This window comes from Bos indicus x Bos taurus, chromosome 19 (genome assembly GCF_003369695.1).
Source record: "Bos indicus x Bos taurus breed Angus x Brahman F1 hybrid chromosome 19, Bos_hybrid_MaternalHap_v2.0, whole genome shotgun sequence".
NCBI classification, from domain to species: domain Eukaryota; kingdom Metazoa; phylum Chordata; class Mammalia; order Artiodactyla; family Bovidae; genus Bos; species Bos indicus x Bos taurus.
The window spans coordinates 45,010,474-45,143,164 of record NC_040094.1 but is presented as its reverse complement, the minus strand read 5'-3'; the positions used below and the strand labels follow the sequence as shown (position 1 = coordinate 45,143,164).

General features: G+C 50.8%; 7 protein-coding genes across 24 annotated transcripts; 3 read left to right on the top strand and 4 right to left on the bottom strand.

Moving 5' to 3' along the window:
- Positions 1–1,623: 1,623 nt before the first annotated feature.
- Positions 1,624–19,020, top strand: SLC4A1 (solute carrier family 4 member 1 (Diego blood group)). Of its 4 annotated transcripts, none has more exons than XM_027518479.1 (20): positions 1,624–1,777; positions 6,468–6,550; positions 6,664–6,781; positions 7,745–7,809; positions 8,662–8,842; positions 8,935–9,070; positions 9,490–9,613; positions 9,767–9,848; positions 9,996–10,192; positions 10,660–10,870; positions 11,073–11,279; positions 11,428–11,576; positions 11,691–11,885; positions 12,982–13,155; positions 13,602–13,691; positions 14,199–14,365; positions 14,858–15,111; positions 16,171–16,340; positions 16,438–16,614; positions 17,298–19,020. In XM_027518479.1, the coding sequence occupies exons 2-20, from the start codon at positions 6,536–6,538 to the stop codon at positions 17,376–17,378; spliced, it is 2,793 nt and encodes a 930-aa protein (XP_027374280.1). In that variant the 5' UTR covers positions 1,624–1,777; positions 6,468–6,535; the 3' UTR covers positions 17,379–19,020. The 4 variants fall into 4 exon arrangements, with proteins under 4 accessions (XP_027374280.1, XP_027374282.1, XP_027374283.1 ...); XM_027518482.1 differs by having other exon boundaries at positions 1,674–1,777; positions 6,458–6,550; positions 17,298–18,833; XM_027518481.1 differs by lacking the exon at positions 13,602–13,691 and having other exon boundaries at positions 1,671–1,777.
- A 24,322-nt stretch (positions 19,021–43,342) lies between these two features.
- LOC113877229 (small nuclear ribonucleoprotein F-like) lies at positions 43,343–45,426 on the bottom strand. Its single transcript, XM_027517146.1, has one exon. The coding sequence runs from the start codon at positions 43,660–43,662 to the stop codon at positions 43,417–43,419; it is 246 nt and encodes an 81-aa protein (XP_027372947.1). The 5' UTR covers positions 43,663–45,426; the 3' UTR covers positions 43,343–43,416.
- A 105-nt stretch (positions 45,427–45,531) lies between these two features.
- UBTF (upstream binding transcription factor) lies at positions 45,532–61,932 on the top strand. Of its 7 annotated transcripts, none has more exons than XM_027517140.1 (21): positions 45,532–45,944; positions 48,870–48,994; positions 50,511–50,686; positions 51,237–51,320; positions 51,414–51,569; positions 53,973–54,037; positions 54,317–54,437; positions 54,794–54,904; positions 55,256–55,389; positions 55,560–55,701; positions 55,991–56,032; positions 56,169–56,282; positions 56,386–56,541; positions 56,930–57,064; positions 57,226–57,336; positions 57,750–57,838; positions 57,941–58,130; positions 58,905–58,952; positions 59,274–59,345; positions 59,444–59,587; positions 59,666–59,905. In XM_027517140.1, the coding sequence occupies exons 2-21, from the start codon at positions 48,937–48,939 to the stop codon at positions 59,789–59,791; spliced, it is 2,274 nt and encodes a 757-aa protein (XP_027372941.1). In that variant the 5' UTR covers positions 45,532–45,944; positions 48,870–48,936; the 3' UTR covers positions 59,792–59,905. The 7 variants fall into 7 exon arrangements, with proteins under 7 accessions (XP_027372941.1, XP_027372946.1, XP_027372939.1 ...); XM_027517138.1 differs by lacking the exon at positions 45,532–45,944 and adding an exon at positions 46,234–46,410 and having other exon boundaries at positions 59,666–61,932; XM_027517139.1 differs by lacking the exon at positions 45,532–45,944 and adding an exon at positions 47,618–47,705 and having other exon boundaries at positions 59,666–61,931.
- A 5,078-nt stretch (positions 61,933–67,010) lies between these two features.
- ATXN7L3 (ataxin 7 like 3) lies at positions 67,011–74,942 on the top strand. 7 transcript variants are annotated; one of them, XM_027517132.1, is made up of 13 exons: positions 67,011–67,216; positions 68,570–68,680; positions 68,980–69,112; positions 69,316–69,487; positions 69,689–69,786; positions 69,974–69,996; positions 70,297–70,363; positions 70,507–70,592; positions 70,881–70,949; positions 71,212–71,255; positions 71,519–71,590; positions 71,683–71,840; positions 71,953–74,942. In XM_027517132.1, exons 2-13 carry the CDS (start codon positions 68,630–68,632, stop codon positions 72,099–72,101), a joined length of 1,122 nt encoding a protein of 373 aa, XP_027372933.1. In that variant the 5' UTR covers positions 67,011–67,216; positions 68,570–68,629; the 3' UTR covers positions 72,102–74,942. The 7 variants fall into 7 exon arrangements, with proteins under 7 accessions (XP_027372933.1, XP_027372935.1, XP_027372929.1 ...); XM_027517134.1 differs by having other exon boundaries at positions 67,013–67,216; positions 70,318–70,363; positions 70,564–70,592; XM_027517133.1 differs by lacking the exon at positions 67,011–67,216 and adding an exon at positions 67,829–67,918.
- TMUB2 (transmembrane and ubiquitin like domain containing 2) lies at positions 74,666–78,672 on the bottom strand. Of its 3 annotated transcripts, none has more exons than XM_027517136.1 (3): positions 78,572–78,672; positions 76,072–76,638; positions 74,666–75,929 (listed from the first exon to the last, which is right to left on the bottom strand). In XM_027517136.1, the coding sequence occupies exons 2-3, from the start codon at positions 76,611–76,613 to the stop codon at positions 75,563–75,565; spliced, it is 909 nt and encodes a 302-aa protein (XP_027372937.1). In that variant the 5' UTR covers positions 76,614–76,638; positions 78,572–78,672; the 3' UTR covers positions 74,666–75,562. The 3 variants fall into 3 exon arrangements, with proteins under 3 accessions (XP_027372937.1, XP_027372938.1, XP_027372936.1); XM_027517137.1 differs by having other exon boundaries at positions 78,518–78,590; XM_027517135.1 differs by lacking the exon at positions 78,572–78,672 and adding an exon at positions 77,883–78,506.
- Positions 78,673–86,982: 8,310 nt separating this feature from the next.
- Positions 86,983–94,771, bottom strand: ASB16 (ankyrin repeat and SOCS box containing 16). The gene is made up of 5 exons (XM_027518693.1): positions 94,148–94,771; positions 91,826–92,093; positions 89,288–89,780; positions 88,850–88,963; positions 86,983–88,354 (listed from the first exon to the last, which is right to left on the bottom strand). The coding sequence occupies exons 1-5, from the start codon at positions 94,446–94,448 to the stop codon at positions 88,169–88,171; spliced, it is 1,362 nt and encodes a 453-aa protein (XP_027374494.1). The 5' UTR covers positions 94,449–94,771; the 3' UTR covers positions 86,983–88,168.
- A 2,017-nt stretch (positions 94,772–96,788) lies between these two features.
- C19H17orf53 (chromosome 19 C17orf53 homolog) lies at positions 96,789–112,281 on the bottom strand. The gene is made up of 10 exons (XM_027518951.1): positions 112,051–112,281; positions 110,992–111,042; positions 107,082–108,236; positions 105,735–105,818; positions 104,640–104,780; positions 103,915–104,023; positions 103,642–103,727; positions 103,176–103,301; positions 101,551–101,668; positions 96,789–99,408 (listed from the first exon to the last, which is right to left on the bottom strand). The coding sequence occupies exons 1-10, from the start codon at positions 112,051–112,053 to the stop codon at positions 99,317–99,319; spliced, it is 1,965 nt and encodes a 654-aa protein (XP_027374752.1). The 5' UTR covers positions 112,054–112,281; the 3' UTR covers positions 96,789–99,316.
- Positions 112,282–132,691: the final 20,410 nt, after the last annotated feature.

Genomic DNA, 132,691 nt, shown 5'->3' with positions numbered 1-132,691 from the left:
CATGAAGGCCAAGGGTGGCAGGAGGGAGCCCAGGGCTTGGCAGCAGGCAGAACACCAGTGGAGAGGCCTGGAGGAATTCGTCCACCTCTCCACCCAGCTTCTCCATCTGTAAGAGGGAAAGAGAAATAATAAACAGCGCCTTCCTCAGAGGGGCTTGCAGAGCTCAGAGAGAGATGTGTGTGAAGCCCCGGGCACAGGAACCTGAACAGAGCGGGTATCCGCTCATTGGTTGTTCTTTCTTTCTTTTTTTTTGACTGAGTGGTGTGACATATGGGATCAAACCCATGACCCCTGCCTTGGGAGTGCAGAGTCTTAACCACTGAATCACCAGGGAAGTCCCGTCATGGGTTATTCTTTTTACTGGGAAGCCACTTTACCTCTCTGTCAAATGGGGGGTGGGGGGGTGCTGCTGTAAGGATTAAGTGTGACCATCAGGTGAAGGCCCGCAGGGCAGTGCCTGGAGCAGATAGATTCTTCAGCAAACAGGATTCCCTTTCTCCCTCTGCCAGGGCTGGGCACGTGCAGGCTCGTGGTGAGACCCAGGAAATGGCTGTGGAATTGCTGGGTATGCCACCTCTCTGACCTGGTCTCTGGGTTGCTATTGTTCGAATCCCAAGCAGGAAATCCCCAGGCTGGCGGCCACGGAACCGGCATTCTCCCTTTACAGATGAGGTCACAGAAGCCCAGAGAGGGACAGGCACTTGTCCCACGTCCCACAACCAGGCTGGTTCCAAGGGGCCTGGGACACGGTTTCCTCCCTCTCTGCAGTGTCCACAAAACCCCCTTTCTGTCTGCTTTCAAACCTCTATTCATCCTTGCCGATCTGAACTCATCTTTCAGCCCAGGAACAGGTGACCAGCTCCAGCAACACCCTCACTCCCCAAGAGCAGAGACTGCCCTGCTGGGGGGTGAGGGGAGGGCCACGGCGGGGGCCGAGAATGCGGCTGCTCTGGCCTGGGGGCCTGGGCCGGGCTGTCGACAGAGGAGCCAGTGTGCCCAGACATTGGGGCTTTGTGAGCTCAGAGCACCGTGTGGGGACGTTGTTTGTGTTGACCTGAGATTGTTTCAGGTTGACGGAGGGGCAGCGTCTTAGCATCCAGGTGCCAGTTCTTTAGAGCCAGTTGCAGTCTTGAGGAGATGGTGGCTGGGTTGCCCTAGCCTGGGACAAGAAGGGGAAGGGGCTGCTTGAGCTGGTTCCCCTGGGGGTGGAGGGGATGGCTACAGAGGAAGAGTGAGTGAACCCCCGAGGGAGGGCACCAGGACAGAGGGAGGAGAAAGCAAGCACCCGTGCAGCTTGGGGCCTGAGCAGAGGGGTCTGGCCAGAGTGAGGATGGACAGAGGCAGGACAGGTGCATCCAGAGGTTGGGGCGGACCTGCCGGGAGGCTGGGTGCTCCAAGAACCCAGTCATCAAAGGCTAGTCCACGAAGGAAGATCCAGGAGAATCGGAGGGGCCAGGAGGGACTTGGGAGGCCTTGGGGGCTGGCCAGTGGGCTTGGGTGGGGTGGGCCGGACTCACAGCTGTCCAGATGTAGGTGAGAGATAACTCTGTTTACCAGGCACCCAGCGGGAGCAGGGCAGGGGGGGTGGACGGGGCTCCCAGGGCCCGTGGGGCGGGCAGATTAGGAGGCGGGGGCATGAGTCAGGGGTTTGGGAGCTGCCCCCGGGGCGCGGGAGCCGGGACCTATTGCGGGCTGGAGCAGGTGTGAGCTCATCTGGGCGCAGAGGCCACTGGCAGCTGCAGAAGCTCGCCGAGGGACCCTCAAGGCTTGTGAGCAGGTGAGAAGGGCAGGGAGGGGCTGGGGTGGTCCTGAGGCTCCTGTCCTGAAGGTTTCTGTAGGTGCCCAACCTGAATCTGGGCCCAAGTGGGCATGGGTGCTGGCCCCCCAAGGGGTGCCAGTGGTGGGGTGAGAATGTTACCATGTGTGTTTTTACCCTTCAGGGCACAGGCCCATTGGCACCTACAGCCAGGAAGAGTGGGGCGGCAGGTGTTAGGGGAAAAAAGGCTGGCACGTGGCAGCAGAGGTGTGTGAGTGTGTATGTGGAGGGGCGAACCTGATTCCCCTCCAGGTGTAGGTCCTTGTCAGGCTCCTATTTACCAGCCCCTTGAATCACACAGGCTAGGGTCTCCCAGCCGCCCAGCCCCCTCTTTCCTCCATGTATGGGGATCCCCAAGCCACTCTGTCTCCTGCCTAGGAGGAAAATTGTCAGCTGACGCTGCTCATTTTGAAACATTTCCAGGGACTCTAGCCAAGGAGACCTGGCGCTGTCCCCATCTTCGGGGGTGTTGAGAGGGAAAGGAGGAGTCCCCCATCACCTGAAGGTCTCCAAACACAGGTTAATTCTATAGGAACTGAAGGAAAATCAGAAGGGAATGAAGACAGCAAGTCTGCCTTTCATCTCTAGGAGCAGAGCTAATGATAGCAAGCATTCAAAGAGAGCTCTTTATGTGCCAGGCACTACTCTTTTTTCATTTTAACTTTTTATTTTACATTGGGATATATCTGATTAACAATATTGTGACAGTTTCAAGCGAACAGCAAAGGGACGCAGCCATACATATACATGTATCCATTTCCCTCCAAGTTCCCTTCCCATCCAGGCTGGCCAGGCACTATTCTGAGTGCTTTATATGCATGAACTTTCTTAATGCTGCAACAGGTCTATGGGGTAGATAGCATTATGGTGGTGGTGATTTAGTCGCTAGGTCATGTCCTACTCTTGTGATCCCATGGACTGTAGCCTGCCAGGCTCCTCTGTCCATGGGACTCTCCAGGCAAGAATACTGGAGTGGGTTGCCATTTCCTTCTCCAGAGGATCTTCCCACCCAGGAATTGAACCCAGGTCTCCTGCATTGCAGGCAGATTCTCTACCAACTGAGCTATGAGGTAGCATTATGATTACCCCCATTTTATAGATGAGAAAACTGAGGCACAGAGAGGTTGAGTTACTTGCCCAAGGTCACACAGTGAGTGGCAGGGCTGGGCTTTGAACCCAGGCAGCCTGACTGCAGAACCCATACTCTTAGTCACAAATACTAAACCAGTTAATAGATGTTTTATATTCTGGGAGGCAATTAAGCACCATGGTTAGAGCGGTAGCTGGAGCAAGATAGGCCAGGGTTTAATGCTCCCTCTGCTATCTACCTGCTAGGGAACCAGGGCAGGTAAGCCTCTCTGAACCTCAGCTTTCTCATCTGTAAAGTGTGGCTAATGACACTACCCACTTCAGAGTGGTTTGTGGATCATCAGAGATAAGACAGCGCAGCTATGTATGGTGTCGGGGTGATTACACAAAGGTGGTGTCCTGTGCTTCCAGGGAGCCTTCCCCGTCATCTGGTACTCCCCCTCCCAGTCTCTTCCAGCTGTGTTCCACCTCCTAGGCCCCAGATGCCCTGCTCCCCTTTATCTGCCTGGCCCTGGCTGGTGGGCCGGCCAGGTGCTTGGTGTACTTCCAGACACAAGTCAGCCATCGGGGTCCAGGCTCTTATCAGTGCTCGCAGAGCAAGGCCTGCAGCTGGGGAGTGGCTGGGCCTGGAGCAGGCAGCAATCTGGGTCATGGGTGCACCTCTAAGGCCCCAGAGGAGCTCAAGACACCTACGTTCTCCCCTCTTCTCTCTCACTGATGGCTCAGGACCCCAGCAGGAGGGCTTCCCATTGTACAGATGGGGTGACTGAGCCCTAGAGAGAGTCTGGGAGCTGCCAGTCAGTGGCAGAGAGGCAGCCTGGATGTTTCTGGGTGCTCTGGCTCTGGGGGGACCCTCTCCCCTCTCAGACGGGAAACTAAGACCACAGTGCCTGCCTGAGGAGGGCGGTGTTTAGTACCTCAGGGTCGACAAGGTGGAAGCGGCTAGAGATCTGAGGCCCAGGTGGCGACAAGACCAGAGATGGAAGAGAGAGGTTAAAGATGGGAGAAGAGGAAGGAGAAGGGGACAGGGAAAGGCAGAAGAGGGAGAGAAAAAAGGTGCATGAGGACTTCCCTGATAATCCAGTGGCTAAGACTCTGTGCTCCCAGTGTAGGGGGGCCCTGGTTTGATCCCTGGTCAGGGAACTAGAACTCACATGCCGCAACTAAGACCCAGTGCAGCCAAATAAATAAATAAATATTTTTAAAATAACAATAATAATAAAACATAATTCAAAAAAAAAAAAAAGGTTTTCTCTGCAATACCAGACACCTCGAATGCCAAGTCCCCTGCAGTAGGGACACCCCATCCTCAGACTTTAGAATTCCCCACCATGGCCATCATTTGCCCTACAACCACCCCAAGGCAGGGACCCTTGCCTTCCTCAGTTTGGGCCAGGGGCTCACTCATGCCCTTTCTCTATCTCTAAGGACTGCAGGACTATCCATTCCTCAGAAACAGAGCTCTGTGTACAGTTCTTTCTGTACATACTCCCTGTCCTGTTCCCTTCCACAGTGCCCAGCCTTCTCTGGCATGGTCTTCTGTCTGCCTCTTGCCACCATTCCTAACACCTGGACTAGCCCTTCCCATCTCTCAGCCCTTCAAATCCCACCAGTGCTCTGGGGCAAGCGCCAGTGTCGCCTCCTTCAGGGACACTCTGCCTTCTACCCCATCAGCAAGTCCTACTCTCCCTCCTGCAACAAACATCCTTGGCAACCAGCACAGTCTGCTCACTGCTTGCTTTTGTTTGGGGCACGTGTTTTCTCCTGAACCTCTTCACCTGTCACGTGTTCCTGGCTGGTCTCCCCAGCCAGGGCTGTGAGCTTCTGGAGAGCTGAACAGTGTCTTGTTCATCTCAGCTTCCCAGGCTCTATGCCAGGCGTGGAGGGGCACAGTTGTCAATCTGACTCAAATCCGTGTCACTACAACACGCTATGCAGCCTGCCGTGGGTGAAGGGGAGAAGGATGTCCCTCCACACCCAGTCTGGGCCATAGCAGGGCACCTCTGTGTTCTCTTGGGCTGATCCTCACATTCCTGGGGTGGGTGTCCTTCCTTTCCACTAGAGACACAACTGAGAAAACGGAGGTGCAGGACTCCATGGCCTCCTGGCCTCCTAGTCATCCTGGCTCCCCAGCCCCAGAGCCCCAAGCCTGCAAGAAGGAGCCATTCTTCCACTCTTTCAACACGCTTTTTTAAAAAAAATTTATTATAATTGCTTTACCACGTTGCATTAATTTCTGATTTACAGCAAAGTGAATCAGTTATATGTATACATAGAGCCTCTCTCTTTTAAATTCCCTTCCCATTTAGGTCACCTCAGATCATCGAGTAGAGTCCACTGTGCAATACAATAGGTTCTCAGTAGTTATCTATTTTATACACAGTGATCAACAGGTATTTATTGAGTGCCTACTATATGGCAACCACTCTGCTAGGAGTGGTGGATCTGGTGGGGATTGAGACGTGCAGGATCTCAGTGCTCATGTGGCTTCCCTTTTAGAAGCATCCTCAGACCATACATGGGCTTCCCTGGTGGCTTAGACAGTAAAGAACTCACCTGCAATGCAAGAGACCTGAGTTGGGAAGATCCCCTGGAGGAGGGACTGGCTACCCACTCCAGTCTTCTTGCCTAGAGAACTCTATGGACAGAGGAAACTGGTGGGATACAGTCCATGAGGTCGCAAAGAGAATAACATGACTAAATGACTAATACTCACTCAGACCATATATACACAAATGAATCAAGAAACCAGAAAATGACAGACTGCGTTAGTGATTGTTGTCAGGAAGGTCAGGAAGGGACTCTGAAGAGCTGGTGTGTGAGCTGAGGGGTGGGAAGGGCTGAAGTCGGGGGAGGGACATCCATGACATGGACAAAGCAGGTGCAAGGGCCCTGGGGCAGGAAAGGGCTTGGTAAGCAGGCCAGTGGGATAGGTGGTGAGAGAGCAAGAGAGATGGAGGTCAAGATGGTGTAGGGAAGAGAAGCAAGGCTGCATCATTCAGGGCCTGTGAGCCACTCCTAAGGATACCGCAGCCCTATGCCCAGCAGGAAGCAGCCATTTCTGGGAGAAGACGGTGTTTTGTGGAGACTCTCAGCTAAGCTCCCTGAAAGAGGGACGGGTCATCTCCTGAAGTTAGCTGATTCCTGGGGAGGGGCAGAAAAGGAAGTCAGGTGAGGACTGGTGGATGGAGGAAGGAGCTTATTTGAAGAACAACCCCCGTCCTCCCAAACACCCTGAGATTGATGCCAGCCAAGTTTCACCTTCCCTGCACTTCACTGTCTGCGGCCCCTGCACACCTGCCCTCACTCCTGCAAACCCAGCTCCTCCCTCCCCTCAACCTCCCACTTACACTTCTTTCCTCTGACCCTCCCTTATCTCCTAATCTCGGGATTAGGAGATATCTAATTAGGAGATATCTCCTAATCTCCCTTATCTCCTATCTCGGGATCCCACTTTGATCAAATGCAGCCCCCTGGGGGGGGTCCCCTTGGGGGACCTAGGGGAGACCCCAGGTTGCCCCATGCCTCACCCAGCCTGTACCTTCCCCCCAATCCACCATAGGAACTCCGAGTGTGGGTTATGCTGGGGGCTCAGATCACTGCAGACAATTGAACAATCAGGACAGCGCCATGGGGGATCCGGAGGTGAGTCTTTGGTGGTGTCTGCAGGGCTCCTACCTGGGGGCTCTGGGAACCCAGCCCTGGACTCCCACCTTCAGAGCCCCCTGCAGCCCAGCCCTGATGGCAGCTTCTCACAGGAGTATGAAGATCAACTGGAGGAGACTCTAGAGCAAAAGGAATATGAAGACCATGATTCCGTCAGTATCCCAATGGAAGAGGCAGAAGGTGACACAATTCAGGAAGAGGAGGCAGAAGGTGAGCCCATCTCCAGCTCTCCTGTTGGGATGAGCTGCTGAACCCTCTGAACCCTATCACTGACAGGTGGGGAGTTTGTATTTGCCTTCTTTCCCCTCTCCACCAGCCCAGCCCCAGGGCCAGTTCTCCCACAATCCTGGCTGATTGAAGGATAAACAGAGTTTTGTTTGAAATGATCACAGGAGGTGACTAGGGGCGGTGGGAGGGCAGGACCAGTCACCCATTACTGTGCCCCGTAGAATTGTGAGCGGGCAGTCAGCCTTGTCTGGAACGAGGACATGAGCCCCCATGCCATTTGTGCCCATCCAGCTTCCGGGCCAGGTGCTGGGCCTGTTCTGAGAACATTGTTCTGTTTGGAAGTCCAGAAGTCCTGAAAATGGGGGGCTGCGGGGATCCTCAGGGCAGAGAGACCTGAGGAAACCTTCCTGGGCTTGTCCAAGGTCTTGGTTGGGGAGCCCTGGAAGGGGACCTGTTTACTGTCAACTGGACTTAAGTGCTGGCAATTGATATAGGAGATAAGAGGCCCCTCTGGGAAATGAGGGCTAAAGGGTGTGGGGGCCAATATAAAGGCAGCCCCCACCCTGGCTCCCAGAGCTCTGCTTGGAAGTGGTGAGAAGCTGCTGGGCCAGTGAGATTGTTGAGGCAGGTGGGAAAAAAAGGGAATCTGGTCCCAGAAGGTAGCAGGAGGGAGAAGAGAACTGCTGTTTAGGACTCCCCAGTCCCCTTGGAGATGACCCTCCTGTCAGCGCGGGGGGATGAGCCCCAGGGGTCCTCCACAGGGCTCAGATGGCAAGTGACAGTGCCAGTCTGGGCCAGGAACAGGCGTGGGGCAGGGTCCCAGCCAGGGGCAACGAGAAGGAGAGAGGCGTCATCCTGTGTGGTCTCTGCATCTCATGGGGATGGGGCAGGAGGGCCGTGGGGGGATTGTCTGGGGGCATCACTAACTGGCTTTGGGGTTTTCAGCTCGGGTCAACCAGCTGACAGACACAGACTACCACACCACATCGCAACACCCAGAAACCCACAAGGTGAGCACCCCAGCCTCCCCAACCTTCTTTCCTGAACTGCCCTTGGGACCCATCATTCTACCAGGGGAGGGGAGGAACGGAGGGAGAGCTACAGCTTTGGGATGTGGAGACTCCACGAACAGAGAAGGAACGGGCATCCTGGGAAATAGGTAGAAGAGGACATCTCCCGGTGAGCAGGGAGACCTGGGCCTCCTTGCACTCATGGGGAGCTCGCTGGACAGAGGTAAACTGACCACTGGAGGTCTGAGCCCCCAGGTCCGCTGGCCCGGGCCGGGCTGTCAGGTGCCCCCTGGAGAAGCACAGAATTACATGCATGCTCTCCTCCACCCAGATTTCCCTCCCCAGGCCCCCCATGTCATTGCTGGGCACCAGACTGTGTAGCCAGTTAGGAAATTGGGTCTGCCCTCAGCTAGGCCCCTGAGAGTGGGCCCCTGGCCTCATGGAAACCCAAGGGCACGCCGAGCCCACACAGAAATCTTAGAGGCAAGAGACGGACCCAGCGGGTCCCAAGGCTTTCCTCTCCTCTCCCAAGCCCACTCTAGCACCCCTTTTGAGTATCTTCAAATGCCTCTGAAATGGGGGGAAGGGCCTGGTCAGGAAGTTGGGGAACAGAGGCAGAGGTGGGGGACCCTCAAGCATCTCCCCACGTGTCACATCTTACTCTACACCCCCAGGTTGTAGCCCCTGACGGTCCCCTCTGAGCTCAGCCTCTGTCCTGAGTGCCCCAGGACCCTGGGCCTCTGACAAATACCCCTCAGGGCCTGCCAAGTGCCCACCGTGCCCTGGGCTTCCAGTGCCCCCCACAGCCCTGCCCTGGGCCTGAGGAACTAATTCAAGCCTGTGGGGCCGCAGGTGTGCGTGCAGCTGCGGGAACTGGTGATGGATGAAAAGAACCAAGAGATACAATGGATGGAAACAGCACGCTGGGTGGGGCTGGAGGAGAACCTGGGCAAAGACGGGAACTGGGGCCGCCCCCACCTGCCTTACCTCAACTTCTGGAGCCTCTTGGAGCTTCAGAAAGCCTTCGCCAAGGGTGGGTGAACCCTCTGCAGCTCTGCATGTAAAGCCTGCTGGGGGGAGGGGGGCGGGGCAGGGCCAGCCACCTCACCCCTCCACTGCCTGCAGGTACTGTCCTTCTGGATCTGCCAGGGAAATCCCTGGCTGAAGTGGCCAACCAGTTGCTGGACAGGTTTACCTTCGAGGGGCAGATCCAGCCAGACGACCAAGACAATCTGCTCCGGGTCCTGCTGCTGAAACACAGGTGCCCCTGCCTGCTGGGCCCTGGACCCCACACCCACAGGGCCTATCTCCCCAGCCCACCTGCCCCAAGATCTCTGCGGGAGCCCCTCCCCACCAGGCTGGGTCCCACTTTTCTTGCACCATGGCTCCTGCCTCCGACACCTTTCAGGCAGTGACCATGTCTCCATGCTCAGTTTTGGGGGCCACTGGTCCCCAGGGGGACAGACTCTTAAAGTCCCTCCCTCTATCCATTCTTCTGGCTCTACCTAGTCAGTTCAGACTGAGGCCACCCGCTTACAACCACAACATCCTTCGGAGGAGGCCGATTCTCCTTCCACCCCTAGGTCTCTCTAGTCTGACGCTAGTGAGTCCCAGTCTCCACTCTGCTAACAGCCCGGCCTGAGCAGCCTACTCAGCCCATGTCCACTGTGTGCCCTGCAGCCACGCCAGCGACATGGAGGCCCTGGGGGGTGTGAAGCCTGTGGTTGTGACACATTCTGGGGACCCTTCGGAGCCTCTGCTCCCACAGCATCCGTCACTGGAGACAGAGCTCTTCTGTGAACAGGTGAGGCTGTGCCGAGGCCATGTGAGGAGAGCCGGAAGGCCCTCAACCTGAATGTGGTTCTAAATGAGAGCGGGTGGGGGAAAGGGGGTGGGACACTCGGGTGTCCAGGGTCCGCAGTGGCCGAGGACTCTACTCACCACCTCCTCCCAACAGGGAGAGGGTAGCACAAGAGGGCACGCACCTGAAATTCTGGGAAAGAGTCCCCAGGACTGGGAGGCCACCCTGGTGCTTGTGGGTAAGTGGCCAGTGGGCTCCTTCCCTCATCCCTGCATACTACCTGCTTCCACCTCCTGCCCCTCCATAAGCCTGAACCTCACCAGCACTGCCCCATGCCCCCCACCTCCCCCACGGGCCTCAGCACCCCATTTTGTCCACCTGCCAGGCTGTGCCAGGTTCCTAAAGCGGCCAGTGCTGGGCTTTGTGAGGTTAAAGGAGCCGATGGAGTCGGAGCCAAAGCCAGAGGGGTCAGAGGAGCCGGCAGTGCCTGTGCGCTTTCTCATTGTGTTGCTGGGACCCGAGGGCCCCAACATCAACTACACCCAGCTGGGCAGAGCTGCCGCCACCCTCATGTCGGAGAGGGTGAGGAGGGGCCAGTGAGGGCGGGGGGAGCCGGGGGCCCTGGGTGGCAGGGGAGGTGTGGCTTACTTTAACATCACTAGTTTGGCCCGTTCCGTTGGATCTATCCTGTCTGCTCAGGGGGGTCCAGGCCCGTGTTCTGGCCTAGCCCTGCCTGATCAGGCCTGGTTTAGTCTGGCCCTCTCTGTCTTGGTTCTACCTGGTTAGGGCTGGCCTGGTCTGCTCTTGTTCCATCTGGTCTGCTACAAGCCACTTGGTTCACTTTAGTTCTTTCTGCTTTCCCCACTGAGGGCCCTGTCTACCCTTTCTCAGTAGAGAGTGGATGGGTGGAAGGACAGGGCAGGAAAAGCAGATCTCAGCTGGCAGGAGCTGGGTGAAAGGATTCTGATCCCCAGAGGCCTTGGCTGTGGACTCCTGTGGACCTGAATCCAGCAGGTCCTAGTGGCTCTGACCTTCTCTCCTGCCCTCAGGTGTTCTGGAATGACGCATACCTAGCCCAGAGCAAGGAGACGCTGGTCCAGTCCCTGGAGGGCTTTCTTGACTGCAGTCTGGTGCTGCCTCCCTTGGATGCCCCTTCTGAGAAGGCCCTGCTCAGTCTGGTGCCTGTGCAGAAAGAGCTGCTGAGAAGACGCTACCTGCCCAGCCCTGCCAAGCCCGACCCCAGTATCTTCAAGGACCTAGGTACCTGCCCTGCCCTGCCCAGCCCAAGTTTTTTTGAGCCCCCAGACCCCCAGCATAGCCCTGTGAGCCCCTGGCTCCCCTCTCCCTGTCCTCATCCCTTCCAGCCTCCCAGATGACCCCATTCCCATCAGGCATCTCCTCCTCGATTCCCCTCTCCCCTCACCTCCCCCTTCAATCCTCTGTGACATGGTCTCCACTACAGATGTGAAGAAAGGTCCAGGGGACACCCCAGAAGACCCTCTGCAACGGACAGGCAAGCTCTTCGGGGGACTGGTGCGTGACATCCGGCGCCGCTACCCCCGCTACCTGAGTGACATCACAGATGCCTTGAGCCCCCAGGTCCTGTCTGCCATCATCTTCATCTACTTTGCCGCCCTGACCCCCGCCATCACCTTCGGCGGCCTCCTGGGTCAGTGTCTCCATGTGTCCCACTAACCCTCACCTCTGACCCTCTGGCCTACGTATCAGCCCTGATTTTGCCCCGATCTGACACCTTGGACCCCTATGTCAGCTTACCCGTGAAATGATCTTGACCTTGACCACACCTCCACCCACAGGAGACAAGACCGAGAATATGATAGGGGTGTCGGAACTGCTCCTCTCCACTGCGTTGCAGGGCATCATCTTCTCCCTGCTGGGGGCTCAGCCCCTGCTCGTGTTGGGCTTCTCAGGACCCCTGCTTGTGTTTGAGGAAGCCTTCTACTCGGTAACTGTATTCTGGCCCCACTGTGACCCTGTAACTGGCCCCCAGCCCCACCTGCTTAACACATGGTGCCTGGGCCCATGTGTCTGACCCCAGCTCCCTCTGACCACCCTACAGTTCTGCCAGACTAACAACCTGGAGTACATTGTGGGCCGTGTGTGGATTGGCTTCTGGCTCATCCTGCTGGTGGTGCTGGTGGTGGCCTTCGAGGGCAGCTTTCTGGTCCGCTTCATCTCCCGCTACACCCAGGAGATTTTCTCCTTCCTCATCTCCCTCATCTTCATCTATGAGACCTTCTACAAGCTGGTCACGGTGAGGGCTGCAGGAGTGTTAGAGGCGTGAGCGTCTGTGTGTGTGTGTGTGTGACTGTGCACAAGCTATGTGACTGTGGGTGTCATTGCACTAGTGTCTATTTGGCATTTATGTGGCCATGTTTTCACGGAATGTGACTGTGACCACATCCATGTTGACACCAGCTGTCTGTGGGCTGGTATTCTCACCATGACTGTGCATGAGAGGGCCCTTCTGCATGCAACGGCCCATGTGTATAATCACAGACAGTGACTAATGGGCTTCCCTGGAGGCTCAGATGGTCAAGAATTTGCCTGCAATGCAGGAAACCCAGGTTTGATTCCTGGGTTGGGAAGATCCCCTGGAGAAGGGAATGGCCACCCACTCCAGTATTCTTACCTAGAGAATTCCATGGACAGAGGAGCCTGGTGGGTTACAGTCCATAGGGTCACAAAGAGCTGGCCACGACTTAGCACTTTCACGTGTGTGAGACTGAATGTTGGAGCGAGTAGGCATGGCATGGTAGCAGAGGTCCTGGGGGCTCTGGAGCCCCACCCTGCCGCTCCCTCTCCTGCTATCGCCCTTAAGAACCATAGGGCCTGCAGAGCACGTGCCCCGCCTCCTCAGCTCTGTCACCTTGAACTATGCCTACTTCTGGGTCTCCATTTTATATGGAGGAAGGGTGAACACTTTACGTCTACCCCTGATTCTGCTGGTTGATGGGTATTTCAGTTTTCAAGTCTTTGGAGCCCAAGTCTTTTTAGAAACTTCCTTGGCACTTGTTTCCTGCCCTCCAGCCTTCTCATGGTTCCCAGGCCCTGCTTGCATGTACACACACACACACACACACACAGACTCATTTCCTCCATGGTCTGCCCCACCCAAGCCTAGATTGGTCCTCAGTCCTGAAAACCAAGCTGTGGAATCCCATTGCCTCTCTGTTTCCATGACAACTGAGGAATAAGATAGGTAGATGGATGATGGATTGGTGAATGGATGCTGAATAGAGAGATAAATGGTGAATACAGAGATGCATGGGATGGATGATGGATAGATAAATGATGGTTGGAGAATGGATGGATGGGAAGGAACAGGATGCCTTGGTTTTCTGCTGCAGATCTTCCAGGATCATCCACTGCAGAAGAACTATGACCACGATGTGCTGACAACACCCAAACCTCAGGCCGCCCTGCCCAACACAGCCCTCCTCTCTCTTGTGCTCATGGCTGGTACCTTCTTCCTCGCCATGATGCTGCGCAAGTTCAAGAACAGCTCCTACTTCCCTGGCAAGGTCAGCACACCCTCCCCACCTGTCCTTGCTTTTACTGCCTCATCCAACTCCAAGGCACTCGCCTCAGCTTTCCCAGTGCCATCATTTCCCCTTCTTACCCTAGATTCCCATTTCCAATTCCAAGCTCTGCTGGCCCCCTCATCACGTAGGATTTTACCCTTGAGACAATCCCTTTCTCAGCACATCCAGGCTGAGGACCCAAGTGGGGAGCCAAGGATAGTTCTTTGAAGGGGGTGGAGAAGCTGTGGGGCCAGGGTGCAGCTGGGCCAGGGGGACAAGAAAGGAGGCAGGTATGTAGAGGCACAGGACAGGTCATTAGATGTTGATGGACCCCCTGAGAAGAGTGGGTGCCTCCTGGTGAAGATGGGGCAGGAGTGGGGCCACGTGGAAGGTGGGAGGTGGGACGCCACTGGGCACTGACCGCTGGCCCCTCCACCTGCCCTCAGCTGCGACGATTCATTGGGGACTTCGGGGTTCCTATCTCTATCCTGATCATGGTCATGGTGGATGCCCTCATCCAGGACACCTACACCCAGGTGACCCTCTCTCCCCACCCCGCCACTTTATTTCGTTCCCCCAGCATGCCCCCTCCCCCAAACCGCTTTCCCACACCTGAAGCCAGCTAGAACTACCCGTCCCCTATCCCTGCCTCCCCTGGGAGCCCCGTGTTCTTCCCACAGCCCCTCAGGACCCCTCTGGCTGCAGCAAGGGCCTGGGTCAGGTGGCCTCCTTTTACTTCTTAATCCAGGGTGATAGGAAAGGATCTGCTTTGGAGCCCAGGCTGTCCTGACTTTGAATCTCAGTTTTGCCACCAAATAGCTGTGCGATGCAGAGCCAGCTACATAACTTCTCTGATCCTGTTTCCTCATCCATAAAGTAGGGAATGAGAAAATGTATGTAAAGGGCCTAGTGCAGTTATGGAGTACAAAGTAGATGCTCAATATAAGTAAGTTCCCAAGTGCCCAGGACCCTGGCTCCTTCGGTCCCCACCTTTCCCCATCCTCCTACCCCCAAGTGTTCTCACCAGCATTCTCATCCCACAGAAACTCAGTGTACCTGAAGGCCTCTCTGTATCTAACCCCACGGAGCGAGACTGGCTTATCCACCCACTAGGCATACGTGTCGAATTTCCCATCTGGATGATGTTTGCTTCTGCCCTGCCTGCCCTGCTGGTCTTTATTCTCATCTTCCTTGAGTCCCAGATCACCACGTAAGAGCCAGGGTGGGATGGGGCCTGGGAGGGTCGGAGGCAGAGAAAGGGACAAGCTCCAAGCAGACAAGGGACTAAGCGCTCAGAGGAATGATGGGCGGGCAGGGGCAGGTCCAGATTTTGTGGGACCTGACATGACATTATTTGAGGGGTGCTTTTTAAGAAAAAGAATATAAAATGAAAACTGTAAAATTAGGTGCTGGATCTTGGAAAGGGCCTGCACTGGTGAGGTTTTCTGAAGTGTACGCTTCTTCAGTTTCTGAGTAGAACTGCTGGCGGGTGTTTGTGGCGATGAGGAAGACCTTTCTGCTCTTAGAGTCTCTACTGTCAAGACGGGGTGGGGGTTGAGGGGTGGAGCATGGAACTCCAAGGGAGAAGGGCAACGAAGGACAAACTAAAGTAGAGGGACCCAAGTCTGGGGAAGAAAAGAGGGGTGAAGGGCGGTTGGGGTGAAGGAGAGCCCTGCTTACTCCCCACCTTCCACACCCCCAGGCTGATCATCAGTAAACCGGAGCGCAAGATGGTCAAGGGCTCTGGCTTCCACCTGGACCTGCTGCTGATCATAGGCATGGGTGGGGTGGGTGCCATCTTTGGGATGCCCTGGCTCAGCGCCACTACGGTGCGCACTGTCACCCATGCCAATGCCCTCACTGTCATGAGCAAGGACAGCACTCCAGGGGCTGTATCCCAGATTCAGGGAGTCAAGGAACAGCGGATCAGTGGACTTCTGGTCGCTGTGCTCGTGGGTGAGTGAAGACTGGCCACACTCTCCAAACTTTCCACCACCCTGCTGGCTCTGCCCCTTAGCATCCAGTGTCCCTCCAGTCCTGGCCCTGCAGCCAGGTCTCCCCAAACACCCACTGCCCACATCTTCCTAGAGTCAATTATTCACATGAGGGAATTCTGGAGGAAATACCCCAGGCACTGAGATGGGCATTTGTGCAGGGCATGTGGGGGGACCACTTGCTAGAAACTTCTCTAGACAAGACCCTGCAGTCAGAGCTTCGCCAACAGTTCAATGACCTGTGATTCCAGCCCTGACTGGCTGCTGACCAGGCATCCCATCTCATCTCTGGGCCTCAAGTTTCTCTGTCTGCACCAAGAGAGGGTTCATTAGATGCCCGAGGTCTCCCCAGCTCAGCCACTCTGTGACTGATACAAAAAGCAGGGCTCCTGGAGCAGGGGATGGTTGAGGTGAAGACAGAGGGTCAGGGGTCTGAGTTCTGGAGCAGCCCAGAGTCCAACGGGCTCCGTGTGTGGGCAGCGCCATGGTCACTGTTGGAGAGGCCAGGGAAGCTTCCTGAAGGAGGCGAAGTTGATGTTAGCTGGAGGAGACCTGGGATTTGGGTAGGTGGAGGGTGATGGAGGCATTCTGGACTGGGGTAGGAGGAAAGGTGGGCTTCTCTGACCTCCGTAACTCCCTCGATTAAAGGAGTAGGCTATGACTCAGGCAGGCAGGAGTTTGTCTCCCTGCTCTGCACTTAGTAGCTGTGTAGCCTTAGGTAAGTTGCTTCCCCTCTCTGCGTCTGTTTCCTCACCTGTAAAATGGGGATAACATCTATCAATAGGATCTAGGGAGTTCCCTGGCCATCGAGTGATTAGGACTCGGCACTCTCATGGCTGTGGGCTCAGGCTCAAGTCCCTGGTAGAGGAACTGAGATTTCACAAGCCATGTGGCATGGCCAAAAAAAAAAAAGAGGATCCACAGAAGGAGTTCCATATAATCCCTGTGATTTCGTTCCTCAGCCCCTGCTGGTGCCGATCCTTGATCCTTGGGGGCTAAGAGCGCGTGGTTCTCCCCGCAGGCGTGTCCATCCTCATGGGACCCGTCCTCCGCCACATCCCCCTGGCGGTGCTCTTCGGCATCTTCCTCTACATGGGGGTCACATCCCTCAGTGGCATCCAGTTGTTTGACCGCGTCTTGCTTTTGTTGAAGCCGCGCAAGTACTATCCAGAAGTGCCCTACGCCAGGAGGGTATGCGGCTGTCTTGGATGCCCAGGTTGGGGTGGGGTGGGGTGGGGGGTCTGGGTGCCCAGGCCGGGCAGGCGATGACCCCAGCCTCTGCCCGCAGGTGAAAACCTGGCGCATGCACTTGTTCACGATCACCCAGATTGTCTGCCTGGTGGTGCTGTGGGTAGTGAGGAGCATCAAACAAATCTCACTGGCCCTCCCCTTCGTCCTCATCCTCACGGTGCCCCTACGCCGCTTCCTGCTACCATTCATTTTCCGGGACATGGAGCTCAAGCTTGTGAGTCTCTGCTTCCACCCCTGTCTTCCTCACGCATTCCCTCTGACCAGAGGGCACAACTCCAGGCAGAGGGCAGAGAGGGGTCATCAGTGGCGCTGGGAGAATGTGGGAGGGGGAGGGGTCTAGGAACTAAGGAAGGCAGAAGAGCGCCATGATCAAGGCCTGGGTATCCTGCCTGCCTCCTCATCCCAGCCCTGCCATGTCCTGGGGGGTGACCTGGAGCAAGTGGCCTCGTTGCTCTGTACCTCAGGCATCCTCCCCTGGAAAGAGAGGAACAGTGACAGGGCTGGTGAGAGGGCTAGGAGGCTCACGGGATGCGTTGCTTGTGGGTTGTCCTGACCACTGAGCGGTTAGCCCTTGGTCTTCCAAACCATCTGGCCAGTCACTCCTCCCAGAATGCTTCCACGACGTGACACAGGTCACTGCAGCACTGCCCACATGAAGGGGTCTCCTGCCTGCCTTCTGGAGGCCCTCCCCCACCAGGGACCAGATTCCCGGGCGTTCCTAACCCTGAGGAAACTCCTCATTTAGACCATCCCTAGGGGATGAAAGGACAGGATGGGAGACTTGACCCAGGTTCAGGGAGAGACAGGCTCTGCTGACTCCAGAAGCGCCTCCGTGCAGTGGGGAGGGCTCACGTGGCCCCTCAGCCGCTCACCCTCTGTCCTTCCTTCTTCCCACAGCTGGATGCTGATGATGTCAAACTGAACTTGGATGAGCAGAATGGTCAGGATGAATACGATGAGGTGGCCATGCCTGTGTGAGGGGAGAGCGTGGGCCCCAGAGCCCCCTCCACCATTGCACTTCCCCGTTCTCCCAAGAAAAGCAGAAGTTCCTGGGCACCTCATGGACTCCCAGGTGCCCGGTGGGCAGCAGTTGAAGTCCCGGGGACATGGGTCGGGGAAGGAAGGGGTGTCTAGGAAGCTTTGCATGAAGGGTAGACTGGCTTTTCTGGATGGAAATGACCAGTGGGGCCCAAAGTAGAGGATTCGCTGTGCAGCCCCTCCTGGGCCACACTGCTACCTGAGGGTCCTGGCCTGGAAGACTGAAATCTAAGTCCTACCTCCTCAAGGCACAGACAGCGGCAGTAACAAGGTGGGAGTTGGTGGGGGGTGGGGGGGGATTCAAAATCCTGCTTGCTATATAACCCTGGGGAAGTCCCTGGATCTCTCCAGCCTCTGCTTCCTTATCTGTAAAGTGGGTATATTGATAATCCTACCCACATTACAGGATGGTCTCTGAGCACCAAAGATAAATGTGAAAAAAGGGCTCTGTAAAATCTGAACAGACTATTAGACAATAGTCATCACTCTTCAAGCCTGCCCAAGGTTACCCAGCTCCTGAGCCATGCAGCTGGAATTTGACCTCTGAGACCAGAGTCTACTTCAGTCAGCCACCTTTCCAGGCTTAGAGATGTGCCTGCTGGTCCCTCTCTTCCCCTTCTCCGCTCGTACTGGGACCCTCTTCCTCTGGGCGGAGGAGGTATCTTGGTAACAGCAAGGATCAGGTGAGGATAAAGTCAGGGCTGGGACTCAGGACTCCTGAGTACTTGCTCTCTCTCCCATGCTCTCATTCATTCACTCATTCATTCATTCCACAAACATATACCAAAGGCCCTGGACCCTGTGGCCACAGAGGTTACTGAGACAAGACCTTGCCCTGGGGTTGGGGGTGGGGGCAGTGTACAGTCTTCTTGATTTGGAGGCGGGTGGGAAGAGGACGAGAAGATAGGGAGGAGATGGGAAAGGGGAGAGAGGGAGGTTTGTAATTTATACCTTGTATATTCTCAGAGCTTTCATTGTACTTCACCTACGCACATGTACACGCATACACACATACCCTGATTAAAGGCCCGCTGTCCTCAACTCCACTTGAACCAAATCTTGGAGAGAATCCCAATTCGACCAACTGGGGTAGGAGACAGTGGTAGCTGCAGAATATGGGCAAAATCTTTTTTTTTTTTTTTTTTACAAAAGAAAAATATAAAGAGTTGAAAGAACTGGAAGCAGTGAGAGATGGTTGAAACTGGGGATCCGGGTGTGACAGAAAAGACAGGAGGCTAAGAGAGGACTCTCGGGTACCTCTTGAAGGCTGACAGCTGCTTCCCACCACTTCACTGTTCTATGCCTCAGTTTTCTCATCTGTAAAATGGGGACGATAATGGTACCTACTTTGTAGGATCATTATAAGGATTAAAGGAGACAGTGCCTGTAAAGTGATTGCTTAGCGCAGACCCCTAAGCAAGAGTTTGGCACAGTTAGCCACTGGTCTTGTTATTCTGAATGGGATGTCCCTGTTCCCACCCTCTGCTCCTTGATCACTGCCAAGTGGAAAAAGTCACTCTGCTAGCATCCTTCCCCTTGATGGTGGGAAATAGGTTTTACTAATAAATGCATATATGGTAGAGTGAAGACTGTGCTGGAATTCCCCTCCCAGAGCTGGGGGAGTCCCAGGGATCTGGGCTGGATGAGGTCGACAAGGAATATATGCTGTGGAGCTGGGGCAGGGCTGTGGCCCTGGGAGGAGGGGGGAGGGGGGCAAGGTGGGCTGGGCTGGGGGAGGGGAGTGGCACTAGAGTTAGGGGAGAGGCAGGGCTGGTGGGGAGGGCCAGCACCCAGTGAGGGAGTGAAAGAGCAAAGGAAGACAAGTTTATGCCCCGATAGCCCGCCTCTGCAAAATAAGCAAGACCCATGGAGGTGGGGAGAGGGACTTTCCAGGGGCCTTGCCCTCTGCCCCTTGAACAGTGAACCCCAAGTCCCTTTGGGCCTGTTAGCCTCCTAGCTGGGACTCATCAGGCTGGACAGCACCTCTAAGGGAAATTTCCAGAGAGAGACTCCCCTGGTGGTCCAGTGGCTAAGACTCCTAGCTCCCAATACAGGGGGGTCCAAGTTTGATCCCTGCTCAGAGAACTAGATCCTGCGTGTCACAACTGAGACCCAGAGCACCAAATAAATAAAAAGAAAAAGAAAAGAAAAAAAAAAAAATGCCAGAGAGAAAATGCAATTTGCCATGGGTCATAGAAGAACAGCATCTCTTGACCACCTTCTCACTAGCCCCCAACTGTGATCCCCGTGGAGGCTCTGTCCCCTCCCCTCCCCCAGCCACTTCCAGCAATTCCAGAGGGCTGCTGGGTCAGGGGTTACCCATCCCTGGAAAGGAAGATGCTAAGACATAATCCCTCCCCACCCCACCCCCACAGCCCTCCAACCTTCCCAAGAGAGGTCAGCGCAGGGTTGGGCCGCCTGGCTTCCTTCCCCGGATCTATATTTACATGCTGCCTATCCCCAGCTGACTCCTCCCAGGCTGGCCAGAGCGGCTGCCAAAGGGCCAGAGTGCTGCTGTGACCCCAGGGATAGTGGTCACAGGCACTCCTCTCCAACACACAGCAGCTTCAGGTCCCACAGGCCTGCCCAGTCCCTGGGGCTTGCCAGAGACCCACCCCCACCCCCACAACGGGAATACCACAAAAATCAATCAGGAGCCAACTTTCTGCCTGGCCCGAGACCTCACCCACCCCACCCCCTACATTTCCTGCCTTCTCTCCTCACAGATGCCCTGCCCCCATGCCTGCACTTCCTCTCAGGAAAACTACCTCAACGTGAATTAACTGCCATAATGAGGTCTACTGTGTGAACACAAACTAACCTAACCCTTACCCACTCCTGGTAAGGGAATAATGCCACAGAATCCAGAAGCTTTATACCTTGCAGAACGGTTGATGAAAGTAAAAAACTAGAAAGAGCCCAAATACTCAGCAGTAGGAGGGCTGTTAGTAAATTACAGGGAGTTACATCAATATAATGGACTATTAGGCAGGCCCTAAAAATAATGGGCTTCCCTGGTGGCTCAGATGGTAAAGCATCTGTCTGCAATGCAGAAGACCCGGGTTCAGTCCCTGGATTAGGAAGATCCCCTGGAGAAGTCAATGGCACCCCACTCCAGTACTCTTGCCTGGAAAATCCCATGGATAGAGGAGCCTGGTAGGCTACAGTCCATGGGGTCGCAAAGAGTCGGACATGACTAAGTGACTTCACATTCATTCATTCAAAAATAATGATGATGATGAAGAATCGATTGGATCAGCTTGGTACAGTCACGGGATCCTGAGACCACGCTGTTTGAAATTCCAGCTAAGAACCACATTCCTGGGCTCAGTTTTCTGCATCTGTAAAATGGAGACCAGGACATGGGACTGACCTCACTCACAATGTTTCTGAGAGGATGAATTGAGATTACACACCAGTGAGTCCTAGCTCAGTGCTGGCGCTCAGTAAGCAGAAGGGCATTCCTGTTTCTAAGGGAGGCATATGGTGATGTGGCCGTCATGGTGACAGCCAGGTGGAAAAGTAAGGTGGGCACAGGAAGAAGGGGAGAGGCTTAGACAGAAATAGTTAAAATGCCATAGTGGTAGAGGTATAGGGGGTATCAATTTCTTTCTGTTTTTTTTTTAATTGTTTGTTTTTGGCTGTGTTGGGTCTTCGTTGCTGTGTGCAGGCTTTCTCTAGTTGCAGCGAGTGGAGGGTCTATTCTCTAGATGTGGTGTGAGGGCTTCTCATTGTAGTGGCTTCTCTTGTTTCAGAGCAGGGGCTCTGGGACTCAGGGGCCGAGTTGCCCCGAGGCATGAGGGACCATCCCAGACGGGGATCTGGCAGGCAGATTGTTAACCACAGGACCACCAGGAAAGTCCTCCTCCTTCTATTGGACTTTAGGTGCAAAAGGTTAAGTTAATTATCCTCCTGAGGACAAATGGGATTTTCATTGATCACTCTTGTTTTCTTTCTTCTGTCCTTCCTTCCCCTTTGTCTTCATTTTCTACTTGAAAAAAAAAAAAAGGAAACCATGGCAGGTTTAAAAAAAATAATAAATTTGTTTATTTTTATGGCTGTGTTGGGTTTTAGTTGCAGCACAAAGAATCTTCATTGCAGCACATGGACTCTCTACTTGTGTGTGCTCAGGCTTAGTTGCCTCGCTGCATGTGGGATCTTAGTTCCCAACCAGGGATTAAAACTGCGCCTCCTGCACTGGAAGCGTGGTGTCGTAACCACTGAATCGTCAAGGACTATGTGAACATAGTCTTGAAAATATGTATCAAAATTGATGCTATTTTGTTTTACTATGAAATGTTTAATACATACACAAAAAAAGAGACAATAGTACAACCCCCGGTATATTCATCTCTCAGACTCAAAACTTATCAAGATTTTACCTTAAAATCTTGCTTCAATCCCTGCCTGCAACACATTTGTTTCACCTTTTTCCCCTCTGCTGAACCACTAGAAAGTAAATTTCATACATTGTGCCATTTTACCCTATATTTTTCAGCGATGCATCCCCCCAACATTATACATTTTCTTGCCCAACTGCACCACCATCATCCCTGTCCAATCCAGAACCAAATTTCTCAGTGTCTGTTTTCAGTTGGTTTGGGGGGTGTGTGTGAGTGTGTTTGTGTATGTGTTGGGCTGCACCCTCAGTTCAGTTCAGTTGCTCAGTCGTGTCCGACTTGTTGCGACCCCATGAATCTCAGCACGCCAGGCCTCCCTGTCCATCACCAACTCCTAGAGATCACTCAAACTCATGTCCATCGAGTCGGTGATGCCATCCAGCCATCTCATCCTCTGTCGTCCCCTTCTCCTCCTGTCCCCAATCCCTCCCAGCATCAGGGTCTTTTCCAGTGAGTCAACTCTTCACATGAGGTGGCCAAAGTATTGGAGCTTCAGCTTTAGCAACAGTCCTTCCAATGAACATCCAGGACTAATCTCCCCTAGGATGCGCTGGTTGGAACTCCTTGTAGTCCAAGGGACTCTCAAGAGTCTTCTCCAACACCACAGTTCAAAAGCATCAATTCTTTGGCTCTCAGCTTTCTTCACAGTCCAACTCTCACATCCATACATGGCCACTGGAAAAATCATAGCCTTGACTAGACGAACCTTTGTTGGCAAAGTAATGTCTCAGCTTTTGAATATGCTATCTAGGTTGGTCATAACTTTCCTTCCAAGGAGTAAGCATATTTTAATTTCATGGCTGCAATCACCATCTGCACTGATTTTGGAGCCCAAAAAAATAAAGTCTGACACTGTTTCCACTGTTTCCCCATCTATTTCCCATGAAGTGATAGGACCAGATGCCATGATCTTAGTTTTCTGAATGTTGAGCTTTAAGCCAACTTTTTCACTCTTCTCTTTCACTTTCATCAAGAGGCTTTTTAGTTCCTCTTCACTTTCTGCCATAAGGGTAGTGTCATCTGCATATCTGAGGTTATTGATATTTCTCCCAGCAATCTTGATTCCAGCTTGTGCTTCTTCTAGCCCAGCGTTTCTCATGATGTACTCTGCATATAAGTTAAATAAGCAGGGTGACAATATACAGCCTTGACGAACTCCTTTTCCTATCTGGAACCAGTCTGTTGTTCCGTGTCCAGTTCTAACTGCTGCTTCCTGACCTGCATACAGGTTTCTCAAGAGGCAGGTCAAGTGGTCTCGTATTCCCATCTCTTTCAGAATTTCCCACAGTTTATTGTGATCCACACAGTCAAAGGCTTTGGCATGGTCAATAAGGCAGAAATAGATGTTTTTCTGGAACTGTCTTGCTTTTTCCATGATCCAGCAGATGTTGACAATTTGATCTCTGGTTCCTCTGCCTTTTCTGAATCCAGCTTGAACATCTGGAAGTTCATGGTTCATGTATTGCTGAAGCCTGGCTTGGAGAATTTTGAGCATTACTTTACTAGCGTGTGAGATGAGTGCAATTGTGCGGTAGTATGAGCATTCTTTGGCATTGCCTTTCTTTGGAATTGGAATGAAAACTGACCTTTTCCAGTCCTGTGGCCACTGCTGAGCTTTCCAAATTTGCTGGCATATTGAGTGCAGCACTTTCACAGCATCATCTTTCAGGATTTGAAATAGCTCAACTGAAATTCCATCACCTCCACTAGCTTTGTTTGTAGTGATGCTTTCTAAGGCCCACTTGACTTCACATTCCAGGATGTCTGGCTCTAGGTCAGTGATCACACCATCGTGATTATCTGGGTCGTGAAGCTCTTTTTTGTACAGTTCTCCTGTGTATTCTTGCCACCTCTTCTTAATATCTTCTGCTTCTGTTAGGCCCATACCATTTCTGTCCTTTATCGAGCCCATCTTTTCATAAAATGTTACTTTGGTATGTCTAATTTTCTTGAAGAGATCTCTAGTCTTTCCCATTCTGTTGTTTTCCTCTATTTCTTTGCATTGATCGCTGAGGAAGGCTTTCTTATCTCTCCTTGCTATTCTTTGGAACTCTGCATTCAGATGCTTATAACTTTCCTTTTCTCCTTTGCTTTTTGCTACTCTGGGCTACAAATGCTGTGCTTGCCCAGCTTCAAGTCTAAAGAAGGAGTCTGGAGTCAGCAATAGGCACATCAGTGGTTTAATGGATGGGGGAGCTTACGTGTCTGAAGCAAAGTCCTAGAGCAATACCCTACCATGTATAGTGGACAGTAAGTAAGACTTGGCTGCAGTCTTTGTTCCAGTGGGGAAGAGGAGATTGCCAATTGTGGGGGGAATTGATATCTGGTTTGTCATTAGTTAAGGACTTCCCTGGTGGCTTAGACAGTAAAACGTCTTGCTAACAATGCAGGAGACCTGGGTTCAATCCCTGGATCGGGGAGATCCTCTGGAGAAGGAAATGGCAACCCACTCCAGTACTTTTGCCTGGAAAATCCAATGGATGGAGAAGCGTGGTGGGCTACAGTCCATGGGGTCGCAAAGAGTCAGACACGACTGAGCGACTTCACTTGTCATTAGTTACCAGGGAAACCAGCAGAGAGGCATGCCCCTCACCACCCGTTTGATAAGCTATCACTAGCTGGGTTCTGGGGCAAGTATGTAGGAAGGTCAATCATGTAAATAGGGTGCAAGTGAAGCAGGCACTGGTCGGGCAGGGGATGTACCCAAGGCAAGAGAACAGCCATCTTGAGTCGCCTGGCCACACAGTGTGTGTATCTCTATACATTACTGTTGATGGGGCTCTCAAGGCAAGAACACTGAAGTGGTTTGCCATTCCCTTCTCCAGTGGACCATTGCCACTCCCCTGACTCCAGTGGTGTTTTGTTAGAACTCTCCACCATGACCCGTCCGTCTTGGGTGGCCCTACATGGCATGGTTCATAGTTTCATTGAGTTAAACAAGGCTGTGATGGACAGGGAAGCCTAGTGTGCTGCAGTCCATGGGGTTGCAAAGAGTCGGACACGACTGAGCGACTGAACTGAACTGGTCTCTATACATTACCAGCACTGTGTTCTAGGCCTTGTTCTGCTGGTCCTCCCTTCACCCAGCATTATGGTTTTAAGATCCAGTCAGGTTGCCCTGTGAACACTGAGGTGTTTTCATCGCTGTGGGGGCAACCCCGCACTTTGGCCTCTCCACTATCCCAGAGAGGGACATCTGACTACACCCAACTCCCTTCCAACAAGCAGTGCTGCGGTGCACACCCTCAGCCCTGTTCACCTATGGATCCAGTGACATCTCTCTGGGTTATATACGTAGAAACTAGGAGTGGACTTGCTAGGTCATAAGCTGTACATATATGTCTCCCTTTGACTAAGTACAGACATAGTTTTCTCCTCAGTGTCTGCCCCCGTGCGCACTCCCACACACAGAGCAGAAGGTTCCTGTATTCTCATATGACTGATGTTATCCAGCTGTCTGAGTTTTCCTACCCTGACTGAGGTATTATCTCATTGTTGTTTTATTTGCATTTGTCTGGTCACTCACTAAAGAGTTTGAGCATCTCTGCGCTTGATGATTAGTCTTTCACATTTCCTCTTACGTAAACAGTCTTTTTATATCAGTGTGTTATATTTCTATTGATGTCTTTTTGGAGGCTGATTTGCAGGAGATCTGAAAGAGTCTATCCTTTGTTAGTTTTGGACCTTGCAAATATATTTTCCCATTTTGTCATCTCTCTCTCAGCTTTGTCCATGTCATTGAACAGAAGTCTTTAATTTTGATGTAATTAAATATACACAAGAGGAAGAGTCTGGATTTGATTCAGTAGGCACTAGGAAGTCATTGCAAGTTCTAGAACTGCGGATGCCATGATTAAAGTGATTTACTTGGAAGCTATATACAGGAGGAGTTGCCTGAAAACAGGTAAATTGGGAATCTTTCCAGGTAGATGAGTCAATAGCAGAGGCAGGTGGATGCCTTCCCAACCCTCACAGGACTTCTGGTCCACATGGGAGTCAGGGTTCAAGAGTGATCTGATTCTACAGGGAATGCTGGGAGCAGAGGAGACTGGGGTTTGGCAAGGCTACCTGGAAACATTTACTCTGACTCCTGAGGAAAAGTAAGAGCTGGGCCAGAGATGCTGCTGCTGCTGCTAAGTCACTTCAGTAGTGTCTGACTCTATGTGACCCTATAGATGGCAGCCCACCAGGCTCCCCCATCCCTGGGATTCTCCAGGCAAGAACACTGGAGTGGGTTGCCATTTCCTTCTCCAGTGCATGAAAGTGAAAAGTGAAAGTGAAGTCGCTCAGTCGTGCCGGACCCTCAGCAACCCCATGGACTGCAGCCTACCAGGCTCCTCCGTCCATGGGATTTTCCAGGCAGGAGTACTAGAGTGGGGTGCCATTGCCTTCTCTGGGGCCAGAGATGAGAGAGGGGAAATATCTTGAGAGAGTAAGAATCTGGAGAATGGAAAACATTGAGACATAATCTGAAGATAAAGTGGGTGAAATTTGCTCAACAAAATCAAGTCACATGATGGAAAGCCTGCTGGGTTGGCAGGCCACATGGTGACCTCAAAAAATTGTTTCTTTCCCAGGCACCTGGGCCCAAAGCCAGGTGACAGGAGGTGAGGAAGACGGGCTGATAAGCAAGAGAAGCAGAAGGTAGAAGCCACAGTCTGGGAGCTTGGCAGGATGGGACAGGCAGAGATCTCCCTTTCTTCTGAGATGGACCAGAGAATGCTTTGCAGGCTGGGAGGACACATTTGCAGGCACCTTTATATTTTCAAATTTAAAAAATAATACATGTGTTGTAGGAAGGGGCACCCCTTCCAGGCCCTGAAACCAGACTCTTGTCTAACACTCGGAAATGAATTGTCCGAGGAGACACATGTGCTGACAAAGCAAGAGATTTTATTGGGAAAGAGTGTCCGTGTGGAGAGCAGTAGGGTAAGGGAACCAGGAGAACAGCTCTGTCACACGGCTTGCAGTCTCGGGTTTTATGGTGATGGGACTAGTTTCCGGGTTGTCTTTAGCCAATCATTCTGACTCAGAGTCCTTCCTGGTGGTGCACGCCTTGTTCAGCCAAGATGGATGCCAGAGAGAAGGATTCTGGGAGGTGGTTGGAAATGTGGTGTCTCCTTTTGACCTTTCCCGAACTCTTCCAGTTGGTGGAGGCTTATTAGTTCTGTGTTCCTTACCAGGACCTCCTGTTGTGAAACAGCTCATGCAAATGGTTACTATGGTGCCTGGCCAGGGTGGGCGGTTTCAATCAGTGTGCTTCCCCTAACACATGCATATCATAAAACACTTAAAATTACAGAACTATTTAACATTGAGAATAAAAGCCTCCAATACCCTCCTCCAGTAACCACTGTTAATAATTTAGACTGTTTTCCTCCAGATTATTTATACATGAACACTAGTTTTGTTGTTGTTCTTCAGTAGCTAAGTTCTGTCTGACTCTTTGTGACCTCAGAGACTGTAGCACGCTAGGCTCCTCTGTCCTTCATTATTTCCTGCAGTTTGCTTAAATTCATGTCCATTGAGTCAGTGATGCTACCTAATCATCCCATCCTCTGTCGCCGCTCCCACCCCTCTCCTTTTGCTTTTAATCTTTCCCAGCATCAGGGTCTTTTCTAGTGAGTCAGCTCTTCCCAACAGGTAGCCAAAGTATTGGAGCTTCAGCTTCAGCAACAGACCTTCCAATGGATATTCTGGGCTGATTTCCTTTCGGATTGACTGGTTTGATCTCCTTGCAGTCCAGGGGACTCTCAAGAGTCTTCTCCAACACCACAGTTCAAAAACATCAATTCTTCAGCGCTCAGTCTTCTTTATGGTCCAGCTCTCACATTCATAACATGACTAGTGGAAAAACCATAGCTTTGACTAGACAGACCTTTGTCAGCAAGTGATATCTCTGCTTTTTAATATGCTGTCTAGGTTTGTCATAGCTTTCCTTCCAAGGAGCAAGCATCTTTTAATCTCATGGTTGCAATCACCATCTGCAGTGATGTTGGAGCCCAAGAAAATAAAGTCTGTCACTATTTCCATTGTTTTCCCATCTATTTGCCATGAAGTGATGGGACCAGATGCCATCATCTTCATTTTTGAATGTTGAATTTCAAGCCAACTTTTCCACTCACCTCTTTCACCCTCATCAAGAGGCTCTTTAGATCCTCTTCACTTCATGTTACTAAAGGCGTAGTATCATCTGCATATCTGAGGTTGTTGATATTTCTTCCAGCCATCTTGATTTCAGCTTGTGATTCATCCAGCCCAGCATTTTGCATGTTGTACTCTGCATATAAGTTAAATAAGTGGGTGACAATATACAGCCTTGTACTCCTTTCCCAATTTTGAACCAGGCTGTTGTTCCATGTCTGGTTCTAACTGTTGCTTTTTGACGCACATACATACAGGTTTACACACTTTAAAAAAAATCATAGAGGCTGAAAGTAGAATGGTGGTTGCCAGAAGCTGGAGGGAGGAGGAATGAGGAGTGATTGTTGAATGGGTATAGAGTTAGTTTTACACAATGAAGAGTTATAAAGATGAATGGTAGTGATAGTAGTGCAATATTATGAATGTATTTAATACCACTAAAGTGCACACTTACAAATGATTAAGACAGTAAACTATGTTATACATATTGGGGAAAATAATGAATTAAATAGTGTAGCAAAGGAAACAACAAGAGAACAAAAAGAAGTAGAGGACTTGTGGTTTCTGGTCCAGCATATAAAAAGACTAGAAATCTTCCTTCTGTCCTAAAAACAAGTAAAGAGAAGAACATATGAAAAACCAACAATTCTTTGATTTGCCAGAGAAGTAAGGTCACAAGGCAAACCACTGTGGACCCCCCAGCCCCAAAATTGGAAGGACAGACAGGCAGATACAGAGAATCGCAATTTACCTAAGCAGAAACCTGCACTGGAACCACTGTCAGAAGGAAAACCTGAATTGTGATTGACAAATTGCTGGAAGTTTATAGTGTAGACACGCCCGGGGTTGAACACTCCAAGGGAACCCAGTTCTAGGGGGACCCAAACTTTTGTGAATTTTTATCCAAGGGCTCTACCAGGTCCTCACAGTGAGTATCAGAGAAAAATCCTCTCATGCTTCTGACACCGGGAGGGGAAAGGAACCATTCTGAAATATCCTAGAGCATTCCTTTCTTTTTAACAGGCTTGCCCTTAGGAGAAACTCTTTTATGAGAGCCTAACCTGCTGGGAGAGGGGGAGGCAATTGTTTTAAGTATTTATGTATTTGGGTATGGCTGAATCTTAGTTGCAACGTGAGAACTCTGAATTTAGCCTGTGGGATCTATTATAGTTCCCAGACCAGGGATGGGACCCTGGACCCCCTGCATCTGGTGCAGAGTCTTAGTCCCTGGACCACCAGGGAAGTCCGCCTGCTGGAATTTTACCGGAGACTAATTTAAGAGAGAATAGAACAATTCCAGCCCCCTGTAGTCATCCTGCCCCACCTGTGGGGAGAAAAACCTGAAAAGTTCTGGTGAGGGTCACGATCTAATAGGACAGGCTCACCAAAAGAGAAGACCGAATCAGACCTACAGAATGCTTTCCCACGTTCCCACCACGGTACTAAAGGCCTATTTACCATAATTCCTTTTACCTAGCACTTAATATCTGCCTTGCAGCAAATAACTACAAGGCACACTAAAAGACAAAAAACACAGTTTGACGAGGCAGAACAAACCAGAGTCCAGTGTGGCATGAATTTTAGAATTAACAGTTTAGGATTTTTAAAAATCATGATTAATATGCTGATGCAAAGAGCGGACTCATTTGAAAAGACCCTGATACTGGGAAAGATTGAAGGCAGGAGAAGGGGATGACAGAGGATGAGATGATTGGATGACATCACCGACTCAATGGACATGAGTTGGAGGACTCCAGAAGTTGCTGATGGATAGGGAGGCCTGGTGTGCTGCAATCCATGGGGTTGCAAAGATTTGGACATGACTGAGCAACTGTACTGAACTGAACTGACCCTGAGGATTTAATAGAAAAAGTAGGTGCCATGCAAGAAAGATGGATAATAAAAGCAGAGGGATGGAGACTCTAACAAATAATAAAAAAAGAAATGCTGGAGATCAAAGACGCTGTAACAGAACTATAGAATGCCTTTGATGGGCTCCTTCCTAGACTGGACAGGGCTGAGGAACAATCTCTGAGCTTGAGAATATGACAACAGAAATTTCTGAAATTGAAAAGCAAAGAGAAAGATGAGTAAAACAGAGAAAGAACAGGATATCCAAGAATTGAGTTTAACTACAAAAGGTGCAATATACACACAGTGAGAATACCAGGAGAAGAAAGAGAGAAAGAAACAATATTTGAAGTGATAATGATTAAGAATTCAGACTTCCCTGGTGGTCCAGTGGTTAAGAATCTGCCTTGCAATACAAGGGGCTGCAGGTTCAAGGGTTTGATCCCACCCACCCAGGGGCAACTAAACTGTGTGCTCTGGAGCTTAACAAAAGATCCCACATGACAAAGATCCTGCATGCTGAAACTAAGACCCAGTACAGCTGGTCTGGGTAGTAAGATAGTAAAGATAGTAAATATATACATGATATATATATACATCCATATATACATGATATATACAAGGTAGTAAATATATACATGTGTATGTACAGACTGAGAATTTCCCCAAATCAATGTCAGGCAACAAGTGTCAGATCCAGGAAACTCAGAGAACATTAAGCAAGATGTTGATGTTGCCAAAAAACAAACCCAACAAAACACACATACACATAAAAGAACCCTGCAATAGGAACAGGTATATCTTATTCAAACTTCAGACAATTAAAGCTAAAGAAAAAAACCTTGAAAGAAGCCAGAGGGGAAAAAACTCCTGATCTACAGAGAAACAAAGATAAGAATTACATTTGACTTCTCAGAAGCCATGCAAGCAAGAAGAGAAGTGTTTAAACTGTTGAGAGGGAAAAAATACCAACCTAGAATACTGTATTCTGCAAAATTACCCTTTAAAAGTGAACAAGAGGGCTTCCCTGGTGGCTCAGTGGTAAAGAATTCGCCTGCCAATGCAGGAGACACGGGTTCAGTCCCTGATCCAAAAATATGCCCCTTGCCAAGGAGCAACTAAGCCTGCGCACCGCAACTATTGAGCCTGTGCTCTAGAGCCCGGGAGCCGCAACTACTGAGCCCATAGGCCCTAGAGTCTGTGCTCTGCAACAAGAGAAGCCACTGCGATGAGAAGCCTGCACCCTGCAACCAGAGAGTAGCCCCAACTCGCCACAACTACAGAAAAGCCTGAGCAGCAATGAAGACCCAGCACAGCCAAAAATAAATAAATAAATAAAATTATTGTTTAAAAGTGAACAAGAAATAAAGGTTTTCTCAGACGAACAAAAATGAGGAGAATTTGTTGTTAGTAGACCTATCTTGTAAGAAGTGTTAAAAGAAGTTCAGCAGAGAAAAGGAAGATGGTAACTCAGAAATTCAGATCTATATAAAGAAAGGAAGAGTACTAGAGAAGAAAAAAGTGAATGTAAAAGGAAAACATTTATTTTTTTAGAAAAATTATCTTTATCATTCTTAAATAACCTAACATAACAGTTTGTTCAAAATGATAATAGAAACAATGTATTTGACTATATAAGCTTGTGGGTGTGTGTTAGTCCCTAAGTCCTGTCTGACTCTTTGCAACTCCATGGACTGTAGCCCACCAGGCTTCTCTGGCTCTGGAATTCTCTAGGCAAGAATACTGGTGTGGGTTGCCATTCCCTCCTTCAAGGGATCTTCCCGACCTGGGGATTGAACCCAGGTCGTATGCTTATATACAAATATATGTATGCCTATATATCAGTGAAATGAATGACAGCTGTGACAGGAGGGACGGGAGAAGGGAGGGAGGAATTCGGAATATTTTGTTATAAAGTATTTGTACAACCCATGAAGTGGTATAGTGTTTTTGAAAGTTGTAAATATGTATTGTAAAGTGTAGGGCAACCAACTAAAAAACATAGGGGCAGAAAAGCATAATGATATGCCAAGAAAGGAGAGAAAATGAATTCATATAAAATACCTAAAACCACAAAAGGCAGAAAATGTGTGGAAGAAACAAAGGAACAGAGAACAAAAGGAACAAATAGAAGATAGCAACAAATATGAGTGGAACTCTGTCAATAATCACCTTAAACATGTATGGTCCAAAGACACTAATTAAAAGATAAAGATGGTCAGAAAGGGTAAAAAAACAAGACCCAATTATATATTATCTATAAGAATCTCACTTTAAATGTTGTAAGTACACATATAGATTCACAGCAAAGGGATGGAGAAAGATATACCATGCTAACACTAATCAAACAGAAAAGTAGAGGGAGTTCCCTGGTGGTCTTGTAGTTAGGATTCAGTGCTTTCACTTCTGTTGCCCAGGTTCAATCCCTGGTTGGGGAACGAAGATCCCACATGATGCAAAGCATGGCCAAAAAAAAAAAAGTGAGGGTAGATATATTAATTTCAGACAAAGCCAACTTCAGAGTAAGCAAAGTTACCAGGGATAAAAAGGGCATTACCAATTAATAAAAAGGTCAATACCCCAAGAAGATGTACCAATCCTCAAAAAAAAAAAAAACACAAAACTTATTTGGCTGTAACAGGTCTTGGTTGCCAAGTTGCCTATGGCATATGGGATCTTAGTTCCCCGACCAGGGACTGAACCTGCATCCCCTGCATTGCAGAGTAGATTCTTAACCACTGGACCGCCATGGACATACCCACCATCCTTCACTTGTATGGGCCTAGCAACAGAGTGTCAAAATACATGTGGCAAAAACTGATAGATCTGCAAGGGGAAATAGATGACTCCACTGTAACAGGTGGAGACTCTAACACTGCTCTATCAGAAATGGACAGATCCAGCAGGCAGAAAATCAGTAAGGACATGGTTGAACTCAACCACACTGTAAATAAACTGTATATGATTGACATCTATAGACTACTTATCCAACAACACATTGGTCTCAAACTCACACATGGAACAATCACCAAGGTATACCATATTCGGGGCCATAAAGCACACTTTAATACGTTTAGAGGATTAGAAATCATACAATGTCTACCCTCAGACCACAATGGAATGAAACTTGAAATCAACAACAGAAAGATAGCTGGAAAATTCCCAAATACTTGGAGATGGAGCAGCATATTTCTAATAACACATGGAACAAAGGAGAAATTTCAAGAGAAATTTTAAAATATTTTGAAATAAATGAAAACAAAAACAACTTATCCAAATTTGTAGGATTTAGCAAAACCATTGCTCAAATTTATATCAACAAATGCAGATAGTATTAGAAAGAAGAAAGATCTAAAATCAATAATCTAAATTGCCACTTTAGGAAACAAGAACAAAAAGAGCAAAGTAAATTCAAATTCAACAAAACAAAAGAAATAATAAAAAAGAATCAGAGCCAAAATCAATGAGGTTGAAAATAGGAAGTCAACAGAGAAAATCAACAAAACCAAAAGCTGGTTCTTTGAAAAGATCCATAAAATTGATAAACTTCTAGTCAGGGTAACTAAGGAAAAAAAAGAGAAGAGAAGACACAAATTACTAATATCAGGACTTGTCTGGTGGTTAGGAGTCTGCCTGCCAATGCAGGGGACACAGGGGCTTCGATCCCTGGTCTGGGAAGATTCCACATGCCACAGAGAAACTAAAGCCCGTGGGCCACAAATACTGAGCCCACGTGCTGCGACTATGGAAGCCTCTGCACCTACAGCCTGTGCTTTGAAACAAGAGAAGCCACCAAAATGAGAAACCCATGTACCGCAATGAAGAGTAACCCACACTCACCACAACCAGAGAAAGCCCACACGCAGCAATGAAGACTCCACCAAAAATAAACAACTTTTTTAAAACTGCTAATACGAGAAATGAAAGAGGGGATGAAAGTACAGCTCCCATGAACATTAAAAGGATAATACAAGAATATCATAAATAGCTTTATGCCCACAAATTTGATAACCTAGATGAAATAGACCAATTCCTTAAAAGTTACAATCTGCCAAAATTCACACAAGAAGAAATAGGTCTTTTTATCTATTAACGAAATTGAATCAATAGTAACCTTCCAAAACAACAAGGACCAGATGGGTTCATTATTGATTTCTACCAAATGTTTAAAAAAGAAATTATAACAATTCTCTAGTCTCTTCGAGAAGATAGAAGTAGAGGGAATACAGTCAGCTCTCTGTATCCCCAGGTTCCACACCTACAAATTTCCATTAACTGTGAATTGAAAATAATCCAAAAAATGATTTCCCAGAAATCTCCAAAAATCAAAATTTGAATTTTCTGTGTGCCAGCAACTATTTCTATAGCATTTAAAATGCATTTTCAACCATTTCCATAGCATCTACATTGTATTAGGTGTTATAAGCAATCTACAGGTGATTTAAAGTATGTTGTTGCTGTTGTTTAGTCACTAAGTTGTATCCCACTCTTTTATGACCTCATGGATTGTAGCCCGCCAGGCTCCTCTATCCATGGGATTTCCCAGGCAAGAATACTGGAGTGGGTTGCCATTTCCTTCCCCAGGGCATCTTCCCCACCCAGGGATTGAACTCATGTCTCCTGCATTGGCACGTGAATTCTTTACCACCAAGCCATCAGGGAAGCCCAGTTTAAAGTATATGGGAGGGTATATTCACACATAGGTTTTATACAAATACTAAGCCATTTTATATAAGGGACTTGGGCATCTGTGGAATTTTATATCTGTGGGGGTCTTGGAACCAACCCCCTGTGGATACCAAGGGACAACTGTACTTCCTAAACTCAGTCTATGAGATCCTAATACCAAAACCAAAGACATTACAAGAAAGAAAGAAAAAAAAAACACAAACCTACAGATCAATATCTCTCATGAATATAGATGCAAAAATTCTCAACAAAATATTAGCTAATCAAATTCAACAATGTATAGGGCTTCTCTGGTGGTTCAGTGGTAAAGAATCCGTTTGCCAATGCAGGGGACACAGGTTCAATCTCTGCTCCAGGAAGATCCCACCACGTGCTACAGAGTAACTAACCCTGTGCACCACAACCACTGAGCCTGTCTGTGCTCTAGAGTTTGGGAGCCACAACTACTGAGCCCATGCGCCGCAACAGCTGAATCTCAAGCGCCCTAGAGCCCGTGCTCCACAGCAAGAGAAGCACCACAACACGAAGCCTGCGTACTGCAACTAGAGAATAGCCCTCCACTTGGCGCAACTAGAGAAAAGCCCACGCAGCAACGAAGACCCAGCACAGCCAAAAAAAAAAAGAATTCAGCAATGTATAAAAAGAACTATACACCACAACCAAGTAGGATTTATTGCAGATATGCAAGGATGGTTCAACATTTGAAAATCAATGTAATTCATCACATTAATGGGCAAAAATCACACGATAACATCAATAGAGGCAGAAAAAGCATTTGACAAAATTCAATACCTATTCATCGTAAAAACTCTCAGCCTACTAGGAATAGAGTATGCTCCTCAATTTGATAAAGAACATCAACAAAAAAGGTACAGCTAACATACTTAATGGTGAGTATCTTGACGATTTCCCATTTAGATTAGGAACAAGGTCAGATCAGATCAGTCGCTCAGTCGTGTCCGACTCTTTGCGACCCCATGAGTCACAGTACGCCAGGCCTCCCTGCCCATCACCAACTCCCGGAGTTCACGCAGATTCACGTCCATCGAGTCAGTGACGCCATCCAGCCATCTCATCCTCTGTCATCCCCTTCTCCTCCTGCCCCCAATCCCTCCCAGCATCAGAGTCTTTTCCAATGAGTCAACTCTTCGCATGAGCTGGCCAAAGTACTGGAGTTTCAGCTTTAGCATCATTCCTTCCAAAGAAATCCCAGGGCTGATCTCCTTTAGGATGGACTGGTTGGATCTCCTTGCAGTCCAAGGGACTCTCAAGAGTCTTCTCCAGCACCACAGTTCAAAAGCATCAATTCTTCGGCGCTCAGCCTTCTTCACAGTCCAACTCTCACATCCATACATGACCACAGGAAAAACCATAGCCTTGACTAGACGGACCTTTGTTGGCAAAGTAATGTCTCTGCTTTTGAATATGCTATCTAGGTTGGTCATAACTTTCCTTCCAAGGAGTAAGCGTCTTTTAATTTCATGGCTGCAGTCACCATCTGTAGTGATTTTGGAGCCCAGAAAAATAAACTCTGACACTGTTTCCACTGTTTCCCCTGTTTCCCCATCTATTTCCCATGAAGTGGTGGGACCGGATGCCATGATCTTCGTTTTCTGAATGTTGAGCTTTAAGCCAACTTTTTCACTCTCCACTTTCACTTTCATCAAGGGGCTTTTGAGTTCCTCTTCACTTTCTGCCATAAGGGTGGTGTCATCTGCATATCTGAGGTTATTGATATTTCTCCCGGCAATCTTGATTCCAGCTTGTGCTTCTTCCAGCCCAGCGTTTCTCATGATGTACTCTGCATATAAGTTAAATAAACAGGGTGACAATATACAGCCTTGACGAACTCCTTTTCCTATTTGGAACCAGTCTGTTGTTCCATGTCCAGTTCTAACTGTTGCTTCCTGACCTGCATACAAATTTCTCAAGAGGCAGATCAGGTGGTCTGGTATTCCCATCTCTTTCAGAATTTTCCACAGTTTATTGTGATCCACACAGTCAAAGGCTTTGGCATAGTCAATAAAGCAGAAATAGATGTTTTTCTGGAACTCTCTTGCTTTTTCCATAATCCAGCAGATGTTGACAATTTGATCTCTGGTTCCTCTGCCTTTTCTAAAACCAGCTTGAACATCTGAAAGTTCACGGTTCATGTATTGCTGAAGCCTGGCTTGGAGAATTTTAAGCATTACTTTACTAGCGTGTGAGATGAGTGCAACTGTGCGGTAGTTTGAGCATTCTTTGGCATTGCCTTTCTTTGGGATTGGAATGAAAACTGACCTTTTCCAGTCCTGTGGCCACTGCTGAGTTTTCCAAATTTGCTGACATATTGAGTGCAGCACTTTCACAGCATCATCTTTCAGGATTTGGAATAGCTCAACTGGAATTCCATCATCTCCACTAGCTTTGTTCGTAGTGATGTTTTCTAAGGCCCACTTGACTTCACATTCCAGGATGTCTGGCTCTAGGTCAGTGATCACACCATCATGATTATCTTGGTCGTGAAGATCTTTTTTGTACAGTTCTGTGTATTCTTGCCATCTCTTCTTAATATCTTCTGCTTCTGTTAGGTCCATACCATTTCTGTCCTTTATTGAGCCCATCTTTGCATGAAATGTTCCTTTGGTATCTCTGATTTTCTTGAAGAGATCCCTAGTCTTTCCCATTCTGTTGTTTTTCTCTATTTCGTTGCATTGATCGCTGAATAAGGCTTTCTTATCTCTTCTTGCTATTCTTTGGAACTCTGCATTCAGATGTTTATATCTTTCCTTTTCTCCTTTGCTTTTCGCTTCTCTTCTTTTCACAGCTATTTGTAAGGCCTCCCCAGACAGCCACTTTGCTTTTTTGCATTTCTTTTCCATGGTAGGTACATCCTTTCTCACTACTGCCTTTCAACATCATACTAGATATCCTAAATAAGGAGAAGAGAAAAAGAAAAGGAAAAGAAAGATTAGGAAGTAAGAAACAGTGATTAGGAGGAAGGAAATAAAACTATCTCTGTTTGCAGATGACACAATCATCTATGTAAACAATCTGAAAGAACCAACAAAAGCACTCCTGCAATTAATAAATGATTATAGAAAGGTTGTAGGATACAAGGTTAATATACAGAAGTCAATTGTTTTCCTACACTGAATACATTAAGTATTCAGTATAAATCTAACAAAATATGTATAAGAACTATACGAGGAAAATTGCAAAACTCTGATGAAAGATACCAAAGAAGAACGAAATAAATGGAGAAATATCCATGTTCGTGAATAGGAAAACTTATTATTGTCAAGATATCAGTTCTTGCTATTTTGATCTATAGATTCAAAGCAATCCGAACCAAAATCCCATCAAGTTATTTTGTGGATATGCGTGTGTGTGTGTGTGTGTGTGTGTGTATGTGTGTGTGTGTGTGTGCTGTGCTATGCTCAGTTGTGTTAGACTCTTTGGGACCACATGGACTATAGCCTGCCAGGCTCCTCTGTCTATGGAATTTTCCAGGCAAGAATAGTGGATTGGGTTGCCATTTCCTCCTCCAGGAGATCTTCCCGACCCAGGGATTGAACCCATGTCTCTTTCGTCTCCTGCGTTGGCAGGCAGATCTTTACCACTGCACCACCTGTGTCAACAAACTATTCTAAAGTTTATATGGAGAGACAAAAGACCCAGAATAACCAATACAATATTGAAGGAGAAGAATAAAGTTCAAGGACAGATAGTACTCCAGTTCAAGATGTGTATAAAGTTACAGTAATCAAGACACTGTGGTATGATTGAAAGAATAGACAAATAGATCAATGGAATATAATAGAGACCAGAAATAGATCCACATATATATAATCAACTGATTTTAGACAAAGGAGCAAGGCAATACAAAATGGCAAAGATTGTCTTTTCAACAAATAGTGTGTGGAATTCCCTGGTGGTCCAGTGGTGGTTAGGCTGGGTGCTTTCATTGCTGTGGGCAGGGGTTCAATCCCTAATCCGGGGACTAAGATCCCACAAGCCACATGGCAAAGCCTCTCCTGCAAAAAAATGGCGCTGAAACAACTGGACATCAACATGCAAAAACTTCAAAAATCAATCTAGACATGGATCTTATATCCTTTACAAAAAAACTAACCCCAAATGGATCACAGACCTAAATCTAAATCACAAAACCATAAACTATACATCTTCTATGTGTAGAAGATAACACAGGAAAAAACCTAGGTGACCCTGAGTATACTGGTGGCTTTTTAGGTATTATACGACACCACGGGCATGAAAAGACATCATTAATAAACTGGAATTTATTAGAATAAAAAACTTCTGGGAAATACAAGGTCAGAATGAGAAGACAAACCACAAACTGGGAGTAAATACTTGCAAAAGACACATCTGATAAAGAACTGTTAGCCAAAATATATAAAGAACTCTTAAAACCCAACAATGAGAAAACAAACAGGGACTTCCCTGGCAGTTCAATCCCTGGACAGGGAACTAAGGTCCCGCATGCTGTGTGGTACGGTCAAAAAAGAAAATGAAAGGAAAACAACCTGATTTTAAAAATGGGCAAAAGATCTGAACAGATATCTCACCAAAAAAAAGATATTCAGAGGGCAACTAGGCATATTAGAAGATACCCAATATCATGTCATTAAGGAGTTTCAAATTAAAACAATGAGACTAAAACAAAGAACACACTTATTAAAACGATCAAAATCCAAAAATACTGACAACATTATTTGGCAATATCTAATAATGTCCAGTATATTTATACCCTATGATAAAGGAAATCTACTCCTAGAAATCTACAGGAAAAATGAATTCATATATCTACCAAAAGATATGCACAAGAATGTTTGAAACTTTTACTCATGGTAGTCAAAGACTGGAAATAACCTGTATGCCCATGAAAATTAGAAAGTATAAGTTGTGGTATACTTATACAATGGAAGAGTCTGCCTGCAATGTGGGAGACCCGGGTTCGATCCCTGGGTCGGGAAGATCCCCTGGAGAAGGAAATGGCAATCCACTCTAGTACTCTTGCCTGGAAAATCCCATGGACGGAGGAGCCTGATAGGCTACTGTCAATGGGGTCGAAAAGAGTCGGACACGACTGAGCAACTTCACTTTCACTTTCACTTTCTTATATGATGGAATGGGCTTCCCAGGTGGCGCTAGGGGTAAAGAATCCATCTGCAAATGCAGGTGACATAAGAGACAAGGGTCGGTGGGGAAGATCCCCTGGAGGAAGGCATAGCAACCCACTCCAGTATTCTTGCCTGGAGTATCCCATGGACAAAGGAGCTTGGTGGACCACAGCCCACGGGGTCACAAAGAATCAGACACCACAGAAGTGACACAGCACGCACATTTGCATACAATCCAATTTTCTGTTGACGGAGGGGCATGTGTTCCCTCCCTGTTGTTTGACCTGAGGCTAAACTACGGCGGAGGTAATGAAGATAATGGCAACCTCCTTCAAAAGGTCCCACGCACGACGCACTGCCGCATTCAGTGCCTCCAACCTTATAGCAGGCCACCACTGCACTCCTCTGCTGGAGACTCCTGGACACTCACGGGCAAATCTGGGTCAGCCTCTTGCAGGGTCACTGCTCCTTTCTCCTGAGTTCTGGAGCGCACAAGGTTCTGTTTGTGCCCTACCAAGGGTCTTGTTTCCTCAGTCCTGTCTTAAGCTCTGGCAGCTCTATGGTGGGGTTAATGGTGACCTCCCTCAAGAGGGCTTATGCCATACCCAGGTCTGCTGCACCCAGAGCCCCTGCCCTTGCGGCAGGCCACTGCTGACCAATACCTTCACAGGAGACACTCAAACACAGTTCTGGCTCAGTCTCTGTGGGGTCTCCGGGCCCTGGTGCTCAGAAGGTTTGTTTGAGCCCTCCGAGCATCTCTGGCCAGTAAGGGGTTTGATTCCAAATGTGATTTCACCCCTCCTGCCATCTTGCTGGGGCTTCTCCTTTGCCCTTGGATGTGGGGTATCTTTTTTTGGTGGGATCCGACATTCTCCAGTCGACGGTTGTTCAGCAGCGAGTTGTAGTTTTGGAATTCTCGCAAGAGAAGACAAGCACACGTCCTCCTACTCCTCCATCTTATGCCACAGATGCACCTCATTATCAGAAGTCGCCTTCTCCTCGCTCATCTTTCCCTCACTATGATCGGATCTGGAGACGGAGGAACAACAACAGGCAGAGGAACAGCAGTAGCACTGAGGGGCAGGAGACAGCAGCAGGGGGAGGGGGTCACGGGGGCAGCAGCTCAGGGGCCTCACCATGGTGGATGCCTCACCCAGAATGGTGCCCCCCACAGCCGGAAACCCTGCTGAAACAAAATTCTCCAAGCCATCATTCAACAGTATGTGAATCGTGAACTTCCAGATGTTCAAGCTGGATTTAGAAAAGGCAGAGGAACCAGAGATCAAATTGCCAACATCCATCGGATCATCGAAAAAGCAAGAGAGTTCCAAAAAAAACCTCTACTTCTGCTTTGTTGACTACGCCAAAGCCTTTGACTATGTGGATCACAACAAACCGTGGAAAATTCTGAAAGAGATGGGAATACCAGACCGCCTGATCTGCCTCCTGAGAAATCTGTATGCAGGTCAGGAAGCAACAGTTAGAACTGGACATGGAACAACATGTCCAGTTGCAAATCAGGAAAGGAGTACGTCAAGGCTGTATATTGTCACCTTGCTTATTTAACTTATATGCAGAGTACATCATGCGAAATGCCGGATTGGATGAAGCACAAGCTGGAATCAAGACTGCCGGGAGAAATATCAATAACCTCAGATATGCAGATGACACCACCCTTATGGCAGAAAGTGAAGAACTAAAAAGCCTCTTGATGAAAGTGAAAGAGGAGAGTGAAAAAGTTGGCTTAAAGCTCAACATTCAGAAAACTAAGATCATGGCATCCGGTCCCATCACTTTATTGCAAATAAATGGGGAGACAATGGAAACAATGACAGACTTTATTTTTTTGGGCTCCAAAATCACTGCAGATGGTGAGTGCAGCCATGAAATTAAAAGATGCTTGCTCCTTGGAAGAAATGACCAACCTAGACAACATGTTAAAAAGCAGAGACATTACTTTGCCAACAAAGGTCCATCTAGTCAAATCTATGGTTTTTCCAGTAGTCATGTACAGATGTGAGAGCTGGATTGTAAAGAATGCTGAGTGCTGAAGAATTGATGCTTTTAAACTGTGGTGTTGGAGCAGACTCTTGAGAATCCACTGGACTGCGAGGAGACCCAACCTAAAGGAAATCAGTCCTGAATATTCACTGGAAGGACTGATGCTGAAGCTGAAACTCCAATCCTTTGGCCACCTAATGCAAAGAACTGACTCATTGGTAAAGACCCTGATGCTGGGAAAGATTGAAGTCGGGAGGAGAAGGGGACGACAAAGGATGAGATAGTTGGATGGCATCACCAACTTGATGGACATGAGTTTGAGTAAGCTCTGGGAGTTGGTGATGGACAGGGAAGCCTGGCGCACTGCAGTCCATGGGGTTGCAAAGAGTGGGACATGACTGCGCGACTGAACTGACTGATGTCTACAATGGAATACTACTGTATGGCAATGAAAAGGCATGAACCACTACTACGTGAAAGATCATAAATTAATCTCAGACACAATGGTGAGTGAAAGAGGCCAGATGTAAATATATATATACCGAATGATTCCATGTATATGAACTCCAAAAACAGACTAAACATATGGTAATAGCTCAGAATACTAGTGACATTTGGAGGGGAATACTGGCTTTGAGTGAGCTTGCTCAATGCTAGAAATATTCAATATCTTGATCTAGGTGGTAGTTACATTATATATATGTGTGCATGTATGTATATATATGTGTGTGTGTGTATATACACATGTTACATGTATACTGTGTAAAAACGCATCGTTGTATTCTTTAAGATGTGTGCAGTTTACTATCCGAAAGTTATACCTCAATTAAAAAAGAAAAAAATAAAAGAGGGACAGTAGCTTCCTCACACTCAAATAAGAAGCAGCAGCTTTATGTCACTATCTTAAAAAAAAAAAAAAAAGAAAACAGAACATTTCCAAATTCACATTATGATACATAACTTTGAAAACAATATGTTCATCTGTATACCATCTAAAATTACTCCATGTACACTAGGAATTGAAGTGTCACACTTTGGTTAATGCATTCCAGGCACAGCAGGGATTTTATATGAACTAGTGCTGGGATACTGGCAACCCAGGGAAAGCCTGGGGCCAAGTGGAGAATGTGTAGCTAGGATTATGCCTTGTCACCAGCCTGGCTGGGGTTGTGGAATGCTGAGGCTCTGCTTGGAGGCACAGGGCAGAAAACTGGGAGCAAGGGGGGAATGAATTGGGAGAGGGGGCATAGGTAGGTTCCCTTATGCTCTGGGCCCATAGTCCATATCTCTTGGGCCCATAGCCCAAGTCTAGACTCCTGACCTCACCAGAGAGACAGTAGATGTAAAACAAGCCAGTCAGTTTCCAAGTGGGAAGAGTGCCAGCCATGATTTTTGCTGCCCAAGGAACAAAAAATCAATAATAATCATTCTCATGATTCATGTTCACCCTGTTTTATTCCAAAGCACTTTACCGAAAGGCTCCTTGGCCCAGCCAAGAAGTTCAGGGCCAGGAGCCAGGACACCTGGACACTAGATCTGTGTGTGGAAGACTTGGAACTTTCTTGGGGTCTAAGTTTCTCCCATTGTAAATGTTGCAAGTGACATTGTGGAGTATTTTACAGTTTTACATACATCTTACTCAACCCTTCAACCCCTGGTGAGAAAAGCAGAGAACATAGGACTGCTACTCTAATTTTTTTTTTTGAAAACCAAATTTTTATTGTCTACAAATATATATATATAAATTCCCCCAAAGATGCTATTCTCTCATTTCCCCATCTCTTCTTCAACACCCCTAATATAAAGGACATTATTACACTTCATTAAAACTTCACCCAAATGTCCAGACAATGCTCCATCTATGTATTCTTCTGTGTTTGCAAGCTGCATGTTCATATAGCCATCTACAGACACAAGGTAGCCTTTGTACTCCATTCCCCATTTAAGCTTCACCATTACTGGCTTTCCTGTTGATCTGTTGAGGAAAGGTTTGGGGTTGAGGGGCAAACTCATCGTTACTACTGCTGCAATAGTGGGGAAATGCTGCAGGATACTCGCCGATGCAACTGTCCTGCGACCTTCGAGACTGAAGTAACCACACAGCTGCTATTCTAATTTTATAGACAAGAAAACTGGGATCAGATGAAGTTAAGAGATTTAATCAAACTCACACTGTTAAGGTGGGAAAGCCCAGAGGCTGGAAACCTGGGGCTTCTGACTCCAAACCCTTTGCTGTTTCAAAGTCAAAACAAGAAAGTCATTCCCTGCAGGTTCTAAGTTGGAGAAGGAAACGACAACCCACTCCAGTATTCTTGCCTGGAGAATCCCAGGGTCGGAGGAGCCTGGTGGGCTGGCGTCTATGGGGTCACGCAGAGTCGGACACGACTGAAACGACTTAGCAGCAGCAGCAGGTTCTAAGTACAGTGTGACATGGCTTGGTCCTTCATAAAATGCCCTCTGTAGGTTCCAAGGGCAGAACTGAGTTTGTGGGGAGGGGGAGAGGGGAGTCAAAAATAATACCAAATGATGAATCAAAAGTAAAGAGAGAGCCTGCGACGAGGGGCCCTGAAGCTTAAGCTTCATTACCATCAAGGTAAATCGGCCCCTCCTACCCACTAAAAAATCCGGACACAGCAGATCTCGACAAGATTTTCCTCCCGGTTTGTGAAACGTGGCAGATGTGGGCTGTGGAAGTCCTGGGAAAGGACTCTCAGTTCTCCCAGGAGACAAGAGAAATTACAGCAGCAGCGAGGCCGTGGTGTGAGGATGGAGAAGGCTGTGTGACAGGGGAAGAGTCCAAAGGGGCCGGCGGCCCAGCTGGCAGTGCCGCTGTGGTAGGCTGGCATCCCTGGAGCCGGGGGCGATGGCGCCGTCCCGGAGCGATGGCCCAAACCGTAGGCTCGCCTGATGGAAGCAGGCGTTCTTCAGACCGTCTTCTGGCTTCCTGCGTCCAGATAAACCTTTCTCGGTGGAGGAGAGGAAGAGACAGACAACCGCAGCCGACGGCAGTGGGAGGGTAGATGGTGGTCGCGCCTAGGCCTTTCGATCTCCGGCCCGCAGGATGGTGGAGAGCGGAGGCCTACGGGAAGGCTGCCCCGCTGCGGCTCTCGCGGCGAGGCCGGGGTGCCAGGCTCCCCTCGCGGCTCCCCGCCGCCGCCCGGGGGAGGAGGGGCGGGGGGGCAGCGCCCGCGGCCTGCTTTCCCAGGGCTGGCCAAGCCTTTTTGACAAGCTGATAGCGTGCCGGGGATTGGCTGGTCCGGGCGTGACGCCGGTTAACAACAAAGGTGGAGTTGGAAGAAATTAGATTAAAGGAGGGGGGGGGGGGTGAAATTAAAGGGGGAGCAGGCTGGGGACTGGAGGCAGAGACCGAAGGGGAGATGCGCGAAGCGCGGTCTCACGGCTCCGCTTCGCCCCGGAATCCCCTTCGCCTAAACCCACCGGGATTTTTGCTCTCAACCGACTCCCGCGGCCCAGCTACCGAAGCGGGGGTGGGACGGATGGTTGCTGCTTCTTGAAAAATGCCCCCAACTCTCACCCTGACACCCCCTTGCTATGGCCCAGGGGGAGAACTCTTTGCTCGGACTCCTCGGATCCTAAACTCGGAGGAGGTGAGGGGCATTGAGAATAGCGAGAGGTTCGCTCTAAACCCGGAAGGCCCTCGCGGGGCACCGAGAACGGACAAGGCGGGGCACTCCCCCGGTTTTCCAATGTGTTGCAAACCTAAGAGCTTTTCTTGCTTGCTTTTTTTTTTTTTGGTAACACCCTTCCCCCCTTTTCTCTCCCCTCCACCCTGCTTTGGCTCCAGGGTTGCAAAAGCAAAGAGCAATAAAAAAAAAAAAAAAAAAAAAGAAAGAAAGAAACCCGCGCATACACTCAGACACACACCAGTGGCGACAGGGGGAGAGTTGGAAAGACGTAGGAGAGAAGCAGGAGGCAGCGGGGAGGGAGCAATGGGAGCGGGAAGCCGGCAGGTTCCCTCGCAAATCCCCCTCCGGCCCCACGTCGCCTCGCCGGCCCCGGCAGGGGAGCGAGGAGCCGGGCGAGCAGATGGAGGAGTGGAGCTCGCTCTAGGCAGCAGGCTTGGCCGGAGAATGGAGGAGCCGCCAAGCGATCGGCTGATTGGAAGAGAAACGCAGAGCGATGGAGGCGGGGGTAGGAGGACGATTTCTCTGCGGGGACTGGCGGCGGCGTATACGCCCGGGTCGGGCGCTGCAGAGCTTGGCTAGCTTTCAACCCGCGCTCGCCGGCTCCAGCCCCGCGCGCCCCCACCCCCAGCCCTCCCGGCGGCTCCGCAGGTGAGTGCGAGCTGGGGGCAAAAAGACTCGAAAGTCTCAACACGCCCGCCCTGCCAAAGGGAGGGAAAAAAAAAAAAAGAAAAGCATTTTTCCTTTTCTTTTTTTTTATTTTCGTGCAGCCCCCAAGCGCGGTGGGAGGGAAGGGGTGAGGCTGAGTCGCCCGGAGGAGGCGGAGGGGCCAGGCGAGGCCGGGGTGGCCCGGGAGGCGGCGGCGCCGAGGCGGCTCTGACGGGCGAGCGCTCGGAGCGGCGCTGCGCTGCGCCGAGGCGGGCGGGCGGGCGGGCGGAGCGGGGCGGGCGGAGCGCGGCGCGTGGGGCTCGCCATTAGCCGTCGCTCCGCTTCGCCATCTCGGGCTTTGTCTGGCGGCTTGCTGCCCCGGCGTCGGCTGCGGCGGAGCTGCGGCTCAGCTCTTCGGCCCGCCGCACCCCTAAGGTGCCCTTGGCCCGTGCTCCCATTCACACGCTCGGTAAGTGAGCCCCGGCGCCGCGGATTTCGGGGGAGAGGGGTTGCTGCGAGTGGCGGCGGCGCCGATCTCCATGCGCCCGGGCAGGCCTGGGGAGCCATGCCGGGCTGGATTGAACCAGCTCCCACAGAGACTCCTCCGCCGACCCGTCGCTTTCTCGCCGTTTGCGGGATTTAAAGAGCAAAGATTTTTTTTTTTTCTGTTTTAATTTGCAAAGAGGACATTTTTAGGATTTTTTTTTTTTTTTTTTAAGTTTCGTGTGTGTGCTGCTTAGCAGCGAGGCAGGCTCCGAAGCCTGGCACGGCGATTGGCTTGCGTGCGCCCCAAGCCTGTGGCTACGCTCCGGGGATAAGGGTGGGCGCGAAACGCCCGCTCCAGGAGGCGGGCGAGTGAGCGGGTGAGGGCTGGAGTGGAAGCCCGAATCTGAGCTGGGGGAGAGAGCTCTGGAGCCGGGCTGCAGACACCCCCGGAGCCTCTCCAGCTGCCGGGGGGCCCTCCGGGCACCCTCTCTGCGGTCGCGACTCGCGCCCTCCCTCCCGCGCCGGCCGAGCCTGCTAGTTCCCCCGCGGGTCTGGCGAGGTCGCTCTCGGCGCCCGCCCGCCTCGGCTCCGAGCCCCGCCGCCATCCGGGCGGCTGCGTGTCTCCCTGCCCCGACCCCCCCCCCGCCCCCGGCGGCAGCAGCAGCCGCCGCCGCCGCCACCACCACCACCAGCACTACCCCCCTCCCCTCCTTCCTTCCCTCCGCCTCGGCCGCCCGGGTCCCCCCAGCTCCCGCCCCTCCTCCCAGCTGCCCCCCGCGGAGCCCGCCCGGGCAGGCTGTGGGAGGGAGCGGAGCCGGCGAGGCGGGCGGGCTGGCGCTCGCTCCCCGGGGGTCGGTGTGCGCTCTACGGGGAAGGACGCGCTCGCTGCCCCGCTTCTCCCGCCCCCCCTCCCGCTCCTCCTCCTCCCTTCTCCCTCCTCCTCCCCGCTCCGGCGGCGGAGGCTGCGGCGGCGGCGGGGGGTGTGCGAGCTGAGGCCGGGGCCGGCGGGCGGGCGGCGGGCGGGCTGCCTGCAGGCGGAGGGCGCTGTGCTTTGTGCTTTTCGCCGCGAGGAGCAGCAGGCAGCAGCCACAGCCGCAGCCGCCGCCGCCACAGCAGCAGCCGCCGCCCCAGCGCCGCCGCCGCCGCGCCCGGAGGAGGAGCCGCTGCCGCCGCGGGAGGGAGCTGCGGCTGTGCCCGGCCGAGCGGGGGAGGGCGCCGCCGCTCAGAGCCGGGGAGGGAGCCGCCGGAGCGGGAAGCCCGGAGGCCGCGCTGCGCCGGGTAACCGAGGCGGCTGAGGACGCGCGCCGGGTCGGGGCCGGGGCCAGGCGGCGGGGAGCGAGCCGTGGGTACGGTGGGCGCCCGGAGGAGACCCGGGGCGACTTCCAGGCAGAGAACTGGGCGAGAGAGGACCAGGGCAAATGGAGAGGACGCCGAGAGCCGGGGGAGGGGAGGGCAGGAAGCGAGGCCCAAGCCGAGCCCCGGCCGCGGGCGGAGGAGCCCGCGCTTCTCCGAGCCGGCAGGCGCAGTTCTCGCCGGCCGCCGGAGGGGGCGGCGGGGCCGGTGAGCGCTGCTCTCCCGCCTCCCGGCCGCCGTCCTCCCGCCCTCTCCTTGGCTCGGCTCCCCGGAGGCCCGGGCGGGGGCGCCGGCGGGGCTGGGCCGCAGGCTCGGGGGAGGAGGCGGCGGTTCCCGCCGTGGTCGCGCCTCTGCGCCGGGCTCCTCCGTGCGCGTCGAGGTGGCTGGGCGGTGGCGGCGCCTCTGGCCGGGGTGGGTGGCTCGGGGGCGGGGGGCAGGCCAGGCCGCTTCTCTCCGGCTGCTTGCCCGCCCAGGCGGGCGGGGACGGCGTCGGGAGCCTGAGGGGGAGGGCGTCGGGAATCCGGATCCGGTCCCCGGGGGCGGTGCGGCCGCTGCGCTCCGGGGCTGGCGGCGGCTGCGTTGCGTCCGGGTCCCCGCCGGGTTGCGGAGGCGGGGGGAACCGGCCGGGGGGAGCGGGAGGAGGAGACTGAGGCGCGTGCCCGCTTCCGCGACCGCGCGCGCCCTTTACCCGCCCTTCCTCCTCCCCCGCCCTCCAGCCTGGGGCCTCCCCGGGGCGGGGCGCGCAGAAGGGGAGGAGTTTTTTTTTTTTTTTTTGGCCGGGGTGGGGGAAGGAGGGCGGAGGGCGGAGGGCCGGCGCTCGCTGCGCGCTGGAACGCGGAGCAGTGTCTCGCGTGGGCAGCGGAGGGCGCACGCCCAGGAGCGGGGCTGTAGAGGCTGTAGGGGCTGGGGGTGGGGTTAGGAGGTAGAGGAGTGCACTCTCACCCCCACCAACTCATCAAGTCTTCTGGAGTTTTGGCTGGGTCTCTCTGAGAGTGTGGGGTTATGTCCCCCTCCCCTTTTGGGGAGGGAGTGATAGACAGACCCCCACCTCTCAGCCCGCCTGAGAGGGGACTGGTGTCTCTTCTAAAGGGTGAGGTGGCTTTGACCCCGGCTTGCCTGGCTAGCACGACCGAGGAGGTGGCTGGACGGCTGGAGAATGAACGGAGAAGCCGACTGCCCCACAGACCTGGAAATGGCCGCCCCTAAAGGCCAAGGTAGGAGCCCCACCCTCAGCCCTCTTTAACTTAAACCCTCCATTCTCACGTAGGTATGCGAGGCCCACTCCCCTTCTAAAGGTTTTCTCTCATCGGGATTCTCTGAACTGAAATGGGAGGAAGGCTCTTGAGTGTCAAACACCCCTCACACTGGGTGTTTGGCTAAACACAAACTATTTGGCTTTGAACCTACAGACTGTATTTTTCACACTCCATTTCCCCCCCAGGTTAGAGAGGGAGGAGGAGGCCTTTTTAGGTCTTCCTTCAGGGGTTCCCAGTCACCCCGAGTGTGTCCTCAGCAGTGCCCTGGAATGGGAGGGGAGATGAGAGATATGGGAGCAAGGGGGAGATGAGAGGGATTGGGAAAGCTTTTCAGGGTTGTTTTTTTTAATTGCTATTAAGAGAGCATAGTTTTTGGTGAGGCAGGTTGGAGAGAAGGGTGTTTTGATGGCTGGAGACCTCAAACACACTTAATTATACTCTACCCCATCCAGTGGGGATCCAGTTGTAGGGTGGCAGGGTGGGTAGGATGAATCTGAGCATCTGGCAATGCCTGTGGGGCACTGAGAGGAGAGAGGATTATGGGTTCATGTGACCCTCCTGCAAAAACCCGGACCCAGGTGACCAGATGTGAATGCAAGTCAAGAGCCCTTTTGACTCCTAGCCATGGATAGCTATCATCCTAGCTCACCTTCCCCAGTAGTCCCCTCCAGAGAGCCCTCAATGGAGCTGCCTTTCAGTGACTGGAAATAGCTAGTCCAGACTCCTTTTTTTTTTTTTTTTTGCTTCCATAGGGAATTGGGCTGAGAAGACAACTCAGAATTCTAGGAGGGGGGCCCTCTCTGGAGCAGAGCTCACCCTTTGCCCACCTGCCGGCTTTGCCTCATAGCTGCCTTGTATGGCTCTACCATTGTTTTACTTGCTCCAAAGTCTCCTTTGGTCCTTTCTGAGAGAGAGGGTAGGGCGGTGGAACACTCACATCTCTAATGTTAGTCTCCAGCTATGCTGGAGCAAAACATTGGCGTGGGTTCTCCTTACAGCCCACACCCCTGCCTCAGTCTGCACATTTAGGGTAGCCAAGTAGAACTGGGACTGAATTTAGCTTCACGTTTAGGTGTGTGGCCTCCTTGTTTCCCTTTCTTCTGCAGTGAGCTAGCTGTTCTCTAACAAGGTCCCAGATTACTGGCTTCCTTCCCCTCCCCCCTTCCCTATGATAAATTGTAACCCATGGCAGGCTGGCACGTTAGAAATGATAATAGCTTTGCAGTAAGCCAAACTTGGGTCCAAGTCTGTTTTTCTGGGCGTGATGTTGTCTGGACTGGAGTCCCTGCTCTAATCTGTATGGCCACAGCTTTTCCTTAGGGCTAGGCCATGTGTTGTCTGTGTCTTCAGAGGGGAGATAACCATCTGAAGGGTCGGAGATGCTCTGGGAAGGAAGGGTTGAGTGCTTAAGGACTGTGGCATGGTTGGGGGCTGGCATGAACCAGGCATAATGGCCTTTCTTACCCTTCCCCAGACCGCTGGTCCCAGGAAGACATGTTGACTTTGTTGGAATGCATGAAGAACAACATTCCATCCAATGACAGCTCCAAGTTCAAAACCACCGAGTCACATATGGACTGGGAAAAAGTAGCATTTAAAGACTTTTCTGGAGACATGTGCAAGCTGAAATGGGTGGAGATTTCTAACGAGGTAATGGATTCCCCCTCCCTCCCCAACACATTCGAACACACATCTTCACCTACCCTTACTTCAGCCTTCTTGGTTGGGGCGATGAAACAGAAGTCTATAAACAGGAAGGAAAGAGACCAGGCGAGGTCCTTGTGTGGTCGCCCTTGTGCATCTCGGGAGTTGGCACGGTTGACAGCACTGGCCAAGACTTCTCAGTTCTACTTTCTAAGCTATGTGGCCTTGAATACTTACCGTCTTAGAGCATCTGTCACCTGAGCTGTTCTGGGGATTGAATGAGGTGCTGACATGGACCACCATTTCGAGGTCAGGTGGTCGCCTTGTTGCTCTCCTACGATGTGTACCGACTGCCCGGACCTCTGCAGTAAACATGGGCCAGTGCCTGGGTATCAGCGCAGCCTGAGCTGTGTCGCTCTCGACCCCAGCCCTTCTCCTTTGATATCTTCAGTCTAGTGGAAAGTAGAGAAGGCCTGTTGGAAAACGAGGGTATGCTCCTGGGTGGCATTCCCCTCTTCGGCGCTTCCCCTTACCTTCACCTCCTTTCTTCCTCCAGGTGAGAAAGTTCCGTACATTGACAGAATTGATCCTCGATGCTCAGGAACATGTTAAAAATCCTTACAAAGGCAAAAAACTCAAGGTGAGTTTCCAGGTGGAGGAACACGAGAGTTCAGAGAAGCGAGGCTCAAAGAACAGTGTCTCACCTAGACCATGTCCTTGTCGCTCCTTCCAGAAACACCCGGACTTCCCAAAGAAGCCCCTGACCCCTTACTTTCGCTTCTTCATGGAGAAGCGGGCCAAGTATGCTAAACTCCACCCGGAGATGAGTAACCTGGACCTGACCAAGATTCTGTCCAAGAAATACAAGGAACTGCCGGAGAAGAAGAAGGTGGGGGGCGGGGGGCTAAGGTGCAGAGGGAAGAGGTGGGGAGAAGCTGGTATGGTGTAGGTTATCTGGCCGGAGGGGGAGGGGGGCAGCAAGGGTTTAGACTGAGGGACCTGGCGTCAGGGGCATGGGTGGGTCAGCAGAGTGGAGGAGGGCCTTGGGGAGCTCACCTGATCATCGCCTCCCGGGCCCATATACCCTCAGCTGTCGGTACTGCTACAGATGTAACCGTGACCAAGGCAGACACCCGAAACACACGTCCTCTTTCACACACACGTCCTCACTGTTAGGCCCGCACAGCTGTTCACTTCTGTTTCCCCACATGGTCTCACTTGATGCTCATAGAGGTAACTCCGGGAGACTGAGTGGTCCAGATTTTGTGTTCAGAGGAATTGGGGTGCAGGAGGGCGTCGTGTCCCAGGACCATGGTTTAGTGCACGGGCTCCCTGCCTAGCCCTCTTCTCTAGGCAGGTAACGGGCGCGTCCCCAGGTTACATGGACTTCCTTCCCCTTACACACATTGTCCTTTGTGGCCCCGTGCTGTCCCAGATCGTCAAGCCCATTAACCTTGGGCAGAGGCTGCCCCAGCCTCCCAGGCAGGGGTGGACATGGTCAATACAGTGAGGTCGTGTGGTCCTTGGGAGAAACAGGCAGCATAGCATCGGAGGAGCCTGCAGGTAGGACAAGAGTGAGAGGCGGTGGGCAGAGAGAGACGCGCAGAAGAGATACTGCGTGGTGAGATGGAGCCAGGGAGAGATGCTAGCGAGGGGCAGCAGAAGAGACAAGAAGGCACACTTGCTGGAGAAGAGACAGTTGTAGGCAGCTGGCTCTCGGGAGGGCACTAGCCCTGGGAGCAGCTCTTGTCCCAAGTTGCACACCTTGGCTTCAGGCTCACATGGCCTGGTACTGTACCCAAAAAAGGAGCTCGCTTGTCTGAGTCGATCCAGCTGTCTTCAGCTGCTGCCTGAACCAAGCTGGAGGATGAACCGCTGGAGCTATTCTTGACCCCTCCAATGGGGCCATTGCAGAGTTGACTGTATACACAATGCCCAGACATTCCCACGGGGTGAGAGGGAGAGGCAGAGGGTCTCAGGACCAGGGCGGGACAGAGGAAACTCCGAGGTACACTGGACAGGGTGCCAGCCTAGGGGACACAGTGAGCCTGTTCCCCTGACTGCCACTGCATCACCGTGTGTGTGCCCTTTGGTAAGTCATTTCCATCCTCTGGGCCTGGTCTTGATCTGAGGCGTGGAGGGTGAGCCTGATCTGGGTGGTGCCTTCTGGCTCTGAAAGCTGCTGTTTCTGTGAGAGGAGAGCTGAGACTGGGGCAAAGGAGGCAGGGCTCTGCTCTCGGTTTTTTTGTGGAAACCTCAGAGGGAAGCAGAACTGCCTCGCTTCTTGCACCTGATGAGAGGCAGAGGTTGGGCTCAAGCAGCATGTGTCCCTGGCCGCCTCCAGCACTATTCTGGTTGTGAATCTGGGAAGACGAGGGAGAAAGGAAAGGGGGACGTTGAAGTGGGGCCAGGAGGGGAGGTAGACGAGGAAGGGAAAGAGACAGGTTGGAAAAGAAGTCCAAGAGGGAGGGAGGCAGGAGGGATGCAGGTATGGAGATGGGATGGTGGGAACGGAGGACCAGGGTGAGAGAAGGAAGGGAAGCCAGGCCGTAGAGGAGTAGGACTGGGCTGGGTGAGGGAGGGCGCAGGGAGCCAAGAACCTGGAAGAAGGGATTGGAGGCAGGGAAAGTGGTCATGACTGAGGGTTGTGGTGGGGATGGTGTCAGGATTGCCAAGGACAACCAGGGACCCAAAGGTAGTGGGTTGGGGCGGTCGGGGGGAGGAATCCAGATTCAGGAGACAAGAATTCACTCTGGGCTGCAGTCAGTTAAGTCTCTCCTCAGGGCCTTAGAAGTGGGACTCAGCCTGCCCCCGGCCCTGTGGGCCACCTGAGATGGCACACTAGTATTAGCTGCCACAGACAGAGGAGGAGCGAGCGACAGGCAAGGCCTACGCCCTCCCCTGACTCCCTCCCTGGGGGTTTCCTTGGTGTTGGGGAAAGGCAGAGGGGGACTATCTCGGGGAATCCCAGGGCTGTCACTGCTTAGTGAATGACTGGGTAATGCCAGGTGGCCAGCCCCCTCTACCCCTGTCTCGGGACTCTCCCTTTCTGAAAGGGAGGGGATGGGATGTGTCCTGGGAGACCCCTGTAGCTCCTAGTGTCTGGGCTACAGAGTCCCCCCTCAACCCACTGGAAGGTAGGCCATCATCTTCCCTCCCCCCACCCCCGCCACTCATGACATTCTCCATACACATCACTGACAGGGAGGCAAAATAGCTAGAAAGGAGGACTTGGTAGGGTTTGTGGCTCAGCTCTTGGGTCATGGATGACCCCATCGCCTCCTCCCCCCAGATGAAATATATTCAGGACTTCCAGAGGGAGAAACAGGAGTTCGAGCGAAACCTCGCCCGATTCAGGTAAGGCAGTGGAGCCCAGAGGAGGCCACAGGGTGCTGGGTGTGGCAGGAGAGGGGATCAGAGCCTGGTGCTCACCACCCCTGAGGCATGGAAGATGGATGGGTCACCTGTTGACCGTAGTGGTTCACGCTCAGGGGCAGAGACTGGCAGCTAACCACTGGTCCACTAGGCCCCAGCTGATGGGCTGAGGAGCCTTAGCGAGTGGGGCAGCTAGCCGGGGTCTGCCCTGGCAGGACCCCCTCTCCCACCACTGACTGTCACTCCCCGCGCCCTGGCTAGGGAGGATCACCCAGACCTAATCCAGAATGCCAAGAAGTCGGACATCCCCGAGAAGCCCAAAACCCCCCAGCAGCTGTGGTACACCCATGAGAAGAAGGTGTATCTCAAAGTGCGGCCAGATGTGAGTGTCCGGCCAAGGGGTGGTGGGGAGGGCGCACGGTGGTGGCAAGGGGGGAGCCGCGCCAGGTCGGCCGGGCACGGTGCAGGGGAGCAGGAGAGGAGGCCCCTCCCCAGGGGTGGGCTGCATGGACAGGGCCTGGGCCAGCTGGCGTGTGCGTGCGTGCGTGTGCGTGTGTGAGCCTGTCCCCTTGCACCCAGGCGGGACCCTCCGCCTCTCTGCCTTCCCCTCCTGGCCTGTGGGGGACACTCTTGTGACCTCCTGTGGCCTGAGGGGGCGGGGGCCTCTGTGTCCCCCTCCCCTTCCCCTCCCCCCTCCCCCTGGCTGCCTGTGTGTGTCTGACGGCTTTTGGTTTGCAGGCCACTACGAAGGAGGTGAAGGACTCCCTGGGGAAGCAGTGGTCTCAGCTCTCGGACAAAAAGAGGCTGAAATGGATTCATAAGGCCCTGGAGCAGCGGAAGGAGTACGAGGTTAGGCTTCCGCTGCGCTCCTCCCCATCCGGCTCTTCACGAGCCTCTGCCCTCTGACTCTGCGGCCTCCGCACTCTGCGGGAGGCAGTCACTGCCCGTCCCGTCACTGAGGGAGGGGCCTTCTGGGCCCCTCACCTCTGCCCCTACCTTCCCCGCCCCCCCCGCCCCCCCCAACATGAGATCTCAGGCTAGGGCAGGGCAGGGCACCACGTCTCGTGTGACACAGCAGATGCACGGCCACCCCCCAGCTTGGCTCCCTGCCTCCCTTCCCCAGCGGCTCTCCCCCACCCCCCCGGCCCCGGCTAACCCCACACCCCGTTGCCCTCCATCCCCTCCAACCTCACTCTGCAGGAGATTATGCGTGACTACATCCAGAAGCACCCCGAGCTCAACATCAGTGAGGAGGGCATCACCAAGTCCACTCTTACCAAGGCCGAACGCCAGCTCAAGGACAAGTTTGATGGGCGACCCACCAAGCCACCTCCGTGAGCGCTGCCCTGCCCTGGGGTTGGGGGATGGGGGGTGAGCCGGCAGGCAGCTAGGGAGCCGGGCTGATGAAGGACCTCAGCCCAGGCTCTGGAAGTAAGGAGGCCGCTGCCCTGGGCCTCCCTGGTCACTCACAGGCATGCTCTTCCCTTGCTGCCGGTTGTGACAGGAACAGCTACTCGCTGTACTGTGCAGAGCTGATGGCCAACATGAAGGACGTGCCCAGCACAGAGCGCATGGTGCTATGTAGCCAGCAGTGGAAGCTGCTCTCCCAGAAGGAGAAGGATGCCTACCACAAGAAGTGCGACCAGGTACGCCGGCGGGAGCCAGCCCTGGAGTGGCGGGACTCCCGGAGAACCTTGGGGTTTTGAAGCCTGAAGTCTGATCTTGGGCCCTTGCTTTACACGCGGTGTTGTGCTTGGTTTAGTGTCTGTGCTGATTAAGGCAGGGTCTCGGGCCTCATGCCTACCAGCTATGGAGGGAGACTGGGCCCTGGCCAGGCTCTGGACGGTTTGCTGAGAGGCTACTGTTGGTCCCTGGAGTATAGGAGGTCTCCCCGAGGCTGCCCCCGATTGACCTTGACTCTCCTTCCTTTCCCAGAAAAAGAAGGATTATGAAGTGGACCTGCTCCGTTTTCTAGAGGTGAGTGTTCCTTCGGGGAGGGCAGTGGGCAGAGAGAGGCCAGGGAGTGGTTGGTGAGCAAGGCCCTTAGGACAACACAGACACGGCCTGGGGACTACACATTCAGCCCCATGCTGCCCACTTTTTCCCTGTCCAGAGCCTGCCTGAAGAGGAGCAGCAGCGGGTCCTGGGGGAAGAGAAGATGTTGAACATCAACAAGAAGCAAGCCACCAGCCCAGCCTCTAAGAAGCCCTCCCAGGAAGCGGGCAAGGTGGGCAGGGGGCATGACCAAGCAGCTAGGTGGGGTGGAAGGGAAGAGGCGAGGCTCCCCGTGAGCACCCCGTGGACGCCGACCCTCTTTGCACATCTACAAGGGCGGCTCGGAGAAGCCCAAGAGGCCCGTGTCAGCCATGTTCATCTTCTCGGAAGAGAAGCGGCGGCAGCTGCAGGAGGAGCGGCCCGAGCTCTCAGAGAGCGAGCTGACCCGCCTGCTGGCCCGCATGTGGAATGACCTGTCGGAGAAGAAAAAGGTCAGGCTTGCCAGACCAGAAGGGGCTGCCAGGCAGAGCCTGGGCCGCTTCTCCCCCGGGGGCTAGCTGCACTTCCTCACCCTGCCCCGGGTCTGTGTGTGAGGTGTGAGCCACACAGCGGCCTGAGCGCAGATTGTGGGGCTGGGAACCTAGCGAGCCGGAAGGCGGGAAGCTGTCAGCTGTGGGCTGTGGGCTCCCTGGGGAGCAGGGCCGCGGGGCGGCTTGAGCCCCTGGCTGGAGACATCTGCACCAGCCCACGCCTCCGCTTGCCCCACCCCACCCTACCCTTGCCGTTAGTGGTGGCGGGGAGAACCTTCCATTGCAGGACGGGCCGTGCGCGCCCCCTGGGGGTGGCCGGAAGGCTGACGCCTCTGCTGTCCCTCCGCAGGCCAAGTACAAGGCCCGGGAGGCGGCGCTGAAGGCCCAGTCGGAGAGGAAGCCAGGCAAGTTGCCGGAGTCGCCCAAGAGAGCAGAGGAGATATGGCAACAGAGTGTCATCGGTGACTACCTGGCCCGCTTCAAGGTAGCAGGCAGTGGGAAAGGGGTCTTTTTCCTTTTCTTTCTTTCTGGATAAGTAGTTGCTTTATCATTTATCTTTTCGGAAAGGGGTTGTTCTGCCACTGCCCACACAGTGGGCAGCCCCAGGTGACCCTTCTCACTTCTGACACCCTTCTCTGTCCCCAGAATGACCGGGAGAAGGCCTTGAAAGCCATGGAGATGACTTGGAACAACATGGAAAAGAAGGAGAAACTGATGTGGATTAAGAAGGCAGCCGAAGACCAAAAGCGATACGAGGTGGGAAAGGGGCTTCTGGTTAGCTTGGTGGGGCAGGATGGAGCTGGGGCCACCTCCCCCAACTTAAAACTCAGGAGCATCCTCTCGGGTGGGCGGCTTTCCTTACTGCGTGGGACTTGGAGCCAGAAGTCCCGGCTTGGGTTGTGTGACCCTGAATAAGTCTCTTAACTTCCTTCTCTGAGCCTCAGTCATGCATCACTAAAATGAGGGTGAGGATACCAATCATGTGAGTGCAATTATGAAACCACTTTCAGACGGCAGGACCTACCCGACAAAGGCGTGAGTGGTTAGGAAGTTGCTCCCTAGCTGTGCCTTAGTTTCTCCTCCTTCCTGGCATTTAAAAGGAGTCAGCTAGGGACTGCAGGTACTGGGGCAGGAGAGAGGATAAGTGACCTTTCTGGGTGTCCTCATAGAGAGAGCTGAGTGAGAGGCGGGCACCCCCGGCTGCTGCAAACTCCTCCAAGAAGATGAAATTCCAGGGAGAACCCAAGAAACCTCCCATGTGAGTCTGGGGGCTAGAGTCCCTCCTGAGATGGGGAGGGTCAGGGTGGAGGGGCTGCTTGGTTGGTGTCCTGACCCTCCCTGTGACACCCACACCTCTCAGGAATGGTTATCAGAAGTTCTCCCAGGAGCTGCTGTCCAATGGGCAGCTGAACCACCTGCCGCTGAAGGAGCGCATGGTGGAGATTGGCAGCCGCTGGCACCGCATCTCCCAGAGCCAGAAGGAGCACTACAAGAAGCAGGCTGAGGAGCAGCAGAAACAGTACAAAGTGAACCTGGACCTCTGGGTCAAGGTGAGAGGGCAGGGGACCTGAGGATGCATCATGCTGACTGGTCTGCATTCATGGTTTCATTCAGCGTCCCAGCAGTCCTTCAGGGTAATGATTACTATCAGAGATAAGGAAACTGAGGCTCAGAGAGGTGAAGTAACTTACCCCAGGTCACACAGCCAGGGAGTAGGAAGATCCAAATCAGACTGCCTTTTCCTCCCTCCAGCTGGGACCAGGGGATGTCTCCAAGACTCTGGCTCAGCCTCTAGCCTCTGAGCTCCGCTTCTGTGCCTTGCTTGAGCAGTCAGATCTGTAAAGTGGGGAGAGTCACCAATATCCTCCCCAGCCACCCAGGTGGGTTGGCCAAGGACCCAGGGGGAATAGCAGGGTTTAAGGGTTCCAGACATTTGGTGAGCCCCAGATTGCCTTGGCAGTGGCTCTGGGCTTGGCTTCTGGGGAGAAGTGATTGAGCCACGCTATGGCAGTCTTCTGGGGGCGCTTCTCTGAGTTGAGAAAGGCCCTGACTCTGGAGCCTCCATTTGGGTAGAGCACAGGACAGACATGAAAGCAGTCTTAGGACAGGGTAGCTTAGAAAAGGCTTTGGAGCATCTTAAGCAGAAATACTGAGCTATGTTCTCAGGTCCTTAGGGTTCTCTGCAGAGACCTAAGGAGACTGGGATGGGCGCAGGTGGCATGATGGTCAGAGCTGAGCCCACTGCCTGGCGCTTGACCAGTGTGCTCAGTCAGCAGTAGTTTGGGTCATGTTCCCGCCCTCACCTCCTCCTCTGTCTCCCCCAGAGTCTGTCTCCCCAGGAACGTGCAGCATATAAAGAGTACATCTCTAATGTGAGTCTGGGAGCAGGGTGCTGTTGGGATAAGGAGGGAACTTGTGGTGGGGGTGGGGGCTAGGGGGTTGCTCCTTGGTGGCTCAGACGGTAAAGAATCCACCTGCAATTCGGGAGATCTGGGTTTGATCCCTGGATTGGGAAGATCCCCTGGAGAAGGCAATGGCTACCCACTCCATTATTCTGGACTGGAGAATCCCATGGACAGAGGAGCCCGAGTCCATGGGGTCACAAAGAGTTGGACATGACTTTCACTTTCTGGGGGGAGCAGTACAGAACTCCTGGCTACTCCCTTTGCCCATGTCCCCATCCCCTCCTACAGAAACGTAAGAACATGACCAAGCTGCGAGGCCCGAACCCCAAGTCCAGCCGGACTGCCCTGCAATCTAAGTCGGTAAGGAGCCCCTCCCAGAAGGGGGCGCTGGGGTGGGGAGATTCAAGATGCCTGGAGTGGCACGGCAGGGACCACTGATGTGCTTCCATCCCTCCCAGGAGTCTGAGGATGATGATGAAGAGGATGAGGATGAAGACGAGGAAGATGATGAAGAGGAAGACGATGAGAACGGGGACTCCTCTGAGGATGGCGGGGACTCCTCCGAGTCCAGCAGCGAGGATGAGAGCGAGGATGGGGATGAGGTGGGGTGGATGGGGCATGGAGGTGGGGGGGTTGCTGCCAGGATGGCCCCCTGGTGACCACACTTTCTTGTCGCCCAGAACGAGGAGGACGACGAGGACGAGGATGACGACGAGGACGATGACGAGGATGAGGACAACGAGTCCGAGGGCAGCAGCTCCAGCTCTTCCTCCTCGGGGGACTCCTCGGACTCTGACTCCAACTGAGGCTCAGCCCCACCCGGGGCTCCCCTCCCCGGCTGATCACCTTTGTTTCTCCCCCATGTTCTGTCCCCCTGCCCCTTGGCCTCCCCCACTTTCTTTCTTTCTTTCTTTTTTTTTTTAAACAAAACACGGTGGGGGGTAGGCGCTGGAGGCGCCCAGGCCAGAACTCTGCGGCCTCAGAGACATCAGCCCTGGGGGGCCCTCCAGGGAGCGTACCCATCAGACTGAGCCACCACTGGACTGGTCCAGCCCACCCCCTCCTCTGCACTTGCGGTTTCCGGCATGGACAATGGACCCGGGAGTGGGTCGGGGTTCCCAAAGAGTTCAGTGAGGCCCCCTACACCTGCAGCCCAACCCAAGGGAGGGTGGAAGCTTGAGGAAGACCCCTTTCTTTCCAGAGGGGCTTGCAGCCTGGACCCCTACATTGGAACTGGAGGCAGGGAACATGGGAGAGGAGGGCGGGCGCCTATGAAGAAATAGGCCTTGCCCCATGGCCCTCTTCTTCCCTGCCCCCTGCGGGAAGGAGCTGCCTGGACCCACTCACGGGGGCGGGGGGGAGGGGGCAGAAGTGTTTTTTATATATGTGTATATATTTTTTTTTTAAGCTCTGAGCTGTCAACGAGACGTTTCCTACCGATCTCGGCTGCCGTCTCTGTTGTCATTTCTGGGAGAGGGAGGGTTTAGAGGGTAGGTTTGGGGCTTTTTTAAAACGGTCTTGACGTGTATGGAAAAGTGTGTGTGTGTGCGCGTGTGTGCGTGTGTGTATGCGTGTGGCCTGTACATAGCATGGGTGCACCTGTGGATGTGTGCAAAGGCACGTCTATTTGTGCGTGTAAGAGAAGGTAAAAGGGTTGTGAGGGCTATGGAGACACTGACCCTGGTGGGAATAGGTTGGGGTGGCCCTTTTCTCTATATCTTCTGCTTTGCCTGATCTCTGATTCAGTTCGGGTGTACTGAAGCCACTCTGGTGCTTCCTCTGCTGGTTTCCCTCAGCCAGGGCCATTGGCGCTACTGCTAGTCTCCAGTATCCATCAGGACAGTGGGGAGGGGGACAGACCAGGTGAACCTTAAACATTTGATTTGGCGGGAAAGGTGTCTCCAGCTCATCTGAGGGGTCACCCAGCCACCGTCGGCTCTGAACCTGGGCTTCAAGAGATGTATTGGAAGCTCTTATACACCCCTCCTGCCTGCCCCCCATATCCTCCAGCTACCCCACCCCCATTTCCTTTGATTTCTCAGGTCAGCTCCCTTCCCCACCCCATCTCCCCAAACCCACAGCTGAGGGAGAGGTCTGCAAAAGCTGCTTTGACAGCTGTCCTAACCCTTGCCAGCCATCCCCCAGATTTTGGAACCCTGATTCCTAGACTCTCAAAAAGCCAAGCCACCTAGTCTCTGTGGGTTTAATTTTTATTGTTGCTTTTGATCAAATTTTTTTAAAACAATCATGTCAGTGACCTATTTAATTGGGGGTTTGTGCTTTTCCACCCTCCCCCTCTGAATGAAAGGCAAGAGGAAGAACTCTTGTCTAGGAGGTGTGGTGGGAAAGGTGGGTCCCGCTCAGAGGAAGGCAGATAGATAATCTGCTTTGCCTCGGATGTGGTGCTGGGGGTGGGAGGAGCTAGTGGGGGACACTCCCTACTCCCCACTCCCCTTTCTTTGTCCTCCGGGAATTAGGTACAGGGGTTCATAGGTTCTATTTCTTCCCAAGAGCCCCTGCAGAGAGCCCCATTTCCCTGTTCTAGTGCCCCTGCGCTGTTGTGTTTCAGTGGAATGTGTTTTTCATTTAAAAACAACTTTGGATGGGGCATTTTTTTTTTTTTTTCCTGTTTTAAAAATTGAAAAATTCTTACAGTACAAACATGGCTGTGGGGGTGGGGGCGTGGGTGCTGTAAGAGGTCACTCTGAGTGCATTTTGGCACTGGGATGGGATGACTGGGGTGGGAGGACCCCTGCTCTCCCCTCCCACCCCGTTTTTTTCTAATATTTAAGAAGTGTTTTTTGTAGGTTTCAACAACAACCACAACTTGAATTTGTATCATGGGAGGTGGGAGGGAATGGCTTAGAGGTGTCTGCCTAAGCTTAAGGCCAACTGTGGAAGTTTTGTTTTCCCTTTTTTTGTACAATAAAGTAAAAATACAAAGATTTGACTGCTGTCTGATCACTGGACTCAGTGAAGTGGGAGTGGTGGCAGAGGTGACCCAACAGGCTCAGTGTGGTAAGACCCTTGAAGGCAACTTGTTTGCCTCTTCTTTCTAGAACCATCTTCCTCATTCCTGAAGGCTCCATAGCAGCCTACTTTCACATTGTTTTGTTCTACTGTTCTTGTACTTTCTCAATTCAGTTTGTTAACTTAGGTAGTCAGACCACTAAGGACTGAGAATTTGGAAAACAAATTTTCTCCCAGCATGCACTGCCTTTAAAAATGAAGGTGATGAACCATTAGGGTCAAGGGTTCACCTTGGTCATGCAAGGGCTAATCATTGGGAGTTGGGGTAACCTTGAGCCCTCAGCCTCACCAGGGTGAGGAAAGACTTTCCTAAATGACCCAGACCTCTGATGGGAAGTGGGCTGGGCCAAGATGACTCACTCTGAGGTTAAAGAAGACAGCCTTCCCTCCACAGGCCTCAGCTGGGTTCCCAGAGCCACCAAGGGCTAAAGACCCAGGCCCATTGAAGACCTCTCCCTTCACCCCACACCCCTCTCTCACTCTTTGCCAAACTTCTGAAAAGCTCCTTGCCCCTCACGGCCTTCTATTTCCTCACCTTCCATTCACTATTCCCCTGAGGGGAATATGTTCATCATTACACCGAGTGGATGTACTCTTGAATTCTTGGTCTACTCTGCTGGCATTGGCTCCTCCTCCTCATTCTATCATAGGTATTCAAGTCACTCTATGAACTTCCAGTTATTACCCATAGTAACCATTCCAAAAAGTGGCCTCTATAGAGATGTCTCTTCGAAGCTGCAGACCAGTACAGGCTTCAGTGTATCCTCTGGGGTATCTTGCAGGTACCTCAAGACCCCAGATGAGCACTAAACATCTACTCATTAGTATCAGCCTTAACTCTTCTCCCTATTTCATCTCTCAGTGAAGGGAGGTGAAATTTGCTTACCGAGACACGTTTGTTCCACTTCTTGTATCTCTCAAATGTGTCAACCTGCTTACATCCTCATCCTATTCAAGGCCATCACCATTGCTCATCCTCTGCAAAAACCTAAAACTCATCTTCCTGCTTGCACTCTTGCCCCCTACAGTCCATTCTGCACACAGCAACCAGAGCTATCATTTAAAAACAAATCTGGTAACTTCTGCACTTAGAACTTGCCTTGTCTTACCATGACCCTACAAGGCCTGGCCTCTGTTGCCTCTCCCTTCTCTCATTCCACTCTCCCTGTTCACTCACAAGGATCCAACCAAGTGATATGTCTTTTGCTCCTCAAACATACCTACCACAAGACCTTTGCACTTGTTCTCTCTGCCCAAAATGCCATTCCCCCAACACTACAGATAGCTTGTTTTTTTCATCCTTCAGATTTAGGCTCAAACGTCACCTCACAAGTCTTGCCTGACCACCCTCTCTAGAGAGGCCTTCTCCTACATCCCCTTGTTTCTGTATTCGTTTACCTGTTCATTGTCTGTCTCTGCAGACCAACACGTTCAGTTTGAGATATGTTGGAGTTATGGTGGGATTAGCTGGTGGAGACAACTTATGTGTTCATTCATTATAGTAACCCCAGTACCTATTCCCAGGTGGCTCAATGGTAAAAAAAAAAAAAAAAAAAAATTCCGCCTGCCAATACAAGAGATGCAGCAGATACAGGTTTGATCCTTGGGTCAGGATGATCCCCTGGAGGAGGAAATGGCAACCCACTCCAGTATTCTTGCCTTGACAGAGGACCATGGCAAACTACAGTCTGTGGGGTCACAAAGAGTCGGACACGACTGAATGAGCATACATAGCAGACATTTGACAATCAAGAAATATTCATTAGGGGACTTTCCTAGAGGTCCAGTGGTTAAGACTTCCAACACAGGGGGTCTGGTTCAATCCCTGATTAGGGAACTAGATCCCACATGCTGCAACAAAGATTTCAAATGCTGCAACTAAAAGGTCCCACGTGCCACAACTAAAACCTAGTGTAGGCAAATAAATAAAAATACTTAAAAAATAAAAAGATCCCGCAATGCTGTGCAATACAGCCAAAGGAATAAGAATGGCCCACAATAATGTCATATATATATATGTATTATGTATTATATATAGCCTCTCTTTACCCAACTCTAACTTCACAAACCATCCCAGACTCAAACACACCACACTCTCTTCTCAGGCCTCTACACATTCTGCCTATATACATAACTGTTCCCTAGAATGCTCCTCTTAACCTCTCTTTCAATTCAAGGCTCCACTTGAAAGATCACTTCCTCTAGGGAGCCTGCCCTGACGTCCTGACAAAAAGATTTCTACCTGTTTGTTTCTTTGGCTGCCTGAATGGCTCCACATTCAACCTTTTTTCCACATCAGGCTTTGCTGGGCAGTAAGCTCCACTAAGACAAGGTCTGTGTGCCTCTCTGGCTCGCTGCTGTAACCCCAAGGCTTCACCCAGAGCCTGGACCAATGTAGTCCTTAGTGTTTATTGACTGGTGCTAACTGTGGAGACCGGGCACGTGCCCAAAGAGGTCACCACCACAGAGCCACTCAGGCCAAGTGCCAAATGAAGAGTACAATCCAGTTTTAAAGGAGTTTGTTGTGAGGGTGGCCTGGGTGGAGAAGTGAGGAAGGATTTAGGTAAACATGGAGGAGACAGGAAGGCTTCCTGGGCATATGTAAATTCCTTACGGCAGGTTATATTGAACATATTCTGAGACAAAGAAACAGATCAGTATCATCGGAGTGGAGGATTTCTGATTCACACTAAGACACTTGAAGTACTGGCCTCCTCTTGGCTCTAGACTCAAATTCAAACACCTTCTGAGAGTCTCCACCAGCTAATCCCACAGTATAACTCCCAATGAATCTCAAACTCAAACAGGAGAACTCGTCATTCTCCTGTATCCTCACATCACCTTTCCAGAGTCCCCCATCTTAGTTAATGATGTCTTCAGGCTCTCTCTCTCCTTCACCCCACACATCTCAAGCTATGACAAAAACCTCCTACTTTTAAGCTATCCAGACTCCCCACTCCAGAGCATCTGCTTAAGTCTGGTCAAACAGTTCCCCTTGAGGACTCCTGACAGCCTGTAGGGTTAAATCCCACTAACTTCTCAGCACACCCTTAGTCCTGTGTGGTCTGTTCTGCTTACTTCATGCGACTTCCTCAACAATTCCTATGTTTCAGCCAGTGCAAGAAACCTTTCCTGAGAAACTCTTTTACATTATTTGATTCCTGCTCCTAGCCACCTCTGTTCCCTATGGTTTTTGCTTTTTTTTTTGGCCACGCCACACAGTGTATTTGATCTTAGTTCCTCAACCAGGGAGGGATTAAACCTGTGGCCCCTGCAGTGGAAGCACAGTCTTAACCCCTGGTTAAGAGCCAGGGAAGTCCCTAGCTCTCTTATTTTTATCACACTGTTGAGCAATTACTTTCCTACAGGTCTGTCTACCCCACAAATGGTGAGCTTCTTGAGGAAGTGTGTCTTATCTTTGCATTAACACATAAAAACAGCTAAGATTCACCAAACACTTACATTCAACTAAGTTTCTCATGTCAATTCTCTTGTTAATTCCCACAACCTAATAAGTACTGTCATCATACTCAGTGACAAGAGAGGAAACCGAGGCAACAGAGAGCTCATTTGCTCAAGTTCATTTGTCAAGTCCACAGATTTGAATTCAGACGATTCCTGGTCTTAACCACTTAGGACTAGGGCCTCAATAAATGCTTGCCGAAGAGTCCATGATGGTCCCAAAGTATATGATTTAACGCTTTCTTCATTTAAACTCATCTTCTGCGGGAAGAGGGCTGTCATACACCTGTTCCAGAACTCCAGACACAGAGTAACCGAAAGGGCAGCGCCAGTCTAGGCATTTACTGCGGCTGGGAAAGGCCCTTTGCTCCAGAAGAGGACTGTGAGAGCGCGCGGATATGGGTACACACAGGGGAGAAGAACTGGGTCGGAGGAAGGGTCTGGCCACTGCCTGGCAGGCTGCGAAGAGGAGAGGTGGGGGGTCCAGCGTGGGTTCCAGAAACAGGAAAGGCGAGCAGGTGTGGGATCTAAATTAAGATGAGGGCGGGGAGGGCGCTCCGCTCAGAATGGCACAGCTCAGCCTCCGCCCTCAACGGAGGACCCTCATCTAGGGCGTCTGTAGGTTCTGAGGCCCGGAGTGGGCTGAGACCAGCCCAGAAACACGGGGAACCGAGGCTCGGACGAGGCCCCTCGGTTTTCTGCCCTGAGGTGACAACTGCGTCCCACTTCAACTCTGGCTTCTTCACATAAGTAAACTCCGGGGTGGTGGCACTGTGGGGGAAAAGAGCCGGGAGCCCGGAGGGAAGGGCGGGGGACCCTGGGCCGGAAGGCGTCCCAGGCGCGGCTGGAAGCCGGCGCTCTCTTTCGACGCCACCCGCTGCCCCCGCCCCGGAGCCGGCCGGGACGGCACAACGTCTCCGCCCCCAGCGCACCGCGCACCTCACCTTGAACGCCGCTCCACCCACCGAAATCCTATTGGGCCGGCCCGGCCGAGGCGAGACAGCGATTGGGCGAGGTGGCTCCCGAAGGCCCCGCCCATATCCCCGCCCCCGTCCCCGTCCGCCGGTACTTTGGACGGCGGCGTGGCGCCCCTCCTCCCCGCCCGGTCCCCGCCCCCTGGAGCAAATGCTGCCGAGCTGCGGCCGCCGGGCAGATGCACGCGCTCGGGCCCTTCTAGCAGGCGCGAGCAGTCGCTGGGCGCGCGAAAGCGAAAGAAGGAAGAGGAAGGGAGGGCGGGGGCGGGGTGTTGAGGAGGGGCGGGAGGAGGAAGAGGAGGAGGTTGGAGCGCGCTCGCGCTTGGCCTCGCGCCCGCGCGAAGGGAGGGGGAGAGGGGCGCGCGCGCGCACGCTCGCGTTCTCGCTCGCTCCATCCATCCATCCTCCGGTCGCGGCACGCGCGCGCGCTCCGGGCTCGCGCCGCACCCCCCGCCCGGGAGAGGCGGGCTGGAGTGGGGGGCGGGGGGAGGGGCGCGCGGACGGCGCGCGGACTGCGCGCGGGCGGGGTGAGGTGAGGAGGAGGAGGCGGCGACGGGACGAGAAGGGAGGGGAAGGGGCCATGGCCGCCCGGTGAGGCGGCGAGGCGGGGGGGCGGCCCGACCCCCCGGCCCCGGGCCCTGGGCCCCGGGGAGAGGCGAGGACGGACCGACGGACATGGGGCTCCGGAGCAGCCGCCGCCGCCGCCGCCGCCGGAGGACGCGGCCCTGAGAGGCCGCCGGGCCCCGGCGCGGCCCCCCGGGCGGGGTGAGTACGGGACGGAGACGGGGACGGGGGAGGGGCCTGCGGGGGGCGGGGGGCGGGGCCCGAGGCGGGGCTTGGGCCCCCTCCCCCCAGGTCTGGGTCAGCGCCCCTTCCCCTCCCCCCGGGCCGACGCGGAAACGCCCGGCTTCCCCCGGCTTCCCGGCCCGGCCGGGGCCCCCAGCTCTCCCCCTGTCTGGGTCCCCCCTGGGCGGGGCAGGGCCGGCCGGGGAGGGGGCGCGGGGCCTTTGTTAGGGAGCCAGGCCCCAGCCCCCGGGACAATAGAGGCACCCTCCCGGACTCCTCTCCCCGGCCGGCCGGGGCTGTCGGCGGGCGGGGAAGAAGAGGGGCCGGGACGTGTCCCACTCTGCCCACTCTCTAGGGGTCGGTCTGTCCCGGACCGGCGCCGGCCTCCGGCGGCTCGGCTCTCCTCCCCCCAGTCGGTATGATGCAGCAGCAGTGCCGCAGGGACGGGGGAAGAGCCGAGGCCCGGCCTCCTACCCTCCCCAGTGCCCCCGGCTCATTTGTCAGTCCCCACCCCACTCTAGGCCGGCAGCTCCTTAAACTCGTACCCACCGTTCAGAGGGGCCCCGGACTGTGTGCTCTGTTTCTGAATCCTTTGGTGGGGATTCCTGGACTTTGGGGCTCTTGGAGAGACTTCCGGGCTGGTCCTGAGGGAGGGAGGGTGGTTATCTCAAAGAAGAACAGGTAAGGGGAGTGCCCACTCCTGGCATGCCATCCCACCGGATTCTATCTCCTCTTTCTTGCTCATGGTGGCTAGGATGCCCTTTTAGCTCTAGGTTTCTGTGGGCTCTGCTCTCCGTCTGTAGTGGCAGGCTTATTTCAAGGGAAGACAGAGTGGGGTGAAGGTTGTAGGGTCCTAGGGCCATTGCTACTTCTGGTAGCAGTACCCCCCCAAGTGGACATCCTGGCTGAAAGCAGAGGTGACTCTGAGGAGAGCCTGGGGAGGGGGGGGAGTGTATTTAGGAGTCTGTGCAGTTCTTTGCCACACCCTGTGGGTTTGCTTTGAGGCCTTAGAGTTCCTTCTCCTCCCCCTGCTGCATTGCACCATGGGTATGGAAGAGGGGTTTGAGTTTTGGGAACCTGGGGTGAGCTGCTGCCTCCTGTAGACCCAGACTCTGATTGGCAGTAAGAGTCCAGGGCCTGAGTTCAGGCCTGGGAAGGACTAGGCCGCCCTGGGTTTCAGGCCCTGCAGGACCATCCAGACTTAACTGAGGCCTTAGGGAGAGGTAGATCCTGATGCCACCATTAAGCTCTGGGCAGCAAGGTGGGGAGGGGAGGTGGCAGCCGTTGGAGGTGCCTTGGACTCACACCAACATCCCCCCCCAATGTGTGCAGCCGTGTTGCCGCCCGCTGTGCTATGAGCAGTCAGAGCACCGTCTCCACAAGAGTTCACAAATGAAAATGGAGGAAATGTCTTTGTCTGGCCTGGATAACAGCAAACTAGAGGTGAGGGCTCCCCCACGTGTGCCTCCAGTTCTTTCTCTTGATGTCTCTCCTTTGCTATATCTGGAATCCACACCAGAGAGGAATTTGGGTAGTCAGCCTTGTTCCTTAAAGGGAAGAGCCAGCTAAGAAGGCCCAAGGATCTGGAAGAAGAAAGAACTCAAAGTCAAGATGGGGAAAAATGGCAAAGGAAGCTTTATTTTTGGCCAGGGCGAATTGGCAGGAGATTTCGTTGGTGAGAGTTGCTCTCAGTCCATGGGACTGTGACTCTCGTGACCCTGGATGTTCTCCCCTGGGCCCAGGCCATCGCTCAGGAGATATACGCGGACCTGGTTGAGGATTCTTGTTTGGGATTCTGCTTTGAGGTACACCGGGCTGTCAAGTGTGGCTACTTCTTCCTGGACGACACGGACCCTGAGAGCATGAAGGATTTTGGTGAGCGTCAGGGTTGAAGGAGAGCAGCCTAGCCCTGCCCTGGGAGTGCTTGGAGGGTCCTCCTCCAGCAACCACACCAGAGGTAGAACCTGGAGCTCCTGGGAGCTTAGGCAGGGGCTCTGAAGAGGCCACAAGGCCATGGGTGGGAATGAGAGGTAAGGGTCCCTTGCCTGCCCTGATCGCTACGTCTCTCCTGTCCCCAGAGATCGTGGACCAGCCGGGTTTGGACATCTTTGGACAGGTTTTCAACCAGTGGAAGAGCAAGGAGTGTGTTTGCCCCAATTGCAGCCGCAGCATTGCCGCCTCCCGTTTTGCTCCCCACCTGGAGAAGTGCCTAGGAATGGGTCGGAACAGCAGCCGAATCGCCAACCGCCGGTGAGGGCTTCTCCCTCTGCTAGAACCAGAGTGCCCATCTTTTGCAGCCCGTCCCATGGTGGAGTTCCCCACCACTCCCTGGGACATTTGGAGGGTATAGAGGGTGGGTTGTGCCTGGCCCCAGACACTCCCCTCTATGTGTGAAGTCAGGGGCAGAGAGAGATGGCAGCCTTGACCCTTCCTCTTCCCTCCCCTCGGCAGGATTGCCAATAGCAACAACATGAACAAGTCAGAGAGTGACCAAGAGGATAATGATGACATCAATGACAACGACTGGTCCTATGGCTCAGAGAAGAAAGGTGTTTGGGCATCTGGGGAATTGGGAGGGCCATCGGGGTGAGGCAGGCAGGCAGGAATTGGGTGTGTAACAGTCACAAGTTGTTATCCTGAACGAGGGAGGAGAGTGCAGCTTTGTAACTTTTCTTTAGGTGCCCTTAGGTTGGGAACTTAAAGTGACCCTGCCCTTTACCCTTTTGTCCTACACAGCCAAGAAGAGAAAATCAGACAAGGTGAGAGCTGGGGCAAGCATGAGGGAGATTTGGGCCAAGGACAGATACCCTCCCCTTTGGGCAGGGAGTCCTCGGGTGTCTTGACTCAAGTCTGAGGTCACTGGGTACCTCTCTGGGTTCAGGGCCGAGGGTGTCTGGTGGGCAGGAGGGCATCAGGGGCCTGGGGGGAAGGTGGGAGGAGGGAGTATGGGTGAAGGGCCTCTTACTGGTGGGGAAGAGTAGGAATTTGAGGATGTTTGTCAAATCTTTTTTCCTTCCCTGGGTTCTCGGCTTCCCCTTATCGTTACCCTTTCCCCAAAGCTATGGTATCTCCCATTCCAGAACCCCAATTCCCCTCGAAGATCCAAGTCTTTAAAACACAAAAATGGTAAGTAGGGCTGGAACAATGGGAGTGATTCTAACTATGTCTTCTGGGACTTGTTGCTGGAGGGTGGAGGTGGAGGGGCAGGGGGATTGAGGGAGGGCCTGTGATCCTTCTATCACCCCCACTTCCTCTCTGGTTATTTTCAGGGTTCTCTGTCTGTACCTCTGCATCAAACACCCTTCCCCTTCTTTTTTCTTCTTCAGGGGAACTTAGCAATTCGGATCCTTTTAAGGTGAGTAAGGGCTATCCCTTATAGTTCGCCTCATTGTGAGTCGGGTGGGCTTGGACAAGTGGGGGTCAGAACGCTAACTATATGGCATGTTTAGGTCTTGGGTCTTCATGTTCTTTGTGGGTCCTAATTCCTTACCCTGGTGCAGTTGGGGTGGAAGGAACTCTTGGAGAACTGCGGGCAATCTTAAGGCCTTGTGCTGAGGGAGGGGTAAGAGGGATTGACTCCACACCCCCACCCTCCCTTCTTTGGCCGTCTCTCCTCTAACCTCTACCTCTGGTTCTCACCCAGTATAACAACTCAACTGGGATCAGCTACGAGACCCTGGGGCCGGAGGAGCTGCGCAGCCTGCTCACCACGGTGAGGGATTAGAGAAGGGGGGAAGCCCTTGGGAGCAGGCAGAGCCACAGGCAGTGGTCGAGGCCTTGGAAGAGGCTGGTGCACAGCAGTGAGGGCATCTAGGTCTCTCTCTTGAATTAGGTTTCCTGGCTAGTGTGGTCTGCCATGGACGCCCTGGGGCCATTTCTGAGCACACAGTCTAGCATTTGTACAGAAGAGAGTGGCTAGTGGCTATAGAATAGGCTTCCCCCGTCCCTCCTTTCAGCTTATATTCCTCTTCCAGCAATGTGGGGTGATTTCTGAACACACCAAGAAGATGTGCACAAGGTGAGCTCAGAACCTAGGAAGGGGGCCAGGGGGCCCTCCGGCGCCCTCACCCTGGGCACGGGTCGGGAGTACCTTGGACTTGAGCAACGGGACTCCCACCCTCCCCCTCCCCTCCTGTAGGCCTTAGGCCACAATCTGGGGCCTCTTCATTCATCCCTTCCCGGTCTGTCCATCCCTCCCGCCTCTGCTGAGGGGAGGGGCTTCACCTGTGTTCCTCAGACCCTCTCTGCCTTGTCAGGGTCTGATCATTCTCTCCCCGCCAGGTCCCTACGCTGCCCCCAGCATACAGATGAGCAGCGGAGAACCGTGCGGATTTATTTCCTCGGATCCTCAGCGTGAGTGACCCTCCAGGAAGGGTGGTGGGTTGGGGAAGGTGAGGGTGATGGCTAGCATCCCTGAAGCCCTTCTCTGACCTCTTCCTCCCCAGTGTCCTTCCAGAGGTCGAGAGTTCCCTGGATAATGACAGCTTCGACATGACTGACAGCCAGGCCCTGATCAGCCGGCTTCAGTGGGACGGCTCCTCTGATCTCTCACCCTCTGATTCAGGCTCCTCCAAGACGAGTGAGAATCAGGGGTGGGGTCTAGGTAGGTGAGATAGCTGGGCCCCAGGGGCTCTCTGCGTGAAGCGGAGTGCGGGGGACCTTGCATTCCCCTGCCACAACCCTCCCCTCAACCCTCTTGCTTCTTTCCTCTTCAGGTACCAACAGTTCTGAGTCACGGAAAACCAAGAAAAAGAAATCCCATCTGAGCCTGGTAGGGACTGCCTCCGGCCTGGGCTCCAACAAGAAGAAAAAGCCAAAGCCACCGGCGCCCCCGACGCCCAGCATCTATGATGACATCAACTGACTTGGGTACAAGGGGATAGCCTTTGGCTGAGCAGAGCCGTCTCTCCCGACCCCCACCCAGGCGGCACAGCCTGGCAAATGGACGGCTGCTGGGGGTTTGGGCTTGGGAAGCTTGGTGGGCCAGGCAGGCAGAGGATCCAATTATGCACCCCTGGGGGGTGTCAGGGTCTTCTGCGATGGAGCGCGAGCCCTCAGCGTGCAGGACTCAGACCTGGACATATTATGCCTTGGACATAAGTTTGGCGGGGAGGCGGTTTTCCTATTTATTCTGTGAGTTACTGGATGTCCAGCTAGGCCAGGGGCCTGACCTGGGCACTGTGCCAGGGCACTGCCGCCCCCCCCACCCCAGGAACTGGACTAAGCCCTGCCGAGGAGCATCATGGCTACCCGGGAGGCCACGGGTTGGAAGCTGAGCCTGGAGGGGGCCTCCCCCAGCTGCCCTCAGCAATGTGAATGGGTCCGGTGCTTGGAGCTGAGGGGCAGGGCTGGGCGTGTCCTGTCTGTGTGCAGAATCCTATCAAATGCCCCCATCCCAGGGGGAGGCAGGCATGGTGAGCTGTCTGCTGAGGTAGGCGTCCCGAACTAGCGCCGCCTTCCCTGCCCCTCACAGGGGCAGCCCTTTCCCCTCAGTCCCCGGGGGCCTCCTTGGCAGCAGGAGCTGTCCTTTTGTTGTTGGGTGCCAGGAAAGGGCCTCCAGCCTCTACAGCTTCAAGGAACGGGCACGGGGAGGGTAGGAAGAGGGAGCTATGTATCAGGATGACTCCCCCCCTGCCTCTCCTCCCTGACCCAGGGCTGGCGAGGAGTGGGGCCCCAAGGTGAGGTGCTGCTTTATTTGAAATGTTTTCTTACCTCATTCCCTGCCCCAGGAAGGGGCCCAGCCTCACCCTCCTGGGGTGGCCCCATGTTCCTCCTGCCTACCCTGCCCCACTGCCCTCCCGGGGCAGCCCAGGTTCCCAACTGCTGCTTGCCACCCCCCCTCTTTCACCTTGACCAGCTTCAGTTCCTCTCTCGATGCTCCTGCCTCCAAAGCCTGCCCTGTCTTCCCTTCCTTTTGCCGCTTTTAAGTTATTTATTCTGTACTTGTGGTTTGGGGCTCTGAGGAAAATCCTGATCTTTTACCTCTCCCCCCTTGCTAGGAGTGGGGCGGGAAGAGAGAGTGGTCTCTGTATTGTGGGCTGTCCGGAGGGGGCGGGGTGCCATGCCTGGGCAGTGCCCCCCTGCGGGACTGTCGTGCCAGTGTGCCCACCTGCCTGGTCTACATCCTGAAGAGATGTATCATTCAACCTCCACACGGGCACCATCGCTCCCAGGAACTGAGCTGGAGGACTGCAGTCCAGGGTGGGAGCAGAACTGATGGCCCCAGGGATGGAGCTGACCCTCAACCATGTTCTCTGGCACTCGCTGGACGTGACCCCTGCCCTCCTCCCAGGAGGAGCCATCCCACATTTGGGTAGTTAGTACCCAGGACTGATCGGACTGATCTGGGTTAGGGACCCTAGAGGGTTAAGGGAACAACAGAGATGGGGCTGCAGTACCCTGTCTGGAACCCCAATCTCGCCCTGGGTGGCTCTGATTGTGGCTGATGCCTGGTTACAAATTGATTTTTAACCCAAGAATTATGATTATTTTTTAAAAAGCCAAACAGATTTTGGCAGGAGTTAGAATAAAGCCTGGGGCCTGGGCTCCTCTGTTCTCGCCCCTCCACAGCCTTCTTCCTCCACGGGGAGGCCAGAGGGCAAGGAGGATCTCAGCCAGCCTCCAGCCTGCTCCCAGATGAAGACCTGGGAGCGGGTTGGAGGTGAAGGGAGGAAGGCTGCAGGCCACTCTCCCTTCTGAGAGGCAGTTGCAGCTCAGGCCCTAATACACCCTTTCCCCTCTGGCCTCTCCGTTTCCCCCTTCTGGTTGGAGGAGGGAGAAGTGGGAAGTAGTTTGGGAACTGGTTTGTCCACATCCACTTCCCCATTGTTCCTTGGCCCGCCCTCAGGGCAGAGCCCCCTGCCCAGGCTGGGTAAGAGATGGGCTTGGTCCAGCAGGGACCCTGAGGGAGCAAACCCCCTTCCTTCTGGGGAGAGTGTGCCCCCCTACCATGTAGTTGAACAGGGGCTAGGAGCTCTCCACTCCCTTCCCTCTAACAGCAGGCTGTGTGGGTTTCAATTCCCATCCTTCCCACCCCGGCTAGGTGTCGTCCACCTTGTATCCTATCATGTGTCTGAGTGTGTGGGGGGGTTCTGTACTAATTTCCATGGCCGGTGGCTTTTCCTTCCATGCATCACTCCCCCCCGCATGCCCAGGGGCCACCCGCCTGGCATTACCGCATGCTGGGGTCATTGGGGGAGGGGGGAGGGGCTCACGCTGTCCTGTGGTCTTGAGATTTTTATTTTTGCATATGTAATCCATCCTGTACAGGTAGCTAACTTTGTAAACGCTGTGTATTCCCCCTGCCCCCATGGCTGCTGGTGTAAATAAACTGCATCTCCCGTTGGTAGCCCGGCCTGCCCACCCTCATTCCCATGTTGCCGGGGGCAGAGCAACCAGCGTTCTTTTCATGTCACAGGAGACACCACAGCCACAGAATGCAACTTTATTCAGTCACAGATACTGACCCTCCATCCAAGAGCCCCAGAGGCAAGGGCCTGGGGCCCAGTGCTCCCTACCCAGAGCTGTCCTTGGGGCTGGGCAGGGTAGGACACTGGCTGGCAGCCAGAACTGCCTCTTGCTTACAGCCTTAGGCCTAGGTTAGCAGCAGCTGTGGCCTGGCCTCTCCCGGTGCTGGGGGCTTGGCTTTGTGCCCCAGTCCCCTTCCTGACTGAGCTCTATAAAGGACTATTAAAAAAAAAAAAAAGAATATAAGCAAAGTGCTTTGGAAAAAAGGGAGAACACTGGAAACTGTCCAGAACACAGGGAACACCCTATTCCCGCTAAGGGGTGGAGGGAGAAGGTAGAGGCGGCCAGGTGCCCACAGGGAAAGCTGACACAAACTTCACTCCTGCCTGTATGATTTTAGGCTCAAAAGAAGGATGTTCCACTAGGAAACCGAGAGAGACTCCAGGTTCCCTACAGAAATGCTGGGGCCATGCTGAGCTGCCCTGGCAGGCAGTCCTGGGGGCAGAGGAGCAGACATGCAGGATAATGGAAGGAGCTAGGGCCACGGCTGGGAGGGAATCCTCAGAGCCCAGGCTCCCTGTTGAGCTGGGCCACCAGCTCAGTTCTGAATTTCAGGACCTTAGAAGTGAAGGAAGATGACATTCTCGTTTCTACCTGAGTTGTGCTTGCACAGAGGGACTCTCTGTCTCCTCATGGACGTGAGGGGAATGCTCATGCCTGCCTCCTGAGTCCTATGGAGGAGGACCCACCACATCCTTTCCACCCCTCCTTCCCAGGCCCTTGGGCCCAGCTCTGGCCAGGAATGGGGGGAGGCCATAAAGGAGGAAAACCATGCCTTTCATTTTCTCCCTGTGGTCCTTATCGTCCATACATCCCAAATACTAGGAAGCTGAAGAAGACAGTGACCCCCACCAGGGAGACTGTGGCAGGTGCTGTGAAGAACTGGCGGTAATTGATACGGAAGTACCAGACCACACCCAGCAGCACCACAAACACAGGCACCATGAGGCTGCCCACACTGACACCGAGGTTGGGTGGCTCAGTGGCTGAGGAGGGGGCCAGGGAGCTCGACGGGCCTGCAACAGCTGACCCAGGGGGTGAGCGGTGACAGTGAATCACACAGTTGTCGGTAATGTTCAGGGAACGCAGTGTGCGGGCTGGGTCCTGCAGCAGGCGGCCCTGGTAGATCAGTTTCATCTGGCTCTCCTGTCCAGGGAAGTATTTACTGTAAGGGTGAGATAGAAGGAAAGACAGAGGATGAGGAATGAGAAGGCCGAAAGGCAAGGCGCTGGGGGGTGGGGGAAAATTGAAGGGTGGGTTTCTAAGGCCCCATAGGGGCTGCACTTGACACTTCCAAGCCCACGTACCTCTTCAGAGCACCCACAGTATCCTCTGGCCTGGCCACAGCGAGCTCCTCCGTGTCATTGAGGAATTTGAGCCGCACACTGATGAGGCTGGGGCTGGAAGGCAAGCAGGTGCTATCCTCCGATCTCACAGGTGCCTCCAGACTGCTGTTTCCTGGGCCTGCTTGTCTTTTGGGCAGGCCTTGGATGTCAAGCAGATGCTCAAGGCTGGGCTCAACACCACCCCCAGCTCCAGGTTCCCCGGTGGGGTCCCCCCCACCTTCGCCAGCCTCTTCAGCCTTCTCATCATTACCCTCTGATGGATGGGGGAGTTCAGTTGGCTCTGGGGTGCCTTGGCCCGCTACCAGATGGTCCACATGCCCCAGGTGAAGGACGGATGTGTCGCCAGCTGACACAATAGTGCCCAGGAGCGGGTTGCTACCACTGTCTGCTACGTAGGTAGAGAGCCAAGCTAGGACCAAGGCTAGAATGAGCACCACCACACCCGCCACCACAGTCACCTCATTACCCACACCCTCAATAAGGGTGACATCAGAGAGCTCCATGGCCTGGCTGCTGACTGGGTCCACACTGCAGGAACAAAGGGGGACAGTATCAGCAGGGCATGAGAGATTGCAACCAGGTTTCTTGTTTGTTTAGGTTCTAACTGACCTGGCCCTGAAAGAAAATGCAGTTCAGTATCCTAAAGAGACACAAACCTCCTAACTCTGGACCCCCAATCTATAGCTAAGGATTTACTCTTTGCCTCTGTTGTGAAATGCTGGCTTTCAGGTTGCACACCCTTCCTCTCTCACATTCCAATCCCCCAATAAGCATGCATCACCAAGAAAACGTTACAGTTTTGTTGTTGCTGCTGCTGTTACTGTCTGTTGCTTTTCTGGGAGGTGGGGAAAAACATTTGCTGCTTTGAGCCCTGAGTTTCTCTAGGATTTCTCTCTTTTGGTAAAGCAACTGTGCTCCCCTGAGATGCCTCTAAGGTGGCTTCAGGGGAACCAAAAAAGCCTGGAATATTTTATTTGGGAGTTCCTTTGGAGGCACAGCAGAGCCACTCTTGCCAGATTGTGTCATTTGAACCCACTCTCATTCAATCACGGATTGAAGTCCAGATGTCAAGAGCCAAAGAAAATCAACTTATCAAGAGCAAAATCAGACCACCCCAAAGGGACACCTCTGTAGGGACCATCAGCAAACACTGTGTGTGTCTCCTCTGAAATTCTTCGGCAGCAGCACAGGGCAGACACCAGAAACACCACCCTCCTAGGTCACCGTAGGCTCACAACTACAAAACCACTACCTGCATGGAACTGATTCAGAAAATATTCCAAAATGGCTCCCACAGCCCATATCACAATCTCCCTTTTTGTAATGTGTTCTTGACAGTTTCTTAGAAAGGTAGGAAGGATCTCTGTTTGCTCCTTGGAGCACCTCTTTCCCTTGGAGAATCTCCTGCTTTCACAGCTGTCCTTGGGCAAATCCAGTCTGATGATTATCATAACCTGATTGTTCTCACAGTGCCTTATCTACCTACCCATCTCTCCACTAAACTCCTGAAAGATCACATGTGTTTCTCTATGTACCACAGTGCCCAGCATAATCCCATAGCAGTTGCTCAAAAATTATTTGTGGAACATACCAACATGTGAATATTTTTTCACCTCCTAATTTGGTACGTGGGCCCTGGAGTCAGGAAAACAAAAACAGAAACCCCAAAACTAATTATAACCCTCGTCTTGCCTCTTACTAGCTCTATAACCTCAATTTTCTTAGAGCCTCAGCTTTCTCATCAGTAAAATGGGGTTAAAAATAGTACCTACCTCATAAGGTTGTTTTGAAGATGACGGGAAATCATCGAAGCAAAATACTTAGAACAGTGCCTGGCACATTGCAATTGTTTAGTAAACAAACAGTACCAATTATTTATCACTCAACAACTAACCCCTGATGGTAAGAAGGTTGGCATTAACCCTGATTTACAGAAAAGGAAACTGCCGCGAACAGAGGCAAAAACGACTGGCACTGGCACTGGCACAGGCACAAGGAACTTTCGAGGAGAGGGACCGGGTAGGATCCCAGGTTTCCCTCCTCAGAGGCCTTTGCTCTCCTCAACCTGTGAGCGACCCTGATAGCACGGTGAGGAGGGGTCTCCGATCCTGCCTTTCCTGACGCGAAGGCTCCGCGTTTGGGCGGTCCTATTCCCGCGGCGCTGGAGAGGGGTCCGTGGGGCCACTCGAGCCAAAAGGCTGCCTAGTTCCTACTGCTGTACCCAAAACTCGTTTCTCCCAGCCAGCGAGGGGTAGAATCGGGTGAGGGGGTCACAAACCATCCACACCCCTCAAACTTCGGGGCGGGGCTGGGACACTGGGGGCGGGGCTTGAGTACGCAGAGGAACATGGGAAATTAAAGGGGGACTGGACGGGTACAGCACCTGGATAAGGAAGGCAGGCCTCACCTGAAACGGCCAGAATAAGTGTTTTGACTTCGCCAAGACGGCCTGTGGACTCACCTTTCCGTAGGGGTCGGGGGAGGGGCTGACTAGCCCCGTTTCTACCCAGGGTATGGTCTCTTCCGGCTTCTCCCGGAAGCTGTTAGAACCAGAGACAGGAAGTTCCGCCCCCGTGCCTTGCAACGATGACGAAAATCTACGTATAGCGGGCTGACGTAAACGTATTCTTTAAATAAAAGGGACAGGTTTCTTAGCGGAAGGAGGGGCGGAGTCATGGTTGGCGGGATCCTGGTCCTCCCAGGGCAGAGCCACGCCTAGTGGGCGAGGTCTACGAAGCCAAGGGTTGAGAGGCAGGGCCAGGAGGAAATTAGGGGAGGTGCTTGGGAGAAGGGGTGTGGCTTCGCATCTGGACGTACAAGCAGGCTGGCACCGTTGGGCAGAGCAGAGCGTCTTTTTCCTCTTCGCAACTTTCTTCTTCCGGCCTTGCTCCAAGCCTCCCGGGCTGATTGGATTTATTACTAGTCTGCAACGCGCTTTGAGCTCTGGATTAGCCGAATCAGCCGAGACTGGTCTTTCTGACCTCCAAGAGTTCAACTCGGGACTAGACGAGATTACAGACAATTTAATCACCGTCCGGTTCTCCGAGAATGCGGCCCCAGGTAGTGTGGATCCTTGGTAAATAAGGCAAGAAACCATTTCAAAGAAGGCACAGATTCCTTGCAGGCTTAGGGCACCGGAAAAGCAGGAGCCCCAAGAAAGGGGGAAATGGTTCAGCTTACAAGAGGATTTTTGCAATTAAAATTTGTTCTAAAGACGTTCTGTGGCGGGGTGAGGAGATGCTGTTGTTTTCCGGTGAACTATTGATTGAAGTATAAATAATACAGACGGGCAAACTCAAAAGCGAAGAGCTCGGTAGTTTTCACCAACTGAACACATCGGTGGAACCGGGACTCGGATCAAGCAACAGAAAATGACCACAGAATGGCCCTTCAGTCCTCTTCCAGCCACTCACTTCCAAAGAGTAGTCACTATTCTGATTTCTACCACCATAGATTAGTTTTCTGGTTTTGTATTTTGTACAAGTGGAATCAAACAGTATGTACTCTTGGTGTGTGGCTTTTTTTTTTTTCTTTTTCAGCCTTTTTTATTGTGGTAAAATATAAATAAAACTTAACATTCTTGACTATTTAAAGTGTCTAGTTCAGTGGTATTAATTCACAGTGTTGTGTACCCATCATTACTGTCCATTTTCTTGTATCCATTTTTCCTCCTCCCCACTTTATTCTACTTTATGTCTTCTGTGAATTTGCCTATTCTAGGTAACTCATGTAAGTGGAATTATACAATATCTATCCTTTTTGTCTGGTTTATTTCACTTAGGATGTTTTCAAGGATTATCTATGTTGTAGACCTGATGCGAAGAGCTGACTCATTTGAAAAGACCCTGATGCTGGGAATGATTGAGGGCAGGAGGAGAAGGGGATGACAGAGGATGAGATGGTTGGATGGCATCACTGACACAATGGACATGGGTTTGGGTGGACTCCGGGAGTTGGTGATGGACAGGGAGGCCTGGTGTGTTGCGGTTCATGGGGTCGCAAAGAGTTGGACACGACTGAGCGACTGAACATAACAAAATTTCATTCCTTTTTAAGGCTGAGCAATATTCCATTGTATGTATATATCACATTTTTTTTTTTTATATCACATTTTTTAATCCAATCATCTATCAGTGGACATTTGTGTTGTTTCCACCTTTGGGTATTATAAATAATGTTTCTGTGAACATTGATGTACAAGTATTAGTTTTAGTCCCTCTTTGCACTTATTTTGTCTGAGGGTTTTTTTCTTTCTTTCTTTTTGGCTGTGCTGGGTCTTAGCTGCTGCATGGGCTACTCTCTAGTTGTGGCGAGCAGGGGCTACCTGACAGTTGAGTTGTACCAACTTCTTATAGCAGTGCCTTCTCTTCTTGCAGAGCATGGGCTTTAGGGTGGTCGGACTTAAGTAGATGTGACTCCTGGGCTGTAGAGCACAGGCTCAGTAGTTGTGGCCATGGGTTTAGTTGCTGTATGGCAGGTGGGATCTTCCTGGATCAGGTATCTGACTTGTTTCCTGCACTGGCAGGCAAATTATTTACCACTGAGCCACCAGGGAAACTCCTGTCTGACTTCCTTTGATCAATATTATGATTGTGAGGTACTGTTTTAATTTCTCCATAACTCAGTGCTTTCAGTGCTGTGGCCCAGGTTCGATCCCTGGTTGGGGAACTAAGATCCCACAGGCAGTATGCCATTGCCAAAAAGAAAATTTTGAAGACTGAGTACTGAGATTTACCAAGTGAAGTTCCAAATAGGATAGCAGGTTCAAGGGCTCTCAATAAATATTTGAGGGAATGAAAAAGCACTGAGTTGAACCACTTAATGTTTTGAGAGTTTATTATGTGCCAGGCTCTGTACTAAGCACTTCATATACATTATCTCAGGAGCCCTATCAAGTATATCATATTGTATCCACTTTACAGATTTGGAAACCGAGGCTCAGAAAGATCAAATAACTGTCCAAATTATACAGTTAGTGGTATAGCTAAAATCATCCATCTCACTCACTCCTTGCTAAATATATATATAGGGCTTCTTTGATAGCTCAGTTGGTAAAGAATCTGCCTGCAATGCAGGAGACCTGGGTTTGATTCCTGGGTTGGGAAGATCCCCTGGAGAAGGGAAAGGCTACTCACTTCAGTATTCTGGCCTGGAGAATACTGGTGTCACAGAGTTGGACACCACTGAGCGACTTTTGAACTGTGGTGTTGGAGAAGACTCTTGAGAGTCCCTTGGACTGCAAGGAGATCCAACCAGTCCATTCTGAAAGAGATCAGCCCTGGGATTTCTTTGGAAGGAATGATGCTAAAGCTGAAACTCCAGTACTTTGGCCACCTCATGCGAGGAGTTGACTCATTGGAAAAGACCCTGATGCTGGGAGGGATTGGGGGCAGGAGGAGAAGAGGGTGACAGAGGATGAGATGGCTGGATGGCATCACTGACTCGATGGACGTGAGTCTGAGTGAACTCCAGGAGTTGGTGATGGACAGGGAGGCCTGGCGTGCTGCAATTCATGGGGTTGCAAAGAGTCGGACACGACTGAGCGACTGAACTGAACTGAACTGAGCGACTTTCAAGATAGAAAACGATATATATATATTATATGATGTTATTGTCAATATTTGGTTTCCTATTCTTTTTTTTTTTTTTGGTTTCCTATTCTTTAGCTATTACCATAAATAGCATCTGGAGTATAATTTCATCCTATGAAAGAAAAAATATGTGTGCGGCTATATATCCAGAGAAAAAAGTTGCATTAGAATATGACTTTGTTTCTATGTGGCCTTCCCAGGTGGCACTAGTGGTAAAGAACCCATCTGCCAATGCAGGAGACATGAGAGACATGGGTTTGATCCCTGGGTCGGGAAGATCTCCTGAAGAAGGTCATGGCAACCCACTTCAGTATTCATGCCTGGAGAATCCCATGGACAGAGGAGAACTGGTGGGCTACGGTGCACAGGGTCGCAAAGAGTCAGACACGACTGAAGCGACTTAAATATATTGTATTACCATAAAGCATTTCACAGACAGAAAAACAAATATCATATGATATTGCTTATATGTGGAATCTAAAGAAATGGTACAAATGAACTTATTTCAAAAACAGAAGTTCAGTCACAGATGGAAAAACAAACTTGTAGTTACCAGAAAGGGGAAGGGGAAGGGATAAATTGGCAGGTTGGGATTGACATATATGCACTACTATATATAAATAGATAGTGAGAACTTATTGAATAGTACACGGAACTCTATTCAATACTCTGTAATAACCTATATGGGAATAGAATCTAAAAAAGACTGGATATATGTTATCCATAACTGATTCACTTTTCTATACAGGAGAAACTAACACAACATTGTTAAATCAACTATATTCCAATAAAGTATTAATTTAAGGAAGCATTCCACACTTGTCAATGAATATTTTTAGAGCATCAGAGAATAGTTTAAATAGATATTCAACAGTATTACTTTCCATGCTGCACTGTAATTTTTAAATTCATTGTCTCATTTGGACAGACATTCAGATTGTTTTCAGTACTTGGCTGCTTTTTGTTTTTGTTTGGCCATGCGGCATAGCATGTAGGATCTTAGCTCAGGGATAGAACCCACACTCCTAGCGTTGGAAAAGCAGTGTCTCAACCACTGGACCGCCAGGGACATTTACTACTTTGTTGTTGTTGTTGTTTTATTTTTGTTTGGGCTGGGTCTTTTTTGCTGTGCAGGCTTTTCTTTAGTTGGGGTAAGCAGGGGCTATTCTTTGTAGTGCTCGGGCTTCTCATTGCAGTCGCTTTTCTTGTTGTGGGGCACTGGCTCTAGGGCACGTGGGCTTCAGTCGTTGCAGCAGGCAAGAATACTGGAGTGGGTAGCCATTCCCTTCTTGAGAGGATCTTCCCAAACCAGGGATCCAACCCTGGTTTCCTGCATTGCAGGTCGATTCTTTACCATCTGAGCCATCAGGAAAGCCCACTACTTTGTTTTTAAACTGCACTTTGATAAACATCTTTGATGACGGTTATTTGTACACATCCAAGATTTTTTTTTCCCCTAGGATAAATTCCTGGAAATAGGAATTTATTCCTGGAAATAGAATTGCTGGGTCAAAGGATGTTCACATTTTTAAGATTTTTGCTATACGGTGCTGCGTTGTTCTCTAGAAGGTTGTACCTATTTTCATGCCCATCAACAGTGTGCTGCTGCTGCTGCTAAGTCGCTTCAGTTGTGTCAGGAGAGCCCTAATAATGTTCTTGTCCCCCCAAACAGTGTAGAGGCTAGAGAGGAACAGGGAATAGATGGGGGAGGTTTAGAGAAATAGGAGAATCCTAAAGATGTTTATAAGCCATGACGAAAGAACAGAGGAGAAGGGGAGAAGTGAAGATAAATGCAATCTGAGAAGGGAATCAATGACTGAGCAGTGGCCTCTGAAGCCAGGAAGGGCTGAGCCAGCAACTAGGGCTTGCCCTGCAGAGGATGTGGGAAATCTGTCTTGCCTACAGCCCCGGATTCCTGATCCATTTATTCAGGATTAGGGATATACACCCTGTGTTATATAGCATTCCCCACATTCCCCACGCTACATGTCATTTTTCATTTTTCTGTCTTACCAAATTCTGTGAAGGCAGGAACTAAGTTTTGTTTTTATTCCAGTATTCCCAAAGTCTATCCAGTGCCTGCATGCAGCAAATACTTGATAAAAATTTATTAAGCGAATGATAGATGCAATTCAGAGAAGATGGGGGAAGAGCTAGGGATGCATTTTGTGAATGTGTACAGCAAAGGACAGGATGCAGTTAAGGGTGTTCTGAGTCCTGCTATGCTAAGTCACTCTGACTCTTTGCAACCCTATGAATGGTAGCCCGCAGACTCCTCTGTGCATGGGATTCTCCAGGCAAGAATATGGAATAGGTTGCCATGGCCTCCTCCAGGGGATCTTCCTGACCCAGGGATCAAACCCGCATCTTGCATCTTGCGTCTTCTGCATTGGGAGACGGGTCCTCTACCACTAGTGCCACCTTTTGAAAGAGGGACTTTTGGGATTAGGGTTTTTCAAGATTTATTATACATATATGTATATACACATACATATATATAATTTGGCTGTGGTGGAGCTTTGTTGCTGCACGCAGGCTTTCTCTATTTGCAGTGAGCGGGGACTACTCTTCATTACCGTACGTGGGCTTGTTATTATGGTAGCTTCTCTTGTTTCAGAGCACAGGCTCTAGTGTGCAGCCCGTGGGGTTTAGAGCCCAGATTCAGTGATTGTGGTGCCTGGGCTTAGTTGTTCTGTGGCATGTGGGATCTTCCTACAGCAGGCACCGAACCTATATACCCTGCATTGGCAGGCAGATTCTTAAATCACTGTACCACCAGGAAAGCCCTGGGGTTAGGTTTTTGATGGTGGAGGAATTACGAGGGGAAAAGAAAGGAAAGAATGAAGACTTAGTTGGGACTACATCACTGTCTAAAGCTGGCCTCTTATATGTAATAATCATTTAAAATTAACATTTCAATGGGTCTTAGATCCTTATCTGTTTATTTTCCCTAAAATATTGAACTTGGGTATTTTTATACCTTTATGTCAAATTATGATGGCTACGGAGTGATGAATGTATCTGTGAATCTTGGATGTTGCCTTAACTGAATACATTTATAGTAAATCCATTTTATAAAAAAATCAGAAAGTACTCCTTCCCTAACCACTAGATAAGTTGTTTCATGTTTGCCCATTTGCTAGGCAGAGGGGTGTCTGCTCCTTTAATTTACATTCACTGGATCGCTAGTGAGCTAGCACATTTGTCATGTTTCATCAACCACCTTGTAAATTAACAATTTAGGCCTTTTGCCTTCTCTTCCCTTCAATTTTTCTTTAAATTTCCCAAGAATCCATGGGTACACCCCTTTGTCAAAAATTCAAATGCAGACCATAAAAAGCCCCACTGGCACAGTTCCTCTCTCCTCAGAGGAAATTCTTGGGCACCTGCCTTTCAGGCCTTTTTCTATTCAGCTTCAATCATGAGGTTTGGTTTTGCTTGCTGTACATGTTATATTTCAACCTTGGTAATAGTCTTGGTAATCTTTCCCAAGGCAGTACACGTGCTCGTCACTTGGACTCTATGCCCAGATCTCTCCTGCTGCGGGTATACCCTTTGTAAGGACTGAATTATATTCCACAGTGTGGATTTGTTTACCATTTCCCACATGTTGAGTTGTTGCAAGCAAGGCTGGGATGAATACTGCCGTGTGTACCAGCCTTTGGTGTAACTGGGGAGCAACTGAAGGGCATTGCTTAATTGCCCATCAAAGAGGCAGTTTCCTTTCTGACCCCCTTGTATGAGCAAGAACTTGTGTCTCCAAATCATCACAGGTACTGAGTATTAGTCTTTAAAATGTACCCCCCGAAGGAATTCCCTCGTGGTCCAGTGGTTAGGACTCGGTGCTTTCACCACAGTGGCCCGATTCAATCCCTGGTCAGGGAACTAAGATCCTGCAATCTGTGTGGCACAACCAGAAAAAACCAGTCCCTCAATCTAGTAAGAGAATTGTATCTTATTATTGTTTTAATTTGCATTTCCCTAATTACTGGTGAGGTTGAGCATGACCATTCATTACTTTGACAGATATTTGCGTGTCCACTCTCTGCAAGACACTGTACAAGCACCAAGTCAGCAATGGTAAATAAAAGAGATGTCATTCCTGCCCTCAGACATCAAGAAAATGAAATCTTTTAGTGGCAGATACTTTTGTCAACATTTTGCCTTTTACTTGTGTTTATGATTCAGGGCTTTTATAACCAAATTTAAATTTTTTTCTGTATCCAGATAAGTCTGTATCCAGATGAGTCTTTTTTCTTCTATGCTTTTACATAGAAAAATCTCATCCCAAAATCAGATACATAATCACATGCGTCTTTGGGACTTTTTAAATTGGGTATCTTGTCATTGTAAGAATACCAGAAAAAGCCACGCTCACTGGGGTCTGCCTGCTCTAAACGGGGAGACAGCTTAGTATTCTCCCCTGAGAGTGAGGCTCCTGGCTTGGCCCCAGGACTAGAGGGTACTTCTGTCTCTTCACTTGGCCTTTTGGATCTGTGAAATTAAAGCAAAAATTTCATCCAGAAAGGAGAGGTTGCTACTCTGTATAACGAGGTCAAAGACTATCTTCTAGTTATTGAAAGGAAATACCTACAGATGCGACTCTCTGCAGAGGAGGGGAGGATGGGCAGCAGCTGCAAAAAGGCTGACCCAGGACTCCTGATCTGTCTCTACCATGTGACTCCACATGGCAGTGAGAGTAGAGAGCCCAGAGTCCCTCACTTCAGCAAAGGGACAGGAGAACAGGCTGCTGACAGCCACCTCCTCCAGTGGGTACTGAAAGTTCAGGGTCTGGAAAGGTTCCTCTTGTTGTACTTTAAAAACACACACACACACACAATTTTAAAATTAAGTAATTAATTCCTTTTGGTTGTGCTGGGTCTTCATTGCTGCACACTGGCTTTTTCTAGTTGCGGCAAGCGGAGGCTACTCTCTAGCTGCAGTGTGTGGGCTTCTCATTGAGGTGGCTTCTATTGTTGCAGAGCATGGGCTCTTGGTGCGTGGGCTCAGTAGTTGTGGCACATGGGCTTAGTTGTCCCTAGGCACATGGGATCTTCCCTGACCAGGGATCAAACCCTTGTTCCCTGCATTGGCTGGTGGAATCTTAACCATTGGACCACCAGGGAAGTCCTCCTGTGTTGTTCTTACACCCTTTTTCCTATCACAAGAGTAACAACTGATCTGTGCAGAAAACTTGGGGATACAGAAGAGTACAAAGGATGGGGAATAAACACGGAGCGATGGGTATCTCAGGCATATTTCAACCTAACAACAGCCACGCTTTGGTCTGTGCACAAATCATTTATTTGCATTCATAAAAACTGGCTTAGCTTAAAAAGCTTCCTCTTAAGGATGAATAGTGGTAATTTTGCCTCTGGGACCAGAGCAGGAAGTGAGAGAGAGTAGGGGAAAGCTGATGGCTGGTTCTCCTGTCATGGATCCTCAAAGACCACAAGACCATAGTTTAAGACACTGTGCATCACTGGGGGGTGGGGAACACAACCATAAATGGGTCATGGACATCATGCATTTCTTTCTCCCTCAACAGCCATTTCCTGAAAGGCCTGTTTAAGGAATATAGTCCGGTCTCAGTGTCATTGAGGCAGATATAGGTTCCTAAATAAATAAGTACAATACCAAGGAAGGCTACCTACCGGAGTTGAAATAGGCTCTGCAGAGAGAGGGCTATTGGGCTGAGTCTTGAGGATCATATCAGCTTCAACCAAGGCAAAAAAAGATGTGGGAAGGGTAGACCAAGCAGAGGGAACTGCACAAGTAGGTGCATGGAAGCTAAGGGGAGAAGCTCATATCTGGCAATCCAGTAACTCATTTGCTAAGGCTGGGTTACAGGGGCCTTAGAAGGGGAAAGCAATATCAGGAGGCCAGAGAGCTTGGCGGAGGCAGGGACTAAATACTTATTCTGCCTTGTTGAGTTTTGATATTAGCCTGAAGGTAGTGTAGAGCCACTAAAGGTCATGATCGGAGCTCTGATTCCCAAAGGTCATTCCAGCATCCTTGCAGGGCATGGGGATTTCAAGACCTGTCAGTGAGGTCCTCCCTCAAGGTGACAAAGGTAGATCGGGCATTGGCAGTACAGCTAGAGGCAGAGTCTGTCCCTCTTTAGGAGGCTGAATGGGTACATGAGGAGCAGGGGAGACGGGATGACAAGATCACTTCCTCCTGGCTTAGGGTCTGCCTAGATGGAGGGGCCATCATCCATTTAGGCAAAGGAGGAGGATGCGGGCAAAGGTTGAATCTGCAGACCTTCCCATTAGAGAGAGGAGCTGAAGTTCAGGTCGGGCTGGAGGTCAGCAGGTGGCTCAAGAAGCCAATAAATGGATGAGCTGGCCCCGAAGGACATGTGGACAAGAGTGTGGACAAGAAGGTCAGAGACTAGTCCTCCAGGGTTGGGAGGGATTACTGATGGAGGGGGAAGGACAAGCTCTGGGAGTGGCTGGGCATGGGGCTCACTGGATACGCCCCTCCACACGCAGCAACAAGTAGTCCTTGAGGAGCGGGGGCAGTGGGAGGCAGGAGGCAGCCTCTCGGCAACGGCTACCCAGCTGAGCACGCATAGCCAGCCGGGCCAGGTGCTGCAGCCGTCTTGGCTGGTTCACCATGCTCAGGACCGAGCTATAGAAGGCTTCGTGCTCCTAGGCCAGGAGTGGAACATGGTCAGATGGCCCAACACCCTTCCCTCTGGGGGCAACCTAGTGGTGGGGCCCTGAGATTCTACAACATGGATCCACCTGGGCATGTAGCATATCTCACAGGACTCAGATTCAGAACCAAAGGCCCTGCAGGGGTCATGGGAGCTGAGACCACACTGCAGGGCAGGGTCTCAGCCATGTCTACACCCGCCTCCCCCAACTCCAATAGTGCTGTCTACTGAGTCAGAGATGCCTGATAAATGTCTATACTGATGCAGGTAAGAGAGAGGCTAGAGAGGTGTGTGTAATTAAAGGTTGTTCTAAGCTGCCGGAGGCAGGGTACCCAGAGGTTTCACTCTGCCCATCCTCCTCCAGCCCAGGGTTCCCCTTGCTCCTGCTTCCAGGAAGCCCATCCTGGGGGTATAGGCCTAGGGTTCACCCTTCCTCTCTACCTCCCTCAGAGCCCAGGAAGGAGCTGTGCTGGTGGGGTGGACATACCTGCCACAACTCAGGAAGCACGGCCTCCACCCAGGTATCACAGGATGGGACACAAGGGTAGGCATTAAGCAGGACTTCTAGGGCCCGAGGGAAGTTGGCACAGTGTCTCAGCATCTAGAAACCAGAAGAGATTCTTAAGGGCACCATGCTTCTACCAACCAGCCTGGGCCACTATAGTTATATCCCAATTTGAGATGCCAAGATCTGAGTCCCTCCTAATCCTTCTCTAGCCTCAGTTTATCCCACATTTCAAGTGTGTTCCAATCTCCTTGGGGGCTTTCTTCTCTGTTGGACACTCTCCTCCCTAACTCTCGCTGGTCCTTCCCTAGATGGGGACCGACCTCTGGCATAGACGATGGGCTCTATCTTTTGGCTTCTCTTCCCCGGTAGCTGGGCAATTCCAGCTCCAGGCACCCCTGCCCGCCAGGAGCCTCTCACCTCTGGGCGTACAGGCTGGGCCCCATAGTCCAGCAGCGCGGCAAAGAGGACCTCGGGCTCCCAGTTGGGGGCGTCCTGGACAGCCTGCAGTGCGCAGTCCATGGGTGTTTGGCCCGCTCCGTTGGGGACCGCCGCACAGGCCCCGTGGCGCAGCAGCAGCTCGGCCAGAGCCCCGCAGCCATTGGCACAGGCGTTGTGCAGCGGCGTGTGGCGCTTGCGTCCGGCCGCCCGGGCATCGGCCCCAGCCTCCAGAAGCCGGCGCGCGGCGGCCTGGTGGCGACGGCTGCTGCTCGGCCCCTCGGCCCCAGCGCACGCCGCGTTCAGGGCCGTCTCGCCCTGGCTTGTGCGCAGGTTCACATCGGCGCCATGCTCCAGGTAGAGAGCCACATGCCCCTCCAGGCCGCGTGCCGCGGCCACGTGCAGGGGCGTCACCTCGCTGTCTCGTGCGGCCAAGTTCACAGTCGCTCCGGCCTCCAGCAGCAGCTTGGCGCACCTGGGGACAAGGTACAAGGCCCCCGAGGCAAATCCTGTCATCCGTGACCCCTTCTTCCCACCCCTCTTGGCTCAGGTGAGCCTGTTGACCACCGCCAGACTCATGGAGGCCCCGTGACTAGACAGAAGAGGAGGAGGGCCCATCCAAGCCACCTGGAACATTTCGGTTTTCAGCCCAGAAAGGTTGTGGTGCAGCTCAGGACACACAGCAAGTTAGTGACTGCAGGGTAATTAATACTCATTGCCTAAGACTGTGCCTCCCAGAATCTAACCTGACTCCCCCATCAGATTGGGACCCCAAGGCCTGGCTCTGAATCACTTGTGAGTGGTCTCTCCTAACCTTTTGATAGCCACTTTTCAAAAAAAGTCTTGAAAACCCATTAATCTGTACACAATGAAGCATAGAAAATTGAGTGTAACCCTTCCCCCCCACCACAAAAGAAAATAGAAATAGAAGTCCTAATTAGTTAAAGTAAAAAAAAAAAATCCAAAGTCCTAATTAGTATTTTCTTCCTGCCTCCAAACATGAAGGGCTTCCCAAATATAAAGACCACCCTTCTTGGCCAACCACACCCACTCCAGCAAAGGAAAGGCACTTGGGTGTCCCCCTTACTCCACTCCCTCTAGAGAAAACAACCAAACCCAAACCAGATTTTAGGGAGCACAGTCTATAGGGAGCACAGCTTTAGGGAACACTGGTTCAGTCTTCTAGTTCCTGGAAAAATTATAGGTCAAACACTGTTGAGGCAAATTCGCATCGTTAAACCACCACGGGGTAAACCAAACATTCTTGCAAACTAAATTAATGATCACACTAAACTAACAGTAATTTAAAAAGCCAGAACAGGAGCCACTGGAAACTCAGGAGCAGATCCATCAGACTCCAGTGAAACCCTGACGACCAAGGGTCATTCCCCAAAACAGAGTTCCAGCTCCCTTCAGTGCATGCTCAGGGACAAAGAGTTGAGCAGCATCTAGCCAGCCACAAACTACATAATTTATTTTCTTGGTAAATTCTAATCATAGACTAATTTTTGTTTCTATTGTATATACTAAATTTAAATAACTCCAAGAAGCTCGCTCAGTCAGGTTCCATTCTCATTTCACTTAAAAGGATTAAGTCTGGACTTCCCTCGTGGTCCGGTGGTTGGAATTTACCTGCCAATGCAGGGGACATGGGTTTGATTCCTGTTCCAGGAAGATTCCACATGCCACGGAGCAACTAAGCCTGTGTGCCACAACTACTGAGCCCACGTGCTGCAGCTACTGAAGCCTGCACGCCTAGAGCCTGTGCTCTTCAACAAGAGAAGCCACCCCAATGAGAAGCCCAAGTGCTGCAACGAGTAGCCCCTACTCACCACAACTAGAGAAAGCTGTTAGGCAGCAAGGGAGACCCAGTGCAGCCAGAAATAAATAAAATAAAAAATTGGGGGAAAAAAAGGATCAAGTCTGCTAGAAAGTACACCACGTGCGCATAAAACTCAAGAAAGGACTGGAAATTTTGGATCATTTCTGGGTCCATCACTGATCTAGATCTACGTGGGGAGAGGGCCCCAGCACTGGGGCTGTAGAGTATCTTCCAGGAGCCCTTGATTCCTTACCCTCGCCAGCTCTATCTCTGGGCCTGACTTGTAAAAGTGCAAATACCATCATGTAGAGGGTCCAAGAACCTGTTGACCTTAAAAAGGTGGGAAGAGGAGGTGTGCCTCATATTAAGATGGGAAAACACTAGGTCAGATCTTTCTTGATGCCTACCTCTAAACAACTAGGAATGTGGCTGCAAAGGGTTCCCAGGCAATAGGAAACTGCAGTTGAAAAGAGTTTTCCCCCAAAACAACAAGGCTTCTGCTTCGTGGGCTTAGCTGATGTGACTTTGGAGAGGTCACTAAACCTTTCTGAGTCTCAGTTTTATCCTCAGAGAATGTGACCTGTCTCCCAAGCTGCTACAAGGAGATGTTTTCTGTTATGTGAGCTGGAGACACACACACACATGCACACGTGTACACACTCCGCCTCCCCAAACCATCTCAACCCCTGGACACCTACTGTAAGGACTCGGGGACTGTGCAGAGGTGCAAGGGGGTTGTGCCTTCCTCGGACAACACGTTGACCTTGGCGCCGAAGGTCACCAGCAACTGCACACAGTCGAACTGGGCCCGGGCACAGGCCTCGTGCAAGGCTGCCCGGCCCCCAACCCGAGCATCCAGCTCAGCTCCCTGCCGGATCAGGTAGCGGGCGCAGTTGGTGTAGCCTCGGGCAGCAACGATGGTGAGAGGTGCAGTGTGCTTGGCCTTGGGGGTCAGCACCCAGAACCCTGGAGAGAGCAGGCAGTTTTAGCTGGGTGTGTATGAGGCCAGGGGGCAGGGCATGCTGTCGTGTACAACTCTGCATGTTGGGCTGAGCACAAACCCTGTGCCTATCTGTACCTGTGGAGAGGGGCTCCCTCAAGCCCCCAGTTAAGAGTGTAATCTGGAACAGCCTTTTAGAACAGTTTGTCAGTCTGTGAAAAATGTATGTGTCATAGAAAGAAACATTTAATTGCTCTTTTTTTTGGCCCTACTCAGCAGCTTGTGGGATCTTAGTTCCCTGACCAGGGATTGAACCTGGGCCCTGGCAGTAAGAGTGCTGAGTCCTAACCACTAGACTGCCAGCAAATTCCCTTAATTGCTCTTTAAAACTACAAGGGCAGCTAAGGAGGTGAATCCTATTGAGGAAACTTCTGGGTCTTTGAGCTACTGGTGGAGTCCTTGGCTCTTTTTGTTAACTTAGGCGCTCTAATATTTGGGAGGGGAAGGAGTTATGCACAGGAGGGCCTGGAACTGACTTGGGGAGTAGCCAAGAGGAAAGCTGAAGAAGTCCTAGGATATTCCTGGGGTGGGAAGGGTGGGATGAAAGTGTGGGGAAGGGTGGAGGGTGGGGGATAAGAGGTGGGAGTGGGGAAAGGAAGGGTAGGAGGAGGGGTTGATCATAGGACTGGTGTTGGATCCAAATTGTGGAAATAGCCAAGGTCTTGTTTGAAGGACATAGATGCCTAATATCAGACTGTCAGTTGTTTGCATTGTAGGGAAGCGAATCCCTGGGTTTCCTAAATCTTGGGTAAAACATGCTTTGTTTTTTATTAAGATTGAAATTAAGGCCAAGTTCCATTTGGGAGATGGGGGACATGCTGCAGAATGAGACCGAGATGCCCTGGGTGGGGTCACATCTCTAGCAGCTAAAGGACCTTGGAGCCAGTGGTGACTAACAGCATAAATTCTTCAAGGATTTTGAACCTCCAAATCCATAGGTGGGGGTTGAGGCAATTTCCTGTTAATCAGTTTTTCTTGTGTGTGTTGGGTTTTTTTTCCTCTTTTTTTGTCTGGTCTTTTTTTGGTCTTTTCTCCTTGTCAATCTTAAGAATGGAGTGATCTTTTTTTAAATTAGTTTTTATTGGCAGATAGATCCTAAGGATACAAAGATGTTGGTCATATTGTTATTTAAAGTAGATTTTAAAAAAAAGGAATCTAATCTAACCAATCTATTGGGTTTCCCTGGGTGGCTCAGATGGTAAAGAATCTACCTGCAATGCAGAAGACCCATGTTTGATCCTTGGGTTGGAAGAGCCCCTGGAGAAGGAAATGGCAACCCACTCCAGTATTCTTGCCTGGAAAATCCCATGCACAGAGGAGCCTGGTGGGGTCTCAAAGAGTCAGACATGACTGAGAGACTAACACTGTATAAATCATGGGCCAACCATACAATAGAATTTATGCGTCTATTTAAAATACTATATGGACTTAATGGTTATTGCCACAGAAACATGTTACATGAAAAAAATCAGGCTATAAATAGCATCTGGTGTATAATTTCATTCTATGAGAGAAAAAATATTTGTGTGGATATATATCCAGAAGAAAAAATTGCATTAGAATATAATTGTATTTCTATGTGGGCTTCCCAGGTGGCGCTAGTGGTAAAGAACCCTCCTGACAATACAAGAGACTCAAGAGACACGGGTTCGATCCCTGGGTCTTGAAGATCCCCTGGAGAAGGAAATAGCAACCCACTCCAGTATTCTTGCCTGGAAAATCCCATGGATAGAGGAGCCTGGCGGGCTACAGTCCATAGAGTCGCAAAGAGTCAGACTTGGCACACATACATGTATTTCTATGTAATTCCAACAACATGTTAATATAACTTTAATTCTGAAAGACATACAAACCACTAAGCATGCCTCAGCTCTGTTTAGGAGGGATCTACAATGGGCAGTGGGAGGGGATGGTCTATTCTCTGGGCTGGAAAGGGGAGATTTGGCCCAGGCTCTCTCCCATCCCCACCCCCACCTTCCTCCCTACCCCTCCACTTCTGCCCCCACCAGGTGCTCCTTACCCTGTTCAGCTGACCAGGCCAGCTGGTTGCTCACAGTCTCCACAATCATGTTGGCAGCGTCTTCATCTTGGAACAGGGCTTGGATCTGCTGTAGCTCACCAGAAAACAGGGCATTGTGCACAGCTGGGTCCCGGCAGGAGCGGCGTGGCCTAGTGAGCTGGGCCTGGGAACTTGGGGGGCATCTTTGGCTCCGGCACTGCTGGGCTGCTGCCCGCCGCCGGTCCTCCCATTCCAGCCACTCCCGCTGGAGGCGGAGAGAGCGCAGGGTGGAGGAGGTGAAGGGGAAGGTCTCCTCCGCCATGGCAGGGGGGCCCAGGGCGGGGGATCCAGGAGTCTGGGCAGCAGCAGCTGGGCAGGGCTGGTTCCCTCGCCTGACTGCCACCCTTGCTCTGAGGAGCCACCCTGCCCCCTCACCCGTGACCCAGAGAAAGGAGCAGCTGAGACTATAAATAGGCCCTTCACTGCTCTGATAAACAGGGTTTGCCCAGAGTCATGATCTTGGTGCAGAGAAGGTGTTGGGCCAGTCCCCAGCCCCGGGTTGGGATGGCCCCTGTGGATACCCTCAGACTGGGGAGCCGGCCCCCAGCTGAACCCCAGGTCTGCATTCTCCCACTTTCTGGAGTATCTTGAGTCGGCCACGTCCAAGGCGAATAAATCAATCAGGGAAATGGACTGGACAGGGCTCTCTGATGTTGGCTGGAGACCAGACCCCAGCCCAGGAAATACTGGCAGGTCACACTGGAGTTCCAACAGCTCTGCTCAGCATCTGCATTAACAACACTAACTCCATACATATGAGCCCAGAGCTTTAGAATACTCAGATTGTTTTTATATCTACCTTTACTCAGATCACCATACAGATTTCTTGGCTCTCCCCGGGTAAACAGCAACCTTGGTTTTGACAATAAATTATATGATCAGGCTGATTATCACAGTTTGAACACCTCTGAGATGGGTGGTCTTATGTCTGTTTCATGGATGAGGCACTTAAGGCTTAGCAAAGTGAAACTACTTGCTCAAGGTCACAGCTTGTGAGGGGGAGCCAGGCTGGGATCCTGTGTGTCTGACTCCAGAGATGGAGTGATTCAGTAAGAGCGCCTCTCCCCACCTTCCAAGCAGGACAGCATGGTCCCTAACGATGCCTTCAGTGAATCTTGGTTAGGGTTTTCTTATTTGATTTCCCTAGCTCCTAAAAGGGCTCACATGCCTGCCTGAGGAGGACCAAGGGCTTGACTTCACAACTCTGGGGACCATGGAGACCCTCAAGCTACAAAACCACTCACCCAAAGTGCTCTGCTTTCAGGAGCCTCTAGGGGGAGGAATGAGGCCGTCAAACAGCACTAGCTGCTGTGAGTTCCCAGCAGTGAAGGGGAGGGCAGGAGGGAGGCTGGCCAATCCTGGCCCCAGAAACTCTCCTCAGTTCCTGGGTGGAGGAGGGTGGCCTCTCAGCCCCTCAGGGTCGGCCTGTCCCCATCCTGCCCTGACTGCACGCCCTGGCTGTCCCTGTCCACACACACACACACACACACACACACACACACGTGCGCGCGCGTGCACTCTCCACCTCATTCTCACATTTTCAGTTAGCATCTCAAGACACACACACACACACACACACACACACTCCACCTCATTCTCACATTTTCAATTACCATCTCAAGACCTTTAACCCAGACCAGCCTAGCCTCCTACCTGGTGTCCCCTCTTCTGCTCCACTGCCCATAGGGAAGGATCTGTCTGAAATGGTTCATTTCCCAGCTTAAAACGTTTGCTGACTCCTGCCCTCTCCCACTAACCCCCGTGCCCTGGTTTGGCTCTGCTTCAGGCATCATTCCCCTCACATTTCCCCGCCCTTCCCTGCTGTTCCCTCCACTTGGAAGTCCCTTCTGACTCATCCCTCAAAGGTCGCCTGCTCTGGGAGACACCTGCTCAGATCTCCCACCCCTGAGGCTCCAGCTGCCCCCCATCCATGCTCTGGAGGGCCTCGTGTGTGCCCATGTACTGTGGCTCCAGAGCAGGACCTGAGTGGGTTCAGTTGGGTTTCTGGTCCCCGGCAGGTCATGGCACACAGTAGGTCTTGTTACAGGCTGGCCTCCTGCGTGCAGCACGTTGACTGAAGGCCCCCATTCTCCACCAGAGCGGACACGCATCTGCCTGCCCACGTGTGTGGCAGCAGCCTGGCCTGTTTCTGGCTCCGCCTTTACCCTGCTGTTCACCCACTCTGGCCCCAGCTTCGTGGTGGTATTCCAGGGTGGGGGATCCCAGAGAAGCAATGAGATCATGCCCAGCGAGGGCTTGGAGATCCTCAGAGAAAGGCGCCTCTATAAATGCAGGTGTGATTAACTGTGTTGGCACCCACTTGGTGTTTTAATTGCCCCGCCAACGGCCCGGCTGAGCACCCAATCTGGGTTCCCAGGGTTGGGAGCTGGCAAGGTAGGTGGGGCCATGAGGGGCCTTCTCTGAGGTTCACAGTAGTCATTGTGAGCGGGGCCTGAGGCTGCCCTGACCTCCCCAGCCTCTCTGCAGCCTTCTTGCCACAGGCCTGAAGGTGCTGACTACAGCTCAGTCCCCAGAGACACCCTATGTTCTGTGTCCTGTCCTTAGCCTTAACTTCCTGAGGGCAGAAAAACTATGCACAGCATTAACTTCCTGAGGCCTTTACTTCAACCCATACATGTACCCACAGGGAGCCCAGTTTTATTGGCAGAAACAGGGCCAGGTGACTGGATACCCAGCCTGTCTTCTGGGAGCTCAGAGCCTATGGGGTGACAGAGTACACAAGAAATCAGGACATCTGTCAGGATGGTTAAGAGTGAAGAACAGAGCTCCAAGGGGCTGAGGGGCGATGGGTACACAGGCCGGGGGAACGGGTGGTTTAGCTGCACGAAGACCACCGGAGTAGAAGGGCTCTGGCCCAGATCTAGGCTAGAGAGGCAGAGCTGGGGAGTTAGCAGCTGGGGAAAAGAAAGTACGTGGTGCGCTCAGGTGTTGTTCAGTCACCAGGTCGTGTCTGACTCTTCCTGAACCTATGGACCACAACCCTCTAGGCTTCCTGGTCCCTCACCATTTCCCGGAGTCTGCCCAAATTCATGTCCATTGAATCGGTGAAGCCATCCAACCACCTCAGGTAGGTGTTCAAGCAGGAAGACTAATTGAGAGTGTGAAAGGGTAGAGCTGGTGAATTAGCTCCTGCCTGTTCCCGGGCTTGGGCCACAAAAGCCTTCTGGAAGAGTCCCACTGCCGCCAGCCGCCAGGTGAATGTGGAGTTCCTAAGGCACTTGCTGCCTTCAGCTCTGAGGCTGGGATCCCTGGGATCTCTTTGGAAACAGGGAAAATAACGCCTTCCCCAGATCAGTGCCAAGTCTATTGGAGGCCCCGACTCACAGCTGCCTAGTGAAAGCCGAGGCAGAGGCAGGCAAAGCTGGCCATCAAACTGGGCTCACATCTCCTCAAACATATGTTGAGAGCATCTTCCTCTTTTCCCTTCATTCCATACAGGAAAACAAGGTTGGCTGGTTACTTGGTATAATTAGACCTTTTATACACCACCCATGACCCTTGTCCAATTCTTGCCTTCAAGGTGGTACAGAGAATCTACAGTGGCGAAGAGTTGCTTGGCAACAGAATAAAGTAGTAGTGGACTCTAACCCAAAGTATAAAATAAATATCCACGAGTCCATACTGATAATAAATGGGTGACTGAACAAAAAATAAGGGAAAACAGACCAATCTTCCACGCAGAATTTCAAATCATCCATGTAGATATTCTGCCCTTCAAGAGGCAGAGAACATAACCCCTCACTCCTTAAGTGGAGGCGGCAGAGTGACTTCCTTCCAAAGTTGTGTGGAAAAAGTGAAAAAGAGTAACTTGACAGCGGAGAAACCTGACCAAACCTGACACAGCCTATCTCAGCCAGGTGATCAAAGTCCACACCAACCCTTGATATGATGCGATGAGGACAGGAGCTCACCTGTGTGCTCTTCCTCTCCCAAACACATAACCCTCGTCTAGTCATGAAAACACACCAGACAAATTCCAACAAGGGGGCATCCGACAAGAAGCGAGACCTGTGCTCCTGGAAGCTGTCATGGTCATTAAGAGACAAGGAAGTCTGAGAAACTACCACAGCCAAGAGACGTCTATACAGACAAGATGACTAAATGTTACATGGGATCCTGGAAGAGAAAGAGAATTTTAGGGGAAAACTGGGTTAATGTCAATAAAGCATAGAGTTCAGTTAATAATGTGTCAATACTGGCTCTTAGACTGGTTGTGAGGTATAGGAGAACTCCCTGTAACATCTCTGCAATAATCCTATAAATCTCAAACTGTCAAAAAGTTTATAGAGACTTCTCTGGTGGTCCAGTGGCCAAGACTCTGAGCTCCCAATGCAGAGGGTCTGGGATTGATCCCTGGTTGGGGAACATGCTGCAGCTAACAGTTCACATGCTGGAACTAAAGACCCCATGTGCTACAACTAAGACCCAGTGCAGCAAAAAAAAAAAAGTCTGTAAGAAAAAAGAGAAAGAAAATGAGTAGCTTTGGCTCTGTCCTGGCCAAGGCACCAGGGGCAGAGCAGATAGGACAAGGAGCTGAGAGGCTGGGAAAGAGAGGCAGGCAGGTAAAGCAGGCAGCTGCTTTTATTTCAGAATAAGATGCCCCAGCTACACCCATGCCCCCGCACCTTGGAGCCCCAGACACAGGTGAGCTGGGCAGCTATAGGCCTCAAGAGACAAAGCAGAGGGAAGCCTGAGTGTGTTCCTTCCTTGTCCAGAGGGACAGATTGCCACAGAAGCCACAGCTTCTCTTGGCTCCTCAGCTGTCCTGGGACTAGGGAGTCAAGGGCCCAGGCCCAGCATCCTCTCAAGTCAAGGGGAGGTGGGAGAGTGACACACCTTCCCTGTTGAAGGAGAAGGGATATGCACCCAAGGACTCGAAGGACAGTAGATCCAATACCGAGCAGAGTTCCGCTTGCCAAAGGAAGACCCAAAGTGAGGACAGTGCAGAATCCGAGGGACAAGTGTGTTCTTGGGGAAAGCGTCCAGGGTGTGAACGACCACAGAGGTCTCAGAATTCTGTCTGCTCTCCAGCTGTGCTGGTCCTCCTCTCTCCCAGGCATGTGATCAGACACAGCCAGAGCTCTGGCGTGGTGCTGAGAGGCTGCCAGCTCACGGCGGGTGCCCAGCCTTGGGGCAGTCCCAACTGCTGGTCCCACAGAAGAAGTCTTCAGGGAGCTCGCTCAGGAGTCCATCCAGGTCATCTGCAGAGGAGGACAGGGAGGGTGGGGAGACTCAGTGATAACCTGAGGGCCCCTTGTGACTCAGAGCTGAAGCTCCCACCCTTCAGGAGGGTCTGAACCCGGCTGCAGTTAGGGAGGGGGCTCTCTGGGCAGTGGTCCCCACATCGATGGGCCTGAGGCTGGCCTGATTTCCATCTCCTTTCTGCTCCCCACACTCAACAAAAGGCAGAGGCAAAATGCCAAGGTCACTCTGCAAAGAAAGGGGCTCCCCCTGGGCCTCCATGGTTCTTCTTTCCATCCTGAAGCACAGTGCCTGAGCAGAAAGGCGTCAGAGGTCTCCTAGTGCAACCGTCTGATTGGACAGAGGGAGAAAGAAGGCTGGGAAAAGCCCTTAGATGTGCTCAGAATCACACAGCTCATTCACATGGTCTCTCACCTGCACTCTGCATGGTGGGAGAAGTCACCGTCCCCTCCCCCAAAGTGCCTCTGTGAGCCGAGAGGACAGAAGTAACTGTCCTGACTACAGTTCTCGGATGGGTACTTCTGCCTGAGAAGCTGGAAACAGCTGCCTCAGTAACCCCTACTGCTCCTCTGACTGTGAACAAGAGCAGCTAACATGTACTGGGGGCACACCTGGTGCCAGGCACAGGCCCGCACACGTTACACTCATCACTTCACTTCGGCCTCACATGGCCCCTGCAGAGGGCATCTCGTGGTGGTTCCTGTTACAATCCTTACTTTGCCCAAGAGAACAGGGTTTAAAGAGGTCAACTACTTGCCCAAGTGCGCATCCATTTGACGCCAGAGCCACGGCTTCCAACTAGAAAACGCCCGCTGAATGGATGGAATTAGGCAGCCCTAGCGTCAGTCAGGCTGGAAACTATACCTGCAGAGGCCAGCTCCCAGTCTGGCACAGAGCACCGGACAAACACTGCTGTTAGCAGGGCAGAAGTTAAGTCTGTGCACATGCTCAGTCGTGTCTGAGTCTTTGTGACCTTATGGACTATAGCCTGCCAGGCTTCCCTGTCCATGGAATTTTCCTGGCAAGAATACTGGAGTGGGTTGCCATCTTCTATTCCAGGAGATCTTTCCAACTCAGGGATCAAACCCACGTCTCCTGCATTGGCAGGCAGATTCTTTACCACTGTGCCATCTGGGAAGCCCAGAAGTCAGTTTGGGGGCATTTAAATTTAACTCGGGTGACCAGCATTGTACCCAGGGATGTAGGACTGGAATTTGCTTTTAACAAAAATGTTGCCGCTCACTAGCTACACTGTCTGGAGAAACGATAGGGTAAATGAAGGGGAATGAGCAGCCAGTGTGAGTCAAGGGGAATGGGACTCAGAGCAGGAATCCGCATCTGTGTCTCCCAGTGCTGCCTGGCAGGTCTGTCCCTACTGTGGAGATGTGACACCAACCACAACATTCTACAGGCAGCTTGCCTCTCTTATTCCATGACCACCAGCAACCTTCTGAGGAGGGTTTGGCTTGTCCTCAAGCTGACTTACAAGGAGATAGTGGAAGATTCTAGAGAAGATTCCAGCACACGGGGTAGATACTTTTTCATACAATATAAATAAATGGGCTCTGTGGCTTATCCATGGTCTACTGTGAGTTTGGTTAACATGGAGACACCTACCCATAATCCCATGAGGGTTCCATTTGTGGGATCCAAGAGCTAAGGACCAGACCTGGACTGTGTTAGCATCACCTGGGTGAGGCTCCCTCCTGAGGAACAAGTTGGCCCTCCACGAAGAGGTCTGTATTTGGGCCTCTCAGATCTGTATCCTGGTCCCACCCTAACTACGGGGATGCTGGACCCCTTAGCACCACCTGGAGGGCCTCAGAGCTTAGTCAGGATGGAGAAATCTGCCTCTGTGGTTTAGCCATCAGCCCACAGAAGACTCAAGGCTGGCGCCAGTCTATCTCCTCCTTGTGGCTAACAGCACATGGCCTGGAAACGCAGGAGCTGAGGATCACATTCTTTGTGTTAATTAGTTTGTGGTCTGCAGCCTTGCCAGGAAAGACACCACGTCTAATTTCTGTAAGATGCAAAGATTCACAGGAGGAGGAACAAGATGCAGCCAGAACAATCTGCCTGAGCTATTCAAGAGGAAATAGGAGGAGCATTTTTTTGGCTCCTGGGTGGACTGACCGTCTTACCTGCTTCTGGGAGTTCTTTCTCGAGAGTCGCCCCTGCCTCTGGGTTCTGTGCTGTTTGGAGCCCTTTCCCAGGCTTCTCGCTCTCTTGCTGGAGGCTTTCATGGAAACTTCCAAGATCCTGGGGACAGAGGATCTGGTTACCAATACCTGTGCCCCTGAAATCTCTCTAGACGGTACCATCTCCACCCAGACAAGCTCAAAGGAATAGGTAGGGGCTCAGGAAAGACAGGACAGAGGAATGCGGCAGTGGCCAGTCACCCAGCCTATGCTGGGGAGGTAGCTGAAATACCAAACACCCCAAAGAACAGATAATTTAAAAATAAATAGAACAAAACCAAAAAACTTTTTGGCTGATTTTCTTTTCTAATTCAGTTGGTATCTGATGTTTTAGGGAATCTCTGTAACTGGAGCAGACAGTGAAGAGGCCATTCAGAAATATACTAAGGAGTTAGGCTGGAATTAAAAATGAACTATTAACAATCCCCCAAATAGCTAATATATGAATAGGTAATTAAAATTAGTAATTAAACCTGTTAACCATGGTTAGCCCTAGGGAATGCAAACAGGGAAGGGTCAGTTTTATGTTTCTTTATTCTGTACCATTTTAATTTTTTTTCAACAAGTATGGATGACTTGGATCTTTTTTTTTTGGCCATGCCATTTGGCTTGCAGGATCTTAGTTCCTTGACCAGCGACTGAACCTGTGCCCCCTACAGTGGAAGCATGGAATCCCAACCACTGGACCACCAGGGAAGTCCAGGGGTGACTTGAAATTTAAAAGGAAATCAAGATGCTTTGTTAGAAAGGGGTGATACTGAGAGAATGTAGAAGGTTAGGGAGAAAGATGAGAAGTAGCAAATTAGAGCTAAAAGCATAACTTGACTAGACGTCACAGATTATAACTTTATAGACTCATTTTATAGACAAAGCAACAGCAGGGGAAGGGACAGGACTTGCCCAAGGTCATGTTATAAATTTCCAGCAGAGGAGGGACATGACCCAGGTCTCCTGACCCCCAGGCCAGGCCATGACAACAACTCAGGATCCCAGGAAGGTGCAGGTGGCCAGAGGGAACACTGTGTGCCAAGTCAAGGCCGGGCTCTGCACCCTCACCCTGGAGTGGAGCTGCCTGGAACTCAGTCTTCCTTGGTTCCCCAAGGCATTCTAGGCTGGTGTCCCCTCACCTAGCAGAGGTGGAAAGCAGGGGGAAAGATGTCGAGCAAGGGCTGGCTCACCTGACGGACCATCTGTAGCTGTCTGTTCTCTGCACAGCCACCTGCAGCAAGTCCAACCCTCAGTCACTCACTGAGGGCCCCGCCCCTTTGTGGACTGTCACCTTGGTTAGTTCTCAAGTGACTCCCATGCTATATGACGTTCAAGTCTGCCATCAGACACTCAGGGATCACTCAGAAGCCAGCTGCTCCTCTAGGTCCTGTTACCGTGCCATCTGGCAGGTGGCTGGACCAGGGACAGGAGGCAATGGCCCTGTCCCCAAAGACATCTTTTCACCGTAGGGCAACTGTCCACCTCACATCCCTGCTCCCCAAGGTGGTGGAAGGGAAGAAACCAGAAGGTCCAGGTGGAGAGTGGCTCTAGCTATCCCTCCTCCATCCTGCTCCTCTTACCTGGGGGAAGGACTGAGATTCCTTGAGGATGTTCCCGTCTCCAGCATCTGGACTATAAACACGGACCAGGTTGTTGGGAGTCACATTGAGGTAGTGATTTCGGAGTGAAGGAGAAAACACTCCGATCTGGAGGAGAGAAGGGGTGGGTGGGGGGGTCCAGTGTCCTAAGAGAGCACCGCTGGCCACCTGGTCCCACCTGCCTCTCCCTTGGTGGCCTCTGCACCAGGATCACAGAAATCACTCTCGCCTCAACCCTGGTGCCAGAGTACAACCACTTGCCCACCCCTGGCCCTTCACAGGCCACTCCCACTCCTACCCACCCCCTGGAGGATAGAGGTCAGGCCTTTACTCGGCTCCAGTAAGCCAGGGTCTAGCACCAGCGCAGCTACTCTCTGCCTGGGGCCTGGGAGGGAAGGGAATCAGAGAGACAACCAGGGCTTTTTCCATGGAAGGAAGGGGAGAGTACCTGCTTGAGCAGCACCACCGAGCCAGGCTTCAGCTCATTCTGGCGCGTCTCCAGCAGCAACCTGTGCACCGTGCCCTGCATCTCTCCTGCAAACACCACGCCGCCCGTCAGTCTCAGGGTCAAGGGCAGCACAGAGCCTGGTCTGGGCCCAGGTGGGAAGTAGGTGGCTCACTGTCTCAGTTATCCTAACTGTGAATGCAGAGGATGGCTCTTCTTCACCTGCTGACCTCAATGGGGCCACTCACCAGACACTACCAGAACCTAACTCCTCACCCGTGGGGTCCTTGAAAACCACGCTGGCATCCATTGTGCTCCGAGTCAGGGACTTGATCATCACCGCCATGTTGGGGACTTTGTTCCCAGGAAGCTGCTTCAGGGCTGCCTGGTTACAAGAAGAGGCATTTGCTGAGCCAGACATGTCCCATCTGTAAGGTTCCCAAGTGAGCCAGGGCAACCTGAGGAGGGGTGGGGGTGGTGATGCAGCATACCAGTGTGGTGATGATCTTCCTTTGTGGAGGGCCAAGGGGCAGTTTAAGGCTCAGCCCATCTCCCCCGGCAGACTTGAAGCTGGCAGGTCCTTCATTTCTTTCCCCTGCCTCCTTTCTCTTGCGTATTTATGTGTATATATTTATATAGATCTCTACCACGCAGACCACAGGCAGGAGCACGTTAGCATATGCACTAACATGAGTCTGACATGACTTCTGACCTAGGGGGAGCTCTAAGGGGAGCAGTGTGCTTACCCTACCCCATTCAGGACTCAGATGTATGGAGACATGCCCGTAACCCACTTCTCCTGTGCCTGATACTGTGGATGGCAGTGAAAAGGTAGGTGAGTGGAAGATACAACCCAATGGTATCTTCATGCTGCTGCTCAGAGACAGGCCTAGGGTAGGAGGGAGCAAACAGAGTGCCCCTTGCCTAAGGTGGAGCAGGGAAGGTTGGGGAGAGATATAAAAACGGCCTTTCCTCTGGGTCTCAGCGTCCAGAACCCTTACCTTTCGCAGCACCATGATGATGCTGTAGGTACAGAGGAAGCAAGTAGGGTCTCTCTCATCCAGACCCAGAGTAGATTTCATGGTCAGCCAGGGCCCTCGTCCAAAGTCTTCCTCCACTGATGCCTGGGAACTAGTAACAAGCTGGCACAACAGAGCAGAAGGGGAGCCTGGTGTTCATGGGTCCACTTTGCTAGAGACTCTGACTGAGCCGGGATGGAGGGGTGGGGGAGCAAGGGTGAATTCCCGGGAGCAGGTGGCCATGTTTTCTCCTTTCGTTTATCTTAAGGTTCAGAAAAGGGTATGTGAAAACTTGCTGCATATCACATCTTTCACTGAGAAACAAGAGCAAAGGTGCTCTGTAACTTAGTTTATTTTAAATCAGGACCTGACTTTAATTATATTAATGCAAAAGGCTAGCTACGCTTGTCCCTTGTAATGAACTTAAAAAGGCTTAGGGCTAGGGAGCCCCCACATACATTTATAGGCTTCCAGACAATTTTGAAACCAATTATATTTCACTTGAGATGCCTCTGGCTTTAACTGTACACCTTGTTATATTAAAAAATGCTTTAAATTCAGATGAGTATTTACTGTTTTGGAGCTGAAATGGACTGGTGGATATACAGAGATACAGCAAAGAGAAAAACTTCTAGAGAGAATTAAAAGCAAAAGTGGATCTGGGAGGCAGAGCAGGTCAACCAGAATCCCAGGGAGGAGGAAGGCTGAGTCTCACCCACCAAGAGGGAACACACCAGAGGCAAGGTGAAGGCACAAGCTTCCCAGCTTGATTCCCAGAAACCTGAGAGGAAGGGTTCCCGAGATATAATTTCCTGATACTTATTGCACTCTCCTCTGCTGAGGGCAGATGGAATTAGCCCGGCTGTTCTTTCTTAGCTGGGAAAGAAGGCTGAACCCATGGCATCAGTTAACACCCCTTTGGCATCAGGACGGGCGTCCCTCAACGTGCTATGGTGTGTGACCCCAGAAAATAGGCTGAGCAGCACTGATTCTGATTCTCAGCTTCTGAAACACACAAGGATGTCCCTCTCTCTTAAATGAGTCCCAGGAAGTTAGCATTTGCATGGAGTCAGTTACCTCTGTCCGGAATTTAGCCAGAGCACCGTGAGTCGGAGTCTGGGGCGTGGAAACCATGATGTCGTCCAGATTTTTCCCACTGTGCTGCGAGGGGAGAGAGGAGGAGAAGGCGAGAGCAAGCTCAGCAGCTGTTATTTACAAGTACAGCTTCTTGTCTGGGTCACATAATGAGTTCAGGAAACTATCAGGGACAATTAACACATATTACATCTCTCCTAACGAAGTCTCAAGAGCCTCACTGGCAGCTCAAAAAAGATGCTTTGGGGACCGTTTGGGGAAATGTGAGGAAGCTGGAGCTGGCTCAGGAACAAATCCTGGGGCTTCCTGAAGGGGGTGATGACCTGAATAGAGAGGCCTGAAGTGAGTAAGAGCGTAGCTTTCCCCAAACCCCTTCTTGGGGACCTCACCCTTCCTGACAGGAATCCAGCCCAGGAGGAATGTACATGGCTTCCTTGGATTTCTCTTAAAGTGCCAGGGAAGAGCAAGTTAATGAGTAGAAATCGCTTCTAATTGAAGAAAACACCCTTCAAATGTGAGGAAAAGGGGTAACCTATCACAACCAGACCAGATTCTCAGAGTCCAATTATCTGGGATTGGATCTAAGACTAGTCTGAGGGACCCTGTCTCTCTACTGCTGCCAAAATCCACACTCCAAGCTCAGCCCCGACTCCCCCGTGGTGACCCCACACACCAGCCACATTGAATGGTTCTGTGGACCTCCCAGAGAATCTGTGCCTTTGCACACACTCTCTCCTGTCGTTCCACTGCTGAAATGTCCTCCAGGACACAGCTGTCCAACACGCACCTCTGTAAATCTCCTATTCATCTGTCCAAAGCCCACCCAGGAAGCACAAGGAGCCCAGTGTCTCCCCAGCACCCAGGGAATGACCTCTACCCTCTCCGTCCCTTTTACATCTCGTTTTTAAGTCTGCTTCTTCCACTCCCCTGGAGCTCTGAAGGATGAGAACTATTTCTACGTTAATTTCTGTATCCTCAGGTCCAAGCAAAGGGCCCAACACACACCAGTCCTTAGTAAATATAAAAGAATGAGTCTTCCTGGCCGGGGCCAGTAAACAGGAGGTGCTCAACAAATGAATGGAAACTGTGATGTTCTCAGAGCCTTAGGCATCTCCATCTATGTGGTTTTCAGGCCTTCAGTTCTCCCCACTTCTGACTTCTCCCACAGCTCTGGAAAGCCCCCAACCCCTGCCCTTCCTTCCTCCACTTCCTCTGGGATTGAAGATCCTCTGGGATTGGGCAGGGCTGGGACACACCCGGCTGCTCTCCAGCGGCCTGGGGAGCTGCCTGGGGAGCTCTGGCTCTGGCCAGAGCAAAGCTGTCACTCACCTGGTGAGGCAGGAGCCCTGCTGGGCCGGGGAAACGGCGCATCTTGGCCCGGGTGGAGGTGCAGGTGGGTTGCTGCGGTGTCCGGCTGGCAGCGGTGACCAGCCGCACCAGGTGGTTGGTGACGATGGGCGTCTGCAGAGTGGCTTGAGGGAGCGGAGAGGGACTGGGACCCTTCGGGGTGCAGACAGGAGACAGGACAGAAGACGCTGGAGTTCGGGGTTGGGGTGGACCCTGAGGAAACAGTCCACAGCTGGTCTTTGAGGGAGCAGCACAGCTTGAGTTGGGAGTCCGGGGTCTAAGAAAACGGAGTTTGCCACTTGAACAGGTGTTTGGAGACCGGAATGGCTGAGCAGGGAAACGATTTTGAGGGCTGCTCTGAATGGGCCTGCCAGCAGCTTGGAGAGGCTGAGGTGTTCGAGGAGGGGGACCCACAGGAGAGACTTCCCAGTGGGGTGGCTGAGCACAAACCACTGAGGTAGCTGGAACAGGAAAGTTACCCGTGGTTCCAGGTCTCAAGTGAGGCTGTGGAGTCCTGCAGAGGACTGTGGGATCTGGGGCTGATGGGATACCAGTTACGTGGGGGGAAGGCACAGGTCCTCTTTGACAAGGTCTGCTCAGATCAGCCACCCGAGTCTTTTTAGCCAGTGTAGAGTCCTCCTGCTGCCAGCTGGGCAGGATTCCTGCGGCCTCACTGTGAACTCCAAGTTGCAGCTCCAAGCTGGGCCCCTCCAGCTCCATGCTTGCCAGGACCTTATCAAATTCATCTTGTTCAGGCCCCTCGAAGCCACCAATCACCTGCTCTTTGCTCCTGAAGGTGAGCTGGGGGTGGGAGGCTGAGGACTGGGGTCTTCCTGGCTCTTCAAGCACTTCTGTCAGTGTCGCTCTTCCCTGATTGCCAATCCAGCTGCTGGATGTCGAGACAGGCCTTAGGGCAGCTGTTCCTGTGGGAAGTGCACCCCCAGTGGCCCTAGGCCCACCGCAGGTAGGAAGGCGACGTCCCAGGGCTGGCAGGCCCGCAGCCTCTGCTGGGGCAGTGACTTGAGGCAGCAGCTGGGCCTCCTGTGGCCGGGAGGAGACAGGTCTCAGGCACCCGGCATTTCCAGGCTGTGAGCCCGCAAACTGGTTTTCTGCATCCTCCACAGCCGACAAGAAATCCTACAAAGAAGCAGAGACAATGGGTCTTGGCGTCTGGAAGTCAAGAAGCACTCTGCTTTTACTGTTTCAGGCATGTGGTGTGTCTGTGTGTGCAGATACACGCAAACAGGAAACCAAGACATGTAAGGCAGCTGTAGACTCTCTCACCACCTTTGACCTTGCCCAAGAGTCCGCCACCAGGCTTCTGCCAGACATTCTAAGGCTAAGTCTTCAGGTAGCTTCTCTCTTTCTTCAGTCTTGAGGGGGAGGGGAGGGGAGAGGAGGTGGGGTGGTGGTGGCAGTTGGAGCAGTAAGAGAAGCAAAGGAACCAGGTCACCAAGGAGTCAAACAAATTCCCCAGGGCACACACCCGTCTCAAGGAAATTAGCTTTCCGGTGTCCAGCCTGTGTACTCAGGAGCTGGTCTTGCTTCGTGTCCTCAACCCACTCCTCCCCCCATCTCACACACACACACACACACACACACACACACATAGAGTCTTCGGTAAGTCAAAGAGGCCTTGGATCCAGCAAAATAGGCAGAAGTTAAATATAGCTTTTCAGGCAAGTTAAATTAAGTATGGATTCCAGTTGGGAAGCAAGGTGAGATTGACACCTTCAAGAGCAACAGACCTGTTCCGAGGGTGTTTTTGAGTCAGAACTGCTGATTTAACTGACAGGAAGGTCCCCTCCACCCCCACCCCTGCTGCCGCACTAGATTGTCTAGGCTAGAGAAAGGATCTTTCCTGCTTGGTGTATTATCAGGAGACTAGCATACTCCAACAGGACTACTTTAGGACTTAGTAATAATAATAATATTAGAATTACAGCAGGAATAAAATCCTGATGACCCTGGGAGTTGATGGAGCCCTTTTCCCCTGAAGAGCTCCCTCTCAGACATGATGTCATCTGCCTTGGGAAGGGGGAAGGGACTGGTCATGGAACAGAAACTTGAGCTGTCAGAGTCCTTCACTCTTAATTCCATTACTAGCCTAGCAGTCCTACCTTGACCTGGTAAGACCCAGGAGGGTCACTTTTTCAGTCTGTAATTACACATCTCCAAAGCTGAAAGGACAAGGACACATATCTCCTTGACAAAGCTGGCAGTTTTGAGTTATTTTTAAAAACAAAAATCAAGTCCCCAAATGATAACAAAACACCTAACATGTGAAGCATCTCACTGGGTGCCAGGTACCATGTAAACATTTTACCAGAATTCTCTCAATGAATTCTCACAATGACCCTATGAATAGGTATATTATTATCCCTGTTTTATGGATATAGAAACCGAGACTCAGAGAGGTTAAGTAACTTCACAGAACCAGGACTGGAACTCATACATGCGTCTGTCACTATGTCTTGGGGCCTCAGGGTATGAGACAAGCCAGAGAGGGAATTTTAAAAGGTCTGTTTCTCCCTTCAAACCTCAGGTTTCAAAAGCTTCAAAGGGAGGGAAGTATGGGGCTGTGGCTGCCACAAGGGTCCTTGGTGCACCATCTCACTAGGCATAAATTAGGCATCCGGACAAATCTAGAAGTGATTTTTTAAAAGCAAACCACTGGGAGTCAAAAAGTAGCTCTGAATGGCTTGTCATTGATAAACCAGAGCAACTCTTCTATAAATGTAGTTTAGTAGTTTCCATGTACATTAGACTGGAGTTACGTCTAATGTTGGTGCTGGCTATTGGTGCTGTATTTTTTTAGCTTGCTGGGCCTTCGTTGCTGCGTGGGCTTTTCTCTAGTTGCGGCGAGTAGGGGCTACACTCTAGTTGCAGTGCACAGGCTTTTCACCGAGGTAGCTTCTGTTGCTGCGGAGCACAGGGCTCTAGGGCGTGTGCCTTCAGTAGTCATGGCACGTGGGCTCAGTAGGTATGGCTCCCCGGCCCTAGAGCACAGGCTCAATAGTTGTGATGCATTGGCTTGGCTGCCCCACAGCATCTGGGATCTTCCCAGATTAGGGATCGAACCCATCTCTCCTGTACTGACAGGCAGACTATTTACCACTGAGCCACCAAGGAAGCCCAGTGTTGTATTCTTAAGCAGTTTAATTTACCTCTGGGGGCTTTATTCACTTAAATCCTGTTTCTTTCTGAAAAGGATTTGACATAACAATTTTGGGCCACCCAGATGAAACTACATCTGTTAGATCTGAGTGGGAAGACAGTATTGCAGATCACTAGTTCAGTGGTCTCTGGCTGCACCAAGAGATTAAAAATACCCCTGCCTGGGCCCATCCCCAGAAATTCTGATTTATTTGGTACGTGGCAGGGACTCAGCAGAGGTGATTCTAAGATGCCAGCTTCAGGTCTAATCTAATCCCTCATCTTCTCCAGAGGGAGCAGGGAAGGGAAGAATGTTTGAGGCAGAAGAACATCCCTCATGTCATAAGAGAGAAAATGGAAGGCCAGAGAATGAAATACTTTGCCCTGGCTCAGGTGGCCAGTTGGTGACCCTGGGCCCCCAGCTGTCTAGTAGCTGCGCTGTCTCTGCCTCTCCATTAACTTTCTTCCCACATGAAGTATGTCATCATGAAGGTGAATCCAATCATCCACGTGACACAGCTTCCAGGCAAAGGCCCTTATAATTTAAAGGTATGACAATTAAGCAGCTCATCTCTCTGGTTTTTTATTTGTTTTTAAGACAGTTAAGTGGGTTGTTTATATTTCTCATCTCTAAGCCTCTCACAGAAAAAAAAGGAAAAAAAGATACACATGTCAGGTAAAAGGAAATTTGAGTTCTAGGCCTGGGTGCCATCTCTGATCACCAACACTTCCTTACCTCATCTTCAAACTCCTCTTCCACAGCAAACAGCTTCTGCAGACTGCATGCCTGAAAGGAAAACAAAGCAATTGAGGTTGGAGGAGAAATACCATTTGCAAGTACATTTTGTCTTCACTCTGCTTTTTCCTAATTCTAACAAGACATCAGGTGTACTGTTTTCTGTTTGCTTGTTTTGTTTTGTTTTGTTTTCCTCTGTGTTGGGGAAGGAATAAAGGATGAGGAGAGATGGGGTTTACTTAAAGACTTAGATGGATGATTTAGAATCCTCTCTCGTAAAATAATTCCCTTAGGTCTATCTGTGTTAATCTTGTAATAAGAGGGAGGAAGCAAAGGGAAGGCTGCCCAAGGGAGCCTGTGTCATTCTTTAGACCCAGTACAGGGCATGTAGGTCTAAGGATTTTGCCACACCCCCAGGGGCTTGGCCTGGGGAACCCCTGTCAGATATAAGGGATATTACCATAAATCCAAGCATGCCCAGCACAGAGGCCTTGATTCTGAAAGACAAGTCAGTGGTTTCCTTTTATCGAACACCCAGAAGCTAGGGTCCTGGGAGGTGGGATGTACCTCCCCCACCTCCACCCTCATCCCCACAGATCTTTCTGGACAGCAGGGCTGCTGTGGCAGGCATTAAAAGTGTGTCAGCCCTAGAGCCAAGGGATGTGCCTAACTCCAGCTGCCAAAGCAGCAAGAGCTACAGTTAGGGAGACCTATCGCCCAATGTCAAGAAACAGACTGGAATGGTTGGGGGAGGGGGAGGGCCCGGGAGGCGTGACGTTTGAGCACACCCGTAAGGATGAACCAGAGTCTTCCTTAGTGAAACGGAAGGTTAGAGACTGGGAGATGAAACCCTGAGGGAGATGAGTGGGAGACCTTTTTTGGGGGGCCGGGCATGTCCAAGCCGAGCCCTGACTAGAGCCAGGCGTCCCGACCCCACCAAGCTCTCCCTGAAACCCTAACCCGGTCCTGCAGCTCGCATGAGGGAGAGTCTGGAACCCGGAAGATAGGTCCCCGCGGCCCGGGGACCCGGCGGCCGGGTGGTCCCCGGCGCGACATTACCATGGCGACCGCCAGTAGGCTCCGGCCGCGGCTTGGCCGGACAGACCCTGACTCCAGGGGTCGCCGGAGCTTCGGCCTTGATCCACGTGGGAGGGTCAGAGTCCTGGCGACAGTGTCTCTGGGGCAAAGTCGGAGAGAGGCGTCTTGGAAATCCAGGTGGGGGCCGAAGGAGGGTGGTCGGGAACCTGGGGGGCTGGCTCCCTAGGCCGCGTTCGAAGCCGCCGCCACTCAGCGTCTCCGCCCTCTTAAAGGGGCAGACCTATTTCTTTCCCGCCGACCCAAAGGCCCTTCACCGCGGTCTTCCGCTCCAGCCTTAAAGGGAAAGGCATGAGCTCTCGGTCGCCCCCCAGCAGACCCTGGGTCCAATCCGTTTGCTCCATGCGCACTCGGGTTGAGAGCAAGGTTGGGAATTTGGGACCCATGGCAATGGCACCCCACTCCAGTACTCTTGCCTGGAAAATCCCATGGACGGAGGAGCCTGGTAGGCTGCAGTCCATGGGGTCGCTAGGAGTCGGACACGACTGAGCGACTTCACTTTCACTTTTCACTTTCATGCATTGGAGAAGGAAATGGCAACCCACTCCAGTGTTCTTGCCTGGAGAATCCCAGGGACCGGGGAGCCTGGTGGGCCCCCGTCTCTGGGGTCGCACAGAGTAGGACACGACTGAAGCGACTTAGCAGCAGCAGCAGTACATCCCATCCTGACCACCTTCCTCTCTTGTGTTAAGCATACTAGGGACTGAGATTAACAGCATGATTCTCATTCACACCGGAATCCACCCTGTTCGTTTGTCTGTATAGAATTAATCTGTCCATCCATCCATCCATCCGTCTATTCTTGCCACACATATTTATTAAGCAAGATGTTCGCTGCTGGGCTGTTCTCATCCTTCATGTTTCAGTTTAGATGTCAGATCTTCCCTGTCACATTAATCTCTCAAGTAACATCCCTCACCCCATCGCAACGCTTAATTTCCTTCTCAGCATTTTTCATTATTGATAATCGTCATGGTTTACATCTTTATTGTGTGTCTTCCTCACTAGAATATGAACTCCATAAGGATAGGGACATTGTCTGGCTTGTTCAACTCTGTATCCCCAGCACTTAGAACAATGCTCTATAGAATTAATAAATGAAAGACACAGGGACTACTATTTATCAGGCACAGTGCTTAACATTGGGGATAGAGAAAAGAATGACTCCTTGTACTCTCAAGTTCATGAACAAGTCAGGGAGAGAATTTTCCTGGTGGTCCAGTAGTTAAGACTCCATGCTTTCACTGCCTTGGGCACTAGTTCAGTTCCTAGTTAGAGAGCTAAGATCCTGAAAACCACACAGTGGCCAAAAATATATATATTAAATAAATAAATAAAATATGAACAAGTCAGGGAGACACAGAACAAAAGATAGAGACCAGGAGAGGGCCTAGTGATCTGGGAAGTCCAGTTGTTATCACTAAAGCCTACTGTGGTTACTGATTCAGCCTGACCTCAGTTTCCCTTCTTGCTTATCATGAAAACAGTTGAGAGACAGCACAGGTTGCATAGTTTTGAGGACTCAAAAGGCAGAAGGAAGGTAGCTGATGTGAGTTCTTAACTATCTGATCTGAACCAGCCATGCATCTTCCCAAGGGCAGACTGCCTGGCCTGGTCTGACCTCTTGGAAGCCTATGACTTCTATCATTGCTCCTTGTGGAACAGTTAACCTGTCATATGTCAGAATGGAGGCCATAATGGTGATGAGAGAGGAAACCTGAACCTCTAACTCTCATCCAAGTTAGGAATTCCTTCAAGGCCTTTGTGCTTCTGAACTAGGGGACAGACCCCCAACCCGCCCATTTACAGGCCCCCTCTCCTCCCAGGGAACCCAGGCAACCCAACTGTGGATAGTCCTAGAGACCTAGTTACAGGGCTTCCTGTGGATCTGGGCTCAGACAGCTCCAGCTAAAGGGACATCACAGAGGCCAAAAGGCCAAGAGGAATACTATCAACTCTTACCCACACTGTAGTTTCCATCTTCCAGTTTTAACCATTGGCTCATTTTGTCTTCACGAGATTCCACGAAGAGTGAAGGGTGGGTATTACTTACAGATTAGGAACTTGAGGCCCACAGGGGAAGGGACACCCTCAGGGTCATACAGTCATTCGGTGGTGGCTCTTCTGATTGGAAGTCCTATGCTTTCTCCTCCATTGCCTTTCTGAGTTCAGTGAACTTGGCAAATGCCACCCCCACCTCCTGTTAGAACTTAGATGGGGGTGGGAGTGATGGCTGAAGTAAATGGAAAATGTGGGCCAGGGACATTTTGGAGAGGGGCTGGCAGGCCACAGTGAGGAAGTTGTCTATGATTTTAAATTTGGGGAGGACAGTCATGCTGATTTGACTTGGGCTTCCCTGATAGCTCAGTTGGTAAAGAATCCGCCTGCAATGCAGGAGACCCCAGTTCAATTCCTGGGTCAGGAAGATCCGCTGGAGAAGGGATAGGCTACCCACTCCAGTATACTTGGTCTTCGCTGTGGCTCAGCTGGTAAAGAATCCACCTGCAATGCGGGAGACCTGGGTTCGATCCGTGGATTGGGAAGATCCCCTGGAGAAGGGAATGGCTACCCACTCCAGTATTCTGGCCTGGAGAATTCCATAGACTGTATAGTCCATGGGGTCACAAAGAGTCAGACACGACTGAATGACTTTCACTTTCTCATGCTGAAGGATTCTCCTCCAAATAACAGGTCTTCTTCCTGACACTTTCCTCCAAAATAAAAGCAAAGACTAGATCCCCATGGTGATCTAGTCTGGTCCTCTTCTTCCTTCTTTTAGAAGAGGGGTTAGTGGGCTTACTACTAATAACCAGGGTTGAGGATAATGGAGACTCAGACCAAAAAGGAAGGGTAGATTCTGGGAAACGGAAAGGTGGGTTCTAGGATTCAGGTAGGAGGACCCATACCAGAAGACACCAGAACTTCAGCTGTGAAGTCAAGTACAAAGGGGAATGTTTCATTAGTACTGAGTTAATCTATAGTAATGGGCTTACCTGGTGGCTCAGTGGTAAAGAATCTGCCTGCCAATGCAGGTGATGGGGGTTCAATATCTCGGTTGGGAAGATACCCTGGAGAAGAAAATGGTAACCCAATCCAGTATTCTTGCCTGGAGAGTCCCATGGACAGAGGAGCCTGGTGGGCTACAGTCCATGGGGTTACAAAAGAGTCAGACGTGACTGAGGGACTAAAGAGTAACAACAGTCTGTAGTAATAACCACCTGGACTTCCCTGAGCACTTTCTGTGTTCCAGGCAAGGTTCATTAATTTACATGAATTAGCTCACTTGTTCATAGCAACAGGTCTTGATATTGGTGCTAGGATCACTTCTGTTCTACAGAGGAGGAAAGGGGCAATGTCTGGGCTAAGCCCACATTGCTAATAGGTGTTGCAGCTAAGATAATTAACCAGCCAGTTTGATACCAGCATCCACAAGTTTAACCACTACATTGTTTTGCCTTTTAGAATTCCAATGAACTGGGCTCTTAAACTGGGGATTCAGGGAATACGAATCCCCTATAATTATGTCCAAAACATCATGTGCCTATGCACATACGCCTTGCTCTGAAAGAAAATCATAGTTTTCATTACATTTTCATGGGTGGGAAAGCTGTTGCCTTGCACTGTCTCAGGGCCAGGATGCACTCTGATCCCTCATCCTCCTGTATCTCTTATTTTGTCCAGATCTTATACTCTACATCAAGCCTTACTATCTCCTGCCTGGACAATCCCCTTAGCCTACTGCACTGTCTCCCTAGTCCAAGCTCTCCTCCCTTCTGTCCATTCTTTCCAACATGCAAGCAGGATACTATTTTTTCTATCGTAAAAAATGTTAATCCCTTCCAGGCACCTGAGGATGATATATAAAATCCCCAGGGCTGGGACTTTTTCCCATGGTGGCCCAGTGCTTAAGACTTCATGCTTCCACTGCAAGGGACACCAGTTCAATTCCTCCTCAGGGAGCTAAGATTCATGTCACATGGTGTGGTTAAAAAGAAAAAAAATTCCCCAGCACCTACAATGCTCTGGAATCTGCTTCCCTGTCCTATTTCATCTCTCACGCAGATTTGTGCTATGACTCCTTGCGACCCCATGGACCATAGCCTGCCAGGCTCCTCTGTCCAGGGAATTTTTCAGGCAAGAACACTGGAGTGGGTTGCCATTTCCTACTTAGGGCATTTTCTCAAGCCAGGAATCAAACGAAGGTCTCTTGTGTCTCCTGCAGCTAGGAAGTGATCTCATCTTTCAATTAATGTCCCAATCAATACCAATCCCTCTCTACCCCATTCACTCTTCATGCCCTAGGTCACATGCTGCCTCCTCCAAGAAGCCTTCTTTGACTGACTCAGGTTTCCTTTTCCTTGGCTCCCTGGACTTGAGGGCTCTGATAGCTTAGGTCTCTTGCATACTCTGTATTGTCTTCAAGTTTCCCTCATACCTCTCTGGTGGCCTTTGAACTCTTTCAGAGCAACCGAGTATGACTTTTCACTTTTGTGAGCCAGCACTTGGCACATGATCTAGCACACAGAAGACTAGCAAGTGTTTGTTGAATGACCTAATGCTATTTGTCAGAAGGGACTACAAAGGAGTCTAGGCAACTCCATGCTCACTTCCCCAAATACCTGTACTTGTTGGATGAGGAGCCTCACCTTAAGTACAGGAGAGAGCACACCTGTATTTGTGTGTGTGTGTGTGTGTGTTTAGAGGGAGTGTTTGGAAACAGCATGCTGCATTGTCTATGGAGTTAGATAAATGGGGCTTCATATTTGACCATACTGCTAACTGGCTGTGTGACCTTCAGTAAGTTATTTTACCTCTCTGAACTTAGCTGTCCCCCTTTATGCAAATAGAGTAATACAACTTCCTCACAGGATTGCTGTGGAATTAAATGAATTAACACATTGAAATGGCTAACTCCATGCCCAGCACCTTGGCAGAGGCTCAGCAACGTGGGTTCCCTTCCCCCCTACTCGAGTCTGCAAACGTGCTGAGGTTTGTTGTGGGAACCACATGGCTTGAGTTTGTATCTATTTCAGCATACTTGCAAATCCATTTTGTCCTAATTTGTATTTTGATCATATTAACAGTTGTATGCAGTTCACAGTGATGATGCATGTGTATGTGTTCACATTTGTCTTCCCATGGACAGGGGTATATACTGGAAGTGTGTACACACACTGAGAGTTCTGCAGGGATGTGTCGGTGGGTGGCTGTTACGTGTTGAATGAGTGTGTGGAATGTGTGTGGAACTGTGTTTGTTATGTGCTGCCTACAAAGAGGTGGGGTCTGAGTGTACAGGGGTGGCTGAAGGTCTGGTCTGTGTGGCATTGTGGATGTGAAGGCTGTGTAGACCAGCACTGCCGCATAGAACTTTCCGCATTATCTAATATAGTAGCTGTTGACAACAGCACGTGCTACTGACAGCTTGAAGTGTGGCTGGTGACACGGAGGAACTGAAGCTCTCGTTGGATTTAATTTTAATTAATTTAAATGTAAATAGCCACAGGTAGACTAGTGACAGAACCTCAAGCTTGTTCTCCACGGACCAACTCATGTGCACGCCCCTCCTTCTTATCCCGGAAACCCATCCATCGCGTCCCGACCCCTGCAGGGAGGCTGCAGCCGCCTCCCCTCCCCTCGGCCCCCCCTCTGCCCCCGCCCCAGTTCCCCCCAATCCCCCCCACCCTCCCGCAAGTCCCCAGGCGAGCAGTGAATCAGCCTGACAATGAGGTGAGTCATTCATGAACTGCTCGGGCCAACCCAGCGGGCGGGAAGCAAACGTCAGCCAGCCCACCCCCCCTAACTCCCCAGTGGGATCGCTCAGCCCCACGCACTGCAGATGTTGAAGAAACTGACGCGGTGGAATCGAGGCACCAAAGCTCTTCTCCTTGGCCCCTCCCCTCTGGTTTGCAATCCATTCATTCCCCCAGCCCCTTTCTCCCTCTCCGCGGGCATGTGAGTCATCACAAGATCTACGCCTCCAGTCCAACACCCACCTCCCCAAGCCTTCCGCGTGCGGTCTTCCACGGTTGCTGGGTGAAGGCAGGGAGGCTGGACCCCTGGGTGGGGGGTGCCAAGGTCGGCCCCTAGAAGCGACGCTGACTCTCTCCGGACCGTGGGGGAGGGCGGGGCTCAGGACAGACTGCAGCTGGCTAGATTCCTGCGAGCCATGTCCAGCTTGCCTGGAGCACGGAGACAAACAGGGGGCGGCAGGGAAGGAGCTGCTCAAGCTTGTTGTCTGGGGCACCTGTGGCTGGTGGTGAGAAAAGGATGGGGTTTTACCCATGTGCAAGAGTATTCTTCTGGTTTCCAGGGAGATCCCACAGTGTCCCCCCAGTACCTGACATTCTTTAGAACCTGGTAGCTTCTCTCCTCTGCACTCCCGGGACCAGTTCCTCCAAGAACCAATCTGAATCCCACCACCGGGTATCAGTCAGCCTTCTTCTCTAGGATTGAACTTCACCTGAGGCTTCTGACTTGGACAACTGGGTCCCAGGGTGATGTCCCTTACAAGGTGGGAAATAAATCATCAAAACCTTTAAAAGTGCGTAGACCCTTTGACAAAACGGGCTTCCCAGGTGGCTCAGTGGTAAAGAATCTACCTGCCAGTGCAGGAGATGCCAGAAATACAGGTTCGATCCCTGGGTCAGGAAGATCCCCTGGAGAAGGGAATGGCAGCTGTCTCCAGTATTCTTGCCTGGAAAATCCCATGAACAGAGGTGCCTGGCGGGCCACAGTCCAAGGGGTTGCAGAGAGTCAGACACAACTGAGCAGTCACGCAAGATATTTGACAAAACAGCTCCACCTCTAAGAAAACAATAATTGATGTGTGCAAGGATTTAGCTATAAGAAGGTGGATCACAGCATTATTTAAAATGGTGAAAAATTGAAAACAACCCAAATGTCCATCAAAAAGGGATTGAATAAAGAAACTGGTAAAACAACACCATGGGGGACTTGCCTGGTAGTCCAATGGCTCAGACTCCTCCCTCCAAAGCAGGGCAGCTGGGTTTGATCCTTGATCAAGGAACTAGATCCCACAAGCAGCAACTAATAGTTCTCATGTCACAACTAAAAATCCTGAGTGCCTCAAGGAGAATCGAAGTTTATGCCTACTGCAGCATAAAAGTCCCAGCTCAATCAAATAAATAAATAATATTAAAAAAATAAAAATTAAAAAAAAACAATGGAATACTGCTCAACCTTTAAAAATGAGGCTGTGGAAGAAGCTTTAATGCCATGGGAATATTTTCATGATATATTACAAAAAAATAAATAGTAAGATACTGTGTGATATAATGTGATATAATTTTTCTTGAAAAAATATGAACATGGGAAAAATTAGAAAAGCATTTACCCAATTACTAATAATTGTTCTCATTGAATTATGCACTTAGGAGTGATTTTATTTTCTTATTTGTACTTCTCTGATCTCCCTCCCACCCCTTGTTTCTACATTAAGAGTGTATGAATTTTTACAGCAGAAAAAATATTATTTATTAAATATTTTAAAAAGCTACTTGTGGGGGAGATAATGGGAATTAACTATAAATGGGCATTTTATCGGGTGATAAAAATGTTTTTGAAACCAGACTATGTGACTGTACACGTTGGTCAATTTACTTAGAAAATGTTGAATTGTATACGTAAAATGGGTTCTTTTGTTTAAAATTTCTCAACAAAAACCACTTCCTGGGGGCTTCTCTGGTGGCTCAGTGGGAAAGAATCCGCCTGCCAATGCTGAAGACACAGGTTCAATCTCTGATCTGGGAAGATCCCACATACTGTGGAGCAACTAAGACCCTGAGCCACAAGCAACTTCTGAGCCTGTGCTCTAGAGCCAGGGAACCGCAACCATTGAGCCCATGTGCTACCACAACTAGAGAAAAGCGTCGGCAGCAACGAAACCCAGCACAGCCAAAAATGAATAAATAAAAAAAATTATTAAAATGAAACAAAAAAATCATTTGACGGGCTGTCTTCCAACTTGACCTTGAGGTCTAGGAGTAGGAACTGTCAGATAAAATACAGGACAACCACTTAAATCTGAGTTTCAGATAAGGAATAATTTTTTAAATACAAATATAAAAATAAATAATATAAGTTTTTTAAAGGCATGATCACTCACCTAGAGCCAGACACCCTGGAATGTGAAGTCAAGTGGGCCTTAGAAAGCATCACTATGAACAAAGCTAGTGGAGGTGATGGAATTCGAGTTGAGCTATTTCAAATCCTGAAAGATGATGCTGTGAAAGTGCTGCACTCAATATGCCAGCAAATTTGGAAAACTCAGCAGTGGCCACAGGACTGGAAAAGGTCAGTTTTCATTCCAATCCCAAAGAAAGGCAATGCCAAAAAATGCTCAAACTACCGCACAATCGCACTCATCTCATACGCTAGTACAGTAATGCTCAAGATTCTCCAAGCCAGACTTCAGCAGTACGTGAACCATGAAGTTTCAGATGTTCAAGCTGGTTTTAGAAAGGGCAGAGGAACCAGAGATCAAATTGCCAACATCCGCTGGATCATGGAAAAAGCAAGACAGTTCCAGAAAAACATCTATTTCTGCTTTATTGACTATGCCAAAGCCTTTGACTGTGTGGATCACAGTAAACTGTGGAAAATTCTGAGAGATGGGGATACCAGACCACCTGACCTGCCTCTTGAAAAACCTGTATGCAGGTCAGGAAGCAACAGTTAGAAACAGACATGGAAAATAGACTGGTTCCAAATAGGAAAAGGAGTTCGTCAAGGCTGTATATTGTCACCCTGCTTACTTAATTTATATGCAGAGTACATCATGAGAAACGCTGGACTGGAAGAAGCACAAGCTGGAATCAAGATTGCCAGGAGAAATGTCAATAACCTCAGATATGCAGATGACACCACTCTTATGGCAGAAAGCGAAGAAGAACTAAAGAGCCTCTTGATGAAAGTGAAAGTGGAGAGTGAAAAAGTTGGCTTAAAGCTCAACATTCAGAAAACTAAGATCATGGCATCTGGTCCCATCACTTCATGGCAAATAGATGGGGAAACAGTGGAAACAGCGGCTGACTTTATTTTTTGGGGCTCCAAAATCACTGCAGATGGTGACTGCAGCCATGAAATTAAGAGACGCTTACTCCTTGGAAGGAAAGTTATGACCAACCTAGACAGCATATTCAAAAGCAGAGACATTACTTTGTCACCAAAGTTCATCTAGTCAGATCAGATCAGATCAGTCGCTCAGTCGTGTCCAACTCTTTGCAACTCCATGAATCGCAGCACACCAGGCCTCCCTGTCCATCACCAACTCCCGGAGTTCACCCAGACTCATGTCCATCAAGTCAGTGATGCCATCCAGCCATCTCATCCTCTGTCGTCCCCTTTTCCTCCTGCCCCCAATCCCTCCGAGCATCAGAGTCTTTTCCAATGAATCAACTCTTCCCATGAGGTGGCCAAAGTACTGGAGTTTCAGCTTCAGCATCATTCCTTCCAATGAACACCCAGGACTGATCTCCTTCAGAATGGACTGTTGGATCTCCTTGCAGTACAAGGGACTCTCAAGAGTCTTCTCCAACACCACAGTTCCAAAGCATCAATTCTTCGGCACTCAGCCTTCTTCACAGTCCAACTCTCACATCCATACATGACCACAGGAAAAACCATAGCCTTGACTAGACGAACCTTTGTTGGCAAAGTAACGTCTCTGCTTTTGAATATAGGTTGGTCATAACTTTCCTTCCAAGGAGTAAGCGTCTTTTAATTTCATGGCTGCAATCACCATCTGTAGTGATTTTGGAGCCCAGAAAAATAAAGTCTGACACCGTTTCCACTGTTTCCCCATCTATTTCCCATGAAGTGGTGGGACCGGATGCCATGATCTTCATTTTCTGAATGTTGAGCTTTAAGCCAACTTTTTCACTCTCCTCTTTCACTTTCATCAAGAAGCTTTTGAGTTCCTCTTCACTTTCTGCCATAAGGGTGGTGTCATCTGCATATCTGAGGTTATTGATATTTCTCCCGGTAATCTTGATTCCAGCTTGTGCTTCTTCCAGTCCAGCGTTTCTCATGATGTACTCTGCATATAAGTTAAATAAACAGGGTGACAATATACAGCCTTGACGAACTCCTTTTCCTATTTGGAACCAGTCTGTTGTTCCATGTCCAGTTCTAACTGTTGCTTCCTGACCTGCATACAAATTTCTCAAGAGGCAGATCAGGTGGTCTGGTATTCCCATCTTTTTCAGAATTTCCACAGTTTATTGTGATCCACACAGTCAAAGGCTTTGGCATAGTCAATAAACCAGAAATAGATGTTTTTCTGGAACTGTCTTGCTTTTTCCATGATCCAGCGGATGTTGGCAATTTGATCTCTGGTTCCTCTGCCTTTTCTAAAACCAGCTTGAACATCAGGAAGTTCACGGTTCACATATTGCTAAAGCCTGGCTTGGAGAATTTTGAGCATTACTTTACTAGTGTGTGAGATGAGTGCAATGGTGCGGTAGTTTGAGCATTCTTTGGCATTGCCTTTCTTTGGGATTGGAATGAAAACTGACCTTTTCCAGTCCTGTGGCCACTGCTGAGTTTTCCAAATTTGCTGGCATATTGAGTGCAGCACTTTTACAGCATCATCTTTCAGGATTTGGAATAGTCAAGTTCGTCTAGTCAAGGCTATGGTTTTTCCTGTGGTCATGTATGGATGTGAGAGTTGGACTGTGAAGAAGGCTGAGCGCCGAAGAATTGATGGTTTTGAACTGTGGTGTTGGAGAAGACTCTTGAGAGTCCCTTGGACTGCAAGGAGATCCAACCAGTCCATCCTAAAGGAGACCAGTCCTGGGTGTTCATTGGAAGGACTGATACTGAAGCTGAAACTCCAATACTTTGGCCACCTGATGCAAAGAGCTGACTCATTTGAAAAGACCCTGATGTTGAGAAAGATTGAGGGCAGGAGAAGGGGATGACAGAGGATGAGATGGTTGGATGTCATCACCAACTCAATGGACATGGGTTTGGGTGGACTCCAGGAGTTGGTGATGGACAGTGAGGCCTGGCGTGCTGCAGTTCATGGGGTCGCAAAGAGTTGGACACAACTGAGTGACAACTGAACTGAAAGGCATGAACTCTTTATATAAGTACACAAAATTATTCCTTGTTTATCTGAAATGTAAATTTAACTGTGCAGTCTTTCTTTTCTTTTTTTCCTAATTCTGGCAACCCTAGTCTGGAAGCCTTGTTCCTATAGCATCTCTGGGGCATCTGGGCTTGCACCCCTACCCACCCCTAGAGCAATTCTACAATGTCTGGGACAGTGGGATGGGAACCCAGGATCTGCAAACAGCAAGGTGAGAAAGTGTGGGGCAGTGGTCATTTCTGGTGTAGAAGGTGAGCTCCTTGCTCAGGGGGTGGGAGTGACAGTGGCATTTCAGCTGGCTCAAACCAAGGGGTGATAACTTCAAGGCAGGAGATGAGGGTTGGGTTTACCCTTTGCCATGTCCTGTGCTGGCTCTTCACACAAGTACCCTCATGTCCTGCTCTGGCAACCCAGAGTGGCAGAGGTTACTGTCCTTTATTATGGGTGAGGAAATTCTAAGAGATAAAGTATCAAATGAATTTCCAAGTTCACATAGCTGGTTCAGTGGCAGAGCCTCAATCTAGGTCTAGATCTTTACTCTTTCAGTGGGCTTGGGTCCAGTGGTTAAACTAATCGTGCTCTGGGCTCTAATAACCTGGGGTCAGATCCCTGTATCTTAACTTACCGAGTCTGTGGCTTTGGGCAAGTTCCTTAAGTCTCCTTGGCCTCAGATCCTTCATCTTTAAAGTGGGGATGATGATAATAACAATAGCAACAACACTCATCTTGAGGAGTTGGCAGGATGAAGTCAAGTGGGGTGGGTAAAGTCTAGTCTGCTGCTCTGTCTGATGGATGGGATGAATCCTCAATGGATATGCCAGAGAGCCCCTATTGCTTAAAGATGATGGAATGTGCCTTCCAGACACGTAACTCAAGCCCTTCCTGTTGGGGTGTCTGGGTCCACAAGGAGTTCCCAGGAGAAAGAGGACACAGATGTCTTTGCCTATACAGAAGAGACCCCTCAAACCTGGGGAGACCTCATCTGGCACCGCACCAGATAGCATGGGTCCTACCCTGGTCTTTTTTTTTTTTTTTTTTAGAATTTTACTTATTTATTTGGCTGCTGAGTCTTAGTTGAGGCACGCAGGATCTTTGATCCTTGCGGCATTCAAGATCTTTAGTTGTGGCATGTGGGATCTAGTTCCCTGACCAAGGATTGAACACAAGCCCCCTGCATTGGGAGCACAGAGTCTTAGCCATGGGACCACCAAGGAAGTTCCCTCTGCCCTGGTCTTGCCATTTACTGATTGCTTAACATCACTGGGCCTCTGTCTCCTTATTTATAAGATGGAATACATAGCATCTACGTTGTAGAATTGTGGTGAGAATGGTAATATATGTGACAGAACCTTCCAAAAGGAAGTCTCTCAATACATGTTTATGCAGAAAGGGGGCAAAATGTATGTCAACTGTAGATGACTTGCTGGAGGGAAGCCAACTGGGCCAGGGAAGCCAAGTGGCTGGGCCCAGACCCCTCCATGTGTCTTGTTCTCTGTTGTCTCATGACCTCAGGGCCAAGAGGGTCTCCCAGCATCAAAGAGTCCAGTCCTCCCGATACAGAGGGAAACTGAGGCTTAGAGAGGGCAAATGGTTGGCCTGAGCTTCTATAGGCCGAGTTGGCTTGTGTCTCCCAGGCTCCCTTCTTTACCACTGCTTCATTCTGCTTCTTGGGGCTCTGTTGTCTCCATAGGCTCATACGCTCCCAGAGGGCAGGCATGTTTGTACCCTCCATCCCCTCCCTGGTGTGCATGCCCCGCCCAGAGACGATACTCTAGAGGGACTGTGGACGTCCAGGATGTGACTGGCCAGAGCTGCCCTAGCACTGTTCACGTGGCCTTGAATCCTGAGCGGGCAGGCAGGAACCCCGTACAGTTCAGGAAATCTGGGCCTCACTTCCAGCTCCCAGCAGGGCAGTGGAGGAGAGGGTAGGTTTCCTTTTCAGCTACAGCCCCCTGGAGCAACCTCCTGCTCGTTGTCTTGCTGCTAGCAGGGTAAGAAGCCTCAGTGAGACGCCTCACTCTGGGTCCCTAGCTTGGGGAGTCGGGCTGAGAAATTTTATCGTAAGGTCTCACCTCTGTTCCAGGCCTCCTGGTCACTTGCTGTCCTTTAGCTGCTGTGGGAAGCTCTTGGTCCGTATACTGGCAGCTTTTTTCAGCTTTGTCTCTAGGTAACATATGTAGTAAAGGTACCATGACAAGTGGTGATAGCTGCACCCAGAACAGTCTCTATTTTTAAACAAATTCATAGCTCCTTCTAGGAGCCACCATGGTGGCTTTCTCAAGGCTTGGTCATTGCTGAGTGAAGAGACAGTCACCTGCTTCCAGTCTCTGGGCCAGGAAGGCAGGAGGTGGGAGGCCTGGGAAGGGACAGAAGGTGTCAAACACCAGGTAAGACTCTCAAGTGAGGCATGACTGGGCCCTGCATCTCCTTCCAGGGCCCACTTATTTTTTGTTTTATTTTTAAGTCTTTTGTTGAATATGTTACAATATTGCTTCTGTTTTGATGTTTTCGGGCCAAGAGGCATGTGGGATCCTAGCTCCCCCACCAGGGATTGAACCTGCACCCCCTGCATTGGAAGGTGAAGTTTTAACTACTGGACCACCAGGCAAGTTCCCCCCACCACACACACTTGTTTTGTTTTTGCTTTTGTTAAGCTCCAGCTCTAGAATCCTTAGCTCACAGAGCTGGAAAAATCCTTAGACATCATCCATTGAATCATATTATTTTACAGATGAGCAAACTGAGGTCCAGAGGGGTAGCAGCTTACCTAGGCCCCTGTCTGTTGCTCTTCCCCCAAACATCTCAGCTAGTCAAGCATGATTATAACCTGGATGCTGGCCTGAAATTGGTTTCTTTTTGCCCCAAATCTGGAGGAGAGGGCCCTGGGAAGACAGCAGGAGAGAGAGGGGAGAAAAAGTGGTTTTTCCACCTATCCTTCTCAACCTCACCTGTTGGACCCTCCAAAAATGTCTCCAGCTGGAAGGAAGGACATCTAGTCCAACACTCTCATCCTACAAGAAATAGAGGCTCACAGAGATGAAGGGATTTGTCCAGGGTCACACTGGGAGACCTGGGCCATACTTAGGCATCCTGAGGGCAGTTTGCGTTACAGTTCTCTGTGACATGCCTTTTGCTTTGTGTCTTGGGGCACATGAATTGTTTGCCCTGAAATAAACTCATTTTTGGCTCTTGTGTGTTTGCTCAGTCGCTCTGTCATATCCAAGTCTTAGCAACCCCATGGACTGTAGCCTGCCAGGCTCCTCTGTCCATGGACTTGTCCAGGTAAGAATACTGGAGTGGGTTGCCATTTCTTACTCCAGGGAATCTTTCTGACGCAGGGACTGAACCCACGTCTCTCGCATCTCCTGCATTGGCAGGCAGATTCTTTACCACTGCGCCACCTGGGAAGCCCCTTGGCTCTTGGGCATATTGTAAATCACCCATGGGCAGGACTGAACCTTAAAGCATCCTGAAGGAATGAAGATCCAGCCTAAACTCTGAAGCCCAGCACTACTCTGGATGCCGTCATCACATCTAATTTGGGATTTTCAGAGGGTCAGAGCTGAAAGGGACCACAGAAAACAGCAGTCCAGTCCTGTCTCCCAGATAAGGACACCAAAGCCTAGAGGGACTTACCCAATAGCACACCGGGATGGAGTGATCCTGTGCTGTGCTGTGCTGTGCTTAATCACTCAGTTCTGTCTGATTCTTTTCAAACCCCATGGACTACTGCCCTCTGTCCCTGGGGATTTTCCAGGCAAGAATACTGGAGAGCGTTGCCATACCCTCCTCCAGGGGATCTTTCTGACCCAGGAATTGAACCAGGATCTCCTGCCATTGCAGGTGGATTCTTTACCAGCTGAGCTACCAGGAAAGCCCTGAATGATCCTAGGTCCCAGGTTTTCTTGTCTCCCATCCTGTTTTCTTATTTTTTGCCATCCCCAAAGTAACTAGTATTGTGCTGACCTCATGATTTTTCAATGAGGTCAATAAATTCTTACTGAATGAACTAAAAACAACATGTTTCTATGAACAAGTTGCCCTTGGTAATTGACAAAAGTGTTAAAGAATGCCTATTTCCTGTGATAAATATCTAGTAAATGTGTGTTGCATGAGTTTATCCACTTAGTTCTTCCTTGTTCTGTATTATTTTCCACTTGATGCTGTATTTAGGCACAGCTGTGGTGACTATTTCCCCACCAGGCAGTCTTTGGAGGCCAGCAGGGCCACCTAAAGTGTTGCTCCACTGGAGACCAGAATTGTAGGCTGGAATACTCTACAAGGGTTGCCCCAGAGCCTCTAGAATTCTATCCACGGATCTGGGTGAGAGTTTCAGGTGAGGGCACATTGGTACTGGGTGCCTCATCTGTTCCGCCAAACAATACTAACTTTATTTATTAATTAAAAAAAATATTTATTTGGCCGGACCAGATCTTAGTTGTGTGACTTGGAATCTTTGATCTTTAGTTGTGGCATGAGGAATTGGCAGCATTCAGTTGTGGCATGTGGGATCTAGTTCCCTGACCAGGGATGGAACCTGGGCCCCCTGCCCTGGGAGCATAGAGTCTTAGTCACTGGATCACCAGGGAAGTCCCCAGGCAATGCTGACTTTAGATGCTGGGTGAGTGAGAGAGGGTGGAGGAGATGGGGGTATCTGTGAGTTCCACAGCATCCACTGATTAGGGAGGAAGGCTGCCCTCTGTCTTGCTCCAAGAACTGGCCAGGACATTTCTGGTGACTTCCAACAGGAGTAGGAGCTCCCAGAGCCCTTGGCAGTGTTGCTCACCAGTCCTCATTCCTCTTCCCAGCCCTGATGCCTCCTTCTCAAAGTCCAATGGTGCTGCCAACCCGTCAGGTTATAGGTTAAACACCTGGCTCTTCTCCAAGATTAATGTCCTTCTACCAAGAATCCAAATTCACTACTGGGTCCCAGGGTCAGAAGTTTTCCAGTCAACTAGTTGATCTCTTCTGCCTCATCATTCTACATGGGGAATCTGAGGCACTGGTTAAGGAGACAACCTTGTAATTCCCATTTCCATGGTGAATGGTCCTGGCAATGGCTCACCTTAGGAACTCCTAGGGCTTCCCTGGTAGCTCAGCTGGTAAAGGATCTGTCTGCAATGCAGGAGATCTGGATTTGATTTCTGGGTGGGGAAGATCCCCTGGAGGAGATGTCTTGCCTGGGAAATCTTGCCTGGGAAATCCTATGGACAGAGGAGCCTGGCAGGCTACAGTCCATGGGGTCAGAAAGAGCAGACTTGACTAACACTTTCACTTTCACTGGTGGCTCAGACCGTAAAGAATCCACCTGCAATATGGGAGACCTGGGTTGGGAAGATTCCCTGGATGAGGGCATGGCAATCCACTCCAGTATTCTTGCCTGGAGAATCCCCGTGGACAGAGGAGCCTGGTGGGCTACAATACATGGAGTCACAAAGAGACGGACATGACTGAGCGACTAAGCACAGCACAGCACAGGGACTCATAACAAAAGATAGTTTTATTCTCTGTGAGAGACCTCTAAGATCCTTAAAGGTAGTTTCATTTCTATATCTCCAGCACTTTCTGTTTATACTCAAGAAACATAAGAAGAATTCATGGGGAAATATTTAATCCCACTTCAGCTCAGTTCAGTTCAGTTCAGTCGCTCAGTCGTGTCCGACTCTTTGCGACCCCATGAATCGCAGCATGCCAGGCCTTCCTGTCCATCACCAACTCCCGGAGTTCACCCAGACTCACGTCCATCGAGTCAGTGATGTCATCCAGCCATCTCATCCTCTGTCGTCCTCTTCTCCTCCTGCCCCAATCCCTCCCAGCATCAGAGTCTTTTCCAATGAGTCAACTCTTCCCATGAGGTGGCCAAAGTACTGGAGTTTCAGCTTTAGCATCATTCCTTCCAAAGAAATCCCAGGGCTGATCTCCTTCAGAATGGACTGGTTGGATCTCCTTGCAGTCCAAGGGACTCTCAAGAGTCTTCTCCAACACCACAGTTCCAAAGCATCAATTCTTCGGCGCTCAGCCTTCTTCACAGTCCAACTCTCACATCCATACATGACCACAGGAAAAACCATAGCCTTGACTAGACGAACCTTTGTTGGCAAAGTAATGTCTCAGCTTTTGAATATGCTATCTAGGTTGGTCATAACTTTCCTTCCAAGGAGTAAGTGTCTCTTAATTTCATGGCTGCAGTCACCATCTGCAGTGATTTTGGAGCCCAAAAAAATAAAGTCTGACACTGTTTCCACTGTTTCCCCATCTATTTCCCATGAAGTGTTGGGACCAGATGCCATGATCTTCATTTTCTGAAGCCATTTAAGCCAACTTTTTCACTCTCCTCTTTCACTTTTATCAAGAAGCTTTTGAGTTCCTCTTCACTTTCTGCCATAAGGGTGGTGTCATCTGCATATCTGAGGTTATTGATATTTCTCCCGGCAATCTTGATTCCAGCTTGTGCTTCTTCCAGTCCAGCGTTTCTCATGATGTACTCTGCATATAAGTTAAATAAACAGGGTGACAATATACAGCCTTGACGAACTCCTTTTCCTATTTGGAACCAGTCTGTTGTTCCATGTCCAGTTCTAAGTGTTGCTTCCTGACCTGCATACAAATTTCTCAAGAGGCAGATCAGGTGGTCTGATATTCCATCCCATTTACCAGATAAGAAAAAATCTGGACTCATCAGGGCCAGATGTGGTGAATTTTTCTAACTTCTGGGGCATTTGGCTATGGCAGGGACAAGGTGTTCATCTCAGAAACCTCCAGAGATTGGGGCTAGAGTGTTGAACTTGGGAGTCCAGTTACCCCAGGTCCTTTCCCTAGTATCTGGGCTATAGCCAGAGAGATCTGAGTTTGAATCCGAGTTCTTGCTTGCATGAATTCTGTGACTCTGGGCAAGATTCTCAGTCCCTTCATCTGTGGAATGGGAAGGGCTTGGCCATAAGACATATATTGACATCTATTGTACCTGATGGGAAGATTTTTCCCCATCTTCTGAGATCCTGAGAGAAAAATTCTAGAGTCTTCAATGTCCCTGAACCTGTATCTGCTATGTGTCAGGTGGAGTGCTAGGTGCTAGAAAGGCAAAAAAATATATATGATCTTAGTGTTTTTTCCAGGCAACTCCTACTCTGCTTGGGGAGGCAAAACATAAGCAGTGAAAAAGCAAAACTTCAACCTAACCTAACCACCCAAGAGATGTCATAGATTGCATAAGAATCACAGCAAATGGAGGACTTCCCTAGCAGTCCAGTGGTTAAGACTCCTTCTTTCAACACAGGGGGCATGGGTCTGATCCCTGGTGAGAGATCAAAGGTCCCACATGTCGTGTGGCTTGGCTAGGAAAAAAACAAGAATGACAGCAAATGGCACCATCATTATAGGACAGACACAAGAAGACCCCTGTCTTGGAGTGACATGGAATGACTTTTTGAGGTGGCCTTTCTGCTCAGAGTCCACAGTCAAAAACTGTTTTTCTTTAGGACTTCGGTGGTGGTTGTTCAGTGGTTAAGAATCTGCCTTGCAATGCAGGAGATATTGGTTCCATCCTTGGTTGGAGACCTAAGATCCCACAAACTGCAGAGCAACTAAGCCTGCCTGATGCAAGGAAAGATCCATATGACACAACAAAGAGCTTGTGAGCAGCAACTAAGACTCAACGCAGCCAAATAAATAAATATTTCAAAAAATAAGTTATCTTAAAAAAAAAAAAAAAACTGCTCACCTTTGCTTAATCATTTAATACTCCTCAGAGGAAGAGATGGACACTAATCCAATAGCGCTATAAATAGATGTATATTTACAAATTGTTATCAGGGTCAATGAAGGCATGCAACCTTAACATAACAAGAGGATCCAACTTAAAAGGACCAAAGAAGGCCTCTTACAGGAAGTTTTTTATATATATATATATTTTTGGACCATGCCCATGCAGCTTGTGGGATCTTTGTTCCCCATCCAGGGATTGAACCCAGGCCCTTGGCAGTGAAAGCATGGGGTCTTAAGGAAGTGATATTTAATTGAGCGCTATGGATGAATAAGAGTTAGCTAGGCCAAGAAGAGGGGAGGGGAGCATTTCAGAAAGAGAAAAAACTGACCACCCTGTGCAAAGGTCCTAAGGAACAAGAGACTAGCTTTTCAAGCTGTGAGAGAAAGCCACAACGGCTGAAGTACAGAGAGCTAAAGGAAGAGAGGTGAGGTGGGACCAGATCCATGTAGAAATTTCTAGGCTGTTTTTTTTTTTTTTTTCTTTTTCAAATATGAGGAGAGGACCAGCTGCAGCAAAATTATTAAAAATGAAGATTCTAGGCCCATCCCCACTGAAAAACAAACACTGTGACTAGGGTTCAGGAGTCAGCATTTTGAACATGTTCTTTAGGTAATTTGTGAGTACCCTAAAGTTTGAAAGCCAGTTTTCTGGGCCAGATACAGATTTTAGTGACAAAAATGGACAGCTTTTAAGCCCTCCCTTGATTAAATTTGTGTTCTGAAAAGGTCATTCTGGCTGTGGGAGATGGCTGGGATGATGCAGCGAGTGGACTGGCCAGGGCGGCGGCTAGAATATCTCAAATGAGAGATGATTTGACTTCAAAAAAGGGGTGGGGATGAAGATGGGTGAGACTTATTCATGAGCTACTTTGTAGGAAGAACCTTTTATTATTTATTATAGAAACATTTATATATTCACTTTTTCCGATCAGATAAATGATACATGATAGTTGCAAAATTTCAGATATACAGAAAAAGATAAAACAGGAAAGCAAAGGTAAATATTTTGGCATAAATTCTTATAGGCTTATTAATACACATTCATATTCAGACATATGGATGTAGTATGTAGTTTGTTGTTTATAATAATGGAAGAGGGAGGGACAAAAAAATAATGGAACAATTCTGTAGTACTTGTTTCCTGATTTTCAAGAAAACCACGTATCTTGAGCATCTTTTAAGGTCTATACAGATTTGTATCATTTTAAATGTCTGGATCTGGATGGGATTCCACTGAGTGGATGCGCCCTAGTTTATTTGCTAATCCTCTCCTGATGGATAGTTAGGTTGTTTCCAACTTTTCACATCATTAGAAGCAATCTCTTTCCTTCCGTACTCATTTTTGAGCACAGCAATGTTATTTCCTTAGGATACATTTTAGTTAGTGGAATTAGTGAGTTACTGAGTTGTAGAAGAGGATGGCACCGAAGCTAGGGACCGGAAGTCTTCCTTTTGAAGGCCTTGGACTGTTACAACCCTGTCCTGGCCTTTCCCAGTCTTTTTTTTTTTTTTTTTGGCTTGACACAGATTTAGTGTGTGCGGTCGGAGCTGGCGGGTTCGAGGCTTGTCCCAGACATCCACCCCCAGCATGGCCCCCTAGCTGGGGCCTCCAAGGCCCTCCCAGCCCCTAGGAATCCATCCCCAGGTCCCCTCCCCCACCGCGGGAGGGCGTGTTAGGGAGAAGCTTAAGCAGGCAATGATTGCACCATCCATGGTCTGAAAAGGAAGTGG

Coding starts and splice junctions, on each gene's coding strand:
- ATXN7L3 (XM_027517128.1), top strand. CDS start 68,471: ATGCCACCATTAAGCTCTGGGCAGCAAGGTGGGGAGGGGAGGTGGCAG. Junction 69,787..69,973: donor CTATGGCTCAGAGAAGAAAG/GTGTTTGGGCAT, acceptor TGTCCTACACAG/CCAAGAAGAGAAAATCAGAC. Junction 70,593..70,880: donor GCAATTCGGATCCTTTTAAG/GTGAGTAAGGGC, acceptor GTTCTCACCCAG/TATAACAACTCAACTGGGAT.
- LOC113877229 (XM_027517146.1), bottom strand. CDS start 43,662: ATGAGTTTGCCCCTCAACCCCAAACCTTTCCTCAACAGATCAACAGGA.
- ASB16 (XM_027518693.1), bottom strand. CDS start 94,448: ATGGCGGAGGAGACCTTCCCCTTCACCTCCTCCACCCTGCGCTCTCTC. Junction 89,781..91,825: donor ACAGTCCCCGAGTCCTTACA/GTAGGTGTCCAG, acceptor CCTTGTCCCCAG/GTGCGCCAAGCTGCTGCTGG. Junction 88,964..89,287: donor CCCAGCCTGTACGCCCAGAG/GTGAGAGGCTCC, acceptor TCTGGTTTCTAG/ATGCTGAGACACTGTGCCAA.
- TMUB2 (XM_027517135.1), bottom strand. CDS start 77,917: ATGATTTCCCGTCATCTTCAAAACAACCTTATGAG. Junction 76,639..77,882: donor CTTCAAAACAACCTTATGAG/GTAGGTACTATT, acceptor TTGTTCCTGCAG/TGTGGACCCAGTCAGCAGCC. Junction 75,930..76,071: donor ACTGTGGGTGCTCTGAAGAG/GTACGTGGGCTT, acceptor TCACCCTTACAG/TAAATACTTCCCTGGACAGG.
- UBTF (XM_027517138.1), top strand. CDS start 48,937: ATGAACGGAGAAGCCGACTGCCCCACAGACCTGGAAATGGCCGCCCCT. Junction 55,702..55,990: donor ACCACAAGAAGTGCGACCAG/GTACGCCGGCGG, acceptor TTCCTTTCCCAG/AAAAAGAAGGATTATGAAGT. Junction 58,953..59,273: donor ATAAAGAGTACATCTCTAAT/GTGAGTCTGGGA, acceptor CCCCTCCTACAG/AAACGTAAGAACATGACCAA.
- SLC4A1 (XM_027518479.1), top strand. Junction 11,886..12,981: donor CCTTCTACAAGCTGGTCACG/GTGAGGGCTGCA, acceptor TTTCTGCTGCAG/ATCTTCCAGGATCATCCACT. Junction 15,112..16,170: donor TCTGGTCGCTGTGCTCGTGG/GTGAGTGAAGAC, acceptor TTCTCCCCGCAG/GCGTGTCCATCCTCATGGGA.
- C19H17orf53 (XM_027518951.1), bottom strand. Junction 103,728..103,914: donor GGTTTTCAAGGACCCCACGG/GTGAGGAGTTAG, acceptor TGGTGTTTGCAG/GAGAGATGCAGGGCACGGTG. Junction 99,409..101,550: donor GAAAGAACTCCCAGAAGCAG/GTAAGACGGTCA, acceptor CCTCCTCTGCAG/ATGACCTGGATGGACTCCTG.